Source organism: Chinchilla lanigera, unplaced genomic scaffold (assembly GCF_000276665.1).
Source record: "Chinchilla lanigera isolate Chin_1 unplaced genomic scaffold, ChiLan1.0 scaffold00032, whole genome shotgun sequence".
Classification (NCBI taxonomy): Eukaryota; Metazoa; Chordata; class Mammalia; order Rodentia; family Chinchillidae; genus Chinchilla; species Chinchilla lanigera.
Window position 1 is genome coordinate 15,234,910 of NW_004955433.1, and position 113,794 is coordinate 15,348,703.

General features: G+C 53.2%; 4 protein-coding genes across 15 annotated transcripts in view; all 4 read left to right on the top strand.

Annotated features, from left to right (window-relative positions):
- Positions 1–18,286: 18,286 nt before the first annotated feature.
- Positions 18,287–54,073, top strand: Adgrg1 (adhesion G protein-coupled receptor G1). 6 transcript variants are annotated; one of them, XM_013516235.1, is made up of 15 exons: positions 18,289–18,377; positions 34,339–34,419; positions 42,049–42,118; positions 42,613–43,035; positions 44,384–44,516; positions 45,060–45,207; positions 45,657–45,788; positions 46,360–46,476; positions 46,686–46,731; positions 46,933–47,036; positions 47,819–47,937; positions 49,377–49,645; positions 50,639–50,747; positions 51,209–51,477; positions 52,618–54,073. In XM_013516235.1, the coding sequence occupies exons 3-15, from the start codon at positions 42,055–42,057 to the stop codon at positions 52,746–52,748; spliced, it is 2,064 nt and encodes a 687-aa protein (XP_013371689.1). In that variant the 5' UTR covers positions 18,289–18,377; positions 34,339–34,419; positions 42,049–42,054; the 3' UTR covers positions 52,749–54,073. The 6 variants fall into 6 exon arrangements, with proteins under 6 accessions (XP_013371690.1, XP_013371689.1, XP_013371691.1 ...); XM_013516239.1 differs by lacking the exon at positions 18,289–18,377 and adding an exon at positions 25,580–25,621; XM_013516236.1 differs by lacking the exon at positions 34,339–34,419 and having other exon boundaries at positions 18,287–18,377.
- A 1,555-nt stretch (positions 54,074–55,628) lies between these two features.
- Positions 55,629–82,111, top strand: Adgrg3 (adhesion G protein-coupled receptor G3). 4 transcript variants are annotated; one of them, XM_005388403.2, is made up of 12 exons: positions 55,634–55,787; positions 66,251–66,425; positions 71,329–71,464; positions 73,057–73,203; positions 73,730–73,864; positions 74,307–74,346; positions 74,442–74,542; positions 74,675–74,787; positions 77,387–77,667; positions 77,804–77,897; positions 78,636–78,910; positions 81,292–82,111. In XM_005388403.2, exons 1-12 carry the CDS (start codon positions 55,736–55,738, stop codon positions 81,405–81,407), a joined length of 1,665 nt encoding a protein of 554 aa, XP_005388460.1. In that variant the 5' UTR covers positions 55,634–55,735; the 3' UTR covers positions 81,408–82,111. The 4 variants fall into 4 exon arrangements, with proteins under 4 accessions (XP_013371630.1, XP_013371629.1, XP_005388460.1 ...); XM_013516176.1 differs by lacking the exon at positions 81,292–82,111 and having other exon boundaries at positions 55,629–55,787; positions 78,610–78,822; XM_013516175.1 differs by lacking the exon at positions 78,636–78,910 and having other exon boundaries at positions 55,631–55,787.
- A 2,808-nt stretch (positions 82,112–84,919) lies between these two features.
- On the top strand, positions 84,920–105,616 carry Drc7 (dynein regulatory complex subunit 7). 2 transcript variants are annotated; one of them, XM_005388404.1, is made up of 18 exons: positions 84,920–84,944; positions 87,631–87,858; positions 88,378–88,552; positions 89,527–89,652; positions 90,002–90,196; positions 91,949–92,107; positions 92,728–92,946; positions 97,016–97,144; positions 99,215–99,287; positions 100,332–100,460; positions 100,668–100,796; positions 102,044–102,264; positions 103,007–103,222; positions 103,732–103,842; positions 103,923–104,033; positions 104,171–104,365; positions 105,128–105,267; positions 105,354–105,616. In XM_005388404.1, the coding sequence occupies exons 2-18, from the start codon at positions 87,665–87,667 to the stop codon at positions 105,445–105,447; spliced, it is 2,616 nt and encodes an 871-aa protein (XP_005388461.1). In that variant the 5' UTR covers positions 84,920–84,944; positions 87,631–87,664; the 3' UTR covers positions 105,448–105,616. The 2 variants fall into 2 exon arrangements, with proteins under 2 accessions (XP_005388461.1, XP_005388462.1); XM_005388405.1 differs by having other exon boundaries at positions 88,378–88,462.
- A 4,720-nt stretch (positions 105,617–110,336) lies between these two features.
- Katnb1 (katanin p80 (WD repeat containing) subunit B 1) overlaps positions 110,337–113,794 on the top strand; it is a 20,741-nt gene continuing 17,283 nt past the window's right edge. Inside the window, exons 1-2 of one of the 3 annotated variants that reach the window (XM_005388407.2) lie at positions 110,337–110,573; positions 111,655–111,960. In XM_005388407.2, the coding sequence (XP_005388464.1) occupies positions 111,921–111,960 (40 nt within the window). In that variant the 5' untranslated portion in view covers positions 110,337–110,573; positions 111,655–111,920. Of the gene's footprint in view, positions 110,574–110,605; positions 110,721–111,654; positions 111,961–113,794 lie in introns of those variants that run through there. The other 2 variants (XM_005388406.2, XM_005388408.2) reach the window with 2 other exon arrangements.

Genomic DNA, 113,794 nt, shown 5'->3' on the forward strand with positions numbered 1-113,794 from the left:
TTTTTTTTTTTTTTGGTCTTTTTGAGACAGAGTCTCATAATGTAGTTCAGGTTGGTCGTGAGCTCAGTTTTTAGGGGGCTGGTCTCAAACTTGCAACAATCCTCCTGCCTCAGCCTCCCAAGTGCTGGGATTAAAAGCGTGCACCACCAAGTCTGGCCAGCCTCTTAGCTTGAGGCTTAATCCCAGCAGACAGCATGGAGCACAGCTCTCCATCAGCTCTCCATTCTGCCTTGTCCCGGCTCACACATGGGAGCTGCAGGGGGCCTGAGGAAACACGGCCCTATAGTCTTTGCTCAAAGAATACATATCATCACCTCGGTTGGACCTATATGCATTGCTTAAAGCCAGTTGAAGGGATAAGGAAGAGTCCTAGCCAGCTCTGCATATATCAATACACAGAAATAGGGCCAGGTTCAGCCAAAATGGACATATTTACTCCTCCTCCAAGGAGAGTTGCCCAGGTGGTCCTCCACAGATGGATATCTTATAACAATTCTGGAAAATATTAAAAATATTCAACCATTGGCTTTTCAAATATATCCTCTGACCTTGGTATTTTTTACTTTCTTTGGAGACTCTGATTAATACATACTAGGTTTTTCTCCTTGTACCCTCCATGTCTGCCATCTTCTTGTCTCTTTGAAGTGTATTCCCACAATCCCTTCTGATTTACCAATCAAGTGTGGTTGTTGGCTTTGAAAAGTGACTTGTGCAGGTGGTCCCCCAAGGCCTGGAGTGGATGCAGGTGCCTCTAGCTTTCCCTTGCTTCTGATAGGCAGTGGGACACTTACAGATGAACATCTCAGACCAGGTCCACAGCTCAAGGCCTCGTGGCTGCCGTGGGCCACTGCTCCGGGGGTGGCAATGTGCTGAGGGCGTCTGTGGTCAACACTTCTCAGAACAAGCTTCTTCCCCTTCCGCTTGCTTCAGCTCTTCTCAGTACTGAGCAGTTTTCTGGGACCTAGTTCAGTGCTGGCTTACCCTTTTCCTTGGGGTCTGTCTTGGTTACTCTTCTCTTGTTGCTGAGACAAAATACCTGACGCCCAAAATGAAGGCAGGAAAGGTTTATTTAGCTTACAGTTTGTGGAGGTTTCAGTCCATAATCAGCTGGCTCCAATGCAGGGTGGCACATGGCACATGGCACATGGCACAGGGCAACAGTTCATGGCGGCAGAAGGGAGGAAAAGCAGCAAGAGCAAAAAGGGAGGAGCAGCAGCGGGAAGAGCAAGCCTCTTTCCCTCCCTTATATGTACGCAGGCTACCTGCCCCAGGGCCGGTGTAGCTCTCACACCCATAATCCCAGCATTAGACCATGGATCAGTCATAAACTCTAGAATCCCACCCCATGACTGCATGAGGCTTTGGGGGGACGTCCAGACTCAAACCATAACAGGGCCCCACCTCGCTGGCAGGGGCCTGCTCCCTTCTCTGGCATTGGGCCTTGACAGCTGTCCTGTCACGATGACAGTCCTCAAGCCTAAACCCAAGGCTGTGTATCTGCCAATGCCCTGACACAGCAGTGGCTTTAGCGGTTTCCTTATGTGCTTACCCGTCTGGGTTCATGTCTTCCCCTCAAACTCGGCCTGCTGCTTCCCCATCACCTTTCCAGCTCTTCCATGCTAACTTCTTTACCCAAGAGTTTTGCTGCCCTCAGTGGGAAAGGGAAGTCTGCCATCCCTGGAGAAGGAAGCCTCGAGATTAGTTTCAGATTCCTGGAGCTTGAGGCTCCGAGGGGACCAACACGTGTAGTGGCCATTCTGTGATGCATTGTGTAAAGGAAAACAGCCTCCTTTCAACACTGAGCTCCACCACCCCCAGCACACATGGGGTCACCAATTCATGTGAGCAGAAACGAGTTGGAGACAGCAGACCAGAAGGCAGGGAAGGTCTGATGCTTTCCCTGCCTAGGGTGGCCGGAAGGAGGTGCACATCTTCAGCGACCTCCCCTGTGCCCACCTGTCCCTAGACAGCTGCTCTGAGACCCTCCTGGATCTTCCTCTAGGGTTCATGAAGTGAGGGCCAATGTGGTTACCAGTTAGGAATTTGGACTCTGAAGCCAGGGTTCCCAGATGCCCCCTTACGGGCTGTGTGACCAGGAGGGTTGTTATCTAAACTCTTCATTCTTTAGTTTCTAGATACGCTGTGTGGAGATGATTATAGGAGCAACTAGCTATAGAGCTGATAGGAGAATACCTGAGCTAATAATTACAGCATCCATAAGCGTGTGCTAGTGCATACATAACAAGCACGATAATAGCTGGTCCTAAAAGGTGGGGATGAGGAATATCTCACGCACCACTCAAGGTCAGCTGGACCCTCAGTACAATATTACCATAGCTCTTGCTGTTTTCAGCCGGTGCAACCCTTCATTTTATAGATGAGAAACAGACCCAGAGAGGTGGGGTGGGGATTCAGCCAGGGCAGCCCAGCTGGCTTCTGGCTCCCTCATCAGAAGCAGATTCCAAGAATCTTGTCTTAGTTCTAGCATCCCAGATGCTATGCGACTGCAGCCTAGTCTGTTATTTCGTGGACATCAGTTTCCTCATCGGTGACCCTAGAGGAAGGGTCAGGCATCCGTACACCTGCTTCCAACTCTGCTGACCCTGGGTGAGGATAGGCTGGGGTGTGTTAGGACCAGATCAGGTCTGTGCTGGGCTGGTGGTGTGAAGCTGCCATTGGAATCCACATGCTTGAGAACGGGCAGCCTCAGGGACAACCACACCCACAGCACCTCCGTAGCTGTCACCCACATCTGGCTGGGGCTAGAAGTTTCTCATGGTGAGGGGTAGAACCTGCCACCCCATTTGGGTTGGGTACCCTCAGGGAGACAGGCCACCCTCTCTGAGTGTCCAGGTGTTCTCAATCCTGCTCTCGTGAACTGAGATGGACCTCGGACCCGGCCCCTCCCTCTCTCTGCCCCAGGGCCCCTCACTGATATGGGCTGCGGGCATCACAATTAAATCTCAAGGGTGTCTCCTGTCCTGCCCATCAGGCAGAAGTGTGACGGTCCCTCCCTGTACACGGCCCCGCTCCCCACCCGGACAGCACTGGGGCCCACTCCCACCCCCTTGCTGCCTGACCTCGTAGGGCCTTGGAGCCCCACCTGTGCCTGGAGAGGGCAGCAGATGCTGGGAAGGGCTGGCGGGATCCCTGGAGTTGGATCACTCAGGGCCTGGTCTGGGCTCACTGCTCAGTGATGCAGAAGTAATTCCCAGCCCACGAGCCCTCCCCACCCTAGTCTGGTGCTGGAGGGCGTCCCGAGGCCTTTCCGCCCTCAGCCTCCGCCTCCACAGGAGGCCAGACCTGAACAGGCCCTGGTGGAGGTGGCTCGAGAGGTGGTGTGGGAGTCCCCTCTGGGGCGGGGGGAGGGTGGCGCGTGCCCAGATCCTGCCCTGTCTCCAGTCCACCCCCCAGATTAGCCATTTCCTTAGGGTACCCAGGCTGCAGGCAGTTAGATTTTCACATTAACAAAACATGAAGACTTTAATGAGCTGTTAACTAATAAAACTGGTGACATCAAAGCCACCTATTTAGTCAGGACTGATTTTATTAACCACTTGGTCATTCAAGCAAAAGCTGATTATCTGTGCGTTTGTATCCTTCAGGACCCTCTTCAGGGGGAGAAGTAGACAATTGGTTATCATTTCTAGAAAGCCAGCCCTGGGCCCCATCTCTTCAGTGCTTACACTGAGGCACTATTTCATGCCCATTTTAGAGAAGAGAAAACTGAAACTCAGAAACTTTATTCCCTTTCCCCAAAGTTAAATACTTAAGTAAAAGCGGATCTCAGTCTGACTCCAAGAGTATTTTCCCCTTGAGTAGCCCCTCAAAATCCCATGTTTCCCTTTATGGCTGGACGGCTGTAGAACCTGTGAGCTAGGATGTTTCTCACACCCTCCGCATCATGGCCTTGCAGGAAGGGAGTGCGTGGATTTGGCCTGCTCCCAGAGCAACTTCACTGCTGACACCATGAAGGAAGCCCTCAGGTCTCAGACTGGCAGAGGCTGGCTTGCCTCTCCATCGCTCTCCTGCCTCTCCAGTCACCAGCCTCCTCCCACAAATCCTGGATTCTCCTGCCCACTCCACTCTTGCAGGTTTTGGCCTCTGCTGAGGCAATATTAGCACCATTTTAGGTGCACCGATGATTGTTATTATTATTACAATGGTGGTGATCAAACCTAGGCGCTCGCACATGCTAGACAAATGCTCTCTTGCTGAGCCACATCCCCAGCCAGGAGCTATGTGGATTTTTTTCTTTTTCCCCTTTCACAGTACTGGGGATTGAGCTAAGTGTCTTTACACTGAGCTATATCCCCAGCCCTTTAAAAAAAATTTTATAGGGTCTCTCAAAGTGGCTGAGTTGCCCAAGCTGAACTTGAACTTGTGATCCTCTTTCCTCAACCTCCCAGAGTGATTTCAACTTCATGAATAGCATTCCATTATGACATGTGTCTCTGGTTATTTATCTCAGAGATAACTGTGTTTTCTCTTACAAGCAATCATTTTAAAGTAAATGCAAAAAAAAAAAAATCCATAGATCTAGAAGAAAGTATTAGAAAACATTTGGCAGATTTGACTTCGAGACTTAGAAAAATATGTTAAGAAAGAGCACTTGGGAGATCTGGGCCGGGTGATCCCTGGCCTCAGAGGTGTTTGTCAGCCCCACAAGAGAAGTTTCTTCCCTTGGAGGAAGTTGGCCTTCCTCCTCAGCCAACGGCCAGTGGGCTCATGCAGCAGCTGGGTTACTTATTTCTCTGAAAATGTTATCAATGCATTACATATGTGTGGTTTAAAAATAATAAGAGCTGCCCGGCGGGGCACAAAGGAACTTTCTAGAAAGATGGAAATGTTCTACTGAGGTGTTTGTTACTTGAGTGTACACATCTGCCAAGTTGTCAACCTGTAAATGTAAAATGTGCAAAGTTTATGGTAGGTAAATAAAGTTGACTTGAAAATAAAATCAAAATCAAGGCCACAAATATTCATGTCTAGTTCTGAATTCTGACCCCCTGTTCTATTGCCACAGAATATGCTACCTGTCATAGAGCCGCCCTTGTAGCTGCTCCCAAAGCCAGCGTTTACAGAATTCTGTCCTGTGCCAACCACAAGGATGCTCAAAATGCCGAGATATCGTGAATTAAGCAGTAAAGGGTGGCTTCCTCAATACATAGGGTTACACCATGTACACATACACAGTCATTCCAAATGGATTAAAGAGGGATGGATTAACTGTTAAACAAAATTATAAATGATTTAAAAAGTAGGAGAATTTTTAATAATTTTTTTATTATTTTAGTTTATCAATACATGCTTGCAGTACATGGTGTTTCTATTCCTTGTGGGAAGTTGGTGCATGGATAGAACATCTTAATTCCTTTCCTTTTCATCCCCTTCCCTCCCTTCTTTCCTCCAAATTAGGAGATTTTTAAAATAAATTTGAGCCAGGGATTTAGCTCAGCGGTACAGTGCCTGCCCCGCAAGTGCAAGGTTGTGAGTTTGAGCTCTGGTACCAAATAAACAAATAAAATAAATTTGAATCATAGAAGTCTTTCTAAAGTAAGACATGAAAGTCAGAAGTCATAAGGGAAATTTACATTTGACTGTATAATAATGTAAACCTTTTCCGTGACCAAAAGCACACTAAGAATTTCATTCGATGGGAGCTGGCTGCGGTGGGACATGTCTGAAACCCCAGCCACTCAGGAAGCTTGAGGCGGGAGGATCACAGGTTTGAGGTCAGCCTGGGCAACTTCACAAGACTCTGTCTCAAAATTAAATAAAAATATAAAAGGGCTGGGGACATAGCTCAGCGGTAAAGCAATTGGGAAGTGTGCATGAGGCCCTGAGTTCAATCCCCAGTACAAGAAAAACCCAAAAACAAAAATAAAGAAGGCATCTAAAGAGGTCTTATAAATCAATAGAAAAGTATAAAAGCTTGTTTGTTTCACAGGAAAAGCAATTAAAATGTATGATAACTAATGAGAAGATATTGAATCCCACCATAATTAGAGACAAGCTCATTAAAGCAATGAGCTCACCTCTCTCTAGAGAGACAAAAGTTTAAAAATCCAGGGGTGCCAGGCATGGTGGCGCACGCCTGTAATCCCAGCACCCGGAAGGCTGAGGCAGGAGGATCATTGGAGCTCCAGACCAGCCTGGGCTACAAAGTGAGCTCAAGGCCAGCCTGAACTGCTTAGTGAGACCCTGTCTCAAAAAGACAAAAACAAACAAAAAAAAAACAAATAAAAATCCAGGGGTAGAGAGGCAATGGAAGCTTACACAGTACTGGGGGGACTCTAAATCGGTACTACTTTTTAAGAGGTACCAATAAAAGTTTTAATAGCATGAACTGTATGACTTAGCCATGTGTCTAGTAGGAATCTGTCAGAAATAGCCCCATGTTTTCACAAAAATTATATGTTAATTGCTGCAAAGTGTATTATACTATAAATGGAAACTGACTAACCACCCTAGATAGACCTTACATTTCTGGGCAATGGAATTCTTACATCAATTATAAAAGATGAAATAGAACTGCATGTACTGACCTGAAATGCTATTCATTATATTTTGGCAAGAGAAAGGAAAGTAAGATACAAAAACTATGTAAATCATATTAATCTTACTTTTGTAAAATAATTCCCCATATGAGTTATAGGGATAAGTAATAATAATGTCTCAGCTATTATTTACTGTACATACCAGAAGCATGGAGTTATTATTTGCCTTATTCTGTAGATGAAGAAACTGAGGCACAGAGCGGTTAAGTAATTCGCCCATAGTGGCACAGCTAGTAAATCACAGAGCAGGTATTTGACCCTTGGTAACCCGACTCCATAAGTGAAGCTCTTAACCTATATGTGGCCTCATAGGTCAAAAATCCTTCTGTGGACAGTAGTGACCTTGTAAATCAACACTGGGGAGGCCAAATTACTTTTAAATAAATAATTTCTACTAAGCAGGCATTTAAAAACACCAACTGGTACAAAGGAGTTACACTGAAAAGGCCCTCCCCAGCAACCCTCTGACAGCTTCAGGGAGTGGTGGTTACTCCCCGAGCAATGTGCAACACGGATCCTGCTGTTGCTTGATTTATTAACGCTGGGCTTTATCTATTGACTTCTGCATGAAGTCAAAAAAGGAAAAACAGCTTCTCATTGTTTTTCCCCCTTCCTGCTGTGTTTCTTGATAAGAAGCTGCTTGCAGCGCCAGCTCTGGCCTGGATTCTGGGCTGGGCACTTGGCAGCTTTGTTGCCAACACTAGGCCTATTCAGGCTCAAGGTCAGAAAAGGACTTGCCAAGGTCACTGCAGGTGGTAACGGAGGGAGGATCACGTCTGCCGGCTCCAAGGCCAGCGTGCTGCTGTGACCAGCCAAGGCCCTCTGGGGTGTGACTGCGGCGCCTGTGACTGTTGCTGGGGAAAGGCCCTTCTGGCTGCGTGCCTGCCAGGGGCTGGGCCGAGGCTCCTGTGCGCACTGAGGGGAAAGGCTGTTTGCAGAGCGCCAGGTGCAGCTCCTGCGGCGGGCCGGCCAACAGCTTTGCTCCCTACCCAGGCTTGGCCCCTCAGGGGCCTTTGTGAAACTGGCTTTCCTTCTCACAGCCCCCCCCACAGCCCCTGCATCTCCAGGGAGGCAGCTGAGGGAGGCACGGAGGCCAGTAAAGGGCTGGCACCTGGTCCTGGAGCCCCTTGGAAAGAAAGCACCCACTTCCGGGGTCACTTGGGGATGAGTAAATGACTGAATAAAATGACTAACACCAAGCACCATCCCAAACCAGTGAAATCAGTGGTAGAACCTGGATGGGGAGGAGTCCAGAGAGGACACTGGCCTGCCAGAAGCCACATGGCAGCTGTGGGATGAAGACAGGAGTATCCTGAAGGCCTCTTCAGCCTGGAGAGAGGCAGGTGGGAGTGGGGGAGATAACAAAAATAAATGCAGGATTGGGGTTCAAATCTGAGACTTGGGATATAGCTCAGAAGCACAAGTGCCTGCCTGGCAAGCACAAGGTCCTGAGTTCAATTCCTGATACCCAAAAAAAACAAAACAAAACAAAACAAAAAAAACCCTGAGACTTGTAGGGGCCCTGGCAATGCAGGGAGGCTTTGCTCATCACAAAGTGGCCCCTGAGAGGGGCTGGATGACATCATCACTGTCCTTGACTAGATGGTGAACTCTACAGCTTTGTTTGGAGTAGAAGGATCCTGTTTGTGCTATGTCTGCACTTCACTCATTAAGTTAGATGCTTTACCTATCTGAACCTCAACCACCCCATCTTTAAAAGGGGTATATAGTCAAGTGGGTAGGAATGAGAGTTGACAATTCTGGTTTTAAAATTATGAACCATGACTGACTTGGTGGCAGAATGCTTAGCTACCCTGCACAAGGTGTGGGTTTGCTCCCCATCACTGCAGAAACCAAACAACGAACAAATAAATAGTGATCCCTGAGGAATATCCTTTAAAAATGCTCTTGCTGGGCTATTCTTCTAATTATCTTCCTGAAAGAGTTAAACACATCATATTATAGTAAATGCATATGCATGTTTATAGCAAAACTATTCATAATAGCTAAATTGTGGAAGCAGCCTATATGTCCATTGACAGATGGATACATGAAGAAAGTGTGTTATTTACACACAATGGAGTACTATTGTGCTACAAAGAGGGATGAGTGAGTCATTTGTAGAAAAATGGATACACCTTGAGACCATAATGCTAACTGAAATAAATCAGACACACAAGCTTAAACATCACACAGTTTCTCTTACATGAGAAATTCAATATATAAATAAATCAAAAAGCAAAATAAAATACAGATAATAGGAGATAGGGAGATAGATCTTTTGTAAATGGGGAAGGAGGCAGAGGGGAGGGGGAGGGGCTGGGGACTTAAAAAGAATTAAGATGTGTTTTCTACCAATCCCATACAATGAATGCAATCATCATATACTGCAAGCATGTGCTAATGGCATTTTTTAAAAGAATAAGACCCTTTATATAAATATGTGCTTTAGTACTTCTGTATATACTATATTTATGCTGAGCTATTAAATATGTCAATTTAAAAAAAAAAAAAAAGCTCTTGCTGGATAGGTTATTCCTTCCAGGGAATGGCCCAGGGTGGAAGTGGCTGCCCTAGGGGTATGAGGCACTCCAGCCCTGCCCCTGTTTTGCTCCTTCACCCCCAGGATGTTGTCCTCCTCCTAGCCCATGTGGGGGCTCATGGCCTCCAACACTCTGTCCTTATTCTGATCAACAGGCACGGTCTAGGAAGAGCAGGCATCATCTTTCTTTAAGGGTTTGATCCCAAAGCTGTAGACTTAACTTCCAATCACTAAGTATTGTCCAGAACTTGGTCATGTGGTCACTCTTAGCTGCAAGGGAATCTGGCAAGGATGCTGCCATTCCCAAAGTCTTGGGTTTAGCTAAAAATCACAGATCCTATTCCTACAAGGGACAGTTGGACCCTGGGGAACCCTTTCCGTGTCTGATGTAGAGTCAAGAGGGGAGACTGGACACCCACGGCTGCGATCTGGCTTTAGAGGCTTCACTTGACTTCCTGCTGGCTTTGAACCCTTAAATTATTCCCAGCTTTTAGCAAGATTTTCACATTAATATCACATTTCTGGTTTCTTTTGCAAAACTGGAGGGTCTGGCTGCATTGGGCCGATACTTGCTCAAGGGACAGTTCTCTGAGCTGAGCAGTGTTCTCAGGGTGGCCTGGCCTCTCCAGTCACCCTAGGGCCCTTTGCCCAATGGCCACCCTTTGCCCACTCTCCCTGCTTCTGCTCTCAGCCCTGTGGACATTGCAATTTGCACCCCCTGCTCTGGTCCAGCCAACAAGGAAATGAAGGCCAGAAAAGGGACCTTCCCAAGGTCACGCAGGGAGCCTGGACAGAGTTGGGATCCCTGCTGCAGCCTGAGAGCAGCCTCCATGACTTTCTGCCTGCTGATCACTCAAGGGTCAGCAGGGGCATCTGTGCTGAGGAGGGATGGCCCTGTGGTTAGGCCATCGGGCGCTGGAGTCTGACGGGCCTGGGTTGAAATCTTGGTTCTGCTACTTTCCAGGGCAATTGAGATTGGCTCTCTGAGTCTTGGTTTTTATTTACTTTATTTCTTTTATTTACTGTTATGAGATGGGGTAAGAACAAAGCCTGCTTCCCAGAGGCACAAGAGGAGCAGGCTTGTTGGCACCTGACAGCGATCGCTTCCTGAAATTCTATCTCCTGGGCACCTCCCTGGTCTCACTCTGCGCCAGATGTGCTGATGATTGGGAAGGACTCAGGATGAAGGAGAAGAGGTAGAGGGCCTTCTGCCCATGTGACGGGGAGGGGCTGTGGCTGCCCCTTCTATGTAATGGGGCACAGTTTCCTCCCCTGGGGTTGCAGCAGCCTCAAGTTGCTGAGATCGCTTTGCAGCAGGAACAGAATCTGTGTCAGGCAGTGGGGGTGGGCCGCGGGGCCTGTGCCGGGCTGCCCTGTAAACACAGACGTCCTTTCTGACTTGGGAACTGTGCTCCTGCTATTTCCCCAGCCACTGGAGCTGCCTGTGCAGGCTTTAGTTCCTGCATGGGTTGGCATAGGCTCAGGGGACCCAACAGCCTATCCAGTTCTACTAAGGGTGCATACCGGAATGAAGACATGCTCGGGGGCCCGCTGCACCCCGCAACCCCTCCCACATCCCCCACAGCCAACATTTGGTTTCAGGTTCTATTTATATACATCTGTGTACCTAGATCCTCATGATTTCTGTTTTGTTTTGATTGCACATACAACACCAGACCAGCCACAATGGAAATAATTATGAAGCAGAAAAAGGGTGCTCACATTCCTATTCACTTGGCTCTGCTTCCTGACAGTACTGCTGAGGTGTCTGAGACGAGCTGGGCACTCTGCTTTCCACAGTGGGTCTCTTACTGAAACTGCCAACCACCCACCCTCCCCATTACAGATGGGGAGATCAAGGTACAGGCCTCCTCCTCGAGGTCCTCAGCTACTGTGTCACAGAGCTAGGACTGGAGCTCAGCTCGGGTGCTGCCTTTGCCCACTCTTTGGGTCACCTCTCCTGGCCACACTGCCCTGCCAGTTTGCGGCTTGACCCAGAAGTGCAGGTTCTACACCCCAGTTTTTACTGCAGACCTGTTGAGAAGCCCCTGGGTACCAGTCCTGCCTCCAGGCAGGGAATGGATCCCTGAGATCTGTGGAGACGTTGCCCTATGTTCTGCTTAATTTTCATCAACTTTAGTTTTTATTAGCATTTTCTCTTTTCTTTTTGCTGTGACCCTATGATTAGGAGATAACCCAGTGTTCAGTTTGCCCAGGACTAAGGGTTTCCTAGGATGCAAAACTTTCAGTGCTGGAGCAGGGATGATCCCAGGCAAAATGAGAGGGTTGGTCACTGTAGAGGGACAGAGCCCAGCTGTGCTTTCTGAGCTTTCCTGGAGTTGCATGTGTGGATTCTCTTCAGCTCTTTGCTGGTCCAGCTGGGCCAGGTGTAATCACAGTTTCTCCCCAGAGCACCCTCCCTTGGAACTCTCCCCAGAAGGGATGCATAGGACCTAAGTCCAGCCTGTCCCTCGCCTGAGCCTGCAGTAGGCTGGGGATATGGCCAATGGCATGTGGGAGCCTATTTCCATTGGTTGCTAGATGTTGGATACTTTGTGAACTGGTTGTTAAACACAGCCACTATTAAGAATTAAGTTACATAAACAAAATTAAATTATATTTTACAACATAATGATATTCATCACTTCCCAATGGCCATATTTTGTTGTAATCTATTGCCACAGGTTGAATCCTCTCATTTTCTCCCAAATTTGTATTTGTATCATTTGTATATTTGTATTTGCATATTTGTATCATTTGTATTTGTATATTTGTATCAATTTGTATCAAGTCCCAACCCTGTGCACCAGAGGGTGAACATTATTTGGTGACTGGGTCTTTACAGAGGTAACCAAGTTAACAGGAGGTTCTTGGGGTCAACTGCTACTCCAAAGGGACTGGTGTCATAAAATGGGGAAATGTGGACACACACATACCGGGAGATAAAGGCAGAAATAGGGGTGATGCTTCTACATGCCAAGGAACCCCCAAAGATTGCAGCCACCACTAGAAGTGGGGGGAGAGGCATAGGGCAGGATTTCTCACAATGCTTGACCTTGGACACCTGGCCTCCAGAATGGCACGTCCATGTATTTCCCCTGTGTAAGCCCCCAGTCTGCGGGAGTTGGTTACAGAAGCCCTAGAAAACTAATATACGCATGTTCTTAGAGCTACTGACACAGCGGTGGAGTAGTAGAGACACTGTTGCCATATGTTGCTGAGCCCCTGTGTATATTTCTCTAACTCTGTGTTCAATGTATTTTGAAATTGGCTATGCTGGTGATATTTACACCATGCATATCTGCAAGGGCTATCCGTCAGGCCTTGGTTTGTTGTTCGCTATCCATCTGGATAGACTTGAAGCAGTAGAGGAGATAAGGCTGATAAGGCACACCCAACACATGGGCCATGAGTATCACAAATCACACCAGCAACTAGGAAGCCGTGATCCAGTTCTGACAAGTATTCCAGCATTCTGAGGTCTGTTCTCTAATTCAGAAAAAAAAAAAAATCATTCACATCATTGATGTAGAAATGAAGTTCCGACATATGTCCTTATTGTCTTACTTTCATCATACTTGGCAATATAAATAACAATGTCAAAATCAATATAAGTAACAATGTCAATCAAAACAATATCCAGAGGAGGCGGTGGCTGAGGGTCAAGGTTGCAGAGGCGTATTGGGTGAGTGAATGGACAGACTGTTGACCAGGGCACAGTGCCTGCCTTCCAGTTCTCTGGGTGGCCAGAGGATGGGTGGGCGCTTGCTTCGCGCCCTGGAGGCAGCAAGGAGGGGGTGTTCTGCAGGGCTCCTTTTTGGTCCCCGTTACCTCTCGCTGTCAAGGCCCCATGGTGTTGGCAGGAAGGAGGCGCAGGGAGGCTGCTCTGCCCAGCCAGGACCCAGGCATGGCTTTGACCTGGGCAGGCAGGGCTGAGTCTGCCGGTGGCTGCCCCTGAATATAAATGGATCTCCAGTTCCTGCTTCCGTCCATGGCACTTCCCGCTGCCCGGGACGTGATCATACTTCCTCTGTCCTCACAGCTCTGCTCTTTGGTCTCCTCTCTTGTCCCTGCTCTCTGGCCACACTTGTCAGCTGGCAGTTTCTCCACACTTGGAGCCGGTCCCCCCTCTGAGTTTTGTACATGGTATTCATTCTCCGTCATCCGCTGGGCCCCAGGTCCACCTTTCCCTAAGCTGGCTCCTCCTTGTCCATCAGGACCTTGTTACGAACATCACCTCCTCCCAGAGGTCTTCCCTGATTACCTCATTAAAGTAAATTCCCTATTTCATGTTTTCTCTGTTGCTTGCAAATATTTGTCTTCACACTTGTTGGATTACTTGATTAATCACTTCATTGCTTTTTAAAAAATCCTTACTTCATCAAGCTATAGCGTTCAGGAGGGTTGGGATGTATTTGTCTCATGCCCACAGAAGCCAGCTTGAGATCTGGTGCTTGGAAAATGTTTGTTGAATGAATGAATGAAATACATTGATTTAGAGGCTGTATGATACAGAGGTACATCAAAGACCTCTGACCTAATACAGACCTTGATTCAAAGCCTGCCCCTGGCCAGGGATATAGCTCAGCGGCACAGCACCTGCCTGGCAAGCGCAGGGTCCTGAGTTCGATTCCTAGTACCGAAAAAAAAAGTGTTGATAACAAAAGCCTGCCCCTAGTACTTAGTGGCCATATGCTCTAGGGCCGGTTGCTACCTATTTTGGGGCCTCATCATAGTCCCCCTCTGTGGTCACCTCCTGAATAGGCCTGCGGCAGGGATAATCACATCCCTCACGCTGTGCAAGGTGAGGGACCGGTGGGGACAAAGCACAAGGGAGTTGGATGTGAGCATTCCCACAGGTAAAGTGATGTGAGACTTTCGGGGCTCAGTGGTTCAGAGGCTGAACCCATCAGGGAGGAAGGGACAACAGCAAGAGGGCTTCCTGGAGAGGTGGCACTGGAACTGGGGCATGAAGTGGGGTGGGCAGAATTGCCAGGTGGGGGAGTGGAGCTAGAGGAGGGACCTGGTCCCAGCCTGAGGTCTTGGACCCTTGCTGGGGCTGCAGAGAGAGGCCTGTTTCTCCCCACCCTTGGAGCCCGAGGTCAGCCCCATGCACAGCTTCACTGCTCTGAACCTGTAGCCTCTGACAAAGTCTTCACATTTGGTTGTGGTGTTTCCTGTGTTGCCTCTGAGGAAGCCTGGAGGCTAATGCCCCAGAAGGAGGTGACTCAGTTGTCTTGACCTCAGCCCGCCAGGGCTCAGTCAATTCAAGACTGGGGCAAACGTGGAAAGGCCCTGGTGCTACTCCAGGAGTGCTCCCACAGTGTCACGGAACACTGACAAGGTGGCCAGATGCCGCTGACTCACTGAAGCGTGGGTCTATCACTTTGGGTTGCCCTCTGTGTGCTCCGAGCTGCAGGGACAGTCAAGAGAGCCTTTTGGCTGGCACGGCACATTTCCAAGGGGTGAAAACATTGCAGGATGGGTCCTCCTATTAGTCCCATTTCATACATAGGATCTGCATAGACAGGAAACCATGGTGAAGAGTTAAGTTAAAAGTAATTTATTACAAAGACACATAGCATAAATCTCCCTCAATATACTCCCCTACTTTCTGCTTTGAACATACTTATCCCATTGTTCTTGTCACTTTCTGAGGCAGTTCTGGAAATCCTTTTTCGTGTCTTTAGATGCACTGTTGTGGCTGCCTCAGTGTCCTGAATTGATTAAAAATGCTTACTTTCCATGGTTATTTTGACTTTGGAAGAGAGCTGGAAGCTGCATGGTACCAGATGCAGTAAATAAGGTGGATGAGGTTATATTGTCCTGTCTTTCTTAGATAGAAATTGTCACATGTATTTTGAATTGATGCAAGAAGTGGAGGCAGCTCCAAGAAGACACTCATGAAAGATGACTTCCAGAACTGCTTCAGAAAGTGGCAAGAATGATGGGATGTGTTTGAAGCCAGGAGAGTATTTTAAGGGAGATTAATGGCGATGTGCCCTTTACTGTAATACATTTTAAAAATTTAAACGCTTACCCTATTTGTCAATCACCCCATGTAGGGTGAGGCCGAGAGAAGAGCCCCGACCTGCTCAGCAGACCTCTGCCGGGTGTAGCCGGCCTCTTGACCCCAGCCAGGGCACAGGGCAATGATCACTTACTGAAGAACTAGGAGGCCAGACTCAAAGGTGACAAAACACACAGAGGGCGGAGAATGAACTCTGTGGACTTATTGAGGGGAGGGCAGTGCCAGCACCCTCCCTCCCTCTCCTTCTGGAAAGCATGGAAGAACCCCCTGGGGCTGATCTTGGGGCTGCCTCAAAGCTGTGGGCTTGTCCATCCACATCTGGCTGTAGAGACCACTTTCTTCCAGATGTGTCCCAAGGGCAGAACCTTTTCCCATTGATCTAGTGCAAGGAGCAGAGGCCAATTGCATTCAACAGAGACAACGCGGAGGGCGGGAGGGGTTTCTGAGGCTGGGAATATAAATTCCCCTCTGCATTTGGATGTGGCAAACATTTATCAAGCACTTAACTGTGTGCCTCCGCGGTTCAGAGCACTTTAGCGTTTAATCCTCACAAAGCACAGAGAAATATGGCTACCAGTCCTAGTTTGCAGATAAGACAAGCGGAGCTTGGTCTAAGGGAGATGAGCTGGGGTTCTGGGTCCCCCAGACAGTCTGCTTGAGCACCCCAGCCCTCAGGAAATGTTTTTGAAAGCAAGCCTGACCCCTAGCAGCTACTGGACAAATACTAATTTAGTGGACAAATAGAGGAACTGGTGAAAAGGGGCCTATGGAAATTAAGCCTGTGATTGGAAAGTCACTTTAGAGACCATTTTGTCCTCCCCCAAGATGAGGCAGGTGGCTTCTCTGCCGTGCCTCAGTTGAGCACCTCTGTGGCTTCCTTCAGAGATGCACAGCCCACCCCTGACCTGGAGTCCTGCAGGGGCATAGGGTATCTTTTCATGCAGACAGAGAAGATGACTGTACTCCCCAAGACCCCGCACTAAGTAGAGGGAGGGTATTTTTCAGGGTGAGACTGGGCTTTCTCAGAGTCCCGTACAAGCTCTGGAGCTATATCGGCTGGGTGTGACCTCAATCTAGTTCCTCCGCCCCTTTTCATCTTGTCTGTAGGTCCACAGTACTAAGTGGGCCAGCCTCAAGTGGCACAGTGAGGAATCTGTGGGGAAATCCACCCAGTGAGCTTGGTTGCCAGGGTTAGAGCAATTATGGTCATCCCTGTAGCCCTCAGGTATGCAGTTCGGATACTTCAGCTCCATTTGGTTCCCAGGGCATGCATGGACAGCAGTCCAAGAGACCAAGCCCCTGGCTCCACCCATGCTCCTCATGTGCCAGAGAAATTTCCTGACTCTTCTGACTCTGGAAGTGAGCAAGGCGAAGGCGTGTGTCCTCATTTGATAGATGATCTGAGGAACAGAGACATTAAGCAGTCTCCCCAAGTGCATTCAGGAAAAGCAGGCCCAAGCCTCGGCCTGGAGCCTCAACCCCTGATGCTCAAGTGGCAGGACTTGGGGATCACATCACTCATTAGAGACCCCCAGGGGAGGAGGTGGAGTGTGGGTGTCAGGAGTGGGAAAGTTACCAGAGGGTACAAAGGAAGTCACTGGGGCTGCCTTGGTCTCCTTATCAGGGTGGGTGGCACCTCTGGGCTGAAGGGAAACTCCCGGCCTTAGGGATCAGGCTGTCTTGCTGCTGTCTCCTTCTGGTGCCCTTGATTTGTGTTCAGCCAGGGAGGTGCACACTTCCTGCTGGGCAGAGCGGGGCATCTGCCCACAGAGGTAGCAGAGGTTGCACTGGCAGCTGGGAATTTCCACGGGGAAGAGGAGCAAAGGGGTGATTGGGGGCCAGGAACCCCAGTGGGGTCCAGGTTGAACCGTGGGCAGCAAATGACCCTGCCCCCACCTTCTCAGGGGATAGGAGCACTCTCCAATGCTTTGCCGGGCCTGGATCTGCCTTTTCTCCCTCTGTCCATCTGTCCATCCATCCTTCCTTCCTGGAAGACCACTTCTATGGTCTGATTCCTACCTTGACCTTTCACTCAGGCACACAGCTGAGCTGAGTTTGCAGCCATATCCCGCATGCCTAGCACAGTGCCTGGGCCCCAACAAACGCATGCTAAGCGCACGGCTGTGTCCACCCACCTGTCCATCCTTCCATCTGCCCATCGTCATTGCCTTCTTCACCTAGCTCTTCTCGGGCCCAGGCCCTGCACATAGTGAGGAAGGGATGGTCTGACACAGGGGCGTGGCCACAGGTGAGAAGGTGCCCCAGTGGCTGTAGGAGACGGTGGGGCAGAGGAAACGAGGGAAAGGTCCCCAGGAGCATCGCTGCACACACAGTCCCTCCCACAGGGCCTGGCCCACAGAGGTACCAACCCCGTCTGCATGGCGCCAATCAGGGACTGCATGGCTGCCCCTGGGCAGGAGTGGTGTGGCTCGGCCAGTGGTCTCAGTGCTGGGGTGGAGTGGGATCAGCAGGCATCTGCGGGTGAATGCCAGGGTGTGAGAACTTTAACCACCCCAACTTCTGGTCTCAGATGGGGCCTGAAGGGCAGAGCTGGGGCCAGGCAGGCTCTTCCTGTGGGTCTGAGGGGCAGAGCTGGCCTGGATACCTGGGGCAGCAGCTTTCCCTCCCCAAGAAGAAACTCTCACCTCTGTCCCCACCCTTTGCCTTCTTGTGTGCCCCTCCGTGTCCTGCAGGAGGCTGGACCTCCTGAGTCCCCACCCCCTGAACTCCACCTTGGCTTCCTGCTTCCACCAGCAGCAGGCTCTGCCTACCTTTGACTGCAGCAGGTGAGTGTGGACCTGGGGTTCAGGTGAGGCCCAAGTGAAGAGAGGAGGTGGGAACAAACACAGGAGGTGTTGGCAGATTGCAGGTGGAACCAGCCCGCTCCCCTGACAGCCAGGGGTGGCACTGAGACTCAGGGACAGTTGGTGCCCCCCACGCTCATCCAGTAGCAGCTTGAGCTTCCTCTCGGGGTAGAGGGTCCAAAACCCCAGCAGGGGTGAAGCAAAGGATTGGAGACTTAGTCCCCGAAAGCCAGCTCAGGTCCTACAGGGAAACCCAGGAATGCCAGGCTGGTGGCAAGCGGAAGTGGAGCTAGCTGGGCAGGCGGAGTCTCACCTGGGCCAGGCTCTCTGAGCGCCAGGATACGCTCTGACTGGGCGCTGGGTGTCCTGGGAAGAGGGGGAGGAAGAGGAGGGAAGAGCTGGCACTTGCAGCCTGCAGAGGGGCCTGCCCAGACCCGGAGGTAAGAAGCTGCTGCTCAGGATGGGAAGCAGGCGAGAAGTTCAGCCGGCATGGCAGCCAGCCTGGACAATTTGACCTTGGCCCACCCTGGGGTCCAGTTCAGTGTCCCAAGGTTACCTGTTGGTGCTTCTCGCCCCTCCAGGGTTCTGGGTGTCTTCAAGGGGAAGGGCTGAGTTAGCTGGCTGTGCTGGTCCCTCTTGCTGCTGGGTGTGGGCTGGCCATGCTGGTGGGCCGCTCTCCTGATACTGGGACCCTGGCGTGGTGGGAGGTGTGTCCCTGTGTTCAGGAAAGATGGCAGACCTGAGGGTGGGGGTGCAGCTGGGACCCTGCACCTGGGTGGGGGTGGAGGTGGGGGCACACGCCCACCCAGGGCCACCCGCCTCACCTATCCCCTCCATTTCCTTGAGAAAGCTTGTTTCTTGCTGGGCTCCCATGAGAAACCGGTTTGGGAGCAGGTTGGCCTGGGTTGTTTGACTTTTGACAAGGAAGGCAGCAGCAGCCTTTCCTGGGGAGTTAGTGGGAGGGACGGGCCCAGGCTTGGGGGCCGCTGCCCAGCTCCCTGTTCCTGAGTAGTGCAGTCCTCTCTGCCCTGGCTGCATGGGACAGGAGGTGACAGTCAAGTGGTGCCTCCCCCCGAGGGCCAAGTCTCCTCCATGGTGAACAAGGAGCTGTTGGGGAGGAAAAGGCCAGGGCTGGCAACCATAGCCTCTGTGTGTGGGACCTCGCTTTCCTTGCCTGGGCCCCTTTCCCCATCTGTCTCATGGTGAGGTGCTGGGGGGCAGAGTCTGACAGCAAACAATGCAGCCCAGCCAGACGCAGGTGGGGGCAGGTGGGGAGCTGGAGTCGGGTGGGCGCCTGGCGTCTTCCTGCTCTGCCTCTACCAACTGGGCTCCCTGGGGCAGTTGGACAGCAAAATGGGCTCCCCACATTCCATCTGTGAACGAGGCAGCCCCTGCTAATTAGTGGCTGTCGTCATGGCTCCATTATGCCTCCCGAGCCATCTGCGCCCCAGCACTTATGGGGAGACCCCGGGGGCTCCCAGCTGCTGGGGCAGAGGTACTGCAGAAGGCTGAGGTTCTGGGAGGTGTTGAGGGTATCTCTTGGGATAGGGGGCTGGGTGCTCTGGGGGATTTCCATGAATAATTACAACTCTAGCTTTTTTTTTTTGCCAAAAGTGTGGCAGCCCAGGTTCCAAGTAAGGAAATGGAAGTGTCCCACAGTCCATATTCCCTTATTCTGTGCTGGGCACCAACTGTGTGTGTGTGTGTGTGTGCGCGTGCGTGTGTATGAGATTCAGGACCCTAGGGACTCTGTGGGAGGTGAGACAGATTACCAGCCATGGTGGTGCATGCCTATAATCCCAGCTACTTAAGAGACAGAGGCAGGAGGACTGCAAGTCTAAAGCCAGCCTGGGCAATTTAACAAGAGTCTGTCTCAAAAATAAGGGTAAAAGGGCTAGGGGTGTGGCTCAGTGGTAGAGTGTTTGTCTAGCCTGCACAAGGCTAGGCTCAAGCCCCAGTTACCACAAAAGCAAAAATCCAAACGTGTGCATGTGCACACACACACACACACACACACACACACACACACTGGAGCAAGTCCTGCCATCTTTGCAGACGGCTATTCCATCTGTGGGTGGTCACTAAGCCACTCTAGGCCTCATTTGCGTCATGACACAGGTGCGACGATGCCTCACTGACTGACCAGAGGCACCTGGTTTAAGACAGGTGTCGAGCAGCTGCCACTCAAACCTCCCAGGCCAGGACCTAGGGAGCCACTCACAGAATGGGCCCAACTGCCCAGCAGCAACTGGGATGGCCTGGGTGGGGGATGCTGGTGATCCCAGGGTTGGGCGTTCTTGGCCAAGAGGAGGGCTCCTACAGAGGAGTCGGAGTCACCTCTGCTCCCGCGCATGGGACATTTGTGCTTTGAAAGAGAGCCCAGTGGGGTACGGGATGTGGAACCCCAAGATGGCAGGGTGGCAGTGAACTCTTGCACTATTCAGAGGCCTTAGGTATAGGTCATGTCCCTGCTGTACACATGAGAGCACTGAGGCACAGAAAGGTCAGTCAGGACCGTCTGATGTCAGATCCCATAGTGGGCTATTTGGGGACTTTGGGACAATGCCAGGAGAAATCCAGATGGCTGGGGAGAGGTTCAGAGTCCCCACTCTCAGGAGCTTCCCAGGCCAGGATCCTCTGAGCAGGGTATGGGCTGCGTCCCTGGAGTCCCACTGGAGGAGGGGCTGCACTGTGGACTCCAGAGGCCCAGCAGGAGGCCCCATCCTGACCACCTGGCCCCACCCCCTGGCATAGTCTCACCAGAGAGCCCGGGCCCCTGGACGTTCCACCCTGCATACTGCGGGGAGCCCAGGCTGGCAGCCGTGAGCTTGGGCTACAGAGGCCCTGTTCAAGGTTAGGCTCAGGGGCTTCAGTGTGGCCAGTGACCTTGCAGGGTGGTTCTGGCTGGATCCAGCCCTCCTGCCAAGTAGCCTCGGGAGCTGGGCTGAAGGTCAGACATTCCATCACGCCTAGGAAGAGATAGGCCATGCCCCTGTCTACCTCTGTCTGGGGCAGCTGGGCACCCAGGCGTGCCCACCTTCTGGGAGGTCTGTGGGGGCGGCCCTCGGAGGCCCAGCCAGCCCGAACCTGTCTAAGGAGCTGCATTTTGCATTGGCCCCCTTCCCACAGGGCAGGAACAAGGTGGCCATGGGGGAGGAAGACTGTCTGCACCAGGCCCAAGCCCACTTCTTGTTGGCCTGTGGTCAAGATGCCGCTGAACCAGGAAGAGGGTACTGGGGGAGGAAACGGGCCTGAAAATCAGATCCTGGCTCCAATCCTGTGTGACCCCAGGCTGGCCTCCCTCTCTCTCTGAGCCTCAGTGTCCTCTGGGCAGTGGGGCAAAGGCTCCTTAGCAGGGCTGTGGCGGAAAAGGCACAGGATGGGGAACCACAGGCTCTGAGTCTGGAACTCTCAGGGCTGCAGCCAGGCTCGGACATTGGGCCCTGCTGGGCATGTGGGCATCCGGGGAGTGCCTCTTCTCTGACCTAAGGCAGCAGTGTTTTGAAACCTGGATGCAGGTAGAGGTGGGTGGGCACCTGCTGGCACCACCCCTAGGGAGCCCCTGGGAGGAAGACGGGTCTTGGAGCTCCAAATAAGGTCTCAGGCGCCAGAGTGGACCTGAGCCACCTCGCCTCCCTGTTGCCAGACCTTCCATTCCACCACTGGAACTGGCATCAGCTCCTCGCACCCCAAGCCTGGGCTTGAGTCCCACCAGCCAGGCCCAGAAAGGTGGCTCTTGCCTCCCTCCTCTTGGCTGTCGGGCTCCTTGCCCTTCCCTGCTGGGGGCTGGGCCCTGGTGGGGGAGGCAGGTCTGGCAGGGCACACAGCTCCCTTTGTGAGGGTGGTTGAGTCACATGGGCACCGCCGTCCCTGCTGGGCCCTGGGGCAGGAGTGACGGAGACAGTGGCGCTATCACGGGGCTGTGCTACCCCCACGCTTGTGGGCAGGAGGCTTTCCCACGGGAATGAGCAGGGAGGTGGCTGGGAGCACTGGCCGTGGAACCTGCCTCTGGCTCCCAGGCTGCTGACTTTGGAGGAGTCTTCTCTCTGGGCCTCAGTTTCCATCTCTGCTAAGTGGCCCAGTCCCCTCCCCCCCGTCTTGTAGAGGCCGCTGCATGAGAGAGGGCTGGGTCTCTGGCCCTTATACCGACTTGATGTAGTAATGACGGCATTATCTGGTGCTGTGTGCCCGCTGTGTGCAGGCACGCTGCTCGAGGAGTTTCAAGAGGCACAAGCTGGACTTGAACTCCGCTTGCAGTAATAGCCCGCCTCTGAGCAGGCAGTCGTTGCCATCCTCCCCATGGGCGGGCGCAGCTCTTTGCTGTTTGCGAGGCTGGTTCCTGTCAAATGCCAGTCTGGGGTAAGGGGTGAGAGAGGGAGCAACAGCTGACGTGCCTGCAGCCCCATGTCTGCCTGTGTGCCCAGGCCTGGCCACACCTCAGTCACAGGAGGAGGCAGGGGTCCCCCTCTTAGCCCTTCCTGGGATCCACGCGTTCCCGAGATCTCACCTCCTTCTCCACAGCACTGCCTCTCCGTCACCTTAGTGGTCTGAACGGCAACACCCTAGCAACGCCGCTGTCAGATTGCTTATTTTGTCCCAGGCCTGTGTATGTGGCCTCATTTATGTGCCCAATAGGTGGTGCTATTTATGCCCTCACCTGACCATGAAGGATGAGCGGGTAGAGAGAGATCCTTGCTCAGGTCACTTGGGTGGCAGAGCCTGGAGCAGAAAGCAGTTGTCTGAGCCCAGAGTCTGGGTCCCCACTTTACAGCGGCACTGCATCCTCTCCTCTGTCCCTAAAATATAGGGACATCTTCAGCATTCTGCACTCCCTGCGCCAGCTCTCACCTCTGACACGGCCAGTGACAGATCTTCTCTGGGCCAGCAAGCCCTTTGTTGCCCTACAAGTGTCTCCAGCTGGCTGTTGGAAGCAAGGGGACACGTGCCTCCCCCACATGCCGCAGGGCCACTCCCATTTCATGGTGCCCCAAGGCAGCCTCCCCAACCTCCCACGCCCGCACCCCAACCAGTAACCCACGCTTATGGAAAGTTCTGACATCTTCCCTCTGTGTCTCCGCTCTCCCGTGTGTGCTGGGGCTCCTGGCCCTGCCTCTGGCCCACTGCACCCCTCCCCCCTGTGTCCATCTTCTTCAAGGCCCGGGTAGTCCCCACCCCCCATCCCACCATGGCTGCTTTGAGCCCCTAGAGTCAGGGCCAGGACTCACCATGGTTTACCAGGAACTGGACTCCCCAGGCATCTTCTTAAACCACAGGCTCGAATTTGGCAGGTCTGGGCAACCCCGAGACCCTGGATTTCTAACAGGGTCCCTCTTTGACTACACTGTGTCTTCATCTCCGCGTCTGAGCCAGGCCAGCCGGCACTCTCCATAGGGGACACAGCTGAGGCTGCCTCAGCTACCAGCTGGCAAAGCCCTGAATGGTCAAAGTTGGGGAAACTGAGGCTCAGAGGTGGCAACCTGCCAGGCTCATGGCATGTCAGGGTCTCCCATCGCTTCCCGGATACCTCACTTCTGCCCCCTGGTTTGTGCGTCCCCACCATGCCAGCCCCTCATGCCCTGGCAACAAGACAGGACCCACTGTGGGAGCAGCAGATCTCACATGGGCCAAGAGCCCACTCTGGCAGCGTGGGGGTCCCTGCCACAGCCTGGACAGTGGGGCTGTCACTTTGGAGAGCACAGAACAGCTGTCAGGGAGCTCTGGCACTGGAACCTGACTGTACCCCATGTGTGGCTTTTCCGCCCTTCCTCCTCTTGCACCTTGATTTGGCCCAGGCAGGTGAGGGGTGTAGTTCACCTCTGGCAGCTCTGACTTCTTCGGCTGCCTGGAAAGCATCCATTGCCCTTGTTGCATGGGTAGCTCTGCCAGACCTTTCTTCTAGAATACAGACCCCAGGGAGAGAGGGGGAAGGAAGCGCTCTTAAGTTCCCGAGCACTCTATATCTTGAGGCGGGATTTACAGAGGCCTAGGAGAGCCCTCCATCTCCCAGCTGTGTGGCCTTGAGCAAGCTGCTGTTCTTCTCTGAGCTTCATTTCTCTGCCTTCTTCCTCACCACCTTCCCAGGGGATGTTTATTAAGGGCTCAGGTGGGTATTTAAGGAGATGGCGTGAGGGAAGAGGCTGGAACACAGTACGTGGCCAGTAAGTGTAATCAGCGCTCTTATTACTGTTATTACTGCTGTTGTCACCACTTGCCCTCATTACACTGAGAAATCCTCTGAGCACTCAGGATTTGGGAGTCACCCACACTGCACAGAAACGGGCACACTGGCGTCCCCACTCCATGGGCATAGGACTCACCAGGGTTTCCTCACCAGGCTCTAGAAGGGCCATGAACTTCGCCCAGGGACGGGGGCAGCTGACAGTGACGGAATCAGCCAGAAAGGGGATGAGGACACTGGCCCACTTCCACATTTGTCTCTCTAAACTTTTAGAGCCACTAGGAATGACTTTCACTTGGGCCTCAGTTTACCCTTTGGCTTGGCAGACAGACTAAAGAAGCCCATTTCCAGAGGCCGCAAGGGTCTGAAGATCCAGAAGTTCAGTCTCAGCAGGTTGACGCTGTGGGTGCCTGCGGAGCTGTGACGTGGGCTCCTTTGCTCGGAAGGACTCTAGGTCAGTGGTCACTTGAGCACGGCCTCCCGCCAGATTGCCGACACCCCCTTCCTCCTGGGGCGCCTTCCGGTCAGCACTGGCTCCCAACTGCTGCCAAGGAGGCTGGACTCTCCTTCAGGAAGGGCCAGTTGTGTGTGTGTTGGGGGGGTGGGCAGTGGCAGCATCCGAGTGGCCTGTTGCCATGGCAACCCTGGCCTCTTCGGGGGAGTTTAGGGAGAATAGCCCCAGGGGAGTGACAGATTGGGAGTGAGGAGGCAGCATCACCCGGGCCAGGTCTGTCCTTGGTCTGGCACCTGTACGCCTGATGGTGATCCGTGAGGCTGAGGCTCCCCCCTCCTCCGGGTGCTGAGTCATGGGCATCCCCCTGGGTCACGGCCTCAGCTCTACCCTCCTCCCTCTGAGAAATCCATGACTCACATACTCAATCCTGTCATCCCAGCCCAGCCGGTTGAGGAGGGAGGAGCCGCGCTGGGCCAGGAGGGGGTGTCCCCCACAAACACAGCCAGCCCCTCCCCTGACTCCCTTCGCACGGGCTGCCGCCCTGCTCTGCGGCAGGAGGAGAGGGACCCGGGCCTCCCACGGTCGCTGGCCAGCCGTGCTCACGGGCAGCAGGACCAGGACTGGCAGGCTGAACCTTGGAGGTGGACCCGGCAGGGCAGCCCAGGCGCCTGGTTCTTCACAAGACCCCCGGCTGGCACCTGGTACCTGGCCAAGGACTCAACAGACCCCAGGTGGGAGGAGTGGTATGTGTATTTGTGTGTGTCTGTGAGTGTGTGTATACTTATGCTCACGTCTGCTCATGCAGAGGATGGGGACGGCAGTGGGAAGGGGAGTTGGGGGTCTTGGTATCGCCCTGGGCTGGAGCCCTACTGAGCACCGCTGTGGAAGGGTCGGTAGAGTAGAGGGTGCCTGAATAGGGAGGTGCTCGGGCAGGGGGTGGAGCCCAGGAGGAGGGGAGCCTTTCGGAGCCACTGGTCCTTTGGTAGCTAGAAAAACTGAGCCTCGGAGTGGTCAGTCCCTGGGCCCTTGAAATCGCAGGTCCTATTGCTCAGGTGGGAGAACTGAGGCTCTGAGAGGGCAGGCGGCTTGCCCAAGGTCACACAGCAGCCTCGGGGTGGAGAAAGTGCTGTAGGGGGCAGGGTGGGGGTGCTCAGGGCGGTTTCCAAGGCAGCTGTCTTGAGGACCACATCTAGGGTCCTTGCGGCAAGGCAGGGCCGTCCAATCTTTGTCACCTGGCAGTAAGGTCTGACCAGGAGGCACCTGGGGTGTGAGAACCAGAGCACATGGGTGGGGAAGCCGGGTGAGGGTCATTAGCCGGGCTGTCTGCCTGGGACTGATGGGCTTTCCTCCCTGTTCCACTGAGCAAAAACCAAGGGTTCCCATCTTCCCACAGCCCACCAGCCATCTTTGGGTCGTGCTGGGTCAGGGGCCTCATTTTGCTGAGGGTAGATTGGGATGAGTTGAGGCAGGGGCCCTCTCATCCCCTTATCCCTACCTGGAGCAGCGGTGGTCAGAGCAGGTGAGGTGGGTTGGAATCACTTTTGTGCTTCCTTCATTCAGAAGGAGGTGAAAGTTTTTTATATAAACATTTATTGAGTGCCTACTGTGTGCACCATGCTGCCTGAAGCAAGGCTGTAAATCAGGTAAATAAGATCCGTTGGAATTTTTGGGTGGTCCAGCCCCTGCCCTCCTCTTTGCAGGTCCCTAGCACCACAGAGTTGGTTCCCTGAGGTCAGAAACTGTGTGAGAAGGAACAGCTGTGGTCGGGGGAGCTATAGAGTGCTGCAGATCCCCACCACCCAGGCCAGCAGACCTGTGGATTCTTCCTGCCTTGACCTGGAGTGGAACTCTTGGGTCAGCCCTGACCTCCCTTTGCTGCAGGGACCTGAGAGACAGTCTCATCTTGGCCAAAGCACCCCTTGTCTGAGCTCGGCCGTGGGCCTGTTATCGCAGGGGTACATGGATGTGTGTGGTGGTGATCATTGTTGCCCAGCCTCCTGGGCCCAGAGCTCAGCTCTGAGGGTGTCCGGGGGGGCAGAAGCCTGACTCCAGGTGTGGTTGGTGAGTGGGAGGCTGTGTGCGTAGCTTGCACCGTGCTGTGACTTTACTCCCCTGGGCAGGGGCCGGTCCACCGGGGTAACACCCTCACCTTGTGAGGGACACAAACAAGTCAGTAAGACTGAGGAGGGAGGTGAGCTGCCTGAGGGCTGCCAGCAGGAGAGCCTCTCTGACCTCGGAGGACCCGGAGGCTGTGCCCCGAGAGTGGTGGGAGGGGTGCTGGCTTTGATGGTGTGTGTCTAGGAGCTTGGTCGGGGGCATTCTGGGCACATGGCTCCGGCAATGACAAGAGCTGGTGGGCACGGGGTGATGGTGGCATTGGAAGCCAGGCCTGGCCTCTGGAGGGGCCTTGGTGCCGGGCTGGCAGTCCCAGCCTGCTCTGCAGCGGAGCCATGGAGGCGGACTCAGGATGGGGGCTGAGGCAGGTCAGGGAGGTGCCCGGCAGGAGGGGAGGGCAGGCGGGGCGGTGCAGTGCGCGCCACAGGGCTGAGGCTGAGTTTGGGAACGGCTTCATGGCTGAGAGGAGAGCAGGAGGTGGCAGCCCTGTCTTGAGGACCAGCAGGTGCAATGAGGGCCCCCGCCGGGCCGTGTCCGTGTGTGTTTCAGGAGCGGCCTTCCGAGTAGGGTTCAGCAGGGCAAAGGCAGAAGGCAGAGTGGGCAGGGACAGTTGTGAAGGGGCTTCTGATGGGTGGCGGGCCCTGTGCCTGTCTCAGGGACGCAGGGTGGGCTTCAAGGTGGCAGGGGAAGGGGCAGGGCTCCGAGAAAGGCCGTGGCGGAAACAGTGGGAGGTGGAGGTGGGGACGACTGGGGCATGTGGCATGTAGACCCGGACCTGGTGCTGACACCCCACAGCCCTGTCCTTGGGGCGGCTGTGTGGACCCCGCCTTCTGACTCACAGCAGATGGGGGCATCATGTGAGCACACCCCGCAGCCGAGGGTGACCAGACTCCAGGGACCGGGCAGATGGCAGATGGGGGTGGGGCAGGGCTGGCACAAAGGGGCCTCTCAAATGCGCGGGTTGCCGGGCCGGCCCCGCCTCCCAGCCTGCTCTCCCCTGAGCTGTTCCGTGCCATGCCCAGGTCCTCTGCCCCATCTGGGGTTCCTGGAAGTCCTGGGGGAGCTTTGCCGATTCTGGGCCTAGTGCTGGGCTGTGGGGCTCAGGGGGTACACTCTGCCCACTCCCCTGCGGGCAGGCCCTGGCGTGAGGTGGGCTGAGACACCTCCCCAAGGCCCAAAGTCCCTGGTGGCTCAGCCTGGGCTGGAACAGCCCTGCTCCTCTGTGAGCTCAGATTCTGCTGGGCACTGGTCTCTGTGATTAGCATGCTGTGCCCACTTCAGAGATGAGGACACTGAGGAGAGGAGAAACCCACGGGGCCTGGGGCTTCTTTTGTCTCTCTCAGAGGGACGAAGGTCCTCAGCTGAGCTGGCACCATGCTGGGAGCCTTTGTCTTGAACCCCATCTCTGCCACTGCGGGACCCACATTTCTCTAAGACAACAGGACCCAGACAGACAGCACGGCCAACTTACTGAGGGAGGAATGGGAGTCACTTGTCTCGGGTTGGGGGGATTTGGGCCTATGCCTGTTTCCTAGTCCGTAAACTGACTAGTGATTGCGTCTTCTTGAGGGCTGTCCTGAGCCTTAAAGGGCTTGATGTGGGAAAGTGTTTAGGAGTGCATCTGGCTGACTTTCTCTCTCCCGCTGGGCAGATGGGCACATTTTGCCACAACTAGAGAGGCCTCCTTTCCACGCCCCCCAGCTCTTTGAGAGCTGGGCACCAGTGGGGCTCGCCTCGCCTCGCCTCTTGCCTGCTTGGGCTGTGCTTTGGTAGAGAGGCCAGAGTAGTGGAGCTCCTGGGCTGGCACCAGCTTAGGGGGTTTGTGATGAGCTCGGGGTTCCATGCAGCCAGAGAAAAGACCTCAGCCCTGGAGGAGCTGGCAGCGCTTCTGGAACCAGCAGACAGGCCTCTCTGCACTCCTGGGAGATCCTGGGTGACTGGCTCAGGGTCACAGCTGGTACAGCTCTGGCCCCCTGAAGGATCAGTGAGCCTGTGGCTGATGGCTCCAGGCTAGCTCCCCAGGCTCAGGGCCACTTCATCTTCAGAATGAGCTACCAAGGGATACGAAGCTGCCTCTGCTACCTCCCAGACCCTTCTCCCCGTTTCAGACCTTTGTCCTCTGCCTCTCAGTCACCCTCCCTGGGTCCTCCAGGGCCGTGAGGGAAAGCGGATGGACGTGGAAGCCTTGCGTTCTGGTGCGAAAGGTCACAGTTTCTCTGGGCCTCAGTTTCCATACCTGTAGGTGGAGATAACCGTAGGGTTATGGCTGGAACGGAAATCACACATGGCTGCAAGGTGTGTGCTCCGCAAAACGTGTGGCTTCCAGAAGCCCCTGTGGGCCTTGCTCGGAGTTTTATCCCAGCGGTGTGGTTGAGTACAACTAGGCAGAGGCCTTGATAAGTACCTTGAGCAAGCGGCTTGCTTCCTCTAATCCTCAGTCTGTACACTATAAAATGGAGATGAAGACACTGAAACCTCTAGTAGCTAAGTGAGACCCCCTGAGGATTAACTTAGAGCCGTGGACTCCAGCCCAGCTGACCCAGGCTGGTGCGTCCCACCCCCACCTCAGTGTGCGATTGCCACCCTCGTTTGAAAAGACCATCTTTTCAAGTGAGGATGGTAGCAGTGTCTTAAGAGAGTAAAGAGAGCCACTAGATTTTAAGCACTGAGTGGTGCGCTTGGGACACCGTAAGTACTGTTGTTATTATCACTGTCCTGGGCCACCGGTCAGCGCTTCCTTCGGGGAGCAGCAGAAGCTTGATTCCAGAACCACTCTCAGGATGCCACTGGGAAAGGCATCCATTCCAGAGCGCCCATCCCCTGGGCCATGCCCCTCCAAGATGTCTTGATCTGCTGGTCTGAGGAGTTGTCTGGCCTGGGGATCCCTCTGTTCCCTAAGACCTGAAGCCTTGTTAACAGATTGGGGTTCGCTGCTCACCACTTGAAAGCCAACACTTGGGAGAAGAGAGTTGGCAGGAAGAAATCTGGTTTATTCAAGGGCTGGCCTTATGGAAGAGGGGGCTGTTGTTCTCAAGCTCTGTCTGGGGGGACTCAGAAGGTCTTTTACAGGGATGAGAGGAGGTGCAGTCAGATGACGGGCAGAAAGCTATGTGCTGAGCAGGTTTTTGTCACCCAGGGATGTGTCTCCTTTTTCCCCACTCTGCTCAGAACATTGCCGTTGACCATGACCGCAGGGGCTGGTCCCTGCTGGTCTGTGGACAGACACACCACTTCGCTCTAAGTTGAACCTCACGGCAGCATAGGTGCTCTGTGCGTGAAACTAGTGAATAAGGAGGGGCACCATACATTCTGACATGATCGGAAGCTCCCCGATATTCTAGGTTCTTTACTCAGCAGTTAATATCTTAACAGTTGGCATACAGCCTCTTTTTAGAATTTAGAATGCTGGCAAGGGGAGGCGACTAACCTTGCTCAGGGAGGGAACACAACTTGAAGAATTCTCCGCTGGGCTGTTCCCTTGGCCCCTGGGGACTGCGCTGAGCGGCTGAGCCTTCTGCGTCCCTGGCTGAGTCTGGGCCTCCGGCTGTGGCTCTGTGGCTGACACCCTGGGTTTCTGACCCCTAGCAGGGGAACAACTGCCCAGACCCACCTGCCTTGGTGGTGACAAATGTGTGGAGTAGATTCCAGGGCTGGACGGGGCCGCTGAGTCAAGCTCGGCCCAGACAGTCTGCTGTCATTGAGCACGCACCCAACAGCTCACGGTGCTCACAGCCAAACCCGCACCCTGGCACCCCCACGCCACTGCCTGCCGAGGCCCACGTTCAGCCTTAGGTGCTGCTGGCCCTCCAGGATTTGAACCTCTGTTCACATTTCACAGCCAAGGAAGCAGGTCCATGGTCCCCAAGCAGCCAGGGGCAGCAAGGACTCGAGCCTGAGCCTATTCCCATGGTACCAATGTGGCTTCTCCCATTGGAGGTGGTGAGCTCCCCGTCCTTGCAGGTGTTCAGGTGTGTCAGGGAAACTGTAGAGGGGACGTGGGGATCCTTCATAGCTCCTTCCAGACCGGAGCTTTCCTAGCCCTGCAGGAGGCGGCACCAATCCCTGCACCCTCCCCAGCTGCTGGGCAGATGACACCTCATTCGGAATCCCTGTCTGCAGCCTTGCTGCTCGCTGTGTCCCAGCTGCCTCCGTTGCGCCATCCACCTGGCACAGGTGGCAGGGCCTGGTCCCCAGCCAGGGTCATGGTCCCTGAACTGGGGCTGGGGAGCCCAGACCAGCACACAGCACCTGTCACCAACTGGGGAGACGCTGAGGGGGCATCGGCACAGACAGGTGGCCCATCTCTGTCCCCGGCCTGGGAGTGGAGAGCCGGAGGCAGCAGTGCAGCGGCTGTGCCCTGGAAGCCAGTGGTGTTCACAGCCCACGGGAGCAGGCAGAGTGGTCTGGCCTTGTTCCTGGGCTGCGAGGCTTTGGCGCCATGGCTTAGCCTCTCTGGGTCTCCACCTCAGGGACTCCTGCACAGAGTGGCTGGCACTGCTGCCTCTCTGTGGCACGGGGTTGGGGCACACGGGACAGCGGAGTATACAGGCTGGATCTGGGCACTAACTCTGTGTCCCTGAGCATACAGCTTCTCCTCCCTCAGCCTCAGTTTCCCCAGCTGTAAAGTGGTGGCAGGACCCCCCTCCCATGGTGGGTCATGGTGGCAGGTGCACGCCACACCACTTGTGCTGGTACGTGGCCCCTGCCCTGCCCTGGCTCCCTTCTGAGACTCTACAGGCTGGTCCTCGGGATGTGGCCACCCGGTTCCTGGACCCTAGGGTCCCCAGTCACAGACACCTGCCCCTTCTCCTGCTGCTCCCCCTCGGATGGCCCATAGTGAGCTCCGAGGAAGCCCGGCAGCTGGAGCAGGGTGAAGGGACCTGCCCTCACTAGCCAAGCTCCCTTAGCCTTAGATAACAGGTGTGGGCTGCAGAGGGGTGCCGGGGGGTGACTTCGCCTTTATTCTAGAGAGGAAACCTGAGGTTTGCTGCAGGTGGGATCTTAACAGCTCACAGTGTGCCTGTGGACCTGTGGTATGAGAAGCCCTGGGCCCAGGGCTGCAGCCCTGCAGGACTTCACCGTGCCTTTGCCAGGCAGCCGTGTACCGGAGAGGCTTTGGGTCCCTTCCCGGCTCCCATCTCTGGCACCTCTCTGGCCACGCACCTGACAGAGGTTTGTGTGTGCCCCTGGCACAGTCAGAGCCTGGGAAGAGGGGACAGCTCAGGGGCCCTTGCCCATGCTGCCCCAAGTGGCCCTTTAGCTTGGATCCAGTGTATGAGGAGCTGGCTCCTCTTGGAAGACCCTGGGTGCTTGCCTGACCTGCCTTAGAGCCCAGACTCTGTCTCACCCACGCGTTAACTTAGCTAGCAGTCATGGGGCAGCAGTGTGGACCATGCTGGGACCCACGGCACAAGTGATGAGGGAGTCGGACAAGACAACTAATGCTGAGAAAGCAAGAAAGTCATACCTAACACTAAACACAGGTGTTGGTGCCCTGAGGGTAATAAAGCATGTGACAGGGAAGACCATGATGAATACAGAAGACAGTTTTGATTGGGCAGTCATGGAAGGGGTGAGGACATTTAAGACCTGAGAAGAGGCCAGTTGGGGGAAGGATCCTAGAGAGAAAGTGCTATATTGTTCAGAAAGTGTGTGCAAAGGCCCTGAGGTCTCCTGGGCAGAGGAGTCTAGAGTGGCTGAACTGCAAGGTAGTGAAGGGCAGCAGGAAGTGTGAGACAGGTGTGATTACTAGCTTGTGATTTGGGGGGCCACGCTGCTCCTCAGCACCGGCATCTGACATAAGAGGATGCTCCCCATCTCTGTGTCTGCTCCACTCTGATCAGCAGCAGTGTTATTGGAGCTGAGTGAGAAGGTGCATGGTGGGTCTCTGGGCTGCAAGGAACGGTCACAGGAATTTTCCTCGTTGGAAGTGGGTAGGACGTTTAGGGGCTGCAGGTGGGACAGGAAATGCCAGTGCCTGTTCCTCTGAGAGTCACTGCAGACCGTAAGCGCCCAGCGTGTGGAAGGCCGGGTGCCCTCCCCCTGGACGTCCAGTCCCGCAGCCCCCGCCAGCCCCTTTGAGGCACAGGCTCCTTTCATGGCTCGCGGCTGCCTTCTCGGTCCAGCAGGCCTGGAACCCTTTCTGGCCGGCGAAGCTCCCGCCGCCCCCCAGGACAGTAGCTCCTTTCTTTGCTTTCTTTTCCTCTTCCTCCAGGCCTAAAATAGTGCCTGAATGGGCCCAGCTCTGGCGGCAGCGAGACAATAGCCGCGTCCTGGCCCTGGGCCACTGCGGCGGGTGGGGGAGGTGCGGAGGCTGTGTGCCCAGGGCTGCTGGGCCCCCAGCCTGGGGTGTGATCACCCGTGGGCCCCCACTTGTCTCTGGCAAAGTGCTTGCTGCTGCCGGGCTGAGACCCCCGCATCCTCTGCAGCCTGAGCAGCCCCGCCCAGTCCTCCTGCCCTGCTCTGGTCTGCAGCTGCAGGCCGCGGTGGGCCCCACACCAGTTTTCTTCTGTGCATCTGGAACACAGAGGCCGTCACACCGTTTAGGGGGGTCTTTTCCCTTTGACTCAGTGGGTATGAGGGACTCTCAGAGGTCAAAAGGAGGCATCCTCTTGCGAGGCAGGAAGTGAGCTCCCCATCACTGGAGGTGATCAAGTGAAGTTTGGGTGTGCACTGGAGGCTGGGGGAGGGGATAAGCAAGCATCAGATGGGCACTGGGTCTGGGTATCTTCTTGTCTCAGAGGAGATCTCGCTTCGAGCTCCATGTCCCTCGCTTACCTGTGAGGAAGCATTAGACATCCCAAGCCTCCATTTCCCCATCTGTAAGATGAACTCAACAGCCTCACCTTGCAGAGTAGTGGACACAGATCCCCAAAATGCCCAGGGAGGGCTGGCGCACAGTGAAGCTTTCAGAAACTTTGCCTCTGTTCTCCCCTCTGACCGGAAAAGGGGGTCAGACCCACTGCTGGCTGCCGGGAGCTCTAGAGGACAGCCAGGAGGAACCCCCAGGCCCAGCCAATTCAGAGGGAGATTCTTGGTGAGCTATGCAATCCAGGAGGGCATCCTGGAGGAGGTGAGCCCTAAGAAGTTTTCAGGGTAGTGTGGGGCACATTCTGGGCTCATAGAAGCCAGTGGCTGGGGCTAGAGGATGTCTATCTTGGTTTAAGACAAGGCTACAGGCTGGCAGCCGCTAGGGGTCAACTCCAGCTTCTACTGGGCTTAATCTGATCATACGAGTGTCCCCTATGGGTTCTAAAATACGTAGTTTAAAGTCATTGTTGGCAAACTCAAAGATTTCATGTAAAAAGCTGAGGTTCTGCTTCTCTTGGGAACTGGGAAGCCCTGGCTCTTAGACGTCCCCCGAAAACAGGCGGGAGTCCCCAGTGCTTAGGTACTGGACAAGTCAGGGAGCCCGCGCTCCGCTGCTGGATCTGAGCGGGTAGTGACGTGCTCTCTGCAGCTGCCAACAGTTGCCAGGGTAACGGTTGCCAGGGGCTGCTGTCACCTGCGCCCCTTCTCCCCCGCTGGCGCGCTAGAGGCTGGGGCTTCCCAGCCTATCTCTGGCTGCCCCCTTTGTTTGAGGCTCTGGGTAAGTGCACGGCTGAGGTGGCCCCACTTCCCCTTCTCCCCCGGCTTCTTGAATTTGGGCAAACAGGGCCATCGCAGACAAGGAGACCCTGCTAAGCAGTCCTGCTCTGGGGTGTGCGGTCCGCGCCTGCCTGGAGGAGGGATCCAGGTAGGACTCTCCCCTCCCCAGCCGCTCCCTCCTGGTTCCCGCCTTCCTTCCATCTCTCCCTCCTCCTCAGCCCCTTCCCCTCGTTCTTTATTCCCTCCCTCCTCCTCTCCCCTCACCCCCTTCTCCCCAACACTGACAGTGTAGCTAATGGATGGAGCAGGGGTGAAGCTGGGGTGGCACGGGGACCCTCAGGGAGCCATAGACGGTTCTGTGAGAGGACTTGATCAATTAGATGACGGCCTGAGAACTAGTATAAGGAAGTGGTTGGGGGTGAGGCTTTACACCCTCTCCTCCCTCCCACAAAGCCCTGGCAGTAAAGATCCTTTCTGGCCCCTGGGCTACTAAGATAACCCACCAAGAAGTGGGAGGAGCTGGCCAGGGCCACTGAGGGGCCTTCGAGGGCTGTGGGAAGGCGCTGTGTGGGGCAGGGCTCTGCCCCCCTGGAGCTGGGCTTTTGTGGGGACAGTGCCCAGCCTAACCCACGGAAACACCGTTCTACCGTGGCTCTTGATACGAAGCCCGTCCTCACAGGAGCAGGTGAGTTCCACCCAAGGGAAGCAGCCTTATTCCAGAGTGCGGATGGGCCCTGGCGTGGGCCTGGGTCCCCGTCCACCCTTCACCGCTCACTGACTGTGGGACCTCGGCCCTACCTTGGCCTCTGGGCCTCACTGTCATTTGTTTGGTGAGCATAATGGTGTCTTCTAGGTTTTTAAGAGGATTAAATGTGTTAATGTGCATAAAGAGCTGTGCGTCCTGAGTTTTCAGCACTGCATGGATGTCCGGGGCTGTGTCCTGCAGGCGGTGAGCTCCAGTTTTGGGGTCTCCCGCAAGTGGAAGCCCAGAGAGCCCCTTTGTGCCAGGGATGCCATGGTGTGTGCTCGGTGAGGAGCTGCAGGGTCTCTGCTCCCTGCCTCCACTTCCCTTCCCCAGAGCGGGTGCAGGCATAGTGGGGCCCCGGCCCCGGCCTTACTTGGGAAGGTGGGTGGCTCCTGGCTTTGTGTCCTGCCCGTCCTTGAGCCCGGGGCCTGGCATGTGGAGGAGGAGAGGAAGGGGGGCAGCTGGCAGCCTGGGGAACCCGAAGGCTTCTACACCCCAGAGACGGGCGCTGTGCCCGCCGAGGGGAGCTGCAGGGAGGCAGCTGGCCGTGTGGCTGGCCTTGAGGAAGGGGAACCGCAGCCAGAGGGCGGGGCCTCGAGACAGTCCGGCGAGGGTGGAGGAGCCGCTCAGCATCCTCTTTGCCTCTGGCCCTGCCCTCACCTGTGGGCACCTCAAAGCCTGCTCAGTTTCCCCGGGGCCCAAGAGGAGCCCTGGCTACAGGGACCATAGTTGCCCACTTGACTAACAGGGACACTGAAGCCCAAGGAAGGGCCAGGCTGGCCCAAAGGTCCCAGAGCCACTGGCCACAAGGCTAGTGTGGACCGTGCAGCCGAACTCCTGTCACTGGCTGCAGGAGGTGCGCTCACTGGCGGGTACTGGCTCTGTATGCCTGTGGCCGGGAGGTGCCCACAGCTGCTCCTTGAATGGTGCCAGGTCTCAGAGACTTGGCCACAGCCCTGCCTGGCTCTGCAGTGCCCAGGAGCACATGGCTGATCAGGCTCATGCCAGATGGCTAGAGAAGACCCTGTGCCCAAGCCCTGCCCAGATGGGGCTAATTCTGGGGCACTAGCTCCGGACCTCTGGGCTGGGTGTCCTAATCCCCTCTCCTCTCTTGGGTTCCAACTCTGATCCGTTCTGAAATTCTGAGAGGCCTTGATTCTCAGCAGCTCAGAGCCCTTGCTCCCTCATTTTCTCTCTCTCCCCCACCCCAACATTCTGAGTGTGTTCACTGCTTGAGGCCCAGCTGGCCATGGCTGGCTTTAATGGCACGGGCCAACTGGAGATGGGCCTGGCACTGCCCCTTTCCTGGTGAGCTGGTACTGCAGTGGAGGGAGCAGGATGGGCCTGAGTGTGGCCCAAGTGCCCTGGGGACCTCTCGCCTGCAAGTGTCAGAGGTGGTGATGAGTGGCCCCAGGGACCACTGTAGCCTAACTGGCTCCTGCAGTCCATCTCCTGCTGGCTAATGGCCTTGGGGACAGCTCAGAGGGGAGGGAAGGAGTGGTGGCAGGCTGCTGTCCATATGGCATCAAGATTCCTGAGAGCGATAACAGGTGTCCATGCTGAAAAAACCTCACCATCACCTTGCCCTGGGAAACTGGGCTTAGCTAAGCTTTGTACAGAGCCTGCCTGCAGGACTTATCAGAGCCTTTCCCTTGTGAAGCACAAGAGAAAGAAGGGCCCAAAGCATTTCTCTAATTGGAGGACTAGTGCTCCCTCGCAATGCTTTGGCAAGTTACCTTGTGTTAAGGCCCAGTCAGGGGAGAAGATTCTGTGGAACACAGTGGCCGAACACATAGACGGGCTTGGGCTGAGTCGTAGATTCGCTCTGTACTTGCTCTGTGGTCTTGACCGTGATCTAACCTCTCCGGGCTTCAACCTTCTCATCTTTGAAAGGGCATCACTTCAGAGTCATTGTGAGGACCACATGACTCACGGCACCTGCTCCAGACGGTTCTGGTGTAGGCAGTGGCCCGCCTGGGGCCAGACTCTTTCTGTGCTTGCAAGAGGGAGCAGGGACCCCTCTGCTCTGGATCCCGCTCAGATCCACACACCATCCATGTCCTCCGTCACCCTGGGGCTGGGGAGACGTGGCGGCCCGGCCCCTGGGCACTGGGATCCTCACGGATGTGTCACAGGTCAGCGCTGCAGGGCAGAGGACCACACTGTGCAAAGGGTTGTCGGGGGGAGCACCGGAGGCCGGGCCCCTCGCCGGCGTCTCTGGGGCATCAGCCCACTCAGGGGTCCGGATGAAGGAGGCTGCAGGGAGGGGCCCGGAGGACTTGCTCTTGGGAAGGACTCGGGTCCCTCCCCATGCACAGGCCCCTTCCTCTCCCCTTCTCCACCTCCCCGAGGGCCAGGACCACCTGGGTATGCAGAGGGAGGCGTGGTCCCAGGGACTTGGCTTGTGGAGGGCGGTGGGGCCGGCAGGGCGGCCCTGCAGCAGGGCTGGTGGAAGGATGGGAAGCTGCCTTGGCAGGGAGCAGGCAAGGCCTGGCAGCGCCAGCCTCTGGTTGCAGGCTCTAGCTTGAATTTTATTACCCTTTACAGAAAAATTCCTGAAACCTGAGGTCACTGTGCTGCCCGTGGCCCTGGAGCAGCCTTCCCGGTGAGGGGCAGGGGCTCCTGGTGCATCAGCCAGCCGCTGTGTGGAGGGGCTGAGGGAGGAGAAGGCTCACGTCTGCAAGCTGTGCTCCCGGAGTGATGGGGCACAGCCGAGGGGCTGGGGCTGGGCCAGGTGAGGATGTGGCCCTGGTCTCACCTGGATCTGGCCGGGCATCTCCTGGGAGCTGGCAGGGATGTGGGGTCTGCAAGCACGGTTTAGTCTGCAGCGGCTGCAGGGGTGGGGGTGGGGGCGGGGGAGTCTGCTGGCCCCGCCCTCCCCAGAAACACCCGCCCCACCCTGGCTTCTGACTTTTGTGGGCGCCACGTTTCTGTTGTCCTGTGTGAAGCCAACCTGTCCCCACTGCCAGCCTCCTTTTGCATTGCCTCCTCGCCCCCATAACTGTGTGCACTCGTGCAAACACACACCCCCACACCACACACACACACACACACACACACACACACACGCACACAGGCTGTGCCTGCACGCCTCCTGCACTCTGCAGGTGCCACCCTCTCCCAACCACATCTTCCCTTCCCAAGCCCTCTGCTGGGCTCCAGGTGGGTGGGGGGCGGCCCTATATTGAGGACAGCTGAGGCAGGCTGTGCAGCCGGAAGCAGAGCTGGGCCCCTTCTCTGGCTCCCCCTACCCCGTGAGGGCTGTTGGCAGGGGCCTAGGCAGGCAAGCCTGGGCTCGTAGGAGACTCCAGGGCTCCCTCCTTCCTGCTTGCTCCCGTCCTGCACCCCCCTGCTTCTCTCCCGCTGTCCCATAGGCGCCCTCCCAGCACCCATGCCCTGCTAAATGCTGGGCAAACCAGAGTGACATGCCCCTGTCATAGCTCGGGAACAGGCACCCTCTAGCTCCCAGTCCAGGCTCTGCCTCTGGCTACAGAGTGTCCTGGGGCAAGTCCCTTCCCCTCATTGACTTTCTCTACAACGGGGCTCCTGGTGTTTCTCCCAGCTGTAGCATGGTCCTCAAGCCTGTGCCGTGTCAATCAATGGGACACTTGCTAAAGCCAGGGTCCTGAGACCTGGTGTATGGGGCCTGCAAATTGGCACCTTTACACAGTCCCTGGGGCCATGGCGGCACTGCTGGTGGCGCACTGGCAGCAGTGGGGACATGCGGTGTTGTGGGTGGCCATGAGCCAGCAGAGGACAGGTCAGTTCTGATGCAGGATGGCAGTGGGGTGGAGCTTCGCGGAGTTTGTGTCTCATCTCACAGCTGAGCTGGAATGTTTCCGGGAGAGAAGGTGTTCCCGGCAAGGGAGCGGCATGAGTAAGGGTCTAGGGGTGACCTGCATCCAGTCAGGCCTGACTTGGGGATACAGTGCAAAGGGAAGGAAGGCGCAGCAGAGGCGCCGGCCTTGGGAGGGGTTAACCCAGCATGCAAGTCCCGTCCGCCCAACTTCCACCTCCATCCTCCGAGGAAATGGGTTTTCCAGGAGCTTGGGCTGAGCCAGTGGTGACTGGTGGCTCCACACAGGGTGGCAGAGGAAGTGACTCAGGCCCCAGGGGAGAAAGTGAGCCCTGCGTCCCCTGCATGGTGGGCAGGGCTGAGGTGGAGCCCCTTCTCCTGGGCAGCCAGCCTTGGGTGGCCATGGAGTATCTTGGCTCAGGAGGGTCCCGGTCACCCTCTGCCCTGCTGGACCCTCGAGGACCCAGGGATGGTGGCTCCCGTTGTGTCAGCCTGGATCAGCTTGTTCTGTTCTCTGTGTTTACGGAAGGCCGGAGGTCAAGGTCCGCTGTTCGGGAAGGGGAACCTGGGGCAGGCTCAGTGCAGCCTCCTTCCAGGGCAGAATTGCTTGTGCTGCCTGTGGCCCTCACTGCCCCTCTCTTTTCTCCACCCCAAAGCCCAGGGCGGGGTGAGCATATCTCTGAGACCTTCACCAACACCACCAGCCTAGCAGTGGGAGGGGCTGAGCCCCAGCCCCAGGGGACCTGGGAACAGAGAGCCCCTCCCTGGCCTCAGTTAAGGGTTTTGCAAAATGGTGAACTTGTCAGATCTGCCTGGTGGGCAACCTTGAAGATTTCGTGTTATACTATAGACGTCGCTGCTGCTGCTGCCGTAATCACCTGGGTGTTGCTGCTAACCCCACCCCTCTGAGACTCCCTGGGCTCCAGCCAGCACTGCAGGAGGTGGACAAGGGCCTTGCTGTCACCTGGCACTTAGGCCTAGGGTTCCTGCGGCTGGGGCCAGCCAGTGCTGCCCTTCCTCACGAAAGCCAAAGACAGGTCCCTGGGCCTGGAGGGTGCTGGGGTTCAGTCTCCAGAACGTGGGTTCCTTCTTCCTGGCTAGACTAGGTGATGACAGTGCCCTACTCTGGCTGGTCTGGGTCTCGCGTTCTGTCCTGGTCCCCAGCACAGCCCTTGTTCCCAAGGGCTGCGGGGCTCCGCAGACATTCAAGCCGGCTGCAGGGAGGGAAGTTTCTAGGTAGGGTTCCAGCCCCACTTCATGTACCGGAAAGGAGGCTTCATGCTCCAGGAATTTCCCCTGGAGGCTTTGGAGGCTGAGTGGGGCCACCTGGGGAGGATGGGGCCAGGAGGCGGGGGAGGTGGAGGTGATACAAGCAACAGGCCTGGGGGCCGGGCCAGGGCACGGCTGGTCAGAAAGGACACGGAGCTATTAGCTGCCCCCATGGACATCAATTAACTTAATTCCCACGATTTAAGTTCTTTACAGTTGAGAAAAGGGAGGCTCAGAGACAGTGAATGATTAGCCCAAGGACACACAGCTAATAAATGTGGGAGTTGGGATTTGAAGGCAGGCAGCCTGGATCTGGAATCCACTCCATTAAAGGGATCCAGGCCACCCTTTCTCCTTGAGCCCCAGGAATGCTGATGGGGATAGACTCGTCCTCTTTGAGTGGCTGTCAAAGAGCCTGGGGGGGTACAGAGTGGGCCAGGAAGGGTCAGGGCTGTGAGCCCCTGTTTGTGTCTGAACCCCTTCCCTGGCATTGTGGGGTTGCAGGCTTGCTTGCGCCCCTCCAGTGACAGGGAGCTCACTCCTTCCCCTGCCTCTTTTGCCTCAGGGGCCTGTCCCGGAGTGGCTGCTGCAAGGCAGGCAGTTCTGTCCTGTCCAGGGGCCTTGTTGACCATCATGGTGGCTTGCTTTGAAGGTCCATGGCCAGAGGGACACAGGAGCTCCAGGCAGCTCCACCCCTGCTTGCTGTGTGACCCCAGGAAGCCACTGGTCTTTTTTGGGGCTCCGATTCCAACATCTCAAAGTGGAGAGTTTGGACCAAATCCTCAATGTGATTTGTACACTTCCGGTTCACAAGTAAAAAGCAATGGTCACATGAGGGGCCTTTCCGGAAGAGGTCACATTTGGCCGGGGTGGGCACAGCGACAGGAGTTGGCAGGAAGGAGAAGGAAGGGGGCTCTGGGAGGGACACCCCTGTCCCCCGATGCTGGGTTCCCTCTGTGGGGCTGAGGCAGTTGGAAAAGGAACCCAGCGCTCAGAGAGGGCTCAGAGGGAACCCTCAGGGTCACAACCCCAGGCCAGCAGCCCTTCCCCACAATGCTCTCACATCCTCCTCAGGAGCTCCCCGAGCTCCAGGCAGGATGGTGAGACCACGAGACCTGCGAGACTGGGGTTGCATTCCTCCACTGGGACCTAGGGGACCGGCTTTGCTCAAAGGGGCCAAGTCGGCTTGAGGGAGACCCAGCCCAAGAAAGAGATAACAAGATCCTGCTTGGGCACCCTCTTCCTCTAACGGTGCTCTCAAATGTTCAGTCCTGCATTCCTCTTCCAGGGAGTCCTCTTTGATTTCTCCCATACCTAGACTCCTTGCTTGCACCTGCTTACCAGCTTTCCTTCCATTTGGTTGTGGCAGATGACTGCATCTGTCACTGCAGTCAGATGCAGCTCTCCGCAGGACGAGGTTGGCTGGCTGGGTCTATCAGCACTCAGCTTGGTCACCAGGCCAGCTGGTGGTAGGGAGGGACAACCACCTGGCTTCTCTGTGGGCACCAAGCACTGTGGTCCTGCCCAGGCAGGGAAAGGTGGCCTGTACAGCATTCTAGGACAAGCCATTTAACCCCTCCGGCCTCATGTTCCCCATCTGTGCAATGGACCCTCCATGGTGCCCACCTCCCAGGGCTGGAGTGAGAGTGTATGCAGGTGGGGGTCAGCATGGAGGCTGCCGTGCAGTAGGTGCTCAGCTAACAGCGGTCGTGGGCAGTCAGGGTGGGAGTGAGGGTAACTGGGGCTCCTTCCCTGCTTTGAGCTACAGCAAGTCACTTTCTTAAGACAATCGCCAGTTCTGCTCTGCCTCGGCCCTGGCGACCGGCTCCCCCTGGTGGTCAGGACAGGAAGCGCCCTTCCCCTCTGGCCCCTATAGAGGGCGCCGTGGCCGAGCTGAGTCCACATTACTGTCCCTGCTGCACTGCCCGGTAGCCCAGGCTCCCAGCTAACGCCAAGGTCTCTTCCAGGCTGCGATGGCTGTCCAAGTGCCCCTGCACACGGCGCTGTCCCTGCTGAGTCTGCTCTTCCTGGCTCAAGGTAGGCCGTTCAGGGGCCCCCGGCGCAGTTGTTGGGAGTCACGTTCACCGCCCCGTGCCTAGGGCAGCTGCCCGCGCGTCCGCAAACCCCTTTGGGCAGGCATGGGTCTGCAGCGCAGTTTAGCTGCTGAGTGGCACCTTGAAGGAAAAAAAAGCTCTTCTTCTGGCAGATGCCGCCCCACAGAGCACGGAATGGGGAACATGGGCTGGATTTTGGCCCCGCTTATCTTTCCTGCTAGCATTTTTGAGCCTCATTAAACACTTTATTGCAATTAAATTCTTTTGGCCTTTAAAGTCATTATTTACTTTTCGTGCTCTCTTTCGTACTTGGAAGCCAGAAATTTTTGAGCAAGGCAGACTCACATTTTTGTAGACCCTTTGAAGTATAGACCTTTAAAATGCATGCATGCACATCCTCTGCACAGGTCTCGTCCCCTCCCAAACTCCTGGCTAGTCCCTGCCGCGGGGCCCCACCTGCAGCCTCTGCCTCCCCAGGTGCCCACGGCGGTGGCCCCCGGGAAGACTTCCGCTTCTGCGGGCAGCGGAACCAGACGCAGAAGAGCAGCCTCCGCTATGAGCGGACACCGGAGCGGCACATCGCCATCAGGAACTCGGAGGAGGTCCTCACCATCCGCGCCCCCTTCCCTGCGGCCCCAGAAGCATCCCGGCTCTTCCCGGACCCCAGGGGCCTCTACCACTTCTGCCTCTACTGGGACCGCCACGCGGGGAAGTTTCACCTTCGCTATGGCAGGCAGGACTACCTGCTGAGCGACCAGGCCTCTGGCCTGCTCTGCTTCCGGCACCAGGAGGAGAGCCAGGGCCGGGGACCCCCACTGCTGGCCACCTCCGTCAGGTCCTGGTGGAGCCCGAAGAACAGCAGCCTTCCCGGGGCCTCAGGCTTCACCTTCTCCTTCCATGGTAGGGCAGCTGCTGGGCAGAGGGCTGGAGCTGGGAAGGCAGGCGAAAGGCATGCTGGGAAGTGGCCTCTGGGCTGCAAGCCACAGGCTGGGCGTTGTTCACAGGCAGTGGGAGCCAGGGCGTGTGTCAGAGGAGGGGAGGAGTGGGGCCAAGGTGGGCTTCAGGAAGCTGCGAGGGGCACTGGGCGGAAGGTTGTGGGGCGGGACCTGTACAGAGGCCACGGGGAAGAAGAGAAGTGAGCAGGTGGGGGCGGGGAGGACAGAAAAAGGGAACCACTGGAGAGATTCTCAATCAGCACTTGCATGCAGTGCTTATCCCTGATATAACTTAGTGTCTCTGCGATGGACAGCGCCCCTGCAGTGATGGAGAAGGATGGGATGGAAATTAGGATAGGATTGCTTGCAAGTCCTGGGGCCTGTGCACCCAGAGGCCACACACCCACGCACAGGCACATGCACATGCACGCCCGCGTGCACACTCACATGAGGGAGCCTGTGGGGAGGGAGCACCCTGGGCCAGTGCTTTTACTGGAGCCCAGGGCAAGAGGCAGGTGGGCTCCCTGTGGGGTGCTTTGGTTGGTGGGGTGAAAGCAGCAGGCACGCGTTCCATGGGGTGCGGGGTGCTGAGAGGCTGTGGCTGCGGGCTGGGGCCTGGGGACCCCCAGGTAGGCTGTCTCCAGTGTCCCGTGGGAGATGAGGCACAGGTCTCAGCTACCACACTGAGGTCCTGCGGAGGCGCAGAGCTGGCCTGACCTTGGGCGTGGGAAAGTCCAATTGAATCCAAAATGATCACTGAGGCAGCAGAATCATAGATATTCACGGCAACCTCCGTGTCACCAAGGAGGAAAGTGAGGGAAAGCACAGGGAGGCTGCCCACAGGGGCACAGTGACGGGTGGAGGAGTCCCGACTTGGCTCCAGTGGCTGACTGGCATGGGTGTGGGGGAAGCAAGCTCAAAGGCCTAGAAGGCTGGAGGCCAGTGCTGAGCTCTGGGGCCGCACCTTCTGCCGGGGGCAGGCGTCGTGTGGCCTCTGCTGGGGCGCCTGAGGAGAGCGGCAGAGGCTTTGTGAGCTTCCCTGCGATGGTCGTTCTTGGACTGTGCTGATCCAGAGTCCCCGCGTGTGTGTTACATACCCAGCCTGTTATTTTATTTCGAGATAGGGTCTCACTAAGTTGCCCAGGCTGGGCTCTATAGGACCTAGTCCCTGTTTGGATGGCCTCACCTCTGAGTGGCCTGGGGGAGTCCCCACCAACTCTCAGAGCCTGGGTTTCCTCTTCTGTGAAGTGGGGTGAAGGCACAGAGGGTCTCGTGACTCATATGCCTCAGTCCCAGCCTCTGTCCCTCTGCAGACCCCCCTCAGAAGGCCTCCCCCAATGCCTCAGTGGACATGTGTGAGCTGAAGCGGGACCTGCAGCGGCTCAGCCAGCTCTTGAAGCTGCCGCACAAGGCCTCCCGCAGGCCGCCGGCCACCGTTGCCAGCCAGTGAGTGTGACCCTGGGGAGAGGGCCCGGCAGCGGGGGCTGGAAGGGTGTCTGGACTTCTTGTCTTTCGCCCCCGGGAGGGGGGCACACAGTCACCAGGCTGAGCCCTGAGCCCTCCTACATGAGTGAAGACCGACAGCACCTGGCTGGGCAGCCACCTAGGCTCTTTCCCCAAGCAAAGAGGAGCGAGTGGTCCATTCTGCGGCCAGGAGAGGGGGCGCCCAGAGACACAGGGGCAGCTCCATGGCTGCAGGGGGTCAGGGCAGGCAGACCCGGCCAGAACCAGGCGCTGAGTCCCGGGATAGCACCACCTCATCCTGTTCCTCCCCCATCCTGTTTGCTCTGAGGCCTGGCCACAGCACCCCTCTGGCCCCAGGTCCCTCTCCCCTCTGCTCCTATGTGTGGTTGGCTCTGTGTCCCTTTTGTCCCCTCCCCTCAGAGGCTCCGCCCCCTCTTTTGTCCCCTCCCTCTTTCCTGGGTGCCTGGCTGGCCCTTTCTGCCTCAGTCTCCCCACCATCACCCACCCCTCTGTCTTCCTTGCCAGGCACCTGCAGAGCCTGGAGTCAAAGCTGTCCTCGGTGAGGTTCCCGGGGGACGTGCTGTCCTTCGAGGAGGAACGGGTCAATGCCACAGTGTGGAAGCTGCAGCCCACGGCTGGCCTCCAGGACCTGCACATTCACTCCCGGGAGGAGGTTGGCTGGGCCGGGCTGGGAGGGAAGTGGGGGCTGGGAGTGCAGTGGCCCTCAGCGCAGTGACGCCCCCAGTCTGTCCCCAGGGCCCCAGGAAGATGGGTCCAGGGCCACCTCCGCACTGAAAACACGTCCTGGGCGCAGTGTGGTGGGGACAGAGGTGTCAGCTCCCGACCAGGGCTCCTAAGCACTCTGGTGTGGACAGAAGGCCAGTCCCTGTGCCTGGCCCTGCACCCCACCTCGAGACCGCCCTCCGGGGCACCCAACCAGATGGAGGCCGTGCGCATCTTCTGTTGACCCCGGGTCCCGTCACAAGGCCGCCTGGCCCTGGCCAGCGCTGAGGGAGCAGGAGGGAGGGCCCGTGAGGGTCAGCAGCATCTAGCCTGGGCTGTGTGTTTCGGGGCGGACGCGGCTCTGCGGTCAGCCGAACCTAAGGGGGCCCGGGTCTGCAGGAGGAGCAGAGTGAGGTGCTGGAGTACTCGGTGCTGCTGCCCCGCGTGCTCTTCCAGCAGACCAAAGGCCGGCGCGGGGAGGCCGAGAGGAGACTGCTTCTGGTGGACTTCAGCAGCCAAGCCCTGTTCCAGGTGCGAGGGCTCCCCCTCATGTCCGCCCTTCCTCCCCTCCCTGGGGATCAGGGTTTGTCTGACAGGAAGATGGGGAGAGGGCCTGCAGTCTGCCTCCCTTCTCCGGGAGCCACAGCCGGTCCTTGTCAAGTCAGAAATCAGATTGCAATGTGCAGACCTTCCTGGGAGAGGTCTTATCAGTGTTGTTCTCGCTACAGTGTGAATGACTTCACACGCACACACACACACACACACACACACACACACACACAGGTTGACTCTAAGGAGGAGGGGGGGTGTAAGGGCTGGTAATGGGGGCGTGAATATAATAAACATACATTATACGCATTGAACTTACCCCTCAAACATGTGAAATTCTGGGGGAAGGGAGGCATGGGGGGCACAGTGGAATGATGCTTTGTGCACATACAAATCTGCCAGGGCGAACCCCATGAGTCTGTGTAACCAGTGTGCACTCATTAAAAATGGGGGGAAAGAACTGGCTCCAGAGGGAGACTCAGCTCCCAGAGCAGTGCATTGGGAGGGGCTTCTCAGCCCTAACCCGCCCCCCATGCTCCCCCCAACCCTACAGGACAAGAATTCCAGCCAGGTCTTGGGTGAGAAGGTCCTGGGTATCGTCGTGCAGAACACCAGAGTGGCCGACCTCCCAGAGCCCGTGGTGCTCACCTTCCAGCACCAGCCGCAGCCAGTGCGTGCGCCGGGTCCCCCCGGGCCAGGTCCCCTCAGGGTGGCGGTCCTTGCCCCCCCCATGTTACCAATCCATCGCCGGTGGAGGGCACCAGCTGGGCAGGTCCAGCACGGGTGGTGGTAGCCTGTCTCTGTCCTGCGTGTCCTGTGGGGCCCAGGACGGGGTGAGCAGACCGTGGGGCCCACGTGCCCCCTCTCTTGTCCCCACAGAAGAACGTGACTCTGCAGTGCGTGTTCTGGGTTGAAGGCCCCACATGTGAGTGTGGGGGGCGCATGGGGCAAGAAGGATCTGGGGGAGATGTGGGGCCCTGGGGTGGGGAGATGGGGTGTACCAGGGAGGAGGCTGGGATCCGCTGGGAGGGGCAAAGGCTGGGAAGAGCGGCCCGGCCTGCACTGGGGGAAGGGCAGGTGGGGTCCTGGGCCCGGGGCTGACTGAGCCCTGTGATGACCCCCTCAGTGAGCAGCCCGGGCAGCTGGAGCAGCACTGGATGCGAGACCCACCGGAGAGAGACCCAGACATCCTGCCTGTGTGACCATCTAACCTACTTTGCAGTGCTGATGGTGCGTGACCCTGACTGCAGCACACCGCAGGTCCAGCTCTTGTCCTGTGCGGGCCACCTACCCCTCGGAGGGTGTGCATGCCTGTCCCATTGTATAGATGAAGAAATGCTAAAGCTCAGAGAGGCCAAGTAACTTACCCAAGGTCACACAGCTTGTTAACAAAAGAGCAGCTTAGGGAAGCCCTGGCTCTGTAGGCAGATTCTGTGAGGTGGAAAGGTGGGCTCCAGGGCTCTGAAGATCTTAAGGGGCTTCATGTCCCAAGTTCCTGTTCTCTAAGGCTGTTGAGCTTGGGATGTGTACTCCTCCTGGGAAATGCGTCCTGAGCATCATAGAGACATTCAGCTACTGCCCAATGTACCATGCGGTTGCACCCACCGCAACACACGCAGCAAGGTGAAAATGTCTCGGATCCACCTAAACCGCTGCCCAGCACAGGGGGAGTGGTTGCAGGGCTGCTCCTTGGGCTGTTCGGCCTGTGGCTCACAGCTGCCACCCTGCTCTTGCATCCGGGCAAGGCTGAGAAAATCCTAAGTGAATCATCATTAGCCAGGGGACATCTGTCATTGGTGCTGGGCCAGAACAGGGGTTCTCTGGGGAAGGGCTCCGGGTTTCACGGGCCACAGGCCCACCCCCCCCACCGAGAATGTGGGGAAGCCGTCAACCCCGTTAGAAACCTGTACTAGTGCCCTGCGGCTGCTCATCTGGGGGGACTTCCTGTTCCCATCCCTCCCAGGGTGGCCGTCAGCATGGAGCTGGCACTGAGGCACCCGCCTGTCCCGCAGGTCTCCTCCGTGGAGGTGGACACCGTGCACAAGCACTACCTCACCCTGCTGTCCTACGTGGGCTGCGTCATCTCTGCGTTGGCCTGCGTCCTTACCATTGCAGCCTACCTCTGCTCTAGGTAGGGTGGGGCAGGGCGGGGCGGGCAGGGTGGGGTGGAGAGCTTCCTGGGATTGGTGCTCCTGTTGGATCCCAAGATGAGGGGTGCTTGGGGAAGCCGGGATTCAGCTGCTGACCCCAGGGGGCTACGTTTGACCCACACATCTGCGGTTCTGGGGTAGAATCTCATTGACGCTTCTTAGTTCATGGCCAGCATTTCAATTGGGAGAGCTCACATAAGAATCTGTATTCCTGCCTTTGGGTGATCAGCTGTGAGATTGCAGCGTGCACATAATAGTGCAGTGATGATGGAAACGATGATAGTAAACACTTGCATCGAGCTTCCCACGCACTTTTCAAGGGTCATCTTGCTCCAGCCCCACAACTGGCCTATGCAGGAGGGCTCAGAGAGGGTAATTGGCTCGCCCAAGGTCACACAGCAAGCAAGTGGCCAAGCTTGTCAGATTGTTGGTGCTTTGCTTGGCCTGGATTGGGGTCTGCTTGCAGACAGGCCCTGGGCCTATTTGGGTAGCAGGGAGACACCCTTGGTTCTGGGAGACACCTAGGGTGTCCTCACTGTCCTCAGTCAGGAGGAGGGGAGAGCAGAACAACGTGCAGGTGTATATGGGCACATGTGTGCATGCATGATCTCGTCATGTGTGTCTGCAGATGTCTCCTCAAGGGCTAAGCTGCTATGGGCCTGGGAGAAGGCAGGGTGGGCGCAGAGACACAAAGGATCACAAACATGCCCAAGGACACAGGGACAGGAGCCATTAGGAGCTGATTCTCCCCTGTGCAGACCCTCAGCCCTACTCTATGAGAGGCCCCTCCTTCCCTTCACAGAGGAGTGGGTATAGCCTCTGAGCCCAAGGGAGCACCCCCAGGTGGTACCACAAGTTAGGGGCAGGAGGCGGCATCCAGGATGGTGAGGCTGGGGCCACCTAAAATCCCACAAGGGGGCTGAGCACACAGTGCCCTGCAAGCCCCCGGGATAGACGCACCCACCTACACGCCCAGACACACAGCCAGAGGAGCGGGCACAGGTTCTCCCATCCAGCCAACATGCTGGTCTTCGCATGCTGGCTTTGAAGGCCTGTGGTCCCAGCTGCCCGTCTTCCTCCTCTGCTGACTGTGTGTGGTGAACCTGCACCCTGTAATCTCTGCACTTTAGGAGGCCAAGGCAGGAGGACTGGGAGTCTGAGCCTAGCCTTAGCAACTCAAAGACTTAGCGGGACCCTAAATAAAAAATTTAAAAAGGGCTGGGGATGTAGCTTAGTGCAAAGGCCTTGGGTTTAATTCCCACTACTGCAAAGAACACGTTCTTTTGTCTGCAGGGAGAGGCACATTGTAGGGATAAGTGGGTATGGCCTGGCTGCAGCAGAGGGAAGGGGAGGGTGTGTGTGTGTGTGAGACAGAGAGACAGAGAGACACTGACCTACCTCCCCGCACTCACATCTGCAGGAGGAAGCCCCGAGACTACACCATCAAGGTGCACATGAACTTACTTCTGGCCGTCTTCCTGCTGGACGTGAGCTTCCTGCTCAGTGAGCCGGTGGCCCTGACGGGCTCCAGGGCGGCCTGCTGTGCCAGCGCTGTCTTCCTGCACTTCTCCCTGCTCGCCTGCCTCACCTGGATGGGCCTTGAGGGCTACAACCTCTATCGCCTCGTGGTGGAGGTCTTTGGCACCTACGTCCCTGGCTATGTGCTCAAGCTGAGTGCTGTGGGCTGGGGTGAGTGAGTGTGGGTAAGGGCTTCCCAGAACCGCCTCTCCCACTTATTTCTGGCTGAACACAGGCAGCCGGTTCCACTTTCCTCCTCCTAGGTTCCAAATTCCCTCATGCCTTCCCTCACCTGCCTGTTCTCTGGTCTTTCCCCTGGGCTTGGCCAAGGTCTCCTTTAGGAAGATAAAATGGTGAGCTCTGTCCCCAGGGAATTCTTTCAAATTCTCCACACTGTTCACTCTGTTAAAGGGGGCTTTGTGGGCAGGGCCTCCATGTACGCATGTGCAGGCTGTGCACGCCTCAAGGACATATGGTTGGGAGGTCTATGTGGCTGCAGTCAGGTCCTGCTCCACTCACCCAGGCTAGCAATGGCCCTGCCTGGAGATTCCCCTGGACCTTAGGTGCAGATTCTCTGTGGCTTCATCGCTTTGTTCTTGGCCAAGCATACTTCATCTGTGACCTAAACCACTCACGTCCCACCCAGATCTCATGAGCTCGTGCCATGGCCGTGTTGGACATCACACAGACCCTGACCTCCACGTGTTCCCGACCCCCGTGTCTTTCATGGGCCCTTCTTCATTGTCCCCTTGTGTTTCACAAAATTCCTTGAGTTGGCTGTGTGTTGGGCCCCAGGTGTGAGGAGCTGGGACCCCAGGAAACCTTCTGTCCACCTACGGACAGACAGACTCTCAGGCCCGTACTGTCCCGTGAGCTGCCACCCCTCCGTGTTCTCTTGTCTCTTCCTGTCTCTCCTTTGACCTCCATCCCCTGTGCAGGAAACTGCAAGCCTTTTCTCCTGGGGCCCAGGAAGGTTAGAGCAGACCCTGCCCAACGCCCCAGGAAACCCCAGCTGGACCAAGCAAGGGAAAAGCCCGAGTTTGGGGGACTTCCCAGGAAGCTGGAGGCACAGACTGAGAAGGGGGTGTCACCCCAGACCACTTGAGGGCAGCCAGTGGCCTCACTAGGACAGTGGAGATAAGCTCAGGGTTCTGCCGCCCCCAGGCTTCCCTGCCTTCCTGGTGATGCTGGTGGCCCTGGTGGATGTGAACAACTATGGGCCCATCATCCTGGCCGTGCACAGGACTCCGGAGAGCGTCATCTACCCGTCCATGTGAGTGACTGGGGTGGCTGGCGGGGGAGGGCTTTGGCTGCAGGGCACAGAGAAGAGACTCCTGGGCCCAGTGTGCTATAGGGATCGGTGGGCAGTGGCTAGAACCCTGGGCTAAGGGTCACTTGGGTGACAAAAGACCCGGACCAGGGTCCTGGCCCTTCTGTGAGCTGAGTTTCCTCATTGGTGGGTAACTTTGAATCTTAGCAAGAACCTGTCTCTAAATAAAATATTTTTTAAAAGGAATAGGAATAGGAATAGGAATATAGTTCAGTGTGGAGTCTCTGAGTTCTATCCCTAGTGCTGAGAGAGAGGGAGAGAGAGAGAAAGAGGGAGAAGCAAGAGCAAGGGAAATAAGAAATACTTGGCATGGTAGTGAGTAACCATGGCAACATGTGTGGTGACCACCATGGACTGGCGGCCCCAGCCCAGCCATGTCTGAGCCCTGGCGCCCTGGCCCACAGGTGCTGGATCCGGGACTCCCTGGTCAGCTACGTCACCAACCTCGGCCTCTTCAGCCTGGTGTTTCTGTTCAACCTGGCCATGCTGGGCACCATGGTGGTGCAGATCCTGCGGCTGCGCCCGCACACTCAGAAATGGCCGCATGTGCTGACGCTGCTGGGCCTCAGCCTGGTCCTTGGCCTGCCCTGGGCCTTGGTTTTCTTCTCCTTTGCCTCTGGCACTTTCCAGCTTGTCGTCCTCTACCTCTTCAGCATCATCACTTCCTTCCAAGGTAGGCATAGAGAAGGCGCCTAGCCTGGCAGCTTGCCAGTGTGGGCTGGGAGGAGAGGACCGGGGCACCTGAGGCTTCCCTGTCCAGGCGTCAGTCATGTACCATGTGCAGATCCTGTGCTAAGTCCGTGGGCTCCAGCTGCGTGAGGGCCTGGCTGTCACAGAGCTCAGCCCTTGTCAGGGAGGCTGAACCTGAACCACTAAACACACAGCCATCAAGGCCGCCTCAGGGAGAAGGGAGTTGGAGTGGGCAGTGCCGTGGGCGACGTTTGGGCTAGGGGGAAAGGCTTTAGGGAAGGTGGCCTGGGACCCACTGTGGTAGAAGACAGTTGAGGACAACAGGTGGAGCCTGCCACTAAGGGGCCCAGAGCCGCGTTACCCTGAGCAGGCTCCTGGACCAGATCAGCATCTCCAGGAGCTCGTTAGGCCCCTGCTGAGCCTGCTGACCAGATCTGCATTTTAGCAAGATGCCCAGGACATATGTGTGCACATCACAGCTGAGGCATCTGGGGTTTCAGGCAGAGCGCAGAGGCACAAGCAAAGGTCCTGAGGTTGGACGAGGCTGTGTTGGGAAAACAAGGAGGAAGAGCATGGCTGAGGGGCAGCTAGTGAGGGCCGGGGTGGAGGGTGGGGTCATGGGGCTCCCGGCTTGATGCCAATAGAGTCCAACCTGTGCACCTGTACCTCTCGGGTTCTTTCATCTTTGAGCCTCCTTTTCTTCCCTGTGAAAAGAAGGCACCCTTGAGAGTTATGGTAAAGCGCACACAGCCACCCACGCGGCACTGAGCCACTCCTCCAGTACAGGCAGGTCAAGCGGAGCTCACGGGGGTGGGCTCCAGAGCCTGAGCCTGCTCCCACCCCAGCTCAGCCAAGTCCCCTTCCCTGGGTCCGCAGGCCTCCGTTTCCTCACCTGTGAAGCAGAATCATAACAAACAGGACTAGGCTCGGAGGAGTCGGTAGAGACAGAGGCGAGGACCGGGGACCCAGCGCACTGCCTGGTGCCTGGAGGCAGCTTGTGTGGGAAAAGGCCGGGAGGGTGGTGACACGGGTGTGAGTCAAGGTGGCTCTGGGAGAGGCGAGGCAGGTGGGGCGGGTCACCCTGCACCTGCTGAGCCCTGCGCACCCCCACCGCTTCCCGCAGGCTTCCTCATCTTCCTCTGGTACTGGTCCATGCGGCTGCAGGCCCGGGGCGGCCCGTCCCCTCTGAAGAGCAACTCGGACAGCGCCAGGCTCCCCATCAACTCGGGCAGCACCTCTTCCAGCCGCATCTAGGTCACCAGCTCAGCTGCCCCGTGTGAGGATGTGGAGCTGACCACAATCCCCGGCCTGGTCCTGACTGAGAAGGCCGCGGACCCTGGAGGGATGGGCTGTTGCCCGGGTGACTAGACCTGACCTTGGGGACGACTCAGCTCCCAGATCTGACCCCCAAAGGGCTCAGGTGTGCACCACCACTCTGGCTGTGGGACTGTCCTGTCGCTACAGCAGTCGCAGCCTGGCGCTAAAGCCTTGTCTTTCCCGACCTCACTCCCTTGCTGGCGGTTGGGACCTGCAAGCCTCAGGGTCAGGCCTGGGGCATTGGAGACCTGGCACATCTTACCTCTGTGGCCTTGTCCAGGACAAAAATGTGGCTACAGCCGCTGTGTGCCTGGTGGTCACTGTGTAGGATCCTGCAGCCCCAGTCGTTCTAATCCCCGGGGGCACGTTGGGCAGATTGGGTGGGGAAGAGCCCCCAGGAAGAGGGGCCCCTGGAGCACAGCAGCATTCACCTATCTCTGCGCCCAGGCCCCTGTCCACCAGCTCCTAGGCTTCCCTCTTCCTTCCCTCCACTCCCTCCTTCCCTGCGGTCACCCTAGTCCTCTCCCAACACCGAGCTTTCCCGTTTGGGGCAGCGGTTCCCAAGAGCTGCCTGGTGCCTGCTATAAACTTTTGTCTACTGCCCAGGCCTGCACCTGTCCCTGGTTGGGCTCAGCATGGACACCTGGGCTGTGCTGGGTCCCTCTGTGGGGGCCTCTCTCCGAGCTGAGCCTCACCCTGATTTACACCTCAGAGAGGCCGTGGCCTCTGCCGAAGCCTTCCTGTGGCCAGAATTGTGGGACGTAGCAGTCTAGTCTTGTTCTTCTCCCAGCACTTGGAAGACTGAGGTGTCCTGTGGTGTCCTGAGGTCTCCTGGTCTGGACTTGACTCCCCTAAAGGATCATCTCTGAATCCTTGCAAGGGGCCCCAGACATGCTCACTGCCCGTCATGGTGAATTCTACCCAACAAACATACACTGGACAGTTACCAGCCTGTGCGAGGCGATAGGGACACAGATGACCAGATCTGGACACGCCTCTGACAAACTTTCAGCCTAACGTGTGAGCTCCAGGCATAGGTGGGGGGACCGCCATTCCTGGCTGGGAATCCAGAGAGACTCCCTGCAGGAGGTGGCATTAGATCTTGACCTCAGCCATGAAAATGGGGAGGATGTGTTTTTTAGTACTTACTCATTTGTCTTTTGATATGAAAAATAAGTACATGTCTGTTGTAGAGGTTTTGGAAACTGTAGAAGATTGTGAAGAAGAAAAATAAAAGTCAGCTCTTGTTATTGTCTAAGAAACCTGCGCCAACATTTTAGAGCAGTTTCTTCCAAGCTTCTCCTTGTGCTCTTATTGGAAGCCTTGCTGACCCAGGTGTCCTTGGGCCAATCAGGAAACAAGACAGGGAAGCAGGCCTGTGTGTGGGAAAGGCAGCTGCCGGGAACCTTTTAGCCTGTGCCACGGGAGAGGAGAAGAAAGGGTGAGGTGGTGTGGGCGTCACTTTGGGGTGACAAGGAGTGGGGTTTGTGGTGAAGTGCAGAGTATAGACCCCACAGGCAGGGTAGCTTGTCACTGCATGGTCGGGGGAGGCTCCATGAAGCCAGGCCACCTGCTTTTTCTGAGAAACACAGATGATGGTGTGAGAATCCATTGATTTGAAAGTGTTGGCAAATCTAAAACAGTCTGTGGCCAAAGAGATCACATTTGAGGGCTGGAGTCTTTCAGGGAAGGGCTGTAGGCAGGGTGGCCCTCCTGGTTCTGCCTGTCCATCCTGTGACCTTCCCAGCTGCTGGGGTCCTAGCAGGGAGGCTGGATGCTCTGGGTCCCTGGTATTGGCTCCCTGTGTGGACTGGACATTCTGGGCCTCTGGGTTCTGATCCGCTGCCCCTGCCATATCCTACCTGCCTCCCATAGCCTGTGAGTGGCACTGACATGTCTTTACCACCCGTCCCCAGGCCCAGAAGGGGAGATAGAGCCCAGCAGGGGCGTGGGAGCTGGTGACTTGCTAGCTAGACCCTGAGGTGGAGGCTGGCTCCAGCTGGTAGGTCTGAGGGGGATATTGGTGACCATGCACCTCCTCAGTGAGGTGCCCTTTACCTTCCAACCTCCTAGTGGCCGTGGGATGCAGCAAAGTCCTGGCCACATGCATTTTTTCTTGGGGGCCCCAGAGCTGGAGCCCAAGTTGGTGGTTGCACTCTTCCCCTTGACGAAGCTCATGTGTGTCTGCTGTCCCCACTTCCTGCCTGGAGGGCCAGCAGTGACCAACTGGGTAATTTCACAATACGGACCATCATCAAAGGACAGTGACAGCACCCACCCCTGTGGCACCCCGTGCATATTACCTTATGGTCCTTCCCCTGCTGGGTAAGAGCTTATACAGGGTCATCGGCCAGGAAGTGGCCAAAACAGACATCAGCTAGTGCTGATCATCCTCCAGGGCCCAGGCTCCTGGCCCTCCATCCTGCCTCTCTGTGCTTCCTGTTATCCAGTCTGGGGCAGGGTGCAGCTCCTCACTCTCTCTGGTCCCAGCAGGTATGGGCTTGAGTCTGGCTGTGTTCAAACCAGGTGTCATCCAAATCCTTGACCTCATCCTCATAGCCAGGCTGCGCCCGCTTGTTAAAGGTCATCTAATCCTGACACAGCCCTATGAGGCAGCCTGTCACTGTCGCTGGTCTATAGAGAAAAAGTTAAGGTCAGAGAGACTCCCTGCTCGGGAGAGGAGGTGGCTGTGGGAGGGTCCCTGGGGATTCAGCGGGGCTCCCTCTGCAGGCGGCCTGGGGGTGGGTGAGGCTCAGAGCGCCGCCCCATGCCTCACACTCCCTTTCACAATCCATCCGATGGCGCCACTGAGCAGGAAGAAAGAAGCCACAGGAAGAGGTGTGGGGAGAGCAGGGGGAAATCGGGCAGCTGGACAGAGCCCAGGACTGGAGGACCTGACAGCCACAGGGCTGTGTCTGCCACGGATGGAGACACCCAGGGGCCTGTGGGCCCTGCTCCTCCTGCTCCTGGCCGCAAGTAAGTGCTGGCTCCTTCGCCCTTCCTGCCAAGCCTGGGAGACCCTGTGCTACAGAGGGTCCCAGGGCAGGGTGCACAGAGACTCAAGGACAGGTAGGGGCAGGGTGGGAGGATGAGGAGCTGGGGAGTCTGGTGTGCGTCCTCTGAGGAGCTGGCCATGACCACCTCCACCCCTCCTCCAGCCTTGTTCCTCTAGGCCAGTCCTATCATCCTGATGAACCTGGTCAGCGTGTGTCTCAGTGCCCTGTGGACGGGAAGGTGGAAGAGGCTCTCCTCATCCAAGCTATGGCTCCTTGACAGGCCCGGGAGAGTGCCTGGGATAAGCTATTCCACTGGCCTCTGAGTTCCTGGGGCAGGGATTGGACTCTGGAAGCTGAGGCTGGACGGGGCTTGCAGCCACTCTACCCTGTCTCTCCCTGTCTCTCCGAGGCACCTCTGCCTCAGGGACACCGGCCAGGACCCAGAGCCTTTCGCCCTCCACCCTCCCGGACACACAGGGTCTCCAGAGGCGGCTGAAAGCTTGCCTTGCCCTTGCTGCTCTCTCTCCCAGGACAGCCACCCGCCGTCCCTCACCCTCTGGCCTGTCTTGGGGCTCTGTGGTCCCCTCCACGGTGTTCATTCACATCTAAGCTCCTTGTGGGCTCCTGTGGTTTGCTTAGCTTCAGCAAGTGGGCTGCATGTCTGTCTCCCTGGGTGTCTGTCCAGCACTTAGCCATGTGACATTGGCCACAGGGATAAACCTCTCTGGGCTTCAAAGAACTCTCTTCCAATCCTGGGCCATTTGGTGATGGGAGAAGTTCAGTCTCTGGCTCAAAACAGTGAAAAATAGAGGTGCTGTCCAAGGAGCTGGAAGGTCCTGGTACAGGCTGTCGGCAGCCCTGGATGGACTGATTAACTGAATCACTGATGGTGTCCCAGGGGCCTTTGGGCATTCACAAGGGCTGTTTCTCACTGGTTGGGCTTTCAAGGCCCTAAGACATGGTAGGCACATGAAGCCTGGTGGGTTCTCATCTAGAGGTGGACCCTGCTGTTGTGGGTGTTGCGGGTGTTTGTGCCCATTTGCCTGTCCACTCACCCACACGTTCCTTCCCCCATTCACCCCCTCGTTCCTTATTCATTCCTTTGAGAAGCCAGCAAGCTGTCCTCAGTGCTGTGCCAGGCCCTGTGTTGGCACTCCACCAGGCTGGGTTTGAGGAGTGCCTGAAGCTGAGATGAGGCATTTAACCTACCCTAACTGTAGAATGTTGGAGGTTCCCTGACTCCTACTGTGGAAAAAGAATTTTCAGAACTCGTCAGTAAGAGGCATGGGGAGGGTTGATTAGGCAGAGATTTTAGTCTTCACTCAAGAAATAGAGTTCTGGCCTTCAAGAGAGAAAGGCACATTATGAGTTGGAGCTGAGCATATTTCTGGGGCCCTGGGGATGTCTTCAAGATGGGTGACCTAGGATGTGAACTCCTGCTCTGTCAGGTTCCCCCTCTGGCAGGCCCTGTCAGAGTACAAGCCCTCTTCCGTGTTTGAGGTTGAGCTCTGCTGCCCACTAAAACTGCTTCTCCTGTGAGGGCCGAGGCAGAGCCATCTACAGGTGAAAGGGACAGGTCCAGAGCCCAGTTTACAGGTTTACTGTGTCTCTAAGATCTTTAGGAACTGTTTTTAAAAATGAGTTTCCTGGAAGGGGAAAAGGCTTGTGAGTAACTTTTGTGGGCTAAAGCTATAGCTTTTCTTACAAGTACAGTGCAATGTTTAAATTTCGATTTCCTTGTCTCCCGTCTACCTGTCTTATTTCTTCCATCCTACCTCAGTACTACCCCTGAGGGCTGCCAGTCTAGCGGAGTGACAGGTGCTTCAGCCCTGGGGAGGGGTGGGGATCAGAATTTGGGGACTGGGCTGTTGGAACCGTGCAGGGGACAGACATATGCTCCCGCAGGTGTGGAGCTCTCCTAATGGGACACTTTACAAGCTGGTGGGCACAGGGTCATGTGCCTGTAACCCCAGCACTCTGGGAGGCTGAGGCAGGGGGATCAACTCCAGCCCAGCCCATGCAACTTAGTTTTATGATTTAGAGAGATCCTGTCTCAAAAATTTCAAAAATAAGTAAATAAATAACATGGCCTGGGGATGTAGCTCAGTGCAAAGGCCCTGAGCTTAATCCCCATTGCCACCATAAAAAGGTGAGGGACACTTTACAAAGGTGTGTGTGGGGGGGAAGAAACGGTAACACACACACACACACACACACACACACACACACACACACACACGTTTGCCTGCAGGAAGATCTCAGCACTCTGAGGCCAAGGGGTAAGGGAGGGCCTCCAAAGGAGGGAAAGTGGCCTTGGGTCTGTGTGGAAGAGGGGTTGGCAAGGGCCCACCCAGTCCACCTCCAGCCCTCTGGCTCAGGCCCACTGTCTTCAGCGGAGGGGGGTGCTGAGGAGGCAGAGCGGGTGGGGCCGGAGTGAGACTCAGCATGGGTGAGGCTCGCGAGTACGAGGTGTGAGGGGCCTCTTCCCACGCTCGGGCCTGGCTCTGGTTCTGCAATCTTCTGTGCTTCTCTGCGCTGGGTTCTTGCCCAGAACTTCCTGTCGGTGAGTTGTGAAATGCAGGGCAGGATGGGAGGACAGCAGGACAGGAGGACACGAGGGAAGCTCTGTTCTCAGCCACCTCTGTGCCCTGCACTGTCCCTAACCCCTGGGGCAGACAGATGCAGCTGCCTCGAGGTGACAACTTCCCCCCTCTCTCCTCCCCTCCCTCTTCCTCCTTTGTCTTTCCTCCTCCTCTCCACCTCTCTCCCTTTTACTTAAAATGCAAACACACTCCCACCACAGGCCCTCCTGGAGCATCTACCTTTCCCTCTTAAGCTGAGCATCATACAAGCTAGGGGAAGTGTAAAGTTCCTCTATCTGCTAATAAAAATAAGAGTGTCACGTGTAGATCTGATTATCATAAAATCTACTCTAAAATGTTATTTTTTACCTGACCTTTCTTCTAATTTTGTTTTGCCATGACTTTTAACGTGTGTTTTATTTTTACCTTAATAGTTCAAAATTTAGTAGTTTCTCTTAAATGGAAAGTACCACTGTGCTTTTTAAAATCTTTTTTTTAACCTCAAACACCAGAGAAGGGCATTAAGAGATGGACAGCACCCCAACAGTTCCTGCTGGGGCTGCCAGGTGCCCACACTTGTAATCCCAGCTACTCAGGAGGCTAAAGCCAAAGGATTGTGGGTGTGAGCCCAGCCTGTGCAAAGGCCCTGGTCCAGTCCCCAGTATCGACACAAAGAAACAAGAAAAGCCAAGTTCCTAGTGGGCTGGTGTGAACGGCAATAGGCAGAGTCCAGACCTTGTCCCACTCCCAAGCATGTGAAAGATGCAGCAAGGCTGTTCACAGGCCTAGGCCAGCAAGGATGCCGATGACGGCCCCCGTCCTTAAAATGAGACTCAACTTGGCCTCTCAGACTGGCAAAAATGTGAAAGCTTGGGAAAATTTTGTCTGTTGAGCATGTGGTTAGTAGGCACTTTTGCCCACTTGTGGTGGGCGTGTACTCCTTTTTCGAGGAGAAATTCAATAATGTTGAATATCTCTATATAGTTTTGGTGCTGGGGATTGAGCCCAGAGACTTGCACATGCTGTACACCTAGCTCCTTTTTTCTCTTTTATTTTTTATTAGCACGTGTGCTGTACACAATGTTTACATCCCTTGTGGGGAGCTTGTGTGTGTACATAACACACCTTAGTTCTTTTTTTTTTTTAATCTCCTTTCCCTCCCCTCTCTCCCAACTCCTTCCATCTTTTGATCCTTTTCCCTTTTTAGAAAGATCTACCTCCCTACTTTCTATCATCATCAGTTTTACTTTGCTCCCTACCCATATCTTGGGTTTTTCATATAAGGGAAACCATGGGATATTGAAGCCTGTGTGTCTGATTTATTTCACGTAACATTATGGTCTTAGGTGCATCCATTTCCCACAAATGACTCAGATTTATCTTTCTTGATGGCAGATTCACTGTGCATAAACACCACATTTTCTTTATCCGTTCATCTGTTGATGGACATATAGGCCACTTCCAAGGTTCAGCTCTTATGAGTTGTGCTTCTCCTTTCTTCATTTCTTTCTTCAATGCTGGGTATCAAACCCAGGGACTAGTGCCTGCTGGGCAAGTGCTCTACCACTGAGTTACACACCCAGCCCCCACATCCCTAGCACAATTTAAAAGCACATACATTTTGACCCATAAATTCCCCTGGTAGAAATGTTTTCTACAAATCTGTACCATGTGCTGATAAAGATGCATACCCCAGAATTCTCATGGTAGTATTCAAAATAGGGAGGGAGAGAGCTCAAACCATCAATACAGGTGCAGGTGAAAAGTATCTCAACATCCAGCATTCCCTTGGAATAGTGTGGGACTGTCGCAGGGCTGGGTCTGAGAGTTTCCCAAACTTAGCCTACTCTGCTGTAGCAGGGTTGCTGAAGCCTATTGCAGAAAATGATTTTTCAGGATGTGCCAAAAAGAGGGACAAGTAGGGCTTATTAGGCAGAGATATGGTTATAGGAGGCACTGGAGAGTGGAGTGCAGGCACTCAGAGAAATGAGGTGCATTACAGTTTGGGACTGGGTACACTTACACTTTTCTTGAGGGGGTCAAATGCTAGGGATGAAAGTTCCCACTCATCCCCCATCTCCCTCACAAGGGTACCAGCCTGTTCCCACACGTGAGTTTCAGTTTTCGTATTTTCATGGAGAGGTGACCTCAACCCTTTGTTTTAAGGACTTTTTTTTTTTTTCTTTTTGGTTTTTTTCCGGTACCAGGAATCAAACTCATGACCTTATGCTTGCCAGGCAGGCGCTGTGCCACTGAGCTAAACCCCCAGCCCCTCAACCCTTTCTTTTAGATAGGTAATTTAAACATTCTTTGGATTTATTCAATCTGTTATTTTCTTAATTGGGCAAATTTATGGCCTTCTAGTGATGGGTCTGGTAAAAAGATGTAAATCTGGCCAAGGACCGCAGGCATGGGGCTGTCTTGAGTGACTTTGGCTAAGTCTTAGAAGTTGCAGTCTTCTGACAAAGTACAATTTTTAGTTATTATTTCCTTGTGTCCTTTCTACCTTTTATTTCTTCTATCCTACCTCACAACTATATAATAAAAAAGGTGAAAATCTCTTCAAGATACATCTCATTTGTGTAAAGTTTTAAATCATCTACATACAGTAATCCCAGCACTTGGGAGACTGAGGCAGGAGGATCATAAATTCCAGAGCAGCCTGGGAAATTTAGCAAGCCTGTATCTCAAGAAATTTTCTTTTTACATATGCATAAAAAATAAACTTTTAAAAGTGGTGAAATCTGGGGTGTAGGCTGGGATCTGTAAGAAAAGGGACTTTTAATTTTTCATCTTGTGTCCTTGTGTATGGTTTATCGGTGGTGGAGAACCTATGGCATGTGTGCCACAGTGGGCTGTTTGTTACCAGTCGCTGAACGCTCTAAAAGGTTCGCCATCACTGGTTTAGGCTTTTTAACTCTATGCGTGTAGGACCTGTATTGGCTGCCTGTCGCAGCACAAGGGTTAAAACCCTGAACAGCAGGCTCCATTAAGGGATTAGCAGTACAGATAAAAGATAGCAACACCGTCAAAACAAACCTTAAAGGCCATTCATTCTTCCCAATGAGTACAGACTCCTTATCTAAAACTAAAGGCCTTCTGTTAACCAGAAGAAATGGTCTTATCAAAATTGCAACTGTAAACATACAATTTTTTAAAGGTATGGCTTCTCCCCAGAACTACAAGATGCTAAATGATGCAGGAAAAGACATTTTCTAGGTAAGCACATTTGCTGACCTTCCCAGGTCTTCAAACCTTTATGAAACCCAATCTCTCATCCAAAAGGTGCAGCTCCTCTCTTGGAAACTTGCCCACATCTCTCTTGACTTTGTACCCTGACTGAAATAAATTCCTGTCTTTTCTAAACTCCTTGCCTGTGGGTAAATTGGTTTTACTGCCTGGATCACCGGCTCTCTGGCATGGCTTTACATGTGTTGAGAGAAAGAGAAATAAATGTATAGACTCATACAGGCATATGTAAGCAATCTGTCTTGGAGTAAAATTCTCCTCTCTTGGAATATAGATAATAATGGCTCTTTGAATACTGACAATGGATCATTTCCTTTATGTATGTTATCTCTAATCTTCCTCTAAAATTTAAAAGGAAGGTATTATTAGCCCTACTTCCCTGATGAGAAGATACAGCCTTAGTTTGCTGTACTCTCTACCTACTGTAGGTGGTAGTGTAAGAGATCGTTTTAGTTAGCTTAAGAAAGTTTTAACTATTAAGATGAGTCATCTAGAGTAATTGTTAAGGTAACTAAGTCGGGATCACTTACTGAGGAATTACTGGACAGAACCCCACTCTGTAGCTGAAAAGAGCGGCTGCCTGAACCAATTTGCTTGTTTTTCTCACTGATAGTTATAGTTCCTCAGTTTTTTCCCCAAGACTTATTGAGCCCCACTCCAAAAATGTCCTTAAAATTATATGTTAAGTATAACTAAGTTTGCTATAATTAAAAGGTTAAACTTTCTATGTTTCAAACAACAAGGTTTTCTTAAGATATTGAGATGCTGTTGGTTAAACTTAAAAAGCTAGATTAAAAGGCAAAGGTTCTATATTTTACCAAGGTAGTTGCTTGTGTTTTCTATTGTTAGGCTTTTGGTTACTAAAAATTGAGCTTTAAGAGTTAAAGATTATTTAAGTGTTGGCTTATAAAATGTTTTCATAACCAGTTTATGATTGGTTAGATAAACAACTATTATCTTAATTTATGACAACCTATACATCTGGGACTAGAGACACATCTAAAAATTATGCAGTGAGTATAAGCTTTAAAGTTAAGTTTATAAAATGACAACTACATAAGGTTAATATATTCTAAGTAACTAGTGTATGCACTCTTTTATATAATATACATCTGGACCTTAGGCATATAAAATGATTAAAATTTGGCTTCTCTTTAAATTTTGTCCTTCCATTTAAAACTTGATCTATATCTATTGGCTTTGCATAAACAAATATTTTGTTATTGTATAAGTAAAGTATTCTTATATTGGGTAACTAGTCTGTTCAAGGTTATCAACACCACTTCCTAAATTTTGTTTTGTTTTTTGAGGCAGGGTCTGTCTATGTAGTTCAGGATGGCCTTGAACTCACTATGTAGCCCAGGCTGGCCTCAAAATCATGGTGATCCTCCTGCCTCAGCCTGCCACCTTTGAGGATTATAGGCATGTGCCACCATGCCCAGCCATCATTTCCTAAATTTATAAGAGCTCTAAAGATGTCCTTAAATCTTTGTCAGTGAAGTTACATACCATAAACCTGTTAAAGGAGTCTAAATTTTGCCTTAAAAAAAATTATGGAAAAAACAAACAAGCAAACAAAAAGAAGTATGTAAATATATGTAAAGACTCCTATATAGCTGTGATGCTAACTAGCGTTAACCTCATGGACTGTTAAGTATGTTTGTGCTCCCCAAGTGTGCAGATATTCAGTGATGCAAAGCTGAACAAATTTCTTATCATCCTGATGACTTCCTGGCTGAAGTTATTTATGGCAGTAAACTTGTTCAGGCTCAAGCACCTGGCTTTCCCTTGCTTGTTTTCCACCTTCTTGTAATAAGTGTGCATGGTGGGCCAGGGATGTAGCTCAAGCCCAAGGCCCTGAGTTCAATTTGCAGTACCAAAAGAAAATCGTGCATGGCAATCCACTATGAGACAGTCAGCCAAATGATGTGGGTAGATTTTTCAGGCTTATGCTTGTGTGATTGTTATATATGGTAATTGTGTTATAATGGTGAAAGATACATAAATACTCTAAAGCCTAGCCAGTGTCATTCTAATAATTAGAGGTTAGGCATTAATAACCTGTAATCTATAAACAAATACATTTTACTTCAATGATACTCTATTAAAAATAATGAATTTAGGCAAACATTCCTTTATGTCATTTAATATTTTACAATTAGATAAAGATAACTGACTAAAAAGTTATTTTGTACTAAAATAGAAATTTAAATGTGCTTCAGAGATAGTAACAAAATCTAATTATTCACATATAATATTCATAAGTGTCATGCTAAAATGCAATATATCTCTACCTCAAAATTTCTCTATAAAACTTTAAAATTGTTATCTGTTAGCATTCTACAAAAATTAGACTTCTAAGACAACCATGACTGGTAAAAAATAACAGTTCTGTGGTCATACTTTATATTTCAAGATGCTTGATAGCTAGATAAGATAGTTAAATCTACTGCTCCTGCTGCAGTAGTGGTATAACTGATCTCTTAGGTGTTCAACAACTGAGGTTTGGAGACCAAAGATAAAAGGATAACTGGGTTACAAGGGCAGCAAATATTTTGGCCCTGGCCCTCCAAGGTCAGCATGGACCCTGGATATACAGAGAACTTTCTATGAGATCCTTCAACTTTACTGAGTCACCCAATCTCATGAGCAGGGAGATTGTTGGGCCCCAGGAAACAGGAGTCAGCCAATCCACAATTGTGCACAAAGGAAGGTCACTAAAGCAAGAAATGTCTCTCACGTTGTCATGGGAAGCCATATGATCAAGCAGACTGTGCCCCATCCTGGTAGATAACATGACTAGAGATGCTCTGTACATGGTTCCAGAAGTAACACCTGAGGAGCCTTAACCGACTTTGATATGTATAGTGAGAGGTTAATTTTGATTAACACAGGTCTCACTTTAACTTGGTCTTAAACAGTCAGCAAAAAAGTATAAGCAAAATATATATAAAATAACAATAGTAATATAGGCTAGCTAGAGAAAGGGGGCTCCAACAATGGCACTAGCCCCTGCTGGCAGTCTCCAGATACACCTGTAGCTGACCATTGTTACGGCTTAATGAGGCTTGAAAGCCACAGTAACATCTATAAAAGCTCAATGAGTCTTTGAATTCCTTAGGTAAGAGCAAAGCTTTCTATCTTCTTACAGCAAAAACTGGAGGAACTTGTGCACTAATAAATAAAACTTGTCCAGATAAACAGTTTACATCAGGTTTAAAAAAAGATTTTAAAACAATACAAGAAATACTAGACTTACAGATGACCTCCATAAACAGACAGGTCTAGGACCCTACTGGTTACAATCTCTATTCCAATCTCTAAAAAATTGCATCTAAACTTGGCTCCTCCCTCCAATTTGCTTTTGCATTCTGGTTCTTGTTTGGGCCATGCATTTGTTCAACAAAAGTTACATTTAATTTACAATGTAACTGTTTTGGGGGGGCATGCAGTCTTAATTATTAATCTCTTGATAAAACTGGTTTCTTCTCCCCTAGAGACTGTCAGACTCCAAATGGTCATGAAGATGGTGACAAGGAGGAGTGTACAAAACTCCTTCTACCGCAATAGACCGTAGAAGAGAGTCCATAACTGCTGAACCTCCAACATCTGTCAAAGCTCCTTTAGAATAGCTCTCTGGAGAAAGTCCTTGACTACTGTTTCCCCAATGTTGATCCCTTTTAACATGAAACAGCTAGATTAGGTCTTCACCTGTTCTCCCTTTAGCAACTGTTAAGGATGCTTCTTCAGAGGAGGGAAAATATAAAGATAGTTTATATAGTTAGCTTATGAGTAAGGCAGTTAGATAGGAGGAACAGCTGAGATAGAATTGGGTAGTCAACCGTACCAATGGGAATTTAAATATAAATAGCAAACTTGGACTTTGGACCAGAAATGAACATTCCTCAGGCAACGTGGAATGTGGCCCCTCCTTCCTAAAAGAGAGCTAATGGCCATCCCCTAAGTTCCTGAGTTCTGGGGAAATTATAGAGCAAAATAACCAGTTCTAAGATCCCAGTTCACTGCAGACACTATGTAAAGGAACTGAGATAGTGAGCCTAAGTTCCAACTGGTCATTTCTTTAACTTCACATGGCCACCCCTGACAGGTAACCACTAAACTTGTAAGCAATTCCTGTCCCCTGCTTTACCTATAAGTGATTCTAGATTGAGTGGCCATGTAACCACCCCATTCAAGACCCCTCCTAAAAATCTAGGCGCTATTCTAGTCTCTTCCTCCTCATTTTCAATAAAAACTCTCCTAACTTCCTCTTTTGGTTCGTGATTTCATTCCTCAGCGTGTATGGAACCACAAGCCAGGTACTCATGGCACCACTAGCTGTGAGGGTTTTAGCCACAGCTGTAAAGGCCTTAAGACCCTGATATGAAACAGCTCAGAAAAGCCAGGCTGGCTCCCTGCAGGAGGTAATAAAGGAGTAATAGTACTAACAAAAAACCCTTTTATCTGCAGAACTGTTTCATGCTTTCCCCAGAGCACCCCACAAGCCTCTGTGTGGGAGGGCACCTTCTTTTACCGTGGGATCTGAGGCTCGGAGAGGGGTGGATGACTACAGCTATGATCCTGACCCTATGCACTCTGACTGCTCCCTTAGATGGGGTAAAGCCCACCAGCGCGCCAAGAACAGAAGTGCCAAGAGACCCCTGCAAAAGCCTCCTCAGCAAGCCTGACGTGTCTGACCACTACTACTTGAACGACATTGCCCGGTGCTTCACTGAGTGCAGGCAGGTGGGGAGCAGCGACTCCTGCGCTCTGGGGAACCTGGAGAGGTGAGAGGAGTGGGGCTTCCATGTGGGGAGAGGGAAGATATTAGGAAGGGACAAGGCCATCTGTTCCCAAGGCACCAGAAAACACTGCTCCCGTCTTACCCTTCCACCTTGTTGCTTGACACCCACGTTCCTCAGACCCGGCCCCTCACCCCTGACAACTGCAGGTCCCCACTGACCCAGGGGACGCGGCAGCAGCTCAGCCTCTGCCCTTGTGAGTTATGGAGGGAGAGATGCGAACCCAAATAGCAGTGACTCCAGAGTGTGTTTACACTTAGGTTCACGCACTCAGAGGCTCAGCCGCTCACCGCCAACCAAATCAAAGGAGGCCGTATATTTTGGTAAAAAGGAAAAAAGATGTATTCAAAGCTAGCCCCAAACAGATGGAGGGACCCATTTTCCTCAAATCACTGTCTCACTGTGTACAGGTGGGCAAGGGTCTTTCATAGTAAGGGATGGGAGGGACCACAGAGACAATGCAGACTTCACACTTGCTTTATGCTTCCAGCCCTTCTTCGGCTCATTGTCCCTTTTCTTGTGGAAAGGAAACAGCTCCAGCCTTCTGGGCCAGCATCGGAGTATCCTGTCGCTTCGTCTGGGCTGAGGAACAGAGGGTGTAGTTTATGTGCTCAGCAGCAGGAAGCGTGGAGGAGTTGCTTATCTCTAAAAGAAAAGTCTAACCTTAAAGTGCCATTTTGAGATGTCAATTACATGAAGGTATAAGGGCAAACAAGGTGCCAGGTTGAGTCAGGGGAGGGAAATCTAACAAAGCCTCACAGAGGAGATAACCATGGAAGGGCTTTGGAGATTACACAGGAGTTTTCCCATTGGCTCCAGGCAGTGGCAGATGATGCAGCAGCAGAACTGCAGAGGACTGCAATATTCTGAACCCTGAGAGTGTAGAGTGCTGGGAGATGGAGGCCACAAGGGACAAGGTGGGGCAGGGAGGGGACAGGACTAGAAATGCAAGCTGGGACTAAGGAGTGACAGGTTATAGAAGCTAGACCCACTGTGGGAAGCAAGGAAATGACAGATTCTAAGCTCAGGAAGAGTGTAGTCAACTCTGCATTTTAGAAAGATCGCTGAAGTTTAGGGAAGGATACAGAGGTTGAGACACAGGAGGACCCGTGCCAAGGGGCTAATGTGGGATGTGACTGCGGATGACACTGCTAACTGCAGTGTGTACACGTGGACAGGAAAAGACTGGGGAGGTCAGATGACACAGGGCCAATAGCACCAAGAGACTGTTTCAGTGGGGCGAGGGAGAGGAAGGGCTTCAATGTACAACATCTCAGGAGTCAGCTCCAAAAGTATCTCTGCCCCCTGCCCTGCTGTCCCTTCTAATCAGAGTTGCCCAGAAGCCCTCCAGGTACCCACAAAAGCACCTAACTCATGGCTGGTGCTCACTGACTGTTTGTTGAATGAATGAAAGCCCTGTGCTCATAGGCTTGATGTTAGGACAGCGATCTGACTGAATCACATTCTTCCAGGGGGCTGAAAATGTCCCCATCTGTACCTATAGCTGCTCCAGCAGTTCCTCAGCACCCCGAACATGTTCTAGAGACCTCTTCATGCTGTCCATGGCAGGGTAGCATCTTTGAAAAACCAGAGGGATCAGAAAAACCTGGGATCAGAAGATGTGGGTTTTGTTCCCAACTCTACTACTTAAAAGCTGTGCCCTGCACCTTGAGTTATCTCCTTTATTGTCATAACGAGCCTGTGAGGTAGGTTCTGGTTTCAATCCATTTCTCAAATGAGAGAACTAAGTCTTTAAGAGTCTCCAGGAACATCTTTTCCCTACCAAGATAGTCAACCGAAAACAAAACCACATCCCTGGGGAGAACAATAGGAGTTAATCCCACCATCAAAAACCTGAAAGAAGTGGAATGGTTATATCACGGCCCTCAATTCCCCATCAGTCAGATAGACTTAGAGGATGACTATCCTTTAGGTGATCCTTCAGATGATGATAAGCTTAATCAGGTAATCATTCTACCTGCAACTTCAGGATGAGCACCTTTACTCAACAAATCAACACAGCCCTTAGAAATTAGAATGCAGCTCTCATATGGCTTGATGGTTTTTTTACACACTAATTTTCAAGTAAATAGTTTACTTTTTTTGAGACAGAGTCTCACTATGCAGTTCAGGCTGGCCTTGAACTCATGGCAATTCTCAGCCTCCTGAGTGCTGGGATTATAGGTATACACCCTACTCCCCAGAAACATTTTATTTTTATGTGGTACAGCCAACACTATACTGCCCCAATGTTACCTTGGGGCTTTACCATTTCTCCCACTCTCCCTCAAGATATAGTTCACAAAGACTTTGCTAATCTTGACATTCTAAAAATATCCCTTTTGTCTACTATATTCACAACATTGTGCTGAGTAGACCAGATGAGCAGATAGCAGCAAGTAGTTAACACACCTTAGGGAGACATAAGTGAAATAAACTCCACAAGAATCCAAGAGACCATCAGCTCAGTGAATTTTCTGAACATTCACAGGTCTGGAGAATGTGAAGAGAGATCTTTTCAAAGTGAAAGATGAGTCTTTAGACCTCATACCATTTATTATGAAAAAAGGGCACAATGTGGAAAAATACATACTATCCAAACACTAGCCAAAAGAAATCTGAGTAACTATATTAAGTCAGACAAGGAAAATGATATGTAAGTGTCAGTTTTATAATTAATAGTTCAACTGTACATCTATGCTTTGAATTTTTTCAATATGAGTTATCTTTCACAACTGAAATAATTTTTAAAGTACACTGATGTTGTGATTTAGGACCTTTAAGATGAAGAGGACTCTTCAAAAATTAAGAAGGACACAAGATGTAGGTAAATATCTTATCGCTTAGGGATCCTGGGGAGTATGTGATACACCTGGAGGCCACAGACACACACAGTCAGGGGGTGAGGGCAGGGAGAGAAAGAGATCCATGGGCCAAAGCTTTTCCTGGGGCCTCAGGGAATTACCCAAATATTTCCCAAAGGGAGTTTTAATTGGTGGGGCTAAGGGAGCCAGGTCTGAGTTCCAGTGAGTCACACTGGCTGAGAGGCAGTGACAGTATCAAATCTGCATGGGCCTTGCAGGGTGTGGGAGTGAGGGGAGCCAGTGTAGGTTGACCCTAACTGTCCCACAGGGAATGCTCACCAGGCACAGATGTATAAGGCAGCTTTCTGGATTAAACACAGGAAGGAACTTAGAGGTAGTAAAAAAACTGGACACTGTGTCAGGTCTGAGCCCTGACTCTGGTATGGGAAAGTCCAAATCAAAATAGATGCCTAAGTAATATAAGATCATAAGAATTCACCACACATAGATATTTAAAGATAAATAAAAGCTAGGATCAATTGGTCTCTGTTTCTGGCTGGCTGACTTTCTTATGTGTTTTTCATTCAAGAATGCTTGCATATATTTGTCTGGCTTACTGCTTTAATTGTACGATATATTTTCTGTCACCTTTTAGATTTTGTTTCCTCTCTTGGTAACTGTTACTATTCACAAAGGATGACAAATTAAAGGTTCCATTTTTGCCTGCATAGCTACTCCTTTCCCATAGTTGTGGTCTAGCTGTCTTTCCCTTTGTTCCCTTCCCTTCCCTTCCAGTACTGCCTCAGCCCTCACTTTTCACAATTGCTAGGAAAGGCTGGGCAGCAGTTCTTCAGCGACTGGTCCTGGGAAAAGGAATTTGGTAGACAGTGCAGTTTCAGCACCACGGAGAGCGCACCCAGCTTTCTTCAGCAGCCAAGTGGCCTTTATATTTTGTGTTGTGTGTGGTTCCAACACCAGCTGTACTCCCATGTAGTCAGTTCCCGCCGTGCTCAGTTTTCAAAAGCTAGATTTCTAGTATTCAATAAATGTACTAATATGTGTGGAGAGATTTCTCCCAAATAAGAGGTGTGAGGTCGAAAAGCACATGAAAAGAGGCTCAGCATCACTGGACATTAGCAAAATACAAATCAAAGCCACCGTGGGATGCCTCTTCACACCCGCGAGGATGGGTACAATTAAAACAAGACAAAAAGTGAAAACTGTAATTGGTTACCAGGATGTGGAGAAATTGGGACCCTCATACTTCGCTGGTGTGAGTGTGCAGTGGTGTAGCTGTTGTGGAAAGGTTTGGTGGCTCCTTAAGATGTTAGACAAAGAATTATCATGTGATGCAGCAATTCAACTCCTGTCTATATGCCCAAAACATTTTAAAGCAATTCTTCAAATAGAAGCTTGTACATAAATTTTCATAGCAGCTATTCACAATAGCCAAAAAGTGAAAAAGACCTAAATTGTCCATCAGGAGATGAATGCATAACCAAGATGTGGTATATCCATACAATGAAATTGTATTCATCCATTAGAAAGAAATAAAAATTGACACATGCTTCAACATGGATGAACCTTGAAAACATTATGCAAAGTAGAAAAAGCCAGACCTAAAAGGCCACATATTATGATTCTATTTATATGAAATATGTAGAGTAGGAAAATTCATAGAGATTTAAAGCAGATTTAATGTTTGTCTAAGGCTGGGGGAAGAGGAAGGGGTGGCTGTTTAAAGGTTATGGGGTTTTCTTTTGGGGTAATGGAAATATTCTGCAATTAGTTAGTGGTGATGGTTGCACAGCATTATTAATGTACTTGTTGCCACTGAATTGAACTTTAAAATGGAAACTTCTGTTACATGTATTTTACCGCAAACAGAAAAGGATAGACATATAAAATGCTCAGAGGGATTGACCAAATGCTCAGGACCAAACTGGTTCCAAAGCCACCCTTCTTCCTCCTGCAGGGAGTTCAAGTTTTTGGGGTCCTGTGTCAGGCTTCTCATTGCAGCAACCTGGAGAGTGGGTACCTCAACAAGATGCTACCTTCCTGCCCCCTGCCCCCTTCTCTTGCAGCAATTTGCTACACTATGAGTCCTACCTGGTGGAGAATTCGATGGGGACAGTGGACAGGCCTTTTGTGAAGTCTTTGGTCCAGAACATCAGCACTGACACCTCAGAAGACATGCTGTTCTCTCTGAAGCCCTCTCAGGTGAAGGTTTCCCCATGCCCATTGGTTGACTCAGATTCTGTGCTCATTTCACTACTCTGGGAGCTGTAACCTGTCCTGGTGCCCATCATGCTTAACCCTCCCAAAGTAGAGCTTTGCCACCTTGTTAGTGGGTGCTAGTGAGTTAACTATGCAAACAGAACCTGGGCATAGGTGAGCCACAGTATTGGTCTAGAACCACGGTATTGGTGGGAGGTCAGTGAATTGTGGTCAGGAGACCTAGGTTCTATCTAGTTCTGGCCTTTCCACCACTACACTAGGTATCCTCTGGGAAACCCCTCTCCCTCCTTGTGTCCCAGAATCCTTATCTGTAAACTCAGCACACAGGCTCCTCCAAGTCTAAAGTACTCACGAGCTCTTCTGCCCAGGAAGTATATTTGAAACCAAGGAAATGGTACACTTGGTAACGAAAGGGCTAAACAAGAGGACTCTGCATTTACATTCATTCACATTCAAGTTCCAACTCTGCCCATTATCAGCCATTGTGACTGGGGGCAAGTTACTTTTTCTGAGCCCCAGATTCCTCACATGATGAAGATATTGCCTACTGCTGAGATGGTTGGGAGGATCAAGTGAGACAGTGCACAGGAAATTCCTGGCATAGTGAGGGCTCAGCAAGTTTCTACCTCCCTGGGGAAATGAATCCAAGGATGGAGGTCCAGGCGGCCAGGCAAACTGGTTATCATCAAGGGACTTGTAAGTATGTCTGGAGAAGGGGAAATGGAAGAGAGGCCCTTTCTCAACCTTTTGTTATACAGCCAAACAGCTGAGCCCACTGCATGGGTGTGGACTGGCCCCAGAAATCATCCATGCGTCCTTTTGACAAGGGCTGGGCCAAGCAGGAGAAAGTTGAACTCGTTAGCTCTAACTCTTAGCTCCCCCACTCCAGTGGGCACACAGGATGCCTCTTAGGGCAAGAGCAGGCAGGAGCAGGAGGCAACCTTAGGAGAACCAGGGAGATGAGGAGATGAATAAACATGCTTTGTAATTACTACTGCGCTTATTTTAATATTTTGACCATTCTTAGTTTTTCAAACATTTATTGTTGGAGTTCACATTCCATCATTGTTGTATTTCACATTCCATGTGAATTCTTATGTCCCTGTCCTCTCCCTTTCTGAATTTCTTCCTCATGACTTTGTTCTTTCCATTATCTCCAAGGTGGAAACCAGACACTACCACCATCAAGCCCGGTCCTGACACAGGGACTGTCAGGAGCTTAACATCCAAAGCACAGCACAGTTGACCCTCTTGCAAACTAAGCTTGCCTGGGTGTCATCCCTCCACAGCTACTTGTGGCCTAGCAGCTGCCTGCACAGGCGCACGGTCAGCTCTGTTCTCCACATCAGGAAGGGTGGAGTCCCTATGTGCTGTTCCTTGTCCCTGGGCCCACAGACTGTGAGGAGCAGAGTCTGGACTGAGCCCTGTACCCTGCCTCTCAGAGATGACAGTCCCCAGAGGGTGCCTCTCCACCCAGATCCCTGTTTCCTGACTCAGCTGGGGCAGTGGCAGGCCCTGTGTCGAGGGCCGGAACCCTTGGGTAAAGACGGGAACCCCTGGGTCTGTGGTTGCAGATCCCGAGGCAGGTGATGAAGGATGAGAACAAGCCCCCCGACAGAGTCTGGCTTCCCAAGAGCCTCTTTGGATCCCTGCAGGGCAACAGACCCACGGTGCGCTTGGCTATAACTATTCTAGACATCGGCTCGGGGAACATCTTCAAGGTGAGGAGAGGCCTGCTGGGGACTCGGAAGCTGTGAGATTCAGTACTAATTTTTCAGGGTCCCATAACCCATGGCCCCTGCTGGGGACTCTGCGTCAGTGGGGAGGGAGTAGGTGGTGCTGAGCCTCCAAGGCTGTCTCCAAGCAGCCTGGTCATCCGAGAGTTGGCTCTAGAGTCTATATCCTGCAGATCCAGGATATGCATATGCTCATGTACCTGGAGGCCCCCTCGGGGCCCTGTCTCCAGGCTGGTCTTAGCCCTGTGTCCCTGCAGTTAAGAGGGCAGGGGAGTCCTGGAGGCCAGCAATGCAGTGCTGTCAGGAACATGGCTTTGTAACCAGTGTGGAGCACAGCCCAAGCATAGCAGGAAGAAGACTGCTCTGCCTCCCATTTGATGGCCATTTGATTCCCTAGCCTTCGACTTCCCCTTCAGGCAAGGGTCACAGGTCCTGGAGATTCCCAGGCCCCCAGCCAGAGTGGGTTGATACAGGCTCCCCTGCAGCCTGGCCTTTCCATCTCCCCTCACAGGGCCCTAGGCTCCTCCAGGAGGAGGGTGGCAGTGTGCTGAACAACCACGTGGTGGGCTTGAGTGTGGGTCAAGCGCCTGTCACTGGGCTGTCGGAGCCTCTGGAGATCACCTTCTCCCACCAGCGTCACTCTGCTGTGAGTCTCTGACACAGCCTGGCAATCGCTGCAAGGCAGACAGACAGGTGGAGCTGACATGCATGAGAACTTGTGCCCTCTTCCTTTCCACATCTACCAGGGGAAGCCGCTAGGGCCGTACACACAACTGTGCCCAGGGTCACAGCCCACCTAGGTCACATATGCACATGCACTCACACACACTCTTGTGCTCACAGAGGTGTAGATGAGGACCTGGAGAACCACCTGTGTGCACACAGCATCCGCATCTGCCTGGGTAACACGCATAGACATGCAAACCCCCTCCCTCACCGCTCCATGGCATGTCAGCACCCTCGCACACTGGTCCAGGGTACATCAGTCAGTGCGGTTGTTTTTCCTAAGCAACCTGCAGGAGTATGGTCTAGGTTAGGCCACCCCTCCTCCGCCTGCCCCCACTGAGACTGTCACTTTCTGGTTTCAGAACATGACCCTCACCTGTGTGTTCTGGGATGTGACTAAAGGTAGGCCCCAGAGGACCTCTCTGGGGTAGACAGGAGGAGGGTGTGGGCTCCGAAGGACCCCCCTCTTCCTTCCTCTGTGTTCCTCTCCCGTCCAGGGCCCACTGGAGACTGGGCCTCCAGGGGCTGCTCCACCCAGCTGGGAGCCGAGCAGACTGTGTGCCACTGTGACCACCTGACCTTCTTCGCCCTGCTGCTGGTGAAAGCCCCCACCCCACCCCCGGGAGCACTGTAGGCTTCCCAGGGAGGGTTTCCTGTTGGGGCCAGGGCCTTTGGGGTGCGTGGGCTTGTCCCCTAGCTGATGTGGCCCCAACTTGGGGGTCATCCACAGAGGCCGACCTTGGACAGGGCCACCGTGACAGTCCTTACGCGCATCTCCCAGGCAGGCTGCGGGGTGTCCATGATATTCCTCACCTTCGCCATCATCCTCTACATCGCTCTCAGGTGGGTGACCCCGTCTCCACGCCACACCCTCTTCTGGCCCTGGCACTGATACCCTCTTTGCTCCTTTTCTCCTCTCTGACCAAGCAGGGTTGGAGGCTGAAATGTATCAGGGCTGTTTTGTTGCAAGTGACAGAAACCCAACCCAGTCTGGCTTCCCACGATAAGGCATATGTGGCTTGTGCAATTGAAACACCCAAGGTGTATGGACTTCAGGCAGGGTTGGACCCAGGGCCTCAGAAGAAGTCCCCAGGGCCTGGTCTCCGCCTCTCACAGCTTTTCCCTCTACTCTGTCAGTCATGCCAGGCAGCTTCCCACTTGGGCCTTTGGGAGACCCAGCCCTTCCTACAGCTCCTTAGATGCTCAGGCAGAAATGTGAGCCAAAGATTGAGGTCTCTTTTATTTAAAAATGTATTTTTAAATAATTACAGAAGAACTGGGAATTGCAAAACTAGCACGGAGTCCATAGTCCCTTCTCCCAGCTTCCCCCAGTGGTGACGTCTTGCATAACATAGTACAGTATCAAAACAGGATAGCGATGCAGTACTGCCGACTAGTTTTCATCATTTAAATATACGTATGTGTGTGTGACTCTGTGTGTGTGTGTCCAGGAGTAGGGATACAATTTGTAAGGCTCAGCCCAAAATAAAAATACATGGCCCCTTGTATAAATATTATGCAGGCCAGGTGCAGTGGTACATGCCTATAATCCCAGTACTTGGGAGGCGAAGGCAGGAGGATTGTGAGTTTTAGCACAAACTGGGCTACATAGGGTGTTGAAGACCAACCTGGATTATATAGTGAGACCCTCTCTCAAAAACCAACAACAAGCTGGGTGTGATGGTGCACACCCATAATCCCAGGTTTCTGGGAGGCTGAGGCAAGAGGATGGCAAGTTTGAGCCCGGCCTGGGCAACTTAGTGAATTAGTGACACCCCACCTGAAAATGAAAAATAAAAAAGCTTGATGGAGCTTAGTATGAAGGCCCTGGGTTCAGTCCCCAGGACTACAACACAATAAAAACAAGAGCAAAATTATTCAGACCGTCACAATGGTGACAGCAAAGTATTAACTGAGACTGGGGCCCTAGTGACCCCAGGCCCCTGCAGAGGTCACACTTCCACACTGGCCCGCTCTGCCTGTGTGTGTGTTTGTGTGTGTGTGTGCGTGTGCATGCACACACACGCACACACTTTATCCATGTACACAGCAAAGTGCAGTTTTACAGCTGTGGCTGGAACCAGCCTGTGCCTGCAGCCATGTGGTCAGGATGCAGCCACTGCCCTGTGGGCTTCATGGCTGCATGTGGGGAGGGTGTTCTTCAGAGTCAGGTGGGGCTGCATCAAGAGCCGGGAGCAGGTGCAAGAACAGCAGAAAGCACTGTCCCCTGCTCTCCTGAGCTCTGTCCCTGGGTGAGGAGCCCCAGGACCTGAGACCTAGCCTGCCTTGCCTTCTACTCCTGCAGCCCCAGCTCACCGTGCCTGGCCTGGGGCAGCATTTCGGGTCTCCCAGTCTGGGGCTCCCCTTCTGCCCCCTCACATGCCTCTGTGCCTCTGTTATGGCATGGCCCTGGGTGCGGCCCCATGAACCCACCCACCCCACCACACGCCTGCGCCTGGGAATGAGTGGTGCCGCCTGGCCCTCCCCGCTCTGAGCCCTGGCCTTTGACACCATCCCCACCCCCAACAAGCTGAGCACCACTTGCCAGCTGGCTGCATTGCTGGACCCTGTGAGCTGGGCTTAGAGCACCAGGCAGGAGTGTCACCAGCTCCCAAGTGTTGGGGCTGGCATCTCAGGTGAGGGTGACATTGTCCCTTATACTCCTCCAGCCTGCCTGGGGCTCCATCCTTCAGTGAGAGCCCTCTGGGACCTGATTTGCAAGGAATTCAGAGTGAATGATCCATAGGGAGGGAGGCGAGACCTGCTAGGAAGCGCTGGGCAGAGAGGTGGCCCAAGGCTCTGTGACTCTTGATGTCTCTTCCCCTCTCTGATCCTCTCTCCCTACTTCATCTGAGGCTCACCCATCCGTCCTGTGTCACCCACTTGTCCAGCTAATGAAACAAGGGCCCTCCTGCCCACTGCGCTGGTGCCCTGAGTTCACAGAAAGAACACAGCAAAGGGGAGGAGAGAGGGTTCCATTGTGCTGCTGGGATCATCCAAATCAGCCTGGGCTCCGGGCCATTCTGGGGAGCCTCCCAAGAAGGAACTATCGCAGGGTGTTTTGAAGGCAGTGTAGGAGTTGGGCAGGCCAAGAAGCAGAGCCAAGGGGTAGGAAAAAGTGTTGAGAGTATGGGGAAGGCTGTGCCACATCTGGGAAGCATGAGAAAGCAAAAGGCACTGAGGAAATGGCAGGCTGTGCGTTTGGTTAATCATGGAGCCAAGTGATGACCCTGGCAGGACCCGACCCGCAGAGGCCTGTGGGCCATGAGACAGCTTCTGTACTTGAACCTGGGGGCTCACACGTAGGCTGGTGGCAGGGGAAGAAGCTGGAGGATCTGGCAGTGGGGATGCCAGGGTGGAACCGAGACAGTGATGTGGATGGGACTGGGTGCTCCACTGAACTGCATCCCCTGGGGTCCCCCATTGGCCCTTCTTGCCCCAGGCTCTCTCTGCGGAGGTTCAAGTCAGAAGATGCCCCCAAGATCCACGTGTCCCTGAGCAGTAGCCTGTTCCTCCTGAATCTCGCCTTCCTGGTCAGCGTGGGGAGTGGCTCGCAGGGGACCAGTACCGCCTGCTGGGCCCGGGGTGCTGTGTTCCACTACTGCCTGCTCTGTACCTTCACCTGGATGGGCCTGGAAGCCTTGCACCTCTACCTGCTGTCCATCAGGGTCTTCAACACCTACTTCAGCCACTACTTCCTGAAGCTTAGCCTGGCGGGCTGGGGTGGGTGCTGCCTGGGCAGCAGGAGGGGGCCCTCTCAGATAAGCCCAGTGCTTGAGGGGTGGGCAGCTGGAGGGGATTTGGAAGCAGACGTGCCCAGGATGCCCTGGTGATGCCCACTTGTTCTCCTCATGCCCAGGCCTGCCCGCCCTGATGGTCATTGGCACTGGGATTGCTAAGAGTTATGGCCTTTATGCCATCCGGGACCAGGAGAACCGCATATCACTGGAGCTGTAAGTGGTGGGCAAGGGAGCAGGGTGACACCAGGCTCCCATCTGGGTCTGGAGGGAGGTGGGGGAAGAGGGTATCCTAGGAAAGAGAGGCCAAGAATGTGAACTCCACAATCTTCAGATCCAGCTAGCTTTGGGCACAGGAAGTGAAATGGGAGGGGACTCAGGAAAGAATAGGCAAAATAAAAAAGGTAACTCCCTCCCCATACCCAGCACTCAGCGTGGTGAGTGAGGCCAGGCTGAATTTCTGGTGCCCTTTGGTGGGGCACAACCTGCCCAACAACTCTAGCAGCCCAGTCTCTCCCTCGACTACTAGGGGTGTGACTTAGGGGAGCCTGGCCTCTCCCAGGTCTCAGTCTCCTCATCTATACAATGGGGAGGACTGCAATGGACTGGGAGTCACCTGTCCATCTAAGACACTGCTGGTTCCTATCAAGAGAAGCAGAAATCTGGGTGTTTATGTCAAGCCTTCTGATTTCAAGTGCAGCTACTAATTCGGGATTTTTACAACATGATGTGAAGCAAATGAAACACAACTCTGGGGTTGATTCAGCCCTTTTACAGACAGTATCTACAGAGCCACCAGGCTGGCCCCTTGCCCAGGGAGAGAGCAGGGGCAGATGGGTGGAAATGGTGAAAAGGCATCTTCTTGGTTCTAAAAGATCAGTCAAGGGAGACTTTCTGAGGCTTGCTGTTCAGGGGGGTCTTCTTCCAGCCCTAGTGGTCATCCACCTCCTCCAGGTGTTGGTTCCAGAAAGAATCTGCCCTCTATGCCACTGTCCATGGCTACTTCTTCATCACCTTCCTGTTTGGCGCTGTGGTGCTGGCCCTAGTGGCCTGGAAGGTCTTCACTCTGTCCAGTGTTGCAGCGAACAAGGAGCGGGGACAGAACTGGAAGGCCGTTCTCACCATGCTGGGCCTCTCGAGTCTGGTGGGCATGACCTGGGGGCTGGCCATCCTCACACCGCTAGGCCTGTCCACCATCTATATCTTTGCCTTCTTCAACTCCCTACAAGGTGAGGTTCTTGGACCTGGGAGGCCATGGGCTGCCTGTCTGCACCAGGGGCTGCTGGGAGGTGGGGAAGTGGGTGTTTACAACAAACAGGACTCCAGAAAGGCTAGTGCAAATCAGGCACACTGATTTTACGTATCTGGTGCTCTCTTAGGATCTGGGACAACAAGGGTGGCTGATTCATAGGGGCTGGTACCAGATTCAGGAAAAACCATCCAAACAAAAGCATATTCTTCTCCCTTCTTTTGTTTTGAAGTTGTGTATTGTCTCTCACTGGGTGTCTGTGGAAACTCCTTTATTCTCTTGCTCTTGCCATTACTACCATGGCCCCAAATGGCTGCTCAACATGGCTGCCTCTGCATGATCTTGCAAGTCAGCTGACCATCTCTGGTCCAATCAGATGTGATCAGATGGCAAAGTCATGTGATTTGATGGCCACATGACAATGATAGGACCTCTAAGGAGCTGTTGAGGGAGGAAAGGGATGATTATTATGTCTGTTATCTGGCCCAGCTCCTCTTTCCTCTAAGAGCCCAGGAAAGGAAGAGTCCAGAGAGTGGGTCATAGTTTCCTTCCTGTACCTGAGCTCTTTACTCCTTGATCCCTTATTCATACACAAACAGCTCAAAAAAGCATCCTGCCTGACTGTGAGGGTAACAGACAAGAAGCGGGTGACCAGCCTCTTCCTGCCTGGGGCAATCACTAGGATGTCAGTCATCCTAAATGTAGTGGGTGCAAACTCACAAGACCAGGGCTCCATGGCACTGTGTGCTTGTGGTTGGGGCCAGGTGGATGTGGATTGAGTCCCTGTTCCACCACCCCTCAAGCAAGTTATTCAACACTGTGATCCTCATTCATCTCTCCCCCTTTTTTTCCCTTCTGGTGCTGGGGATCACACCCAGGGCCTTGAGAATTCCAGGCTGAGCCACATCCCCAGCCCCTCTTCATCTCTCAAGTCAGGACAATCGCAATTCTTATCTCTCCAGATTTCATAATGGATAACTAGTCATGCATGTGTGGGGCCTAACAGGTCTTTGGTATGTGGGAACTATATTAATAGCAATAGAAATTATTATTTTGGGGCCATCTAAGGCTGTTCCCAGCTGAAGAATCCTGAGTCCATGTCTGGAAAGTCCCACTGGCTAAGGATTAAGAGAGATCAATCTTGAAATTATAGATTATATCATTATTCTTGCAGAAGTTGCTTTAATATTTCAGCCTACATGGCTCACTCTATTTAGTTAAGCTTCAGTTGAGCCTACATTATTTGGTATTTCTAGCTTCTTCCCAACAGAGCCCTGGGTACCTTTCAACTGCCATGGGACCCTTCTCAATAGTATTATTGTGGTATAGCATTTGTTATGAGTTTCCTTTCAGTGTGCATGTATTCTTTCTCAGTCAACATCTGTACTTCCTCTAATTTCCTACATCCCCCTCCTTCACTCTTCTTGCTGTAATCATTTATAGAGGAACGGTAGAGAAGCCCACTGCAGTAGTGGTGGTTGTTTTGTACGTCTGAAAGTTCCTTTATGTGGCTCTTTCTTCTCTGTGATAGATACATGAGGTGAGATTGAAAAACATGATGTGTGTTTTAAACAGAAGCAAATAACAGTGAAAAACACATTGTCATTAATCCTCCTCAGAATGCTTCTCTCTCACTTTGAACGCACTTACGCTGTCATTCTTGCCACTTTCTGCCTTTACTTGCACTGCTTTGGATGCCTTGATGTCCTGAATCAATTAAAAGTGTTTACCTTTCATGGTTATTTTGACTGGAGAAGACCCAGAAGTCACAGGGCACTGGCCCCTTTAAATCAGTGAATTTCAGTGACTCAGGTGGACGAGGACACACTAACGTTTTTATAAGCCTGGCTTCCCATAGGATGGCACTCAGCAGCAGCACTCATTATATTTTTGATCATACCTCAAAAAGATATGCACAAGAGAACGTCCAGAACTGCTTGGAAATGGCAAAAATGATGAGATAAGTGTATTCAGAGGCAGAGGGAGTATTTTGCAGGGGAATCCACGGCAATGTGTCTTTTACTACAGTACATTTTTGGTACCGGGAATTGAACTCAGGACCTTGAGCTTGCCAGGCAGGTTCTGTACTGCTGAGCTGTAACCCTGGCCCTGAAATATGTTTTTAAAATTTAAACATTCAAATTATTTTTTGATCAGCCCTTGTAGGTTCATATCTTATTTCAAGGTCTCTATTTTTCATTTCCAAGATTTCTTTTCAGTTCTTTTATAGGAGTAGGTTTTATTTTTGCCTGAATTTGTTCTAAGCCCTTGAATATTTACAGTGGGGCCTTTCTGCCCTCAGCAGCCGCCGCCCAGGCTGCCCAGCACCTTGAACCCACTGAGCTCGTCTCTCCACCGCAGGTGTCTTCATCTTCTGCTGGTTCACCATCCTCTACTTTCCGAGTCTGAGCTCCACATCCTCCTCCTCTGGCACCACCGCCCGCCTGGACCAAGTTCATTCCACGTCGCACCAGTAGGAGCTGCAGCCCTGTTCTCTCATCAGGTCTGGCTCGCTGCATGGCCTCAGTGGCTCCCTGCTTTGTCCTAGGCCGCAGCTGCCTTCTCTGAACATTGTGGCTGCAGAGGGAGATGATGGACCAAGTTGGACCATGTGGCCTCATCTGTCCCATCCAGATACGTATGTGGGCCTGAGAGTCCACACATTTGGGCTGGCAGGAGGCTGAAGTTCCTGTGGCCCCGAGACCCCGCCAACAAAGAGCATCGCCATCACCTCCTTGCCCACCTGCACAGCACAGCTCTCTGGTTCTCTACCATTGCCCACCTCCTGGTCTCAGCAGGGGCCTGAGCCCAAAGAGCAGGTCTGGTTTGCGCAGCCCCTTGAAGAAGCACTCAGCCTCTCCCCCTGTTCTCCCTGTCACAGCTCTGCCCTCTGGCTGCCTGTCCCCTGGAGGGTGTTCAGGAGGTCATTGTCCTCTGGGGCAAGAGGGAGTTGTAAACTAGAAGCTAGTTTTGGGGGTGGGCTGGTCCTAATCTGGTCATCCTTCTGGATGACCTTCTGGATGACCTTCTGGTCATCCTTCTGTGGACGTCTTCTCTACAAGTAGGGACCTGGGCAACCTCACTTACCACTCCAGCCTAGCATGAGCTCAGGGCTGGTCCATGTCAAGCCAAACTGGCACAAACATTTCAATAAACACTCATATTTGCTGGCTGAGCAGAAGGATGTAGGCTGGTCCTAACCTCCACCCCACCAGTGTCCATTCTCATGAAAGAAACCCTATCCTTGAGGCCCTGCCAGCCTTCAGGGCCCTGGGGACAGTGGTTTTCCAAGATTTCCACCTAGTGTGTGTGCTCCCTGAAGTGTATGTGTCACCAGCTGCCAGGTGGGTGGCTGGACCTCTGATCTGCTGTCATCATGGGGTCGCACACCCATCCATTCAGTGTTCGGGGTCGAGGGGTGATGGGGGAGAGGGCTTGCTAGGCAGAGAGTAGACGTCTTCTTCGCAAGTAGGGACCTGGGCACCCTCATTTACCACTCCAGCCTAGCATGAGCTCGGGGCTGGCCCATGTCAAGCCAAATTGGCACAAACATTTCAATAAACACTCACATTTGCTGGCTGAGAAGGATGTATTGGCAGGGTCTGTCGGGCCACACCCAGCTCGGGGACATCACTTCCAGTAGCTGGGCCTCCTTTCCAAACTGCAGGCAGGTTTCCAGTAGGAAGCAAAAAGCAGCAGAAATAGTAGACATAGAGGAGAGACACACAGAGAGGAGGACAGAGAGACTTGACAGACACGGATAGGAAACAGAGGCAGAGAGTGAGGTGGCGGCCAGGAGAGCATCTGGCCTCTCCCCACACACTGTCGCCCCCACTGTGGTCTTAGCCAGCCGCCCAGCTCCTCACCCACCCTCTCCAGTGTCTCCATGGACTCGACAGGAGGGGACCCATTCTCAGGTGCTCCCCGCAGGCCCCACACCGTGGGCTGCTCTCTGGGACTGATGCAGAGATCCGCTGGAGGGGACGCTCCCTTCTCCCTCCTCCCACCCAGCCACGGGGCGCTGGAGCCATGAGAGACAGGAAGGTGACGTGCTCTGTACAAGCCGCTGTGTTCCTGGAAGGGAAATCCTGGGGTGTGGACACTGTGTCCGTTGGGCGACAGCGTGTTTTTGTGGACAAATACAGTGCCTTTGGGGACTTATCTTCACAGACATCTGTTTCTCATACTGGAGGGCTCGGTTCCCTGACCCCAAAGTCTCTGCGTCCATGATCTGATTAACCTGAGCAACACTTGTTCCCGCTGGCGTCTGACAGGTCTGGCTCTGCTACTCAGGAGCTGTGTGGCCCTGGGGCCGTCCCCTCCTCTCCAAGCCTCATTTTCACCCTCCGTTAAAATGGGGATAATTAGGTCCTTGCTTCATCCTAGCAGCATTATGTGATGTGATAAAAACGAAGCACCCAGCACTCACTCAGCAGGAATTGGTTGACTGCCCCCTTCGCCCGGCCCCTTGACTCAGAGAAGGCACCGTGGAAATGGAAGCCCAGTACCCCCCACCCAGCCAAAGCCCCTCTTAAGGCTGGGCTCAAGCTGGGCCTAGGTTTCTTGGCGTGGCTGGCTCTTCCCCTAGACTATCACCGGCTTCCATCTTGAACCTCAGGGGAAGCCTGGACTGCAGCTCAGCCAGACATGCTGGGTAGGGTGTAGGACTGACCATGGCACACACTCCCTTCAGCTGGGTTTAATTGTACAGACTGGGAGGTAGCCAACATTTTCCTGGTTGGCTTTCCACCGCAGGGCGAGGCAGGGGCTGAGTGGCCTAGGTCACTGCAAAAGCGGCTCCCAGTGCTCAGCTGAGAGGAATTAAGACCTGAAGGCCAGGGCTGATGGACAGAGCGTCCATCATTGCCAGGCAACACTCTTGACCAAGGAGGGGGACACCGTCATGGTTGGGAACAGCCCCGGGTCCACCTGCCTGCTCCACACTCTGCTCCACAATTGCCCAGGGCCCGGCCTCACCTCCGGTCCTGAGCAGCCGGGTACACAGACAGCAAGTGTATGTGAGACGCTGGCTCCGGACTGCCCAGTGCCTGTCCCTCTGGCCCACCGTGAATGTGCCTGAGCCAGAGCCTTGCCTGGCCCTCACCTGGGAGTGACCGTCAGAGAGCGGCAGAGCAGCCCCTTTCCACCAGGGCCTCTTCTTCCTCTCTTTCTGCCATGTCTTCCTCTCCAGTGTTTTTATTACAACATAACAAACATGCAGGACATTAGAAGACTTATTTGCTCTATGCTGTCATATGACTTAATATTAAAAGACATAAAATCCTTTACAAATTAACCTATTCAATGCAATCCCAATAATGATTCCACTTGCTTTTATTTTTTAGACTCTCCAAAAACTGACTCTAAAATGTATATGAGGCATCAAAGCTTCAAATTACTGTCAATCTTAATGAAAGGGGGCACCGGAGGAAATAAAGCATCATGGGTCTAGTCCCAACCCCATCTCTGACCTCCAGATAGGGAAAGGTATTTACAGGGCCAGAGTGCTAAACCGGAGACTGCAGGGATAGGAAGGAAGAAAATGAAACAGAACAGCACACTCAGTCACAGACCCACGCACAAATGATGACAAAGGTAGCACTGTCAAGAAAGATAAGTTTTCTGCTGATGGTGTTGGAAAATGGTTCAAATGAAACTACCTCAAATATAAACCACCTCAAGAGCCCATGCAAGAGCAAACTAGGGTGAAATAATTTGGAAGTCGTAAGTTTTGAGTACCCATTGCTTTTGTTTTTACTATAGTTATTTCCTTGTAGGGTTTTTATCATTGAATTTTTAATAGTGCTGTATTTGATAACTGACTCAGAAAAATCCCTTGAAGTTTAACTAACAATCACCTCTTACACACCGGTGCTCCACTGTACCAGCCTATCAAGGTGGGGGGACCTGGCTGATCACAGAGGACTACATTTCCCAGAAGCCCCCTCTCCCAGGACCAGCCCTCAGCTGTAACCATAGAGATAGCTAACAGATAGTGAGGCTGTCCACCAAGGGTAAGGAGGGTACACGGTGCTGCGGGTGGCTGGCAGGGGGAGAAAAAAGGAGGTAGGGTAAGGGGTGTTTTTGACCTACAGCCTCCAGGCCTGATCTTTCTGGGAAAGTTTTGTTTTATTTTGGTGTGTGTGTGTTTAGAGGCAAGCGGAGGGAAGTTGCTGCTGGGGAGTTGTGCAGGGCCTTTGTTAGGCAGGGTCCAGGGAATTTTGAGGGACCTGCCTCCCGCCAACTTGGCTGTAGCTGAGGAGGAAATAAAGCGTCATGGGTCTGGTCCCAACCCCATCTCTGACAAAGGTGTACCGTAATCCTGGACTGAGTGCTTGCCCCAGCTACTTACTGACACTTTGACCTTCTTTCCATCCTATTTCCTTGCTGACCCACCATTTCCCTGCTTCCACCATCCCTTCTAGAACTTTCCCATCTCCCAAGGCCCTGAAACATGGGATTCAGAGAAGGACCTATGTGGATTCATATCCCAAATCTGCCACTTAGTGCTGTGACCTTACGCAGTTCACTTAACCTCTCTAAGCCGCAGTCTTCACATCTGCAAAGTAGATCCTATAAGACTATCTGCCTCAAACAGTCAATCAAAGTTAAACAAAGCCCTTAGCACGGGACTTGGCAGGCAGCAGCTGTACAGTACACCGCATGCCTTGGAAGGCACCCACCATACCAGCTGCCCTCCCTGGGCTCTGCTTCTCTGTGCCTGTGATGCAGATAGCTGGATCTGATGACAGGTTGTGCTGCTTGGCTGGAGGTTTGTCCCGAGGGAAATGGGGTCCTGACTGGGCCCTGCTGGACAGGAGACATCACCTGCCCGGAACTCGGGCAGACAGACCTCCAGCAAGGGATGTGTCTAGCCCTTCCTGAGTCCCAGCACACACATTGTCAGAACTGGACAAAAAGCCATCCCTCTTTCTGTTTTTGAACTTCTGGCTGGGCTAGTTAGACCTCACTCTTGCCAAGTGAAGTTGTGTGCAACTTTGTTTTCCTCTTTTTATTTTTTTTTTATTTTTTTTTTCCTCTTTTTATTTTTAACAGTGCAGGAGGTGGAACCCAGAACCTGCCACATACTAGGCAAGCACTCTACAATTTAGCCACACCTCTGAAAGTCCCCCTTTTTATTGTAGAGACACCGAGGCCCAGCAGGGGTCAGGGCCTAGCAGGAACTGTCGGTGGAGCCAGATTTCCCCTTATCCAAGCTCAGCCTTGACCGGCAGCTGTGACACAGCTCCCCAAGAGGCAGAGGTGGCCTGGGCAGGGGTGCAAAGTGCGGAGCTAGGTACCACCTTGCCCTACCCCCTTTGTGTGGCTCTATGGATTCAATGCCAGAGCCACATTCACGCTAGGCAAATGCTCTACACTCATCCACATCCCAGCCAACTCTCCTCCCAGTCCTGGCTCCTCTCCAGGGGGACAAATCTGGGGAGACTGCTCTTTTATCTCCATGCCCGTTGTCTCCCCCACCACTACTGGTGGGTGGGATGCTGGACTTTTGCTTAGTTGCTGACAGGAAAGCAGATGTAAGGGCTGCTGGTGGAAAGGTCTCAGCTGGAGGCGGGGGACTTCTGGGTCACCTGGGATGGCACTGGGCAGCCTGAAACAGGGACCCAAGAAGAGGCTGAGTTTCCACCCACACTGAAAGTCTGGGGGGGGGCGGGCAGTCGGGCCTCCGTGGTGTCACTGGGGACACCAGCTCCCCCATCTGTCTGCTGTGTTACCATATCCTTAGCAGGCAGGCTTGGTGCTCATGAGCAGACTCCTTACAGTTGTACCCAGTTCTCTCTGGCCTCGTGTGCATGCTTCAGGCAGGAAAAGGAGAGGGGCTTCAGGTTCTTAACCCACCACCCAGCAGCCTCTGCTCAAAGCTCATTGGCCAGAACTGGTTGCATCGCAGAACAGGACAGTCCAGCAGTGGGGCATTTCAAACTGGGCACCTTGCTGCCCCTTACTAAATGGGTTCTCCTGTAGGGAAGCAGGCCTGGAATCTTGGGAAGGTGACCAGGAGTCCATGTTAGTGAGGCTTTGTGCTGTGGCCATAGCCAGGCCTTCCTGGTAACTGAGCCTAGATAGCTTCTCTGTGTAGATCAGAGCATGATAACACACCCCACGCCCTTTGCCCAGGGGCCTTGGCGGCAGCCCGGCCCTTACTCTCTCTGTGCCTCAGTTTGTAGTTTGGCAGGATAAGATCTCATTCACCTCCCGCCTTCTTCTCTTTTTTTGTCATATTCTTTATCACCTTAGTATTTTGAATAATTTTCTTTAAGCCAAGCCACTTATTGGCTTTAATAAATGTAGCTTTAAAAAAAAAATATGTCTTAATAGGAAACATTATACTATGTAGCAATTCCTACAGCCTCAGTAGCATCACTTGCCAGAAAGAGAAGGTAACTGTCAAAAATAAAGATCACGATAGCAAAGCCACATTAGGGACTTTGGGCTAGTTGACCTGGTCCAAGAATGGCTCCCAACCTGGGGTCTAAGTGTCTTTGTTGATTTGCAAGTGGTAGAAGTGCTACAGATGCACCAGTACCAGCCAGAGACTTTCTCCTTGATTGAATGGAAGTTGAGCAGGAATTGCTTCCCCCCTAAGTGATGGACACCACGGCCAGGCGCACACAAGCAGTCTGGGTGGCTTCTGCCTGGCCTGACGGGCCACTCTGAGAAATCTGTCCTTCACTCCAGAGACCTCATCTCCAGACAGCCAGACACTGCCGGAATGGAGGTCCTGAAGGAGAAAGTGGAGGAGGAGGAGGCTGCCGAGCGGGAGGAGGCTGCTGAGCGGGCTGAAAGGATGGAGAAAATGAGGCCAGCAGAGGTGCAGAAGGAGGAAACCATTCTGACCCAGGAGATGCTCAGAAACTTGGAGAAGAAGTTATCGGAGATCAAAATCCCCACCCCAGCAGAGCCCCTGTGAGTGTGTTGGAGCAAGGGCAGACCAGGGCTGGGCACAGGAAGAGCCAGGCCAGGAGGAGGACCAAGGACATAGGGGAGTGGGCTAGAACTGAGGGCTCTGCTTTCAGACTGGCTGGTCTGAGCGATCACCCTGCTCCTCCTTGTCAGTGTCACCTTAGACAGATCACTCAACCTCCCTCTGCTTCCCTTTATCAGTTTAAAAGTGCTGGTGCTAGGCAGGGGTACACATCTGTCATCCCTGCTACTCACTCGGGGGTTGGGGTAGGAGGATCACAAGTCTGGGGCCAGTCTGAGCAACTTAATGAGACCTGGTCTCAAAATAAACAATAAAAAGGGCAGGGGATGTAGCTCAGTGCTCCCTGGGTCTAACCCCCAGTGCTAGAAAGAAAGGAAGAGAGAAAGAAAAGAAAGTGCCAATAAGGATGCCTGGCTCCTGGGTAGCTGCGAGGATTAAATGATGAGGTAGACAGAAGGTCCCCAAGCACCTGGACTGATGCCATGTGCATTGTGGTGCAGGGTTGTAACTGAGGACACTGTTGACATCTCCAACCTGCCCCTTTCCTACAAAACCAACACGCCCAAGGAGGAGCACCTGCTGCAGGTGGCCGACAACTTCTCCCGCCAGTACAGCCACCTGTGTCCGGACCGCGTGCCCCTCTTCTTGCACCCCCTGAATGAGTGTGAAGTGCCCGTAAGGCTGGGACCAGAGGGCAGGGCCCAGAGTGGGGAGCACAGGGCAGAGGGAGGCGGCACCGGTTCTCCAAGGTCTCTGCTGAATAGCAGGCCTCCTGCCAGTCTGAGCTTCTAGTCCCTACAGCATAACTGCAAATGCCAGCCAGCCGCAGGCTCAGGGTCACTCAGCCCTGCAAGCCCAGGCAGTGCTGATAGCTTCAGGGGACACTGAAGCCTGTGGTTAGTGGATCAAGGAAAGAAAGGAACGGGGTTTGAATGGGGATCTGGTTTTTAATGTGGCTGTTGACACAAGTGTTAGAAATGTCCATGCGGGCCAAGTCAAACAAGGCTGAGGAGCACTGTTGGCCTGCGGGCTGCTTTTTTGCAGTCTTTGGATTAATCCCATGCTGCTTCAGGTACAGATGGGGAAACTGAGGCCCCGAGAATACCAGGAAGCTGCCTAGGGTTACAGGGTTGGAAGGAAGAAGTCAGTACTTTGCTTTGGTCTTGGTGCAAGTCCTGATCTATTTTGTTCTATTTATCTGCCTTTCCCTGGTGGGCTCCACTTCTAAGACTGGAGCATGCCCAGGAGCTACCCCTACCCAGAATCTCTGCAGGCCTCGAGAGGGTCACATGCCTGGCAGGAGACCTGAACTCTTTGAGTCACTTTGGCCAGCTCACTCGGCCTCTCTGGGCCTCAGTCTCCCCTGCTGGTACCCTGGGGGATGCAGGCCCTCCCCACCTAGATCCTGAATAAGCTTGTTCTGGCCCAGCTACTGCCGCTGCTCCACAGATAGCTGCCATATGCCAGATCCGGGCGTCATTCTCCAGCCAGGGTCTGCTCTGCCACCCCAGGTCCCTCAGGCCTGGCCTGCTGCGTGGGCCTCAGCTCCTGGGGTCTCCCTATGCATTGGAGGAAGGAGGCCTCACCAGGCACCAGATTGCAGAAGTCCCTACTGTGCGTGGCCCCTGACATGATCTCTCCCCTTGCAGAAGTTTGTGAGCACCACCATCCGGCCCACACTGATGCCTTACCCTGACCTCTATAACTGGGACGGCTGTGCCAACTTTGTCTCTGACTTCCTCACCAGGGTGCCGCTGCCTGACCCCCTCAAGCCGGTAGGTACCACTCACGGGCTGCATCTGTAGCCCAGTAGACCTGAGAAGAGAAACCAGGCAGGGTCTGAGAGGAGGCTCAGCCAGGGTCAGGCCACAGGGACCCCCTACGGGGAAATGGGCCAAGAGAGAACTAGCCACTTGCCCAAGGACACACAGCAAGCCCAGTCCCCTTGCTGCTGCCTCTTTGTCTCCTCTGCCTCTTTCTGCCTTGGTCCCCTTCATGACTTCAGGAGGTGCAGAAAGTTGGTGATGGGGGACACCAGCGGCCCACGGCCCTCAGCCCCGCCCCTGGACAGGTGGGAGACACTGAGGGGCAGTGGCCTGGCCATGCTGACCGCCTGCCCCACAGCCCTCGCACCTGTATTCCTCGACCACGGTGCTCAAGCAGCAGAAGGGGAACTGCTTCGACTTCAGCACGCTGCTCTGTTCCATGCTGCTCGGCGCTGGCTACGACGCCTACTGCGTCAACGGCTATGGCTCGCAGGCCCTGTGCAACATGGATCTGACGCGGGAGGTGTGCCCGCTCACTGTGAAGCCCAAGGAGGTATGGCCAGCGTCTCCCAGGATGCACACACCCATGCTGTGCCATCCTTAAAGGAACGTGTCCCTGCCCCAGCCACAGGGATGCAGCTCTGTCACTAAGCTGCCCCTCAGCTGCCCTCGAGTCTATATTCCAATCCAGTGGAATAACCTCTCAGCCCTAGGTGATACACAGCCCATTTCTCCACAATGGGTGGTCCTTCCCTGTCGTGTGACTCAGTTTAAGCTTCTGTGCACCCCTGGATAAGTCTGGTGAGTGCCACACGTCCCCCCAAGAAGAAGTGTTCCACATTTACCGTATGCATTTGGCAAATCCACCTGCCTCTCGCATCTAGAGAACTAATGGTCCAGTGAACAGAGATTTGATTCTCAGTCCCTTCCTCCGACCCAGGGAAAAAGGCCCCTTTTTAGTAGAAAAAGAAGTGGCTCTCCAGCATGCGGTGGTTGTTTTCCTGTGTGGCCAGAGCTGCTGTGAACACATGACATGCTCTTAAGTGAATTTAGTGATCAGCCATCCCTTTACATTTGGGAAACAGTCCTGCTACAGTGCTTTCCACAAGTTGGCTGCACTCCAGGACTCTTCGATCAGGGTCAAGCTGCCCAGGGGGCCCGCGGTGGGGACCCAGTGACCTGAGCCCTGCAGCAGGATGCACGGCACCTGCGTTGCTGAATGAGCACCCGTACCCCAGGCGCAAGTGGAGAGAAGGCAAGAAAACGGGAGTCCCCAGGACAGCCTTGCTGCTCCCCAAGGGAGGGTGGAGCAAAAGCTCCAATGTAGCTGTGGCTCTGAGCTCACACATGGGCTCTTAGCCAAATGTTAATAATCAAAATTATGTCAACAAGTAACAGATGCAGAGAACTTCAGGCTTGCAGACCACATTTGTGTCCATGCACTCCGTTGCTCCTACGATAACCCTGCATGGTAGAGGTTATGGCTCTTATTTTATAGGTGGGTCTGTTGAGTTGAAATAGGAAGGTGAAATCACATGACCGAAGTCACACAGTGGGTGCAGGGAGACCCAGGGACTGCAGTGGGCTGTGTTCACCTCTAAACCCTGGAGAGTCCCTGTTCTCAAACTGTCACAGGCCCACTTCTGCAGCTTCTGCCATGCTCTTCCCAAGGAACACTTCTGGCTGCCTCACATGTTTATACACGCATGTGCTCACACTGACACTCGTCAGCACTCATGCACATACACACACCCACAGTGCCTATATGCACATGCGCACATATTCACATGTGCATCCACACCCACATCCACATGCACATACACACACACACACACACATGCACACACACAGGCTTCTCTTTTCCTTCCTGACCCTGTAGACTTGTACAATGAGTCAATATGTGAAATCCTCCAAGGATAAGATTTGAAAAATCTGACCATCCACAGTTTGCCCCACCTTGTGGGTCAGATCTTCGTCACACTTAGCTGGTAGGGAACGAAGAGGAGAAACGTCCTCCTCCCTAGCCCCTCCTTGTCCTGATGGACACCTCTTATGGGCATTTTCCTCCTCCACTGCACTAGCCTGGGGAGAAATTTCCAGTATTCTCACCCCTTTACAAAGCAGCCTGAGACCCAGAGGGCCCCAGAGCTACAGCTCCCATCCCCTCTGCTGTTTGGGCCACCAATCCTGCAGGCTCCAGGAACAGCCACCAGTCTCTGGCCCCAGGGCAAAGAGGTCTCAGCTCTTGGAGCCATGTGGAGGGTCCAGCTCGGGCCCAGTCACCCTTCCTCTCTTGCTGGGGCAGACAGTCAAGAAGAAAGAGAAGGTGCAGCCCAAGAAGTACACCATCAAACCACCCCGGGACCTGACCAGCAGGTTCGAGCAGGAGCAGGAGATCAAGAAGCAGGAGGAGGCCAAAGCCCGGGAGGAGAAGCGGCGGTGGGAGGAGGAGGAGCGCCTCCTGGTGGGTCCCCTATGGCCTTCATCCTGGTGGGCAGTGGGGGACACTGTTGTGGATACTCTAAGGACCATGACAGGCACAGTTCTCCTGGAAGGATGAGGAGAGGAAGCCAACTGGTTCCTTTGTTTGGATTCACCAGTGAACTCTTTATTAAAGGAAAGAACTACCCTACTTTCACCCAGAATCTCAATACCCAGAGCCAACCCCAATACCTACAGCTGCTCAGAGTCCAGTTTGTGACCCCAGACTTAGTCGAAGCCCCCAACTCATTCATTCAAAACTGGGCTTTAGCCTGGCTTGGTAGCATATGCCTGTAATCCCAGCACTTGGGAGGCTGAGGCAGGAGGACTGTTACAAGTTCAAGACCAGCCTGGGCTACAAAGTGAGCTCAAGGCCAGTCTGAACTGCATAGCAAGACCCCGTCTCAAAAAGACAAAAATAAAATAAATAAGCAAACAAACAAACCCTGGGCTCAGAGGTGGGTGATGGAGGCAGCCAGGCAATTGTCCCTTCTGGAAAGAACTCAGCTCTCCTGTGGTTCCCCAGCTCCCGGGGAGAAGTCTAGACACCAAGCCCTACACGCACACCCAGCTGGCTGGTGGTCACCCACTTTCCCTGTGCAGGAGGCAGAGAAGGCGAAGCCTGATCCCCTGCATGGCCTTCGGGTGCACTGCTGGGTCCTGGTGCTGTCGGGGAAGCGAGAGGTGCCCGAGGGCTTCTTCATCGACCCGTTCACGGGGCGCAGCTACAGCACCCAGGATGACAACTTCCTGGGCATCGAGAGCCTCTGGAACCACAGGAACTACTGGATCAACATGCAGGACTGTTGGAACTGCTGCAAGGTGCCCTGCAGGGGCTGGGGGAGGTGTGAGGGAGGACAGAGGGAGGTGTGGGGTGGCCCAGGGAGAGCTGCCGCCTGGCCATGAGGGCATTGTGCTTTCCTGTGGCTGAATCCTCATTGCCTGAGCCCTTGTCCATCACTAAGCATTCTGAGAAGATTAACATCTCCATTTGGACTTGTGCATCCTCTTAAGATGTGCATTGTGTGAAAGAGTTTTTTAAAAACTCTATATTGACATATAAGGTACAGCTGAAATGTATGCACATCCTAACCACATAGTTCAGTGATGTCCCATGGATTGAACATGCCCTTGATCTGCACCCAGATCAAGAAAGAGAGAGCTGGGTGTGGTGGCACATACCTGTGATCCCACCCCTGAGGGAGACTGAGGCAGGAGCGTCTCAAGTTAAGTGTGCATGTACTTTTAACTTATATGACTGGCCTTCACACACACACACACACACACACACACACACATACACACACACACACCAGGGGAGTGCAGAGAAGTGCACAATCTTTACATTTTCACACCCTGGGCCCTCTACAGAACCAGGATGAGCACCTCAAAAGTGTCTCTGCCCCCTCTTCCCCCTCTGCTAGTCACTAACACCCCCATCGTCGAGCACCATCCCAAACCTAAGCACATCCATCAGTTTCATTCGGTGTCAGACAGTTCTCTCAATTGAATCATACAGTGCAGATTCTTTATGCCTGCACCTTCCCATCCACCGCTCTGCGTGTGGGCCTCATCCATGTTTTGTGTGTAGCTGTGTTTCATTCATTATGCATTTATTTTTCTATTCTATAGTTGCACATTTAGATGTTTCCATTTTCTTGATTTTTGTGATTTTTTTATTTTAAAAATAAAAGGAGGAAAACATTAACAGACAGACAACATTTTACAAAATAGCAAAGGAACAGTACAGACAGAATGGAGTTACAAACAAAGTGGTAGGGAATTAACAATGCTTGTTGTATTACATATTGATATCTTCAAAGTGGTTTCTCATGAAAACAGATATAGACATGCAATGCTGATCAACGAAAGACTCATTGACAGTTTCTTTCAGCAAAGAAATACAAGACAGTAGAACAGCCATGTTAACTATCCTGCATATACATACATACAAACTTTCTCCTTCTTTCCCTTCTCTTTTCCCACATCCCAGTTGCCCTTTACTTTTGAGTGCTTTCCTATCAATTCACAATGTCTATCATATCTCCTAGTTTAAACTAACTCTTTCAGGTTTTACACTAGTGAAACAATGTGGTGCTTGCACATGTATGTTTGATTTATTTCACTTATGAGTATGGTCTCTAGTTATGACCATTTACCTATAAAAGCCTCGAGTTTATCTTTCTTTACAGCTGAGCAATATTCCATTATATAAAAGTACCACAATTTTCTTATCCAATCCTCAGTGGATGGACATTTGGGTTGCTTCCACATCTTAGCAATTACAAATTGTGCTGCTATGAACATAGGTGCACATACATCACTGTGATATGATGTTTTTAGATCTTCTGGGAAAATACCCAGCAGGGGGATAGCTGGGTTGAATGGGACCTCTAGACCTAGTTTTCGGAGGAATCTCCAAACTGATTTCCACAGTGGTTTCACCAGTCTGCATTCCCACCAGCAGTGGAGAAGGGCTCGATTTTTGTGATTTGAGATAAGGTCTCACTGTGCAGTTCAGGCTGGCTTTGATCTCACTACGTAGCCCAGGCTGGGCTCGAGTTTGTAGAGAACCTCCTGCCTCAGTCTCCCAAGTGCTGGGATTAAGATGTGTGCCATTGTGCCTGGCTGGGACTATTTTGGATAGTGCTGCTGTGAACCTTTTTGTACATATATATCAGGAAACATGTCCTGATTTCTGCTGAGTAGATACTTGGGCACATATTTCATTTTAGAAGATTCTGCCCATTTTTAGAATCATTGTGTCAATTACACTCAGGTGTGAGAGTTCCAGGAGCTCCATCCACATCTCCATCCTTTGTGTCCCAGCTGTTCCAGTGAGCATGTAAGGGCAGCACTGTGCCAGGCGGGGTACACAGGCAGGGTGCAAGGCAGGTAAGGCTCTACCCTCAGTGTGCCTCCATGTCATGGAGAAGAACAATAAGCCAGCTGGACTTGCTAGCCTTGAACTGGGGCCTCCAGGCTCTGAGTTCTGTGCTCTTTTATTGTTTCCAAGGTCCTCTGTTCCTGACCAGGCCAGTTCCCAAAGGTAGATTCTTGACCCCTTTGCTCCCTATTGCAATGTGACTTCCTAGGACCATGGTTACCCGCTGGGAGACAGGCAGAGTCTACATGCAGTGGAGGGCAAATTGCTCTGCATCTGGAAGAAGTCTGAAGTTCTGAGGCAGAGCTAGGTTCGGTGCTGCATGCATGTAATCCCAGCATTCTGGGAGGCTGAATCAGGAAGATTACATATTCTCACTGGGCAACTTAGGGAGACCCTGTCTCAAATAAAAAATTTAAAAGGCTGGGGATGTAGCTCATGCAGCGTGAAGGTCAAAGGTTCAATCCCCAGTACTGACAAAAAGAAAAAGTTCCAAGACAGAGAAACTTCCCCTTCAGCAGATGACGGTTCACCCCTATCTCCCTTAAGGACGTGATTCCAGGATCTCAATCCTCACGGCTTTGCAGGGGTACAGGAGATAACACTCAGGTGCTTAGAACAGGCCCTGGTTATGCAATAAATATTAGCTCTTGTTACTCTCATTTCACAGATAAGGAAACTGAGGCTCAGAGAAGTGAAACAACTTCTCCCATGCCACACCCCTGGGCCAGAGCTGAGCCTGCCCTCCCCAGAGCCAGGTTGAAACCTCTGTGGTCAGTGTCCCCTGAGGGTAATGGCCCTGTGGACACCGCTGTAGTCCTCCAGCCCCTCTTCCAGCCTGCAGGTCCTTATTCTGTCCTGCAGCACCCACACCCCCAAACTAGCACACCTTGCACCTGTGCCAGGTGAGGGACAATGATGACAGAGATAAAAGAATGATGAAATGAAGGCCAGAGGGGCAGAACTGCATAACTAATGAGGGGCTGAAGGAAGCAACCCACACGGTCACTGCCACACAAGCACTGGAGAAGTGCTTGCTCCTCCCAAGAACCTTGAAATGGCATCAGGGTGGAGGAGGGGGCTCCTGGGGCATGCTGAAGGCAGAAGTTGTCCGTTCTTTTTCTCTAGGAATAGGACTTGATATAAAGGAGCAACACATACGTACTGCTTACCACAGACACGTGTGCCAGAGGTTAGGACAGGGTGGACAGAGAAACAAACATCTGAGCAATTGGTTCCTCTTGGCCAAGCTTTGACTGTCCCCAGCCACTGTTGCATCAACAGGGTCTCTGGCCCTCCCTGTTCTCAGCCACAGTCCACTTCTCCATCCACCACCCCAGCTAGGGCAGAGTAGACTCAGGATCCCTCCCAGGACTCCAGCAGGACAGCACAGCTGAGTGCTAAAGCCTCTCGCAGGCCATGGAGTTGGTCTTTGTTATCCCGGAACATGATGGGGATGGCGTGTTTCCTGCGAGGTGGCCTAGCACAGAGGTGCTCCCCGCCTGCGGAAACCGTCTGCTGAGGGGACAGCCGTCCTGGCCTCGGACAGGCTAGCAAGGAGGAGGTGAAAGAGCAGCCCCTACCCACCTGAGTGTGCTGTGCCCCTGCCCAGCTCCCTTCTCCCTGGCATGGGGGAAAAGCTCAAGGCAGCTCTTTCTCCCCAGCCATCTCCCAAGGGTTGCCAGATCCCCCTTCAGTAAAATCTCACCGGTCTGTCAGCAGGCTGCCCCGCAGAGGTACACAGTAACCTCCCATCCGACCTGTCCCTGCCTTCCAAGAGGGTTCCACATCTCTCCCAGCAACCAATGCAGGATTTATTTGTAGGGAGACTGGGTGATGGGAAGGGAGTACTGGTCCCTCCCCTGTGGGGCCTCAGTTCCCCCACTGAGAGTGTGGCATGGAGCGGACATTCTGCACAGGCCTCTGCTCGCCTCTGGGAGCTGTTTCCCCCTCCTGTGGAGCAGATGAGGCATGGGGGGCCACTCAGCTCATCTCTCCCTCCACCAGGACTTGGTCTTTGACCTGGGAGACCCTGTGAAATGGGAGTACATGCTCTTGGGGACAGATAAGCCTCAGCTGTCCTTGACCGAGGAAGAGGATGAAGGGCTGAATGATGATGATGACTTACAAGATCAGGTGAGTCTGAGGCATGTGGGGCAGGGGAAGGCTGTACACACTGTCTTGCTTCAGGCAGCCTACAAAGCTCCCCCAAGCCATGTATGTGTATGGAAGGGGAATCAGGTGGACCCATTACAGCTCCTTCAAAGCAGAAGGGCCAAGAAGTGCCCTCACTTCACAGATGAGCAGTCTGAGGTCCAGACACAGCAACTGAGCCTGCCCAGGACTCCCTGGGTCAGGGGGAGGCTGGGCCTTGGATTGGGGCCTCCTGATCATTCCCCCAACCATCCACCCTGCTCAGGGGCTGTCCTGCTCCCATAGAAAGCTTAGCCTCAGAGTGGGGTGTGAGAGCCTCTTTGCTGGCCCCCGGGAACCCCAGGGACAGCCACTCTTCAGCTCCATCCGAGGGGCACTGTGATTTCCCACACTCTGCAGGCCTTTCTTGTCTATCCTCTCAGCGCTGGCCCAGACCCTAGATCACCAGCCTCACCTCACCAGGCAGGTCTGTGTGGGAAGCTCAGGGGCCCCGCTTTCCATCTGGCTGCGTGGCCTTGGGCAAATATCCTGTCTTTGGGGACCTCAGTTTCCTCATCTATACGTAAAATGGGGGATCCATCTTCACAGTCACAATAGTAGGAACATTAGGCTGCTAGGGCTGCTGTGGCAAAGCACCACAGCTAGGGGGCTTGAACCTCATTCTGGAGGCTTAGGTCCAAGATCCAGGGGCAGCAAGGCAGTCTTTTCTGAGGCCTCCCTCCTGGGTTTGCAGGGGGCACCTTCTCTGCATCTTCACAGGCATGAGTCTGTGTCCTGACTTCCTCCTGTAAGGACACCAGTCCCACTGGATTAGGGCCACCCTGATGGCTGTATTTGGACTTGGTGACCTCTTTAAGGACTTGACCTCCAAATGCAGTCATGTGAATGTGGACAGACACAAACCAACACATGTGACAGGCAGCATCCACCCGGCCCCCACTGAGTATCAGGCTCTGCTGTGGTGCTGAGCTTCAATTTACACATTTAAACCTCCAGGCCCACCCGGCAAGGTGGGCACCAGTGCCTTTATCCAGACTGTTACCCACCGTCCCCTTTTACAGAGGGGAAGGCTTATACATAGAGGGGCTATGGAACTGACCCAAAGGGACTCAGCCAGTAAGTGACAGAGCTGGGATCTGAACCTAAACAGCCTGGCTCCAAAGTCTGGGTTCTCAACAGCTACTCTCCTGGGGTTGCTTGAGAAGGAAACTAAGCCTCAAGGTGTGAGGCGCCTGGTGCAGTGCTGACTCACGTGGAAAAGGGGTGGAGCACTCTGGGAGTCCTCCTCTGGAGACCAGGGGGGCCCTCTCCTGAGCAGTAAATCCCGGACACAAGTGCCCCCTGCTGGCCATGAGGTGCAAATAGGGCCTGGAGGCCCCATACTCAGGGCCGTGACACAGCTCCGGTTTGGAGTCCAGGTCCATCCATGGGCCTGGAAACCTTGTTCCACCAAGACAGACAGATGCCATCTCTAGGAATCAGCATTCAGCCACCTCTAAGATTTCTGCCAGAGAGCACTGCTGACCACTGTGTTCCCTGAAGAAGCCACAAGTAGACCAGCAAGTGTCGGAGGTCTGACCAACCTTTGTGGGAGAAAAGGTACACACTGAGAAAATCTCCTCCAGGGGTCGGTGTGTACCTCGTCTGAGGGCTATTTATCTAGATCCTTATTTTACAGGTGGGGACACAAAGACTCAGAAAGAATAACGTCAGCCTGGCGGTGACCTCTGAGCCCTTTAGATACTGAGCCCTTACATCACCGAGCCCTCCCCAGAGGCCCAGTTTTCAGTTAAGGGAACTGAAACTGGGGTGGGTAAGGGACTCGCCTTGGCTGCTTAGCTGGTGTTGGATGAGGGTGAGCCTGGGTCCACTGACTTCTTAGGGGTGTGGGCCATGCCGGACATCAGGGAGGGCTCCCTGCCGGAGCTGACGCCTCCTGACTTCTGTGTCTTCTGTTCTGAGCTCCATCTGCCCCGGGAAGCCGAGGACCCCTTGCCTTGGAGGTGGTGTGGGCTGAGGCCAGCACCACGCACCTGCCCCCACTCTCCACAGGGCAAGGAGACCGAAGATAAGAGCTTTGACATGCCATCCTCGTGGGTGGAGCAGATCGAGATCTCCCCGGAAGGTCTCTGCCGATGCTGTTCACTGCTCTCTCCAGAACAAGCCCTGGGCTCCAGGAAGGTGTCCATCCACAGCCAGCCTGGCAGGGGAACATGCAGAGGCTGCCCTGGCCCCTCCTCGCCACACTTCTCGCTCCACCTTCCCTTCTTCCCATCCTCCCTCCCTCGACCCACAGCCAGCTCTGTGGCCAGGGCCTGACTCCATCTGGCCCACAAGAAGGGCTCAGTGGACATCAGAGCCACTGAGGACTGGGACACAGCCCTTCCCCTCCCTCGGATGCCTGTCTGGAGTGGCCATGTGCAGTACCCACAGCAGATGGTGCAGGGTATCACGACCTGGGAAGGGCAGGCAGAGATGGTTGGAGAGTAGATACCATGTGTCCAGTATTCATATCCGTTAGCTGCCCAGGTGCCCACCTGGGAGCCCCAGACCACAAGGAGGGCACAGGCCATCTCTCCAGGGGGTGAGTACTGGAGAGGAGGAGGAGCACATAGTCCAGCCCGAGGTGAGCAACTTCGGGGAGGGCAGGCAGAACAGGGTCACTAGGCTAAGTTTTGTTTTTGTTTTCTTAGCTTTTTTTTTTGAGACAGGGTCTTGCTGTGCAGTCCCAGCTATCTTTGGCCTCACTGTGGAGCCCAGGCTGGCTTCAAACTCACAGTGATCCTCCTGCCTCAGCCTCTGGAATGCTGGGATTATAGGTGTGCAACGCCACACCCGCCTCAGTGGGCTAAATTTTAGGATCTGTATTGAGCCCAGCAAGGGCAGGAGGCCATGGTGTTCCTGGCAGAGGGACTGAGCTGCACAGGCAGGCACATGGCAGTGAGAATGCTGTGGCTGGGTGCTATCCCCTAGTCTATGCAAATCCCATTCTTGGGCAGATCCATGAGCAACTTGGGCTGGGGTGGTGACCATTCTTCTCCCAGGAGGGGTTCAGGGCCTGGGGTTCTCAGTGCACAGTGCTATGGCATGGAAGAGTGGCCAGGTGGGGTTGGCCCTCCCTGCCCCAGCCTGAAAGGAGAGACCTCAGTACCCGTGTGCCCACCCACAGCGTTCGAGACTCGGTGCCCGAATGGGAAGAAGGTGCTGCAGTACAGGAGGGCTCGGCTGGAGAAATGGGCCCCGTACCTCAATAGCAATGGCCTGGTGTGCCGCCTCACCACCTATGAGGACCTGGAGTGTGAGAGACAGCGCTGGCTGGGAGGCCGGGACGGGGTGGCTTAGCTGTGGGGGGCAGGAGAGCTGGGTCCCCAGTGTACCCTGTGACTTTGGGCATGTCACTTCTGCCCTCTTAGTGTAAGTGTGGGCATTACAGGCTCTGTGCTGGGAACAGTGGGATGCTTCCTACTGCTTCCCTGGCTGCAGTGAGCATCCTTGGATCCCACAGGTACCAAGATTTTGGAGATCAAGGAGTGGTACCAGAACCGGGAGGACATGCTGGAGCTGAAGCACATAAACAACTGCACAGGCCTGCGGACCGACTACTTTAGGCCGGGCCACCCCCAGGCTCTGCGCAGTGCGTGAAGCCGGGACCCCGGGGGTGGGGTGACACGCACCTTAGAATAGCCTCCATGACAGCAGGGTGCCGGGGGAGGAACCAGCCTCCAGGTATCTGCTCCCTAAGCAAAGCAGATGTGCATCAGGGAACTTGGAGGATCCAAGAAAGCATGGCCAGCGCTCCTGCAGGAAGGGCAAGGCCAGGGTCACATTCCTGCCTGCAGTCAAGGCTAGGATTGGGCAGGAATCCAGCCAAGGGCACCCAGTGTGGGCTGCATTTAGAGCGGTTGAGGATGCTGAGCATAAAGCCAGCTCCCCTGTTTCCAAGGACAATGCAGAGGGCAGAGTGTGCAGTGTGAGTGTGCAGTGTGGCCATGGCCCCATGGGGTTGGAGAGGCAGGTAAGGGGATGTCTTAGGAGAGAATCAATATCCTAACTGGTGGTTCACCAAAGAAGAGTATGGTGCCAATACATGCTGGGAAAAATGATGAGCCTCATTTGGCAGTAGAAATTTTTTTTTTTATTTTAAAGACAGTAGTAAATGAGAAACAAACAAACAAACAAAAAGTGGAACAGTAGCAGCATACCAGAATTACAATCATAAACAAATCAAAGCAAGAACATTCAAAGTGATACAGGGTCTCAAGACAGAATAATACGAACCAACAGTGGTTGTTACATTATATGTTGCTACCCTCAACTAGGCAGTAGAAATTTTAAAAATGAAACTCAACCCATAAGGGACCATGTGGCAGCCCTCATGCCAGCAAAGACAAAAAAATAGTCCTGTTGGGTAGGAGCAGGTATGGGAGTTGCTCATTGCTGTTGCTGTTGGTAGGTCACCAATTGGTTCATTTTGTCTAGAGGAAAATCAGGCAAAATAGATTAAGAATAGCCTTGGACTGGGGTGTAGCTCAGTGGTAGAGTGGGTACTTAGCATGCCCAAGGCCTTGGGTACCATCCTTAGCACCTAAAATAATTATGACTTTAAAATGTGGACACTTTTTGACCCAGTAATTCCACTGCTGAGTCTTTGGTCTTAGCAAATAATGAGCAGGAACAGAAAAATGCATAATGCAAGTGGTTATCATGGTGTTGCTTTTAATAACAAGAAGTTAGACGCAATCTAAACACATCAATGCGCAATCAGGTCCAGCTAATGTTCATCCATGCCAGGGAGCCACCTCCTCCCCGGTCCTGGGGTGGGGTCAGCACAGCAGCAGGTATGGCACTTGGTCCTCACCCAGGTGTCTCCCTCCATCCCAGTGCACGCATACAAGTCTATGCAGCCCGAGAATGACCGCGTCATGGAGTTTTATGAAACAGCCCGTGTGGACGGCCTGATAAAGCGGGAGGAGACTCCCAGGACAATGACCGAGTACTATCAAGGACGCCCAGACTTCCTCTCCTACCGCCATATCAACTTTGGGCCCAGGGTCAAGAAGTTCACTTTGACCAATACAGAGTCAAACCCCCGGCCCATGGTGGTAAGATTTCGTGGTCTCGGGGACAGGCTGCCTGCCTTTTGTGACACACAGCAATCACCCCCAGCACAAAGACAGCCCTGGCTCTGGAGTGGCCTCAAGGCCTGCAACATTTCCTGGGCACTGACTACAAGCCAAGCATTCTGCCAGCTGTATGACCCCTAGCTGACTGGGACCAGACTGAGCCCTCAACCCACAGGGCTGTTGTCTCCTTCTAGTCCTGGACAAACACACAGCATGACAAATATAAAGTAGTACGGCACCCCAGGCATTATGAATTAATAGGTTTGGTCTTGAGAATCTTTTCTGACTTAACTGACACCTGTGGGTGGGTATGGGGGCTAGAATCCCTCTGTTACCCACTTTACATTAAATTGTACATTTTTCTCTCCAAATCATTACACATGATTTGACAACTGCATCCAAAGAAGTTCTTTCTAGCAGTGACAGATGTTTAGTGAGGGAGAAGGCTGCCTGGGCAGGGGGATGTGGGGGGCCATGAGCTCCCCATCTCTTGAGGGGGTCTGAGCAGTCTTGTTGAGGGAGTTGGAGAAAGGCTCCAGCACCATGCAGGGCTGGAGTGGCCTGGCTCTGAGACCCTGGGGACCCCAGAATCCATTGCCAGGCTGTTCTATCGGGTCCCCAAACAACCCCAGACTCGAGTCCCAAATATCTATTGCTTCTGCCCACGGAGAACCCACAGAAGTGCCCTTCTTTTCATCCTATGGGTGTTGCACCCTCTCAGAAAATCACAGAGCAGTTCTCTCGCAACCCGGAAAAGCCTGCGGATGAGGACGTGGCGGAGCGCGTGTTCCTGATTACAGAGGAGCGCATTCAGCTGCGCTACCACTGCCGCGACGACTACATCACCGCCTCCAAGCGCGAGTTCCTGCAGCGCTCTGAGGTGGACAGCAAGGGCAATAAGATCATCATGACGTCGGACATGTGCATCAGCTTTGAGGTGAGCGGGACCTGCGGGGGCAGGGCGGGGTGAGCCCGATGGAGTGGACCTAAAGGTACTGGCCCTTGTCCTGCTCCAATGACACTGCAGAAACAAGAAGGACGCCCCTAAAGCCAGCCCGGAAGTTCATCTCTGCTCCATGGGAAAACCCACAGCTCCCATCCTGGGACCTTTCCCTTTCCCACCCAAATGAGAACCCAGTAGGCTGGGACCATTCCTCATGGTCCCTGCCCCACCCCTGGTCAGTGCAGATCCCAGATCCCAGGGACACATGCGGGGGTGGGGAGGGGTGGGGCTTCTTACCTCCCCCTGTAAGGCGCTCACCTTCCTTGTCAAATCCACACTCTGCCAGCACAGTCCTCGGCTTTACTCTGCATATTTTTATAAATGGGCAAAGTGGCCCAGAGAAGTTAAGCAACTTGCTTGAGCTCACATGGCAGGAGTAGATCAAACCAGATGGTCCCAGGCCTGTTGTGACCTCTCTGTCACTGTGGTGGTTCTGGTCCCAGGTGGAGCCCATGGAGCACACCAAGAAGCTTCTCTACCAGTACGAGACCATGATGCACCTGAAGAATGAGGAGAAGCTGTCCAAACACCAGGCCTGGGAGTCCGAGCTGGAGGTGGGGGATCCCACAGGACAGAGGGCAGGGGAGGTGATAGGGAGCGTCTCAGTCATGCCCTGTGTCAACTCCCAATTCAGGTGCTGGAGATCCTGAAGCTTCGAGAGGAAGAGGAGGAGGCACACACGCTGAACATCTCCATCTATGACACTAAGCGCAATGAAAAGAGCAAGGAGTATCGGGAGGCCATGGTGAGCCTCGCTCCCAGCCCTGTCCTGGCCCTTCCCAGCCCCTCAGCCAGGATCCAGGCCAGCCCCCCTCTCAGGCCTGTGGCCAGGCCAAGGTGAAGAATAAAGGCGCCCTGATCTAGCTGCTCCCCACTCCCTAGGAGCGCGTGATGCACGAGGAGCACCTGAGGCAGGTAGAGGCCCCACTGGACTACCTGGCTCCGTTCCTGGCCCAGCTGCCCCCGGGTGAGAAGCTGACACGCATTCAGGCTGTGCGCCTCAAGGATGAGTGCCTCAGCGACTTCAAGCAGCGGCTCATTGACAAGGCCAACCTCATCCAGGCCCGCTTTGAGAAGGTACAGTATCCTCATCTAGAAGATGGTATCCTCATCTAGAAGATGGGCCCAGGGCTTTCAGCCCAGCACCACACAGATCTGTGAGGGACCCACAAGGGGATGAGTTTCTCAGTGCTTGGGGTTTCCAGATGGCTGGGTTGTTCTTCCTTGCTCTTGTGAATGGATGGACGATGGATGGGTGGATGGGTGCATGGATGCATGGATGGGTGGAAGGATAGATAGATGGAGAGGAGAGATGGAGGATGGATGGGTGGGTGTGTGGATGGATGAATAAATGGGTAGGTGGGTGGATGGGCAGGTAGACAGCGAGATGGAGGGATAGGCTAAGGAATGGACAAGCAGCTAGATGGATGAATCCATGAGTGGATGGATGGATGGTACATTACAACAACTCCCAACCCTTGACCCATTTCTGTGGGTGAGGCACACACCACATAGTTCCCATGCAGTTTTCACACAGAGTTCCAAAAGCACTAGGGGTGGGGGAGACAGTAACTTTCATTTTGGAGAAAAGAAATTGGAAGGTCTGAAAATGTCAGTAACTCCTCCAGAGCATGTGGCTGACCCTGCTTTAGTCTCATGGATGTGGCATCCCTCTAAACATGACCCCAACACCTTCTATCCAAGACTTGCTGGGACCCCTGTGTCTGCCTCTCCGGCTTGTCTAGTGGTGCTGTCTGGTGACCAGTGGATGGTACCTGCAGCCTGGGTGAGGGTCAGCCCTCATCATCCCCTGCTCTGCTTGTCTCTCTATGACCACAGGAGAACCAGGAGCTGCAGAAGAAGCAGCAGTGGTACCAGGAGAACCAGGTGACGTTGACACCAGAGGATGAAGACTTGTACCTGAGTTACTGCTCTCAGGCCATGTTCCGCATCCGCATCCTGGAGCAGCGGCTCAATCGGTGAGGGGGTGGGAGCCAGAGAGGACCTGGAAGCTGCCCCCTGGCTTGGGAACCCCTCACTCCCCTCCTTCCTCCCTCTGCTTCAGACACAAGGAGCTGGCTCCCCTAAAGTATTTGGCACTGGAGGAAAAGCTCTACAAGGATCCACGCCTGGCAGAGTTCCTCAAAGCCCTTGCTTGACCCTCATGGGCCTATGATGGAAGCTGCCGGAGACCAGACAGAAGTCCATCCAGCCTGGCCCCGGGCATCTTACAGCCCGCTAATGCCCTTCCGCTCAGGCCTGGTCTCACTGCCACACTGCTTCGCACCTCTCATAGTTTTCCTGTAAATAAACACACTTTCAATTTGCCATTTGTGTCTCAGATGCGTAAGCTCCAGTCCACCTTTTCTCCTTCCCTTCTTTACCTGTAGCCTGGGACCACCCCTTCCCACCCACCCAGCCGTCTTCCCCATCTGCTTCCTTGCTTCTTGGTGGGAAGGTGAAGTTTCCACAGCACTTCTGCACATGGTCCCACAGCCACTGCAAGCAATCTGTCAGACCTCCACATGGTGAGGTGGCCATGCTCTCAGAGTGCGAATGGCCAGGCCAAGGTGCACACCCAAGAACACAGGGGCTTGATGTGAGTACCAGGGACTGAGCCCCACTTCCTCCTCTTAGGATTTACCCATCTGTGAGATGGGGCTGACACTGCTGCCTTAAATAAGGCTTATGGAACATAGAGGACTGGCAATGTCACCCAGAGAGCACTCACTAAATGTTAGCTTAGAAAATGGCATAGCCAGGTATGGTGGCACATGCCTGTAATCCCAGCACTCAAGAGGCTGAGGCAGGAGGATCGCTGCAAGTTTGAGACTAGCCTGGGCTACATAGTGATCTCAAGGCCAGCCTGAACTGCATAGTGAGACCCATCCCAAAAATACAAAAAAAAAAAAAAAAAAAAAAAAAAAAAAAAAAAAATACCCAAGGATCAAAAGCAAGATGCAGGCTGGATGTGGTGATTACAGATTACACCTGTAATCTCAGAACTCAGGTGGCTGAGGAAGGAGGATCTCCAAGAGTTCAAGACCAGCCTGAATTACATAGAGAGCCCTTGTCTGGGGGGCAGCAAAACATGAAAATCAAATTCATTAGTCTCCAGGGAAAGGAAATGTTACCACACACCAATCAGCATAACAAGTGCTGGCAAGGAGAAGCAACAGTAGCTCATAAACAGCTTTCCCACTGAGGTATAAAATCAGCACCAGCTCTGTGGGAAACTGGCAGTGTCTACTGAAGGTTAACTATGGCCCAACAATTCCACTTCTGGGGTCAGCTCTGCCAAGGTGCTGTTGTGCAGGTCCTGAATGTACCAGAAAGGCCCAGCTGGGTTGGTCCTCAGGGAGGCACTGCTGGGAAAAGATGGAGCTTTAAGAGGTGGGGTCCAGCGGGAGGTCTTTAGGTCAAGGAGGGGCCTCTGCGGGCCCCAGGATCTTCCTCTCTTCCCTCTTTGGCCGCTGAGCATGAGGTAGGTGTTTTGCTTTGCTGTGTGCTTCTGCCATGATGTGCTGCCCCCTACCAGAGGCCTAAAGCCAATGGGTCTGCATAATCATGGTCTGTAACCTCCCAAACTGTGAGCAAAAAAGCCTTCTGTTTTTATAAGTTTATTATCTCAGATATTTTGTTATAGTGATGGAGAGATGAACATACCACCCACATACAGATCCATCCATCTATCCATCTATCCAATAAGCAAGGGACAACACAACAGAAGGAGAAGCCAGGCACAATGGCACACACATGTAATCTCAGGATTCTGGTAGGCTCAAACAGGAAGACTGCAAATTAGCCGGCCATGGTACGCCTGTAATCCCAGCATTCAGGAGGCTCAGGATTGCTGTGAGTTCAAGGCCAGCCTAGGTTACAAAGTGAGTTCAAGTCCAGCCTGAACTGCATAGTGAATCCCTGTTTCAAAAAGACAAAAAATAAAAAATAAAAATAAAAATAAAAAATTGCAAGTTAGAGCCCAGCCTGTGTAATTCAGTGACCTAGAGAGACCTTGTCTCAAAATTTTAAAAAGGGCTGGAGGCTGTAGTTCAGGGCAAAGACCTTGGGTTCAAACCCCAGACAAACTACAACAAAACAGAAATGGAGAGAGTTATCCACCAAAAGGCATGTACTAGAATGTTTCCAGCAACAATATGGGTGAGAGCACCAAACTAGAAACTACCCCAAATGTCCATCAAGAGTAAAATCAAAAGGCTAGGCGTGGTGCTGTATGACTGTAATCCTAGTTACTCAGGAGGCTGAGGCTGGAAGATCACCAAGTTCAAGGACAGCTGGGGCAATTTAGCAAGAACCTGTCCCAAAAATGAAATAAAAAAGGCTGGCAATGTAGCTCAGGGACAGGTTGTTACTGGGTTTAATCCCCAGTACCAGAGAGGAAAAGCATGGAGACATAAATTGTGATTGTGTAGAGGGCAAAGGTCTGTAAATAGGGAAAGGCCACATTGGGCTTTCTGGCTAATCCTGACTAGAAAGAGTTAAAACTTTACTGAAGGTGCAATTAACAAGACAGGAGAAAGCTGATAAACCAGGAAGGGGCCCTGACCAAGTTTACATCCACCTGGCAAAGGAGAGGAGGGGCGGCTATTTAAAAGACAGCGCTCTCTCTCTTGACCTTGTAAGTAAAGTCCTTTTAAACTCACAAATTCTGCGGCTGGGGCTTCAGCTCAGCGGCAAAGCGCCTGCCTGGCAAGCGCAAGGTCGTGAGTTTGATTCCCGTGTACCGGAGAAAAACAAACAAACAAAAGAAAGAGTCGTAAATGTCACACACACAGCTTGACAGGACAAAGGAAAAACAAGTAATCACCATAGGAGTTTGCACACAGATGATGGTATTCAAATTAAGGGCCATAGGGTCTGAAATAGCCAATCAGGTTGTAACAAACTCCAGGGGGAAGGCCTTTCTGCCACATTTTCAATAAAAATGTTCTGGAATAAAAGGGCCTCCATCTTTCCAGAGCCCCCCACCTTCTCACAAGGTAGTTGTCTGTCCTCTGCTTCTTTTCTTTCTTTCAAATAAATTGTTTTTGTTTTCCTTTTGTAAACTTGGTCCCTTTAATCTTTTACTGGTGCTGGGTTTACAAATCCTAGGGAGCTGCTCGACAGCAAAGTAAAGCTGCGGTGCGGTGCCCACACACCCCTGGATGCAACAGATGTAATGGTTAATCTTATTTAATTTTTTTTTTTTTTTTTTTTTTTGTATTGGGAATCAAACTTAGGACCTTGCACTTGCCAGGCAGGCGCTTGCACCACTGAGCTACTTCCCCGTAATGGTTAATCTTGATTGCCAATTTAAATAGTTTAAGAGACATTTAGTTTAGCAAAGCACACTGGGGGCGTGTGGGTAGGGCATGGCAGCATGAACTTGGGGACTATAGCTGGTCCCTGGTCTCCTTCTCTCTGGCTCCTCACCCACTGTGTTTCTTGGCTGCCCTGAGATGAGCAATGTTCTTCCACCATGCCCTTCACCATGACTGTCTTGGGGCCAGCTATCCATGGACAGAAACCATGTTGTTCATGTCAGGTATTTGGTCCAAGCGATGAATACCTGACTAGCGCAGTTGTCTTGAGATTTTTTTTTTGGTTACCCTAACTGGTTAGAAGAATGCGACTGGCATCCAGTGGGTGGAAACGAGGGTGCTCCTCTGACAAGGCACAGAACAGTCCCCTACAACAAGAATACCCAGCCCCAAATGCTCAGAATATAGAGGTAGCTATAGAGCAATGAAAATGAACGAGCAAGTTACCTGGGATGCCCCGAATTTCTCAAGCATAATATTATTGAAAGATTCCAAATACAGTAAAGTATACATTACATGATTACATTTGTGTAAAGAACAAAAACAGGTGAAATTAACTGATGGTTCGAAGTCAGGATAGTGGTCATTTCTGGGGTGTGAGGGTTAGTGACTGGGAGGAAACAGCGGGGGAGCTTTCGGATGCTGGTTATGTTGTTCTGTTTCTTGACCAGGTGGTGCTGTTGGTAAAAACTCACTGACTCTGTACAGGTACAGTTTGTGTTATCTGGGGTATGAGTAGTTTACTTCAGTGTTTTAAAATGCATGTCATAAGTCTAATCAAGTCTTTAGACTTAACTTCCAATTAACAAGAAATTCAGGGGAAGTGCAAGGTAAATGATACCGTAACAGATAAATCCCTCAAGTGGGACAATCTTCAGGATTGAAATATCATGCTATCTATAATTTCAGAGAGTTCTGGAAAAAACACACAACGTATATGTAGCCGGCTGTTGGCACGTGTCAAAATCTAGGTGGTATCCTTTCAAATTTTCTCTACTTTGTAATAAATAGTAAGGGGGTGCAGGCTGACTTGTATCATTCTCATCAGCTCTGTTTCAGTATGCGGAGGACGTGGACCCTCTGCCTCTAATGTGGCTGCTGCTGGTGGTGGGGTACAGCCGAGCTGGGACTCCCCCAGCCTCTGGCTTTCAGAAAAAGGGTTCCAGTCCTGGGGCTCTTACTTTTCGGTTGTGATTTTTCACCAGCACCTCAGTTTCCTCATCTGTAAACGGGAACAGGAATTCTTACCCTTTAGAGCTGTGGTGGGCGTACTAAGACCAAACGGTCCGACCTGCGGGGCATGAGTGGAGGAAAACTGGGGCGGCTCGGTTGGGTCTTTCCACAGCAGGGCGGCGTCGCCCTGGTTCGCTGTCACCCTAGTGGGAGCAGCCACTCGCCAGGGGGCGGCTGTGTGAACCTAGAATCAGGCATTGTTTCCCTCTGGGGCTCCTGCAGGGGACTCAAGCCGATGTCTGGATCTAAGATGAGAAGCAAAGTCCTCAGGCCTCTGAGGCACTGCACGCAGTTAAAAGGAACCGGGAGGCAAAAGGCTACGGCTGTTTCGCCCCATTCCAAGATGGAAGGCCCTTGGCTTCACGCTGCTCCCGAAATCCCTCCCCATTGGCTAGCTGAGCATGGGTTTTCCAACAATGCGACCGATGACTGGTCGATCCGGGACAGTTGCTAAAGCGATTGGCGCAGCCGCCATTGGAGGGCATCTCGCAAATTTTTCAGAAGCAACCTAGGTTCAAGGAAGAGAAGGAAGTGAGGGGGAAGCCTGAGGTGGAGGCGGGACCAAGCAAATCGTAACCCGCATTGGTTCATTAGAGACCGAGGGGCGGCTCTTGGACGGTTCTTACTTGTGATTAGAAGGAACAGGGAGCGGGTACCTACGAAAAGCCTCAGAAGAGCCTGCTTTCTTTGGTAATCCTTGAGGGAGGTGGAGCGTCTGCGGCAGCTGATTGGTGAGATGGGTGAGGTGGGCGGGGTTCCAGGCCGGAGGTTTTGTTGTGAGGGTCGGTTGTCAAGCAGCGGCCAATCAGGGCAGGGGATGGAGGCAAGTGGGGGTCGCTCTTGGAGCAGGGCCTCGGCCTGAGGAGCCGCAGCTGCAGGTAGAGTGGGCAAGGGGGCGAGAGGAAGATGGACCCGGGGACTGGGCCGAGCCACGCGGGGGTGACCGGGCTGTGGGAGCAGCTGGGGCTCGAGGGGAGGATAGAGACTGTACCTCGCAAGGCGCGAGAAGCGGGAGGATCTGACGAGGCTGAGGGATCAGCCCTAGCTTTGGGTCGAGCGGGGCTAGCGTGGAGGCCGGAAGCAGAGCTGGGGGTCCCAGGACGATGGGCAATGAGTAAGGGCAGGAGGAACAGGAGTGCGAATGAATGGGAGGCGCCAGCAGCGGCGGGGACGTGAGAGAACCCGGGGTCTGGGAAAGGGAGTGAGGGGAGATGGTTCGTGGGAAAGAGGTGAAGCGGCTGTGGGAAGGGGGTGGAAGGCTGCGTGAGGTGGCCTTTTACAGTCGTACTCACACCTGCACGGGAGGCCCAGCTCCCACCTTTGGGAATTGAAGGAGGCAGGTGTAGTTACCTTGCCAGAAGCCAGAAGGTTGGACCCTCAGGATCCCCTTTGAGATTATCACCAGAGAGGATTTTAATGGTTGTCACTGGGCTATCCCTCATAGGCCCCTAAGCTTATCATCCGGCTCCAGCCCCCATCCTATATATCAGGTGAAAACAGTGATGCCCAGCAATCTGAACTGCAGACACCTAGTCGTCCCTGCCCCACTGCAGGTGCTGCACATTAGGCAGCAGCGTGCTGGAGCAGAGCCGCTTCCATTATCTCTGCCCCTGGGAGGAGCTTCTTTTGCTCTATATTCTAGGTCATTCTGCTTGAGGTGACCCCTCTGCAGAGTCTCAAACAATTTGCAGTGCAGCTTCTGGCTCTAGTAGCTTTGGTGGGTGTCACTCTGTCAGGCAGCCTTAGTGATGATCCAGGGAGCTGTTCCTCATACCAAGTGTTTCCTAGCAAGCCATCACCTCTGTTTTCCAGCCAGCTGTTGAACTGAGATGGCTCAAGCCTGACATTCCATGATCTGGGATACTGACAGATGTGCACAGGCTGCTGCTGTTGCTGCTGTGGGTGATTTAAAAACACCAGGCAGTCTAGGGCCTGAAGAGGCATTCCCTCTGCCTGGATGTGTGGGAACTCCCTGCCAACTTGATTGGTGGATCGAGGGGGGGGGGTATTCACCCCCACCCCACGAAGAAAGCATATTCCATTTTGTGGGTGAGGCTTCAGGTGCCAGCCCCTGAAAGATGGCTACCCCTGTGGTCACCAAGACAGCCTGGAAGTTGCGTGAGTAGTTTTCATTTTTTTTTATCACCTCATTTATTGTTAGCTGCTTATTGCTGGCCAATTCATACCCACAGCTTTGTCTCCTCTTGGCAGAGAGGGAGACCCTCAGGCCTTGTTTTGAGATAGACCAAGAGGGAAAGTATAACTGGCACCTCTTAGATTGGCAGTGACATTGAGCAGGAGATTTAACCTTTGTGAAGCTTAATTTCCTTGTCTGTACAATGAGATGATCCACCTAATATTCTGTAGTTGCTATGAGATTCAAGTAAAATCATGAACGTAATACAGTACTTAGTGTAGGATTTCCAGTCAGCCTGATAAGGAAGAACAGGATGAGAAATTCTGAGATATTGTAGGCATTTTGGACATCTTATGAGTCACACTTCCATAGCCAGATGAGAGCCTCTTGGGGTAGGGGTGCGCACAGGGACACTGACAGGGCTCTGGAATATAACTGAGCATGTGCACCCCTCATCCTGAGATTGCTCTGTGCTAGTGGTCCTAAACGCTTTCATCTAAGACCTTTTATACTCTTAAAAATTATTGAGGGCCTCAAAGTGCTTTTCTTTAGGGAACTTACACCTATCAGTGTTTACCATGTTATAAACATTTCTCAGACTTTTAAAACATAAGAATATATAATCATATGTGACACTGTTTGACAATGTCACCATGTCATGTATCTTCTAGAAAACTCTACTGCATGCTTGTGAGCAAATGAGAGTATGAAAGCCAAACAGCATGTTAGTGTTATTATGGAATGGCTTTGTCCTTTTGTGTCTTCCTAAAGGATCTGGAGGCCCCCAAGGGTTCCCCAGACCATGTTTGCGGAACTGCTCTACATACTGCACCACAGTGGGCCCTACCCCAGCTGTTACTTATTGGCATAGACTTGATGTGCTCCACCTGGTCACCCTCTGCTGCCTGCTCCCTGGGCTGTTTTCAGGAGCTGGGGGTAGAGCTTCACCACTTTTTAATCATGAGACCCTGGGCAAAGAGGTTGCTGGACCTCACTTTCCTCATTTGTAAAGGGAGCTGTGTGGGCTATTTTTTTTTTTTTTTTTTTTGGTTTTTGGTTTTTCTCCGGTACCAGGAACGGAACTCACGACCTTGCGCTTGCCAGGCAAGCGCTTTTGCCGCTGAGCTAAATCCCCAGCCCCTATGTGTGGGCTATTTTTAAGATTGTTCTTCAAAGCTCTAGGGTTTGCAGAGAACCCTTTTATGGTTTCCCAAGGAGGACAGACTTTGCACAGAGTGGCTTTTTGTTTTATCAGGATTATATATCCATAGTTTTAAACAGCTGGTCTCCTGTACATGAGCCAGTGAAGGACAAAATAGACAAAGTCATTATGCAATGGGAGTCCCACCTGGGAAGACCCCGTCAGGCAGAAATTGAATAATCACACCCATCCATTTCCAGTTCTTCTCTAATTCCTTGCTAGTGTGTGCCTTAAATCAGTTAACAGAGATGAGGATAGAGGGTAAGGCAGGGAATGTGTGAATAGCAAGCACAAAGGCCCCAAGGCAGGAAGCTTGGTGTATAAGAGGGACTTAAAGGAGGCCATGACCTGTGGCATGGCAGCAGGGAGAATGTGGTACAGATGACACTAGTGAGTTCTGCAAGGGCTTGTGTCCATAGCTCTTTTTTTTTTTTTTTTTTCATAGCTCTTTTGAGGCTTTGCTCTTATGTTAAAGGCAAGGCCAAACCCTCAACATATTTAACAGGAGGTGATGGGACCAGGTATATTGGGCATCTGGTGACAATTTCACGTGCACAGTAGTTTCCATGGTTATGAGATGTCCGAGGCACCTGAGCCAATATGACTTCTGGCTC

Bases quoted from the DNA above. Each gene is read 5' to 3' on its own strand.
- Adgrg3 (XM_005388403.2), top strand. From the start codon at position 55,736: ATGGAGACACCCAGGGGCCTGTGGGCCCTGCTCCTCCTGCTCCTGGCC. The intron at 74,788-77,386 runs GTGGGTGACCCC...TTCTTGCCCCAG, and splicing joins ATCCTCTACATCGCTCTCAG to GCTCTCTCTGCGGAGGTTCA. The intron at 77,898-78,635 runs GTAAGTGGTGGG...CACCTCCTCCAG, and splicing joins AACCGCATATCACTGGAGCT to GTGTTGGTTCCAGAAAGAAT.
- Adgrg1 (XM_013516236.1), top strand. From the start codon at position 42,055: ATGGCTGTCCAAGTGCCCCTGCACACGGCGCTGTCCCTGCTGAGTCTG. The intron at 44,517-45,059 runs GTGAGTGTGACC...CTTCCTTGCCAG, and splicing joins CCGGCCACCGTTGCCAGCCA to GCACCTGCAGAGCCTGGAGT. The intron at 50,748-51,208 runs GTGAGTGACTGG...CCTGGCCCACAG, and splicing joins AGCGTCATCTACCCGTCCAT to GTGCTGGATCCGGGACTCCC.
- Drc7 (XM_005388404.1), top strand. From the start codon at position 87,665: ATGGAGGTCCTGAAGGAGAAAGTGGAGGAGGAGGAGGCTGCCGAGCGG. The intron at 97,145-99,214 runs GTGAGTCTGAGG...CACTCTCCACAG, and splicing joins ATGATGACTTACAAGATCAG to GGCAAGGAGACCGAAGATAA. The intron at 104,034-104,170 runs GTGAGCCTCGCT...CCCACTCCCTAG, and splicing joins AGGAGTATCGGGAGGCCATG to GAGCGCGTGATGCACGAGGA.